The sequence below is a fragment of the Culex quinquefasciatus genome, chromosome 3 (genome assembly GCF_015732765.1).
Source record: "Culex quinquefasciatus strain JHB chromosome 3, VPISU_Cqui_1.0_pri_paternal, whole genome shotgun sequence".
Lineage (NCBI taxonomy): Eukaryota > Metazoa > Arthropoda > Insecta > Diptera > Culicidae > Culex > Culex quinquefasciatus.
The window spans coordinates 85,362,367-85,506,545 of NC_051863.1; the positions used below are offsets into that span (position 1 = coordinate 85,362,367).

Genomic DNA, 144,179 nt, shown 5'->3' on the forward strand with positions numbered 1-144,179 from the left:
CGCGCTAGTTCCGCACGAGTTTCGCCGCCATCTTGGAACCACAGAGTAATCCAGAGGGCGCACTGGCATTTGATTTATGGTTGCGTTACGCGGTACATCGTGGTACATCCCCCCTTCAGCAAAACTTTTGGTTGTCGTAACGCTCGAGGCAAACTGACATTTGAGCGTTACTTTTTTCAAGCGTTCAGATCTAAGAGCTCTTAGGTTCTGATGACTTTTCTGTAAGCTGTCAAATTTTTTCACATTTCCAAAATCAAAAATGTGATTTTTCTGATGGCTCTAAAATAAATCAAAAAGAATGCATGTGGTTAGTTCAGGGCGTTGGTTGTGTGTGCGAATATTTTGAAGAAGACTTCTGGAGCTGTTGCGGTTCACCAGTGCGTTGAAGTCGGAATAGGTATACAGTTTACTGTTGTGACCGTACGCTTTGTCGTGGACAAAAAGAGCAGATTGTCGAATTTACCAATTTAATATTTCTAATTAATTTCTTTGGGGAGTAACGGACCATACCAGAAAAATATGTGTCGATGAAAGATTTTTGCCTTTAGTTTGCTTTTAGTATACTTTAATTTATAATCCTCATACTGGGCTGAATTGAAGCATTGACCCAGTGCCTGCAGTTTCCACCGCTGGCGTTCATGGCCACCGGGTTGAAGTTCGGATAGGCTGTTTGGATGGAAGCAATCCAATCCAATCCAATTTAGCACAATTTCAGTCGACTATTTTGGTTTGGCTGAGCTGGTCTAACGGGGATTTATTGTAAACTCCAGCATTATGAGGAGAATTAATTGACCCCTTGGACGTACGGCTCCAACTGCTTAAAAGGTTCATCACGAAGATCCCAAAAACTTCACTTGAGGTGGTCGTCTTCAAACAGTTGCTAAAAGTTTACAGCTCCCCAAGTTCTTTTAAATGTTCTAAAGAACCATGCCATAGAGGAGAAAAGCAACTCGTGACAAAATTTTGAGGCTAGGAATTTTGACAGGTATGGTTTTCATAAAGTATTCGCCTCCTTTTCTCTCCCACAGCAAACTGGGGACAATGTTCCAATTTTTCCTCTTATAAAAGGAGAAAATTGTGACGTCAGAAATGAACTCAAATCACTCAAAGTTCATTTTGTGAGTGACTTTAACATTTTGGCCTAGTTTGACAGCTACCTCGTTCCCAGGTTTTCTGTGGGAGAGAAAAGGAGGCGAATACTTTATGAAAATCATACCTGTCAAAATTCCTAGCCTCAAAATTTTGTCGCGAGTTGCTTTTCTCCTCTATACATGCTCAGCACTTGTCAAAACAAACAAATCTATAAAAAAAACCCTGAGTTTACTTTGATGAAAATATTCATCAGGAAACATCAGGAAACGCATAACGCAGCTACGATACCAAAGGGTAGGCTCGTAACGCAGCCACAAAATTCGATGACTGTTGTCCGGACTGCTCCCTCTAGATTACTCTGTGGTAAAAAGGTTTAAAAAATCTAGCTTAACATTTGAAAAAGTCGTATGAAAACTTAAAATTGCGTTTTGACCGTGTCTGGACCAAATAGCATATGTCTGAAAATATTTTTATCGGATTCTTCGGAAAATTTCACATATCATATCAAAAAATTGACGATGTCGAACCGTACGTTTCCGAGATCCGATTTTTTTTTCAAAACAAAAACTGAGTTTTTCGACGCGCCGCGCGCAAAAACAAGAGAATGACTTTTTTCACTAAAACTGCGATAACTTTAAAATTTCAGCGATGACCTACAAATGTTTGGGTATCAAACTTATAGTAATTAAAAGATGCAACTTTGGTACTCAAACATGTATAGGTCATCGAATAAATTTTGAAGTTATCGCAGTTTTAGTGAAAAAAGTTGATTTTTTGCCACCTTAGCACGATGTAGAACACCCTAATGGCCAAACAAAAAATACGGCTCTAATTATTTTGGCCAAGGAACCCCAAGAATTTTTTTGAGCCCTATCGGAGATCTTTTTTTTGGTTTAAGCTCTTTTCAAATGGAATTGCTGTATATCTTTATCAACTTTTATGTCAAGTGGACATCAAATCACATAAATCGCACCGCTACAAGTTTCACAGAGATAGGAGTAGGGGTCTAGACTTTATACAATAGACGAATTCAGTTTGAAATGGCCGCTAGGTGACCAATGGTGTTAGAAATGACAGCTTCCATGTATTTGAATATGGGAGCTCAGGAAAACTCAATTTTTAAGCAATAAAATGATTATTTATGATAAGAGTATTGATTGATTAGGTGCACAAAATGTGTCTAGAATATTATTAAAATAAAAACTGTTCAAAAAATTTGCAATCGAGATAAGTACACCATTCGATTCAGCAGGAATTTTGGGCACCAAAATATATAGTTTTCATATGTTAAGTATTTTATTTTTAAAGAAAATTAACAAAAAGTATGAAAATCGAGACATTTAGTATGGGAGCTGTCAAATCTCTCACCATCAAAAAGCAGCGTTGAGCTTTCGCTGGATTTGTCTATACTCGCCAAGCTCAGTTATGTACGTCGCGCTGTCGGGTTAACGTCCTCGGTTTAATATGGTTCTGAGGCACAAAGTTTCCAGTATGACTGTTTGATAGATAGTCCGGAGATCCCATAATAAAAGTCGATTTTGATGTAATGGAATCGTCACGTCGTCGACCAAAATCTGCTCGCGACGATAAAACTTAAAGATTAGCGAAAAAACAAGGCACAATAAATAATCACTTGAACAGTCGGTTGAAAAGTGTGGCAATCGTTTGTGTGGTTCAGTTAATGTGGAGAGAGACACCGCTACGGAAAGTGAAAATAATCATTAATTCATTGTTCGCTGTGATTGGAAACTTTACCAAACATGGGGTGCACGTCATCGAAGCCAAAACCATCAGATGATAGTAATATAATTGGTGAGTTTAACTAAATATTTTATTCGTTACTGTTTCAACTGTGACTAGGCGAAAAGGTTGGTCCTTGAAGTGTTGGAATGCCAGGTGAAGGTCTTCTGTTAGATCTTATATAGTTGTCAAGCTGTTAAAGCAATATATCGACACTACCTTAGTCGTTTGTTTTGTTTCATGAGATGTAGGCTTGAGCTATAGGACTTAGCTGGTTTGCTAGTTGGCTGGTTGCAAAATCCAATGCTAGGCTATGTTGGTATGGTCTAAATACTTAACCTTGAAAATCAAAGCAGTGTGTAATGCTACAGTATGTACTAATACCTGAACAGTTTCATGTGATCCTCAGGTAGCGGCAATATCTGAGCGAATTTGTTTCAACGTGATTTTCATTTTTTCGATTGGAATTTATGTTGTGGATTTTGATATAGGAGCCTTAAGAAATAGGTTTAAATTTGATCAATTATTGATTGTTTGTAATTCACTGACCATTTCACATATTCTTTTTTTAAGTGTGTAAAATGCTTTGAATATTAAAATCAGATATATTGAAAAATCAGTTTACATAGTATTCCCAGTGGAATTTTAGATGAATATCGATTTGATTTGATGTGATAACCAACAGGGCCACAAGGATGACCTATGTAGCGGTTGCCTAGAATTACAGTTGCTCAGACTTAAAAGGAGCATCTTCAAATTACTGCCGTATGAAGGGAGCTGGTTGAACGCGAGCAAGCAAAATCACTCACGGTGTCCTCAGGGGAAGAGAATCTCCTTCCTAAAGTAACCTACAATAACTCCGAAAAAAAGTCTGACAAAGCTGAAAAACAGGGCTCGCACCTCGTTGGGGGCCTAAAAGGGCGCGGCAGGCAGCTGGAAACTGACAGAGGACAATAGATGTAATAATTAGACAATCCTAAAGAATTGTACAATTACTAAACTATTTTCCCCTTGTGACGTAGTTCTGATCTTCCACTATCCACTTCCAGTTTGCGCCATTACAGCATACTGTCCACTGCTCTGATGCTCTCTCCCCAATCCCCGGCTTTGGTTCCAACTACTATTCAAAAGGGAAATCATAGATGAGAAAAGGTCAATGCGGATGGAGAGCAAATCGAGCTCAAAAAATATATATATTTCTGTAAATTTACATTATTTATCATGTACCAAAAGGTATCATGATAAATGATGTATATTAACATTGGGTTCATTGGAAATTTACATTAGATTCATTGGAAATTTACATTAGTTTTGGAATTTACATTAGTTTTGAAATTTACACTAATTCTGATTGGCCAATGGGAATGAGAAGCTCGATTTGGATTGCAGTAGGAAAAAGGTGTGGCCTATGTTCTATTTTAAAATGATTGAAGCGGGCAGCAAAAGGAAATTATGACTTCAAAAAGTTGTTTCACAGGTAGGGGACGCTTTCTCGTCGACGGCCAAGTGGAATAACGCTGGACTGGAATCGAACGACGACGGGTAGGATGTTCGGTGTTACTGCTGCTACCCGCTGCCGACTGAGCCATCTTCGCATTTTATAAACGAGCGGCAAAAGCATCAATTTGTTCAGGTTGAGGCTCAGGCAGTGGGCCAGCGTGTGAGTGAGAGAGTGTGAGAGCGATAGAAAGAGAACCAGATATAACTATTTTTAGTTCGGGTAGTTTTGAAGTCAACGTTTGGCAGAAATACATTGGATATATGATTTACATTAAATAGGAATTTACAGGAAGCCGAACACGGGTAGGAATTCGTCAGATTTGAGTTTCCATGCTCAACGTTTCCATTATATTCATGATTTACATTAGATTTAGATTTACATTGGAGTAATTTCCATGACTTTTTACTCTTTACATCATATTTCAACATTACATTGAGTGAGTTTACATAAGAAACAGTAATTACGAGCTGTGTAAATTTACATATTTTTTTCTGTGTACACTTAAAAATGATCAGAAAAAAAAAATCAGAATCGTTCAAAACTGACATGGGACAATTACCCAAGTAACCACAAGCACTAAATTGAAGTATTAATTCAGTACTAAATCAGCACTGGAATGTTTTGAAGTAGTAAAGAAGCTTTGCGAATGCTTCAAAGTACCAAAACTTTGCAGCATTACAACTGGTATTAAATCACCATTTACGACCTTGAAAATGTGCTTCAAAGCATTTGATGTTTATCAACAAAGTAACCCATCGATACGGGAAACATTTCAACCAGGCACGCTCTAATTGACTTTAATCCTTCTCCCGTCATACCGTTCCAATAAGTGTGCGGGCTAAGGCGCATTTCCCCAAGTGTGCATCAATTTTATTTTTGCATGGACTGGGTTCAATTCCCGCGGATTGAAGTGTTTTTTGTTTGTCTGTTTTTTTTTTTTTTTTTGGGAAACTGCAGCCTGTAATGAAGCCAAATTTTTCAAAACATATTCCCATAGCACAAAGGACATTATCAAAAGTTCTCTGATAAATTGAATGACTTTTCTCACAAGCAAAAAGCTGCTTTCCGGAAGTCTGATACACTTTGTGAAATTTTGCCAACCGTGGACCTAGCACTCCTCGGAAAAGCAGTTCCCGTTAGCCGTTAGCCAGTGCTTGTCCCTTTTAACCCGTAATTAATTGTACTGCACTTGACTGGATGGCCGCAATTTGCTGAGTGATAATCGATAATTTCCGTCCAACGAAATGACAACGGAAACTCGAAACAGCAGAAAGAAAGTCTTAATTAATGTTCGATGCATCAACCACATCGATTAAAACTTTCAAAACAAACACCCATTTCAGAATACATCAGTTGGCTGGCGCGCATCCTGGAGGTCGACGAGAAAAATGCAAGAATAACATCAAAGTATCACACTCGCACATGAAATGGAACAGGAAAAAAAAACAAAGGAGGCCCACCACCAAGTGTGAGTGGAGCAGCTGTTTTTTTCCCCCAGCCTTGACGTCGATAAAGCAGTTTGTTTTTGTTCGAGCTTTCGGCGAAGCATTAAACCGGCATCACTGTGCGCCACTTGAAATATTTCTCAAGGGAAAAGTGCTGATTAAATGTTTTGAAGCATTATTTGCTGGTATTAAATACCAATATAATGCTGATTTAATGCTGCTATTTAGTGCTTCGCGGTTACTTGGGTATGCGTAGGCAGTACAATAAACCCTAGTAAAGTAAACCATACTTTAAAAAGGAAATATGGACTGTAGTTCTTTAAGATCCACACAGATCTACACTATAGAGGATTTGCAGCAAAGCTAAAAGACACATGTCGCCACCTATGAACAAATAGCTTAAACCTATGATTTTTTGAAAAAATGTGTTTTTTCCTCCATAATCAACATTTTTACAAAAATTATGCCGGATTCGGATGAGAAAAATTATTTCCAACAATTTGGTGTACAACTTTCCAAAATTTGTTTGATTTTTTTATGAGAAAACTGTAAATTTATAAAAAGATAGTAATTTGGACTATTTGGCAATAAAGTCTGTCAAAAATCAATAAAAATGATTGAATATACGTTAACACATCTGTTATCAACTATATAACTGTATATTTCATTGATATATACGAGGAAACTAATTTTTTCGTGTTCCAAAACATGTTTTTTAAAGAAAAAGGTCACAAATTTTTGCGCGCCCAAAAATTGATGTTCATTATTTTTAAGCAAAAAATTTTTCTCGTCTTTTGCAACCAGTTTCATTAAGATTGATGCAGGGAATCATGAGAAATAAGCAATTTTGTTCTTCAATACAGCAGAAAGAAATACGATTTTTGGCAAGTAACCTCATTTTGGCGCCACCTACATTTGAGCAGTTCTCTAGGATTTCGGTCATTCAATTTTTTTTGTATTTTTTAATCCGACTGAAACTTTTTTGGTGCCTTCGGTATGCCCAAAGAAGCCATTTTGCATCATTAGTTTGTCCATATAATTTTCCATACAAATTTGGCAGCTGTCCATACAAAAATGATGTATGAAAATTCAAAAATCTGTATCTTTTGAAGGAATTTTTTGATCGATTTGGTGTCTTCGGCAAAGTTGTAGGTATGGATACGGACTACACTGCAAAAAAATAATACACGGTAAAAAAAATTTGGTGATTTTTTTATTTAACTTTATATCACTAAAACTTGATTTACAAAAAAACACTATTTTTTAATTTTTTTTATTTTTTGATATGTTTTAGAGGACATAAAATGCCAACTTTTCAGAAATTTCCAGGTTGTGCAAAAAATCATTGACCGAGTTATGAATTTTTTAATCAATACTGATTTTTCAAAAATCGAAATTTTGCTCGTAAAAATTTTTCAACTTCATTTTTCGATGTAAAATCAAATTTGCAAAAAAAAAAGTACTTTAGTGAAATTTTGATAAAGTGCACCGTTTTCAAGTTAAAGCCATATTTAAGTGACTTTTTGAAAATAGTCGCAGTTTTTCATTTTTTTAAATTAGTGCACATGTTTGCCCAGTTTTGAAAAAAATATTTTTGAAAAGCTGAGAAAATTCTCTATATTTTGCTTATTCGGACTTTGTTGATACGACCTTTAGTTGCTGAGATATTGCAATGCAAAGGTTTAAAAACAGGAAAATTTATGTTTTCTAAGTTTCACCCAAACAACCCACCATTTTCTATCTTCAATATCTTAGCAATTTATGGTCCGATTTTCAATGTTAATATATGAAACATTTGTGAAATTTTCCGATCTTTTCGAAAAAAAATATTTTCGGAATTTTCAAATCAAGACTAACATTTTAAAAAGGCCAAACATTCAATATTACGCCCTTTTAAAATGTTAGTCTTGATTTGAAAATTCCGAAAATATTTTTTTCAAAAAGATCGGAAAATTTCACAATTGTTTCATACATTAACATTGAAAATCGGACCATTAATTGCTGAGATATTGACGATAAAAAATGGTAGGTTGCTTGGGTGAAACTTAGAAAACATCAATTTTCCTGTTTTTAAACCTTTGCATTGCAATATCTCAGCAACTAAAGGTCGTATCAACAAAGTCCGAATAAGCAAAATAAAGAGAATTTTCTCAGCTTTTCAAAAATATTTTTTTCAAAACTGGGCAAACATGTGCACTAATTTAAAAAAATGAAAAACTGCGACTATTTTCTAAAAAGTCACTTAAATATGGCTTTAACTTGAAAACGGTGCACTTTATCAAAATTTCACTAAAGTACTTTTTTTTTTCAAATTTGATTTTACATCGAAAATGAAGTTGAAAAATTTTTACGAGCAAAATTTCGATTTTTTGAAAAAATCAGTATTGATAAAAAAATTCATAACTCGGTCAAGGATTTTTTGCACAACCTGGAAATTTCTGAAAAGTTGGCATTTTATGTCCTCTAAAACATATCAAAAAATAAAAAAAATTAAAAAATAGTGTTTTTTTGTAAATCAAGTTTTAGTGATATAAAGTTAAATAAAAAAATCACCAAATTTTTTTTACCGTGTATTATTTTTTTCCGGTGTAGTCCGTATCCATACCTATAACTTTGCCGAAGACACCAAATCGATCAAAAAATTCCTTCAAAAGATACAGATTTTTGAATTTTCATACATCATTTTTGTATGGACAGCTGCCAAATTTGTATGGAAAATTATATGGACAAACTAATGATGCAAAATGGCTTCTTTGGGCATACCGAAGGCACCAAAAAAGTTTCAGTCGGATTAAAAAATACAAAAATTAAAATTGCAGAAAAAAGACCGATTTCGTAGAGAATTGCTCATTTGAAACACAGTCGTGCTGCAAAACCTCAATATGAGTTTGGCACTGTAAACATTCTTCAGTGCATGTGATATTAGGGTGTAATATGGCTGTATGAAAAAAAAGTTGTCCAAAATTGGTGGGCACAGCAATTTTAAAGTTCCTTATGGGTCCACTGGACTCACAATCCAGGGGTCGCCGGTTCGAATCCCGCGGCGGGCGCTCTAAAACTCTAAATATGGGTATTCGGCGCCGTCGCTCCGTGCCATACTTTCATACACTTACGAGCCCAGGGCGGCGAAGTCCTTGTAGATGAAAGGTGGACACTAGTAGTTGGTACTAGCTGTACTGCCCATGTTTGCATGAATGTCCCATATGCAAAAACAGCAAGCTAAGGAAAACGCAATACAAATTTGTCCCATAACTTTTGATAGGGTTGTCAGATCGACAATCTATTGAACTCGTTGGAAAGGTCTTTTGATTACCTATCCAACGCCAAGTCGCATGATATACCCGGGCAACGAAATATATGAGAACCGGCCTCTAAAAAGTTCATAAATAACTCTTAAGTGCTTATATCTTTTGATAGGGTCGTCAGATCTTCAATAATTTGAACTCGTTGTGTTCGGTGTTTACCGAAGAAACCCCACACTGCTGACAGTTGACAGCAGAACAAGTTCGAACGTCGAAGAGTAAAGACGCAACATCAGCAGCAGAAGAAAAGTGAAGTTAGGGTATTTTAACCATTAGTGGACCCCCTAGTAGAGCCGAAGCAAATTTTTCACAAATTTTCAATATTTTAAGCACTTTTTCATAACTCTTTGTACAAAACATTGAAAACTGAAGTCTTTTGAACAATTTTGACTATTTCTTTCATCAGTTTATTTGTTTTTGAGCAGCACTTAATCCACCGATGGTGGTTGCACTATGGTACATTGGGTGGCCATGTTTCAAAAAAGTGACCTTCTCCAAATATTTTTTGGTATTTTTTTCTCGAAAGTAAACATTCTAACTAAGAAAAATCCAAATTTTCAAAGCTCTAAGTTTGTTCATTACGGAGATACGCAAGCTGAAAGTCAAAAAATGGAGTAAAAAACAAGCGTTTTCGTAAAAAAGGCTGATTGTTTAATTTTAACATAGCTCAGCCATTTTAAATGTTTTATTAGGACAAATATACATCGTTGGAAAGGTAATGAGATAAGCTTTGAAACTATTAATAGATAAAATGTTGTTTCCAAACCAAAAACTGAAGTTTTCATCGAATAATTGGAGCATTTTTTTTGACAAGTCATATTTTTTTGTGTTTGTTAATCGAGTACTTTTTTTGCTAACCGATGCTAAACATGAAACTAAGATCACTTGAAAGATTGGATTATAATCTAACATTGCTGAAATTTCCAGCCTGCGATTTTTTGCGTTTTCGGAGATATGCCATTTTGAACATTTACGTTTTATCAAAATTTGCTGCAATCTACATATGCGCCCGTTTATTTCACTTGCTTTGCTACCTACTTCGTGGGCATCGTCGCTTCAAAAATCAATACCTGGTTTCAAGAAGTTCGAAATGACTTTATTGGAATTTTCTGTTGCCTACATTTAAAATTGAGTACCTTAGTCAAAATAAGGTAATCGTACCGAAGTTTCTCAAGCGAAACTGGAGAATCTCAGTTTGATACCGAAAAAAGTATTCAGCAAAATGTTGACTTAGCATGATGAATTTCTGCGATCAATCCATGAAACTGATCCACATTTAAGTTCTATGTTGGTTAGTACAAAACATCATAAAAGTACCATTAACATATCCTGAAGCTGTCACAAACTCTATAATCAAATGAATTTTAAGAATATGGTTTGTATTTTATCGTTTTACTTCATAATTAATATTGTGGATAAAATTAATTTTTCTGTTATTTGATTTAATAATTAAAATATTCGCAATTTATGCCCATAAGGGTGGGAGGGGGGGGGGGTGGTCTCAAGTTATACGGCATGGACTCACAAAAAGAAACACACAACAGGAAATAATAAATATTTGACTTAAAATGAATTTATTACGCTTAACAAAAATTTGTTGGTGGGGAGGAGGAGAGGGGGTGAAAGAAAGAGGAGGGAGGGTTGTGCCCTTAAAGTGGGGTGGGAGCTTATCCATAATTTAATAATATAAACTTGCAATATAATATATATGCAATTCTGTTTCACTTGCAAATGTATGAAAAGACTATTTATTATAAACAATCAACTATTGAAAAACATGAAAAGTCATAAAAATCGACGTATATCATTTCAATACCATACAATTACCTAAATTTGTATCAAAAAAACATTTAAAAAGCAAAACAATAATTTGGCCGCCTGTTTGTATGGAGATGGCCCATAGTGGGTTGGTGCCTTCCTCACAATTATGTACATATTTGTTTCTGTAGTAAGAATGTCAAACCTACAAATTTTATCTAAATTTTACTTCTTACAACATATCTAGGGGAACAGCATCTAATTCCAGCGTGCCTCTAATGTTGGCAGGTCAGAACTTTGACATGCAATTAAAGCTGAATAAAAGCGTTTTCAACTGAAATCGAGTGATAAATAGCTCAATAAGAAGTGAGCAAGCAAGTTTCTACCAAAAGTTTTGCAAAATTAGTTGTTTAAATAGTGAAAATCAGCATATTGGATGGAGTTAGGAGCGAGAGCTTAACCTGCCAAAGATACGAGAATTTCCCCTACATGGAGTATGGGGTCTAGAATCCCAAAAATCATTGGATGTATTATTAGAACAACACCTGGGTGCTGAATAGTGGTTCGCAAAAAGAGCCTCAATTTTGAACTGTCAACGTGGAACCAATTTACTGTTTGAAAAATGAAAGAAGTGGCAAGTATTGTAATCGATCTATGATTTATTTTGTCAGGAATAAAAAAGTGAGTGCATCGAGCTTTTGAGGTATTCGAAGTCAACACAGTTTATGACCTGGGTGCAGAATAGTGGTCCGCAAAGCGGCCTCAATTTAGAACTGTCAAAGCGGAACCAATTTACTGTTTGAAAAATGATACCAAGAAGTGACAAGTATTGTAATCGATCTATGATTTATTTTGTCAGGAATAAAAAAGTCGAGGGCGTCGAGCTTTTGAGGTACCGTAATCTGGGGTGAATCGGGACTACAGTCTGAATAGGGACAGCAGTTTTTAATGCACTTAAAACTTTTAAATTTGGAAATGGATACACACATTTTGTTGGCCTGAGTCTGTTCTAACCGAAACCAACCAGAAAAATCAAATTATTGTGCTCCAACATGGTTAAAACTGCTGTCCCAATTCGCCCCATGTGTCCCGATTGACCCCAGTTTACGGTATTCGAAGTCAACACAGTTTATGACGAGGGTTGGAATCGAGATTGGCATAATTTGTCACTAACATTTAAATAATCGCTATGTCTCACGCAAAACCTATGTTCATGACGTTTTTTGAAATGTTAGCGATGAGTTATCAATAACTATGAATGGCACCAGCTAAATAATATTGAATAAACTTACTCCGATATTATCACTGCGCTTCAATGCTACAAAATCACGGAACTCCCATTCGGTTGCTCTTCAGATTCATAAAATTCCACCCACTTCTGACGCGATTGTTCGTCTCGTGGAAAACAAAGAAGGACTCTTTTGGCCGCCCATCGCTTAGTATACGAACAAAAAAGCACAAAGCACTTACATTTTTAGCGAAAACTTTAAAATCAACAGATCCAAAATGTTTCAAAACAAGTCACTTCAGCAACAAAAAATATGTCACGCTTGAGCTTGAACATAGCCTCCTACTTTGTTTATGTTTATAGCTGTAGCGCAGTTGTATTAATGAGGAGCAGTGGGGATCATTCGGAAATCACGTTACGTATTCTGTCTTTTCAGCACCCAGGTATAACCCAAGGCTGTATATCAAAGGTACTCGTCATCTTGCTTTGCATTAGTGTGAGTGCATGACTCCGTGCCACTAAAACCAAAACAATAACAAACGAAACAAAGGACCGTGCCAGGAAAACCAAAACATAAACAATGTCAATGTCAGTGGAGTGAGAGAGTCAGAGATAGCGATTTTGACAACCGCACTACTACACACTCAATCGCGAGTACCTTAGGTAGAAAGCCATGGGTATAACCTACTCCCCACTGCTCCTCACTAATACAACTGCGCTACAGCTATAAACATACACGCAGAAAAATGTTTTGTAGAATCAGCCTGTACGAGGTTTGTTTCAACAAAAATTTTGTTGAATATAATCAACGCAGATTTTGCGTTGAAACAAACCTTGATTTTCTCAATTCCACAAAAATCTTTTGTTGTTTTGAAAAAGTTGCTTTGCACAGCAAAAAATCCGATGGTAAAATCGCATGCAAAAGCATGCACATCACCTTCGTCAAAATAAACACTTAATATTACACACTGCATGTACAACTTTTGCAAACACAAAAAATAGTTGCAACCGACGGGATTCAAACCCAGCACCAACAGTAAGGACTGGCGCCTTAGCCCACTCGGCCATCAAACCGATGAAAAGCTGTAAGGATAAACGCATATATGAGCTTGACATTTCGGTCAAGTAGGTTTCCCATACTGATGGGCTACATATTTCAGGGTGTAATATTACACAGAATTTCATAAAATAATGCAAAATTTATTTTACACCGAGGCCTTTTACACGCAGCTGGATTACTACTTTATTTGCTGTGTGACGTTTAGCGTTGATTCAACAAAAATCTTGATTTTCAAATCAACAAAATGTTTTGTTGATTCAAATATTCCTTATTTTTCTGCGTGTAAACAAAGTAGGAGGCTATAGAGTTATCTAAGCCAAATCTCACGCACACTAGCTTACCATTTGTTTTTGCTGGCGACCACAAATTTTAACCTAAAAATCCATCGTGTACGTACACGCAATACATGCGCACGTAGATAGGTCTATGTTCAAGCTCAAGCTCTGGCATGTAAATTTCATGTGGAATGCACTTGATAAATTTCATCGCGCGACCTTGTTAATCCAAGTGAAAAACACGTTAGTTTGACTGTAATCTCACATGAATTTACAATGCTTGGCTCATGAAATTGCAATGATTTTGTAGTACGATTCAAATGGTTTCCAGTGATATTCATGTGCGTTATAAATTTAGTTGTATTTTCTTTATGTTTTGAAAAACTTTTTACACAGTTTCGTTTACAAATAAAATTTATTAAACAAATGCAATACATTTTTAAAACACGTACAAAACACTAGATTATTATCACAACATTCTAAATGGCCACTTATACGATGCGTCGGGAAGTGTGGTTGCTATTCCGTGACTGCGCTGGGACCGTAGCACTTGACGGCGGCCCTTGGGACTGTTACCGAAAAAAGTTCGCAACAGCACAGTCGGATGAAAGAATACCGAATTTTTCAGTGAAATTCCGGATCACCGGATCAGGAATGGAATCCGAAGCCGGCTGCATGGCTGAAGCAGGATTTTCTGGAAAAAAAATCGACGCAACATAATTATTTAGTACCTATACTGATTCTTTTATTATACTCACCAAGAACTATAAGGTAATTTTAATCAAAATCTTTTATCAAATCGACATTTTATAGCAAAAAGAAAATTTTCAACCACCATCGTCTGTGGCCATCTTACAAATGATGTAGAGTTTATCCCCAAACGCATTCAAAAACCAAAACATTTCGATCTCACGTGGTTTTCACTTCGAAATCAAGGGATAAGTCAAATGGGGCAAAACGAAGTGCAATTCATTTGAATCTCACGTGAACACCATACGAAAAAAAAGGATTTTGCTCTAGCGATCAGCTGGTTTCAAATGATTTTAATACCGATTTAACATGCAAAGCATGTTGGGGTCACAGGAAAATCATGTGAATTTATCGTGAATATTTTTGTTGAGGTTCACGTGGAAAAACACATGATTTTGCTATGTTGGTTTCTTTCAGTGAACATGATCCATACTTTTTTCATTGGATTTTCATGTATGATTCACGTGGAATGCACTTCGATTCGCCCCAACGGCCAAATAATATGATATTCAAGTGTAAATCACGTTCGATTTGCATGTTTTGATTTTGATACCGAAGTGAAAACCCTTAGTTTAATCTAGAAAAGAAAGATGGCGAGAATGAAGAAAGCAGTGCAAGTCGCCAAAGATAATTTCCTGAATTTTTGGTAAGTAAAATTATTCAAAAGAGCTTTGATGGATTGTAGTGTTCAAGTTTTTTTAATATTTTTACTTAATCTTTAAAAAATATCTTTTTTTTTCAGAAAATTTACGAAGCGGAAAACATAAGCTCCCGTGCTACATCTCTATATACCCGGATGATAGCGTTGCTTATGGTCAAAGCGGATTGTTTAAGGAGCGGGAGCAGATCCAGATTATTCTTTTTTCGGACGGTGCATTATTCGGTGGCTCACAAAGCCTTTTAGCCTGCTGCAAGAGTCACGAAATTCCGCCATGAAAAACGCCCTCTGATTGCTAGTATTTTTATTTTTTTCGCGTGATGAAGATCGCGTTTATTTTTTTAAGTTGCAGAATAGTGTGTAAATTCCAAATCGGTGATGTGAATTTACTGAAATAAAGAAAACATTACCACGAAAACAAAAACAAGCTGTTTCATACTTTTTTCACGTGATTATCATAGGAAAATTGATCGAGTAATACTACAAACTCATATAACTTTCATAAGCGCAGCATGGCAAAATCAAGTGAATCGTCACGTCAAGTTCACGTGTTTTGCAGTTGGATAAAGCATGCCGCACGATACAAATTTTCAAGTTATTTACACTTGACATTCACATGCTTAGTCGTATGGGGCAGATCTTGGGGCAGATTCATGTGCAAAACATGTGATATTGCTATGTGCTTTTCTTTCAGTGCAGAACATTAATTTTCGAACCAGGCCACGCGTGAAAGGAAAACCAGTTTTGTGGCATCAGCGCGATTTGATTGTTTCCATGGCGACTATTGTCATTACGACGTCGCTCATGCGTCACTCAGTCGCCTTTTATGCCTCGACAAGAAGGCCACGATTATTGCTGCCGCAATCACTCATCCCACCTGTTCCACTGAATTTTGCCCCAAGAATGATGTCATTTTTGTGTAATTTTTATGCAATTTCGGATTTTCCCGTGTTTTTTATTTACTTATTATTTTTCTCACTTTCTTACAGCTAAAGTGACCGGAAGTACGGCGGTGTCGGAAGACGATGACGTGGTGGAGGGTTTTGTGTGCAACGAGGCCGATATAGGCGAAAACGAGATGAAAGCCTTCGAGATGGACGGTGGCAAGGTGCTGCTGGTCAAACAAAAGGGTCAACTTTCGGCAATAGGAAACAGGTGCTCACACTATGGCGCCATGCTAAACAATGGGGCCCTTGGAGACGGGCGGGTGAGATGTCCGTGGCATGGGGCTTGCTTCAACGTTCTGACGGGAGACATTGAGGATTTCCCCGGACAGGACTCGCTGCCGTGCTTCAAGGTCACCGTGGAAAATGGGAAGGTAAGGCTTGATGGATCTATATTGTGCGATTGTATATGACTTGTTAACCGGAAACCCTTTTAAACAGGTTAAAGTCCGTGCTAAGCGGTCAGAGCTGCAGTCCGGGAAGCGAACCAGATCGATGGTGCGAAAGACTAACGACGATGAGCGTACATTTGTGGTGGTTGGAGGCGGTCCTAGCGGAGCCATCTGTGCCGAAACTCTTAGACAGGAAGGTTTCACGGGTCGGGTGGTTATGATTAACAAGGAACCATGCTTACCCTACGATCGGATCTTGGTCAGCAAAACGATGGATTTTGAGCTACAGAAAAAGCTGCTTCGAGATGAGAAATTCTACGAACAAAACGAAATTGAAACAATGACCAGTACGGAGGTCACGGCTGTAAACAGTAAAGATCGAGAGCTTTCTTTGAGTAATGGTTATAAGATTAGGTATGATAAAATTTACATTGCTACCGGATCGAAGCCAAGGAAGCCTGCCATCGATGGAGTTGACCTGCCCAGCGTTTATGTACTGCGTTCGAATGATGATGCCAAGGCCGTCAACGCTGAGCTGGGTCCGGATAAGCACGTGGTCGTCCTGGGTGTTAGCTTCATCGGACTTGAGGCGGCCGCGTATTGTGTCAACAAGGTCGCGAAAGTCACTGTTATCGGTAGGGGATCTGTTCCGTTGAAGGAATCTTTCGGACAAGAAGTTGGTGCTAGAGTTATGGAAATGTTCAAAGAGAAGGGAGTCGAGTTTGTGATGAACTCTGGAATAAAACGGTGCATCGGTGATGACGATAAAAAGCTAACCTCGGTTGAATTGATGGATGAAACAATTGTTAAGGCGGACATATGCATAATGGGCGTTGGATCAACACTGTATACTTCGTTTTTGGAGAATTCTGGGATTGAGCTGAACCAGAATGGTTCCATCGATACTAACCAGTATTTGGAATCTAATGTAGCTGGAATCTACGTTGGAGGTGACATCGCCAACGCTCCCGTCTACTGCAATAACAACGAGCTGGCCACGATTGGCCACTACCCGCTAGCTCAGTATCATGGCAAGATAGCCGCTTTAAACATGGTCGGAAAGCAAACCGAGCTGAAAGCAGTTCCCTACTTTTGGACCATGCTGTTTGGCAAAGGATTCCGCTACACCGGTTACGGAATGCCTCACGAGACCATCATCGAAGGTGACCTCAAGCAGCTATCGTTTGTTGCATTCTACCTGGACGCTGAGCGAAAGGTTATCGGAATGGCATCCTGCGGCCGAGATCCCGTAGTGTCCCAATTTGCCGAGTTCCTTTCCCAAGGCAAAACTCTTCACGCCGATCAACTCAGCCCGGATCCGTTCGCTTGGACAAAAGCAAGCGCTTAAACCTATGTCTAAACCAAGATTCCAGGATGCGTGGCCTCAGTATTACCTTCTTTTGTTCCATTTAGAAAATAATTGTTGATTTCATTGTTAAATACTCTTTTTGACTTGTATTTATTTGCTATGTACAGTATACGAACGCTAAAATGCCTGTTGCTTAATTTACTACTCAAGTGAACATCCCGTTCCGTCCCTCTAGTCCCAGATATTTCGGATGTTCAAGTGACCGAGCCGGTCGGCAATCGACACGTGTGGTTTCATCTTAAGCTGATTCTCGCGCCACTTGTTCAGTGTTTGCTGCTTTTTTGCCCAGCTCCTTGGCATGACCGGAGGATTGTTCCTGTCGCGGGAAAAAACGTTTGAAATTTAATTGTTATGAAATGTTAAGCTTGTTGTAGACATTTGAATGAATTTTGATTAGTAATGGTAAATTATATAGCCATCAAAGAAAAATGTCAGAAGCCAACTTTTGATTTCTTATCAGAGTGTGGAAAATGTTCTCTGTATTGAGGTGAAATTTTCTACGTGTGTTAATTTAAAATCATGGCTTGATTCACCAAATCTAATAGAGTTATCTACGTGCGCATGTATTGCGTGTACGTACACGAAAAAGATTGAGGTTAAATTTTGTAACCCCCCCACTCCCCCCCCCCCCCCCCCCCCCTAAATCTATAGAGTTGACTACGTGCGCATGTATTGCGTGTTTGTACACGAAGGGATTTTAGTTTAAAATTTGTACCCGCCAGCAAAAACAAATGGTAAGCTAGTGTGCGTGAGATCGGGCTTAGATAGCTCTACAGAGTTATCTAAGCCCGCTCTCACGCACACTAGAACGCCATTTGTTTTGCTGGCGGGTACAAAATTTGACCTCAATCTTTTTCGAATACGTACACGCAATAAATGCGCACGTAGATTACTCTATAGAGCTATCTAAGCCCGCTCTCACGCACACTAGCGCACCATTTGTTTTGCTGACCGGTACAAAATTTAACCACACTTTTTTTCGTGTACGTACACGCAATACATACGCAAGTAGATAACTCTATTTTGGTTCAACTTTGTGATACATTTTTTTTCTGATTGAGTATTAAGCCACTTAATCCTGATTACGAGAACTATTGTAGCGTGTTACCCATTTTTACTGTTATTAAGCATTTCCAGATCTATAACACAGTCCCTATTGAGAAGGAAAGTGCTGTTGCATCCAGATGCTGTAAACTCCTTTCCTTGTGCCTTGTGCGCTATGTATCGCTAGAACCGCGGTGACATTTTTTTGTGTCATTTTTCAAGCTCTTCCCAGCAGCTATTATTTGCCGCGCGGGGTCTTGTAAAGACATTTGTCTTTTTTTTTTTTTTCTTCACAACTTATTTTTATTAGGTCCTTTTAGGTGCTAAGACCAGGTTAGGACCGAGGATCAAAAGAACAACAAAAAATAAATAATAATAATAAAAAAAACCGTAACTGAATTAGATGATCATTTCCTCGTGCCATGTGTCAGCAAGTGTGCGATCACATCAATCTGTTCCTCGGGTGTCTTGCACTGGCGCAAGCGAACTCTGTATTCCCGGTAAATGGCCCACAGCTCCGACTCGCTGTACAGCTTCCGTTCACCTTGTTGCTCCTTCGGGGTTGCACCGGCGTCGGCGCCAGTATTTCCTTGACTTCTTCCTGCGGGACGAGGATGTTTATCGACATTTGTCTTTTGTGGTGCTATATTTGCGGTGTTCCCTTTGCTCTGATCTGGACAATGCGACGGGACTGCAGTGCAATACCGATCGGCTGGGCATTATTTACATGCGAAGACACGAGGAAAGTATTTTGGGAAAGAGGCGCAAAGGAATATCCCAAGATCGGACTCAGTCGCCAGCCAGCGACAAGTTAAGACGTGTTTTGCTCGTGTTGTCATCTCGCGTGCTTGGAAGTTTTTGACAGATGGAGGTGGAGGAATCCTCCGAGGAGGAAGATTTTCGTCCCGTCCACGGGAATCGGAAGCGGAAGAAGTCCAGCGAGGTCACTGGAATCGGCATCGAAGGAGAAAAAGTTGAGAAGACCCTGCTCAACAACAACAAGTTCAGCCCGCTAGCGGATAACAAAAACAACAACAATGCCAGCCCAGCAGGAGGAGAGGACGCCCCGGCGGTTCCACCACCCGGCCAGTCGGCAGGTAAACAAAAGCAACCACCTTTGGTGGTGAAGAACACCACGGATTTTTACTAGCTCGTGGCGATAGTGGAAAGTTGTAAATTAGGTTTCAAACCGATTTACAAACTAACCCGATTTGGAACCAAGGTGACCTGCTTCTCTGTCAAAGATTTTGACAAGTTGCAAGAGCTACTCAAGAAGAAGAAAGTGGAATTCTACACCCACGATCGGCGGAGCGAACGAAATCATCGGGTGGTTCTTCGTGGTTTTCCTGATGAACTGAAACCGGACGAGGTCAAGTACCTGCTGAAGAGGGATCTCAAGCTGGACGCGCTGGAGGTGCATATCATCAAGCGGAAGGAAAAGTCCACCGTGGAAGAAACTCCGTACATTGTGGTCTTCCCAAGGGATACACCAATCTGAAGAAGCTCTCTGCAATGAAAGTTGTGGCAAGCACTATCATCCGGTGGAGGCCTACCGGAACAAGCGGCCGAACGTGACCCAGTGCAGGAACTGCTTGCAGCTGGGCCATGGAACCAGGAACTGTCACTTGAAAGGCAGGTGCAACAACTGTGGGGGTCCCCACAAGACGGACGAGTGCAAAGTCCAAGAAGCCGAGCCGAAGCGGTGTGCCAACTGCTCTGGAGCCCACGAAGCCACAGACCGCAGCTGCCCTAAGCGTGCGGACTTCATCCGGAGGCGCCAGCAGGCGTCGAAACCGAAACCGCCGGCAGGGAAGGCGGAGAAGCAGAGTCCAGCAGTTCCGGCGTTTACGCCGGCGGAGTTGCCTCCGCTGCCGGGCGCAGCTCCGGATGGAAAATCCAAGGATCGCCCTCGTCCCGCAGGAAGCAGCCAAGGTGGCCCCCGAGACGGTGGAGCCACGGAGAAGGAAGCCGGGGAGGTACTCTACAGTTCGGCTGAGCTGTGGGGGATTTTCTCCGAGTACATCGGCAGGTTCAAGACCTGCAAGACCCGCTTGGACCAAGTAACCCTCGTCAGTTACATGATCTCCAAGTATGGAATTTAAGGAGTTTTTTTTTGTTATTATATATTGTTTTACTGATCCTCGGTCCCAACCTGGTCACAGCACCTAAAAGGACCTAATAAAAATAAGCTAAGAAAAAAAAAAGTATCCCAAGATCGATCACATGCTTGAAGAGCACGTGAAGCAACCGTTTAATACTCATGCGGTTGCTGCTACCTCTGAACTTAAACCTAAGGCTGCCACCCTGAGAAGAACCCATGACATTCCGCTTATGAGGCGAAACTCGTAACCATTCGGCCACAGAAGGTTGGCTTGGTGATACATACTTCCTTTTTTAGACTATGCTTAAACCGACATTCTCGATTTTCAAAAATGCGCTCAAAACGCACATTCAAGAGTGAACTTTGTTTGACTTGGATCAAATGTAAATTTCCGGATAGTTGCTTTCTTGACCTAATATCTGGAGCAACATTTGAAAGGGCGGTACGACATTACTCTTACGGCATTTCAATACACGCGTTTAAATGGGACGAAAGGCCGTAACAGCAATGTCGTACCGCCCCTTTCAAATGTTGCTCCAGATATATAGCCCACACTGACATGTTGCCGTAGCCAATAAAACAACAAATTATAAATTCAAAAAATACCATTAACAAAATCTAAACTTCACTCACCGGCATAAGATAAGGTTTCAGCAGCAGCGACATGTTTCGCTCGGTTTGCTCGTAATCGCGCCGCAGAGATTCGACGGACCGCGGGGTCACGCGCTTCACCAACCGGTACTTGCCGCGAAAGATGTGGCCGTTGACACTCTTTTTGAAGAATTGTACCAAAGTTAGCTGCATTTTGAATTTCTTTCTTTGAAAAGAAAAAAATAATTTCAGAAACACTCGTGTTTTGCCGTTGAACGAACTCGAGAATAATAATTATTTGACAACTCGCGCACTTGTCAGGGATGCCAGCTAGTGTCAAAAACCTCTTCGTGAAAAAAGTTTGCAAAACTTATGTCCAACTCAAACAACGAGTACCCAGTGACTGGGTACTGGGTCCCAGTCAACTCAATCGGAATCGGTTGTTGCGTTTGAAACAAAATACGTAAACGATTCGAATTGAATTCCGTTTCAGAATTCCGATTGAGTTAACTGGGTAACATCATCATTTTTCCACGCCATTCTTGTCACTCTTTTTAAACGTGTACTCTTGAAACTGACACTGTCTTTTTCGCGTGGCAAGTTTGCTATAAACAAATCAGTCGAAATTTCTTCAATGTTATTTATTTTATTTTATTGCAAAAAAAAAGCTTTCAACATGAGTTTTGCACCGGTATCGTCGAGAGCCTTCTCGGCGATCCAGAAACTGGACCTTGGCGAGCTGGCACAGTGCACGGTGGCGGAGATTCGCCCCCTTTTGCCGTGCCTGGTGCGTATGAGTTTGCTGCCGGCGCTGGACGGAACGAAGAGCTGGATGGAGGCGCGCAAGCAGATTCTCTCCATATTGGCCGGCGTCGAGGTCGTTAACAATATCGTGTCCCTCCTGCAGGTCAGCTTCCACGAGCTTGAGGTGGACGTCAAGAAGGAGCAGCAGCTAAGGTCAGTCGGAATCGAGGCTCTTGGAGGAGGACAGATTGTAATTGTACAGCAATTCCCCACGAAAACAGCATGGAAAAAACAAAAATGCTCGGATCGGGCTCAAAATTTTTGTAGGAGTTCCCTGGCCGAAATAATTAGACCCGTATTTTTTTGTTTGGCATTAGGGGGACCTACGCCGTGTTAGGGTGGTCTGAAAAATTGCCATTTTCGTCGATTTTTGCAAAAACCACTTTTTTTGAAAAATCATAACTCCTCGCCATTTTAACCGATTTCAATTGTCTTATACGCAAATGAAAGGTGATAAGTTGGCCTTTCAAAGAAAAATAGTAAGAAGTTTCAAAAATCTAGCCTAACATATGAAAAGGGCGTATGAAACTTTAAAATGCCGTTTTGACGGTGTCTGGACCAAAGAGCCTATGTCTGGAAATAATTTTATCGGATTCACCGGACATTTTTACATAACATACTAAAAAATGGGAGGAGTTCATTAACAGGATTCCCAGATATGATTTTTTGAAAATAAAATCCATGTTTTCTGACGCGCCGCGCGCAAAAACCGGAGAATGACGAAATTGGCAAAAAAACAACTTTTTTCACAAAAACTGCGATAACTTAAAAATTTCAGCGATGACCTATACATGTCTGGGTACCAAAAGCTGCGTCTTTTAATTACGAAAATTTTGGTACCCAGACATGTACTGCCCATAATTGAAAATTCGGCTATTATGCCAAATCAAGTATTCCGAGAAAAACGCGTTTTAGTGTTTGACACAAAATCTCCGTCAAGGTAATTTCCCATAAGAGTGGCATATTAGCCGTTTGGTTTTTCGCATCGGCAGCCAAGTCTAGACACTATTTCAGTAAAATTCAAGTTCCAGGAGATGCGTTGGAACGTCCTCTACCACCTGGTGCTAATATCTCGTTTTTGCCAAAAGTGGATATTAGCCGTTTTTTCAATGGTGGGCAGTGTATAGGTCATCGCTGAAATTTTAAAGTTATCGCAGTTTTAGTGAAAAAAGTTGATTTTTTGCCAATTTCGTCATTCTCCGGTTTTTGCGCGCGGCGCGTCAAAAAACACGGATTTTATTTTCAAAAAATCATATCTCGGAATCCTGTTAATGAACTCCTCCCATTTTTTAGTATGTTATGTAAAAATGTCCGGAGAATCCGATAAAAATATTTCCAGACATAGGCTCTTTGGTCCAGACACTGTCAAAACGACATTTTAAAGTTTCATACGCCCTTTTCATATGTTAGGCTAGATTTTTGAAACTTCTTATTATTTTTCTTTGAAAGGCCAACTTATCACCTTTCATTTGCGTATAAGACAATTGAAATCGGTTAAAATGGCGAGGAGTTATGATTTTTCGAAAAAAAGTGGTTTTTGCGAAAATCGACGAAAATGGCAATTTTTCAGACCACCCTAACACGGCGTAGGTCACCCTAATGGCCAAACAAAAAAATACGGGTCTAGTTATTGTGGATTTAGCTCGTAGCTGGATTTTCTGGCATCTTCTCACGGTCATTGGAAACTGTCGTGGATAGACCTAGGGGTTCCCAGATGGAGTGAAAAAATTCAATTTATAGAAAAATTATGGATTGAAATTTTGCTTTTTTATCACTTCTCCGACATCAGGAATAATTGTTTGAACATGCTCGCAAATTTTTTATTCGATCGGAATAATATTATTTTTCTTGAAAAAACTTTCATTTTTTATCACATGATCACCCCTAATTCTGGCTCGATGCCGCCATCATGCGACCGCGTGCTCCGTTTGCTTGTCAACAAAGCTGCAGCTGGTTGGTGAGACGAAGTGAGGAGGGAAGAGATTTTGACATTTTTATGCCCGCATCTGGCCCGCCGCCTATTTCGTCGGTCGTTGAGTCGCCGGTCGTTTCCAGCGACCGAGTCCAGCTAGGAACTGATCGTACAATATTTCGGCCAGGGAACTCCCACAAAAATTTTGAGCCCGATCCGAGCACTTTTGTTTTTTTCCATGCTGTTTTCGTGGGGTATTGCTGTGTAATTTTATTTGGCAACGATATCCTCACGCAGAAAAATAGGGCATATTTGAATCAACAAAACGTTTTGTTGATTTGAAAATCAAGATTTTTGTTGAATCAACGCTAAACTTCAAAGCAAATTTTTCAAAACAACAAAAGATTTTTGTAGGATTGAGAAAATCAAGGTTTGTTCCGACGCAAAATCGGCGTTGATTATATTCAACAAAAATTTTGTTGAATCAAACCTCGTACAGGCTGATTCTACAAAATATTTTTCTGCGTGCTGTTAGTCCGACTTTTATCAGGGCAAGGAGGTGTACAAACCGGAAATAAAAAGATAATATCTTTAAATTTAATAATTTAGTTTTCGAAAGCCACTACTCAGGCAGTACAGTGATGAGAAAAAGTACATTTTTTCACTTTTTAAATAGCAACATTAAAAACTCCATTGGCAAGCAGATTTCCATCCTTCCCCAGACAAAAATTCCAACTATCAGGACCAAATAAAATTACTATAACTACCCTCTCTCGCCAATGGTTTTGAATTTATGGAACAATTTTCCTTGGTGCTTTAAATTGCACGCATTCATGTAGCATGTATTTACTAACATCTCTTCAAATTTTATTAAATTTTGGCACTTGGCGAAATGTACACAAAAATTGACCTTTTTTGGGAAATAAATAAGATCTGTTTTCAAATGCCCGTAATTCAATTCAATTTGTGTTTTTTATTATAATTTAGCAGTTCCGTTCCAGGATCCCGCATAAAGATTTCTGATGAACTTACAGTAAATTTTAACGTTACAAAACGATAAAATATATTGTCATTTTGACAGTGTTTTAACAGTAGACAGCATCGTTTTTTAAGATAATTTGCGTCGTATTTTGGAATTTTACCATAAAAAAGGGGGGTTGTTATGCACCGGTACCATAAAAATTTCGAAGTTTTTCCATACATTTTTTTTCCAAATACGACGCATTTTACTGTTAATCTAATGTTGCATTTTTCATCCAAAAAATTTACCAGACCGTAAAAATAATCATGTATTTATAATAAAAACAGCAAGCATTACAGAGGATTCCACAGTTAATTTATAGTTCTTTATGATAAGTTCCCTGATAAAGAGTACTGTTTTGACTATACTTTTACATTGAAATAAATAATAACTACAGAAGGTTTTATGGTTTTTTTCATATTATTTATTTTTGAATCCCCACTAAATTGTACTATAAAACAAATATTTATACATTGAAATTAATGGTAATTCAGTAAGTTTGAGTGTATTTTTATCGTTTTTTTATTTTTGTTTTACTTTATTTAGCACTAACTTTCCGTGTCGTTTTCTTTTGTTATTCCGCTTCAATCCGCACTGTTTGAAATTATTCGGAATGTTCGTAGCCGGTTCCGGATCAACTGCTTCGTAATTGGGATAAACATTCGAGTAATCAAAAAGCACAATCCTTAGTGAAATAAGCCCCTGTAGAAGAAAAACACTAAATTAGGCATAGGAAAATTTACATATATTTGGCATGTTAAGGATTCGGTTAAATTTCTATTAAATTAGCTGTTTTTAAATTCTGAAATTTTGAAATTCTTAAATTCCTAAATTCCTTGATTCCTAAATTCCCAAATTCCTAATTTCCTTAATTCGTAAATTCCTAAATTCGTAAATTCCTAAATTCTTAAATTCCTAATTTCAAAAATTTCCTTAATTCCTAAATCACTAAATTCCAAAATTCCTAATTTCATAAATTCCTAAATTCCTAAACTTGTAAATAAATTTATATATTCCTAAATTCTTAAATTCATGAATTCAAAAATTCCTAAATTCCCGAATTCCTAAATTCCTGAATTCCTAATTACCTATATTTCTATATTCCTAAATTCCCAAATTCCTAAATTCCTAAATTCCTGAATTCCCAAAATCCTAAATTCCTAAATTGCTATATTCCTAAATTTATATATTCCTATATTCCTAAATTCCTATATTCCTAAAGTCCTAAATTCAATAATTTCCTAATTTTATAAATTCCTAGATTCTTAAATTCCCAATTTCCAAATTTCCTTATTTCCTAAATTCTTGAATTCCTAATTTCCTAAATTCCTAATTTCCTAAATTCCTAATTTCCTAAATTCCTAATTCCTAATACATTCCTAAATTCCTAATTTAATACATTCCTAAATTCCTAAATTCCTAAATTCTTAAATTCCTACATTCCTACATTACATGTATATATTCCTACTATTTTCCTAAATTCCTAAATTCCTGAATTCCTAAATTCCTAAATTCCTAAAATTCTAAATTCCTAAATTCCTAAATTCCTTAATTCCTAAATTCCTAAATTCCTAAATTCCCAAATTCCTAAATTACTAAATTCCTAAATTTCTAAATTAATAAATTCTTAAATTTCTATATTCCTATATTCCTAAATTTCAAAATTCCAAAATTCAAAAAATCCTAAATTCCTGAATTCCCAAGTTCCTAGATTCCTAAATTTCTATATTCATATATTCCTAAATTCCTAAATTACTGAATTAAAAATCCTAAATTCCTTAATTCCTAAACCCTGAATTCAAAATTCATAAATTCCCGAATTCCTAAATTCCTGAATTCTCAAATTCCTAAATTCCCAAATTCCTGAATTCCCAAATTCCTAAATTACTAAATTTTTAAATTCCTAAATTCTTAAATTTCTATATTCCTATATTCCAAAATTCAAAAAAATCCTTAATTCCATAATTCTGAAATTCAAAAATTCCGAAATTCCTGAATTCCCAAATTCCTAAATTCCTAAATTACTGAATTCCTAAATACCTAAAATCCAAAATTCTAAAATTCCTGATTTCATAAATTCCTAAATTCTTAAGTTCCTAAATTCCTAAAATTCTAAATTCCTAAATTCCTTAATTCCTAAATTTGTATATTCCTTTATTCCTAAATTCCAGAATTCAAAAATGCCTAAATTCCTAAAATCCTAAATTCCTTATTTCCTAAATTCCTAAATTCCTAAATTTCTCAATTCCTAAATCCCTAAATTCCTAAATTTCAAAATTCCTAATTACATAAATTCCTAAATTCCTTAAATCTTAAATTCCTAAATTTCTATATTCCTAAATTCCTGAATTCCTAAATTCCTGAATTGCTGAATTCCAAAATTTTAAAATAGAAGTTCAAAAAAATCAATCAGAATTTTAGCAAAAAAAATATAAAGATATATTCAAAACATTTTTTTTCGTACTCGATTATCCGATAGCTCGACTATTTCAAGATTTGATTAATATCCAAAAATCATTCATCCGATTTTGAAGTGAAATTTTAGTTCACTTATACAAAATAAGTTGATTCGATCTGTTGGTTACAGTTTTCCATTTTAGGTAACACAAAATCTGATCATTTCGTTTTTTCTTTATTTAAATTTATTTATTGGATGTTTTATTTTAATCAAATAAATGATTTTGTTAAACTAAAAATTTAAGATTTTTTGTAATTTTATAATTTTAGAATTTATTTAAACTTAAATTTTCTGATTTTCGAAATTTAAATTTTTTGAAATAAATTGAAGAATTCTTGAACGTTTGAATCCTAGAAAATCTCTTAGAAAAACTTATGATTTTCTCTATGGTTTCCAATATTCTGAACAATAAGCAAAATCCTGTCTTTGATTTTCGTCCTTTCAAGATTCAGCGTTTTGAGATTCTGTTTGATGAGCAGCTCTGGATTATCAATATTTTTATATTAAATACAACTTTATTTGTAATTTTTAGTTGCATTAAAATGTGCAAATTCAAATTATTTGATTTATTCTTCAAAACAAATTGCACCGCGCGAAACGCTACATTTCGTTTCTGTTACTTTTCAGCTGCGTACCGCACAATAAAAATAAATCGTGACCTTTTCCTTGACGTTTGAAAGTTTTCCGAGATGCGCACTAGCCCCAACACAGAACTCACCTAACGATTTTCGCCTCCAGCCGAGACGAGCTCACCATCAGAAACAAACACGGCCGGAAGTTTCCGCAGCAGGCGTCGGGTCCTCTCCCATTCGAACGCTTTCGTTGGGTTGTGTCCCGTCAGCGAACCTGGTGGGAGAATCCCTGTGAAAAGAGAAACAAACAGTTTGTTTAGATCATGGCCTACTTGCGTGTGGGATTCCGCCCTCACAAAGTTCATCAAAAACACCTAATACTCACTCAAATATCCGAAAATTCTGTCATCCCGCCGTTCCGGTTCGGTCACCCGGCGGATTAGTCCAACAGAACCATGCTGCACGAACGCCGGATGTTGTTTCTCCACGAGCACACGCGAGTCGACTTAACAATTTTCGATTTGAACTACGCCAAACACAAACGAAACGAACAAGATCGAACACGCGCGCGGATGAAAACAAAATTTGAAAACAAAATGACAGCTCGATCAACCATGGTGCTTTCGTTAGGGGAGCGTCGCCCAGTTTAGGTGTCATGGTGCATTCGTTAGGGGAGCGTCGCCCAGTTTAGGTGTCATGGTGTGTTCGTTTTGTGATCCTTAATATTTTTTGTTTAAATGTTTAAATGTTTAAATGTTTAAATGTTTAAATGTGTAAATGTGTAAATGTTTAAATGTTTAAATGTTTAACTGTTTACATGTTTAAATGTTTAAATGTTTAAATGTTTAAATGTTTAAATGTTTAAATGTTTAAATGTTTAAATGTTTAAATGTTTAAATGTTTAAATGTTTAAATGTTTAAATGTTTAAATGTTTAAATGTTTAAATGTTTAAATGATTAAATGTTTAAATGTTTAAATGTTTAAATGTTTAAATGTTTAAATGTTTAAATGTTTAAATGTGTAAATGTGTAAATGTTTAAATGTTTAAATGTTTAAATGTTTACATGTTTAAATGTTTAAATGTTTAAATGTTTAAATGTTTAAATGTTTAAATGTTTAAATGTTTAAATGTTTACATGTTTAAATGTTTAAATGTTTAAATGTTTAAATGTTTAAATGTTTAAATGTTTAAATGTTTAAATGTTTAAATGTTTAAATGTTTAAATGTTTAAATGTTTAAATGTTTAAATGTTTAAATGTTTAAATGTTTAAATGATTAAATGTTTAAATGTTTAAAAGTGTAAATGTTTAAATGTTTAAATGTTTAAATGTTTAAATATTTAAATGTGTAAATGTGTAAATGTTTAAATGTTGAAATGTTGAACTATTAATATTTTAATATTTTAATATTTTAATATTTTAATATTTTAATATTTTAATATTTTAATATTTTAATATTTTAATATTTTAATATTTTAATATTTTAATATTTTAATATTTTAATATTTTAATATTTTAATATTTTAATATTTTAATATTTTAATATTTTAATATTTTAATATTTTAATATTTTAATATTTTAATATTTTAATATTTTAATATTTTAATATTTAATATTTTAATATTTTAATATTTTAATATTTTAATATTTTAATACTTTAATATTTTAATATTTTAATGTTTTATGAATAAATTAATATATTAATATATTATTATATTAATATATGAATAAATTAATATATTAATATTTTAATATATTAATATATTGATATATTAATATATTAATAAATTAATATATTAATATATAAATATATTAATATATTTATGTATTAATATATTAATATATTAATATATCAATATATTAATAAATTAATTTTTTATTTTTTTTTTGTGGGAACAGTTTAATAATTCATGTTTTAATGCTTAAGTTATTAAAATAATTTGATTTGATTTGATTTGAGCTTTTCACAAAATCGTTTGTGAAGTTTTGTATTTAAAATATAACTCGTTTTAAATACTTGTATTACATGATTCAAATTATTTAAAAAAAATCGTTAAAAAAAGTTCACACTACGCAACTATAACATTACAATGAACGTAATGTAACAAAAAATTGGAAAAAATACATTATGAGATTTCCAATACAAAACCAACATATTTTCTGTATTCATGAATTTTACGATAGTTTTATTGTTTCCATTTATAACATTTCCAATAACAAAACCTTCCAATTAGCTGTAACCATGAATTGTATAGTAGCTTCATCGCCATTCCAGTAAAGTTCGAAAAAGTCAACAATAAACTTACCATAAATATTATAATATGTATTGTAATTGGATGGTTTTAACAGTGCAAATCATCATACCCCGCATAAAGATTTACTATAAACCAACAGTAGATTTTATGGTTATCACACGATAAATTCTATGGTTATTTTAACCATGATTCTACTGTAGCCTTTATGTTTTTTCACCATAGAATATATCCTATTTCGGGAATTTACTATAAAAAAGGGGTATTGTTAGGCACAGTCACCATAAAAATTTCAACTTTTCCCCATACAAAAAAAAACCAAAAACTATACATTCTATCGTATTTTCATTGATGCCTTTTCCGTCCAAAAAATTACCCTGACCATAGAAAACATCATACATTTATAATAAAAACAGTAACCATTACAATGGTTTGCACAGTAAATTCACAGTTCTTCATGGATTTTTCCATACTAAATAGTACGGTTTAAACTATATTCGTACATTGAAATAAATAATAACTACAGTATGATTCATTGTATTTGCATTGTATTTATTGTTTTCTCTCCACTAAATTGTACTGTAAAACATATATTTATACATTAAAATTAATGGTCAATATGGTAAGTTTTATTGTATTTTTATAGTTTTTTTCGCAGATTTAAAAAAAATAGTACTTTTTTTCCGCGTCGTTTTCTTTTAATATTCTGCTTCAATCCGAACTTTCTGACGTTGTTCGAAATGTTTGTAGCCGGTGCCAGAACTACTGCTTCGTACTTGGGATGAACTCTCGTATTTATGAAGCACAATCCTCAGTGGAATAGGCCCCTGTAAAAGAGAAACACACTAAATTAGACATAGGGAATATTTTCATATGTTTGTTTCGGTACAAATGCTATTAAATTAGCTGTTTCTAATATTCTAAAATTCTAAAATTCTAAAATTCTAAAATTTAAAATTTAAAATTCTAAAATTCTAAAATTCTAAAATTCTAAAATTCTAAAATTTAAAATTTAAAATTCTAAAATTCTAAAATTCTAAAATTCTAAAATTCTAAAATTCTAAAATTCTAAAATTCTAAAATTCTAAAATTCTAAAATTTAAAATTCTAAAATTCTAAAATTCTAAAATTCTGAAATTCTAAAATTTCAAAATTCTCAAATTCTCAAATTCTCAAATTCTCAAATTCTCAAATTCTCAAATTCTAAATTCTAAAATTCTAAAATTTAAAATTCTAAAATTTAAAATTCTAAAATTCTAAAATTCTAAAATTCTAAAATTCTAAAATTCTAAAATTTAAAATTTAAAATTCTAAAATTCTAAAATTCTAAAATTTAAAATTTAAAATTTAAAATTTAAAATTTAAAATTCTAAAATTTAAAATTTAAAATTCTAAAATTCTAAAATTCTAAAATTTAAAATTTAAAAAAAATTTAAAATTCTAAATTCTAAAATTCTAAAATTCTAAAATTTAAAATTCTAAAATTCTAAAATTCTAAAATTCTAAAATTCTAAAATTTAAAATTCTAAAATTCTAAAATTCTAAAATTCTAAAATTTAAAATTTAAAATTTAAAATTCTAAAATTTAAAATTCTAAAATTTAAAATTTAAAATTTAAAATTCTAAAATTCTAAAATTTAAAATTCTAAAATTTAAAATTCTAAAATTTAAAATTCTAAAATTCTAAAATTCTAAAATTCTAAAATTTAAAATTCTAAAATTTAAAATTCTAAAATTTAAAATTCTAAAATTCTAAAATTCTAAAATTCTAAAATTCTAAAATTCTAAAATTCTAAAATTCTAAAATTTAAAATTTAAAATTCTAAAATTCTAAAATTTAAAATTTAAAATTCTAAAATTCTAAAATTTAAAATTCTAAAATTTAAAATTCAAATTTAAAATTTAAAATTCTAAAATTCTAAAATTCTAAAATTTAAAATTTAAAATTTAAAATTCTAAAATTTAAAATTCTAAAATTCTAAAATTCTAAAATTTAAAATTCTAAAATTCTGAAATTCTAAAATTCTAAAATTCTCAAATTCTAAATTCTCAAATTCTCAAATTCTCAAATTCTCAAATTCTCAATTCTCAAATTCTCAAATTCTCAAATTCTAAAATTCTAAAATTTAAAATTTAAAATTCTAAAATTCTAAAATTTAAAATTAAAATTTAAAATTCTAAAATTAAAATTTAAAATTTAAAATTTAAAATTCTAAAATTCTAAAATTCTAAAATTCTAAAATTCTAAAATTCTAAAATTCTAAAATTCTAAAATTCTAAAATTCTAAAATTTAAAATTTAAAATTCTAAAATTCTAAAATTCTAAAATTTAAATTAAAATTTAAAATTCTAAAATTCTAAAATTCTAAAATTTAAAATTCTAAAATTCTAAAATTCTAAAATTTAAAAAATTCTAAAATTCTAAAATTTAAAATTCTAAAATTTAAAATTTAAAATTCAAATTTAAAATTCTAAAATTCTAAAATTCTAAAATTTAAAATTTAAAATTCTAAAATTCTAAAATTCTAAAATTCTAAAATTCTAAAATTCTAAAATTCTAAAATTCTAAAATTTAAAATTCTAAAATTCTAAAATTTAAAATTCTAAAATTCTAAAATTTAAAATTTTAAATTACAAAATTACAAAATTACAAAATTCTTTATATCTCAATTTTCTTATTTCCGAATTTCCGAACTTCCTAATATCCTAATTGCCTAATTTCCTAATTTCCTAATTTCCTAAATTCCTAGTTTCCTAATTTCCTAATTTCCTTAATTCCTAATTTCCTAATTTCCTAATTTCCTAATTTCCTAATTTCCTAATTTCCTAATTTCCTTAATTCCTAATTTCCTAATTTCCTAATTTCCTAATTTCCTAATTTCCTAATTTCCTAATTTCCTAATTTCCTAATTTCCTAATTTCCTAATTTCCTAATTTCCTAATTTCCTAATTTCCTAATTTCCTAATTGCCTGATTTCCGAATTTCTGAATTTCCTAGTATCCGAATTTACTAATTTGGAATTTCTTAATTGTTATTTTTTTATGTTTTTAATTTTTTAATTTCCTAATTTCCTGATTTCCTAATTTCCAAATTTCCTAATTTCCAAATTTCTTATTTCCCTAATTTTCTAATTTCCAAATTTCCTAATTTCCTAATTTGGTAATTTCCTAATTACCTAATTTTCTAATTGCCTAATTTCCTAATTTCCTAATTTCCTAATTTCCTAATTACCTAATTGCCTAATTTCCTGATTTCCTAATTTCCTAATTTCCTAATTGCCTAATTTCCTAATTTCCTAATTTCCTTATTTCCTAATTTCCTAATTTCCTAATTTCCTAATTTCCTAATTTCCTAATTTCCTAATTTCCTGATTTTCTAATTTCCTTATTTCCTAATTTCCTAATTTCCTAATTTCCTAATTGCCTAATTTCCGAATTTCTGAATTTTCTGGTATCCGAATTTACTAATTTTGTAATTTCTTAATTGTTATTTTTTTTAATTTCTTAATTTCCTAATTTCCTGATTTCCTAATTTCCAAATTTCCAAATTTCTTATTTCCCTAATTTCCTAATTGCCTAATTTCCTAATTTCCTAATTTCCTAATTTCCTAATTGCCTAATTTCCTGATTTCCGAATTTCCTAATTTCCTAATTTCCAAATTTCCTTATTTCCGAATTTCCTAATTTCCGAATTGCCTTATTTCCGAATTGCCTAATTTCCGAATTTCCTAATTGCCTAATTTCCATATTTCCAAATTTCCTTATTTCATAATTTCTTTATTTCCTTATTTCCTAATTTTTAATTTCCAAATTTTCTTATTCCCTAATTTCCTAATTTCCTAATATCCTAATTGCCTAATTTCCTTCCAAGATTCAGCATTTTGAGATTCGGTCTGATGAGCAGCTCTATATGTTTACATTAAAAACAAAATTATATAAACATTTGTAATTATCAGTGGCATTCAAATTTGCAAATTCTATTATTTTATTTATTCATCAAAACAAATTTAACACAGGCACCGTGTCAATAAACGTCAAACGCTACTTTCTGTTTCTGTTATTTTCAGTTGCGTACCACTCAACACAATTCTTTTCGTGACCTTTTCCTTGACCGTTGTTTGAACGTTCACCGTTGAGCATTAACACACAACTTACCTAACGATTTTCGCCTCCAGACGAAACGACCATCCTGAACAAATCCGGCCGGAAGTGTCGCAGCAGGCGCCGGGCCTGGTAGAAGAAGTCCCTGTAAAAGAGGAACACACACAGTTTGTTCAGACCACTGTTCTCGCAAACTTGACCTTGACCATTCTCTTTGAACATAACCAAACTTGTCCGCACCCTCAGCAAACGTCAAATCAAAACAAATTGCTGCCGGATCTTTCTCCGGATCTCTCCCGTAAAAGATCCGGCAACAATTTTGTATGGCTTGAAGTTTGCGGAGGGTACCAAAAAAAGGTAAACAAATCACTTTGTGCATCAGCCAATAGCTTGGGAAATTTGCCTGAAAATGCCTGCTGCTGTTGCGGGTGCGATTCCGCCCTCTCCAAGTTCAACAAAACTCCAAATACTCACCCAAATATGCGAAAATTCCGCCATCCCAGAGCCGTTCCGATTCGGTCACCCGGTGTATTTGTTCCGAACGCCGGATGTTGTTCCTTCACGAGCACACGCGATTCGACTTGAGAATTTTTGATTTCAACTGCGCCACACAAACAGGATCAAACACGCGCGCGGGTGAAAAAAAAATGACAGCCTTGATGACAGCTCGATCAACTATGGTGTGTTCGTTAGGGGAGCGTCGCCCAGATTAGGTGTCATGGTGCGTTCGTTAGGGAGCGTCGTGTTCGTTTTGTGATCCTTAATATTTTTGCCGTTTCTATTATTGAATAAAAATGTTTAAATGTTTAAATGTTTAAATGTTTAAATGTTTAAATGTTTAAATGTTTAAATGTTTAAATGTTTAAATGTTTAAATGTTTAAATGTTTAAATGTTTAAATGTTTAAATGTTTAAATGTTTAAATGTTTAAATGTTTAAATGTTTAAATGTTTAAATGTTTAAATGTTTAAATGTTTAAATGTTTAAATGTTTAAATGTTTAAATGTTTAAATGTTTAAATGTTTAAATGTTTAAATGTTTAAATGTTTAAATGTTTAAATGTTTAAATGTTTAAATGTTTAAATGTTTAAATGTTTAAATGTTTAAATGTTTAAATGTTTAAATGTTTAAATGTTTAAATGTTTAAATGTTTAAATGTTTAAATGTTTAAATGTTTAAATGTTTAAATGTTTAAATGTTTAAATGTTTAAATGTTTAAATGTTTAAATGTTTAAATGTTTAAATGTTTAAATGTTTAAATGTTTAAATGTTTAAATGTTTAAATGTTTAAATGTTTAAATGTTTAAATGTTTAAATGTTTAAATGTTTAAATGTTTAAATGTTTAAATGTTTAAATGTTTAAATGTTTAAATGTTTAAATGTTTAAATGTTTAAATGTTTAAATGTTTAAATGTTTAAATGTTTAAATGTTTAAATGTTTAAATGTTTAAATGTTTAAATGTTTAAATGTTTAAATGTTTAAATGTTTAAATGTTTAAATGTTTAAATGTTTAAATGTTTAAATGTTTAAATGTTTAAATGTTTAAATGTTTAAATGTTTAAATGTTTAAATGTTTAAATGTTTAAATGTTTAAATGTTTAAATGTTTAAATGTTTAAATGTTTAAATGTTTAAATGTTTAAATGTTTAAATGTTTAAATGTTTAAATGTTTAAATGTTTAAATGTTTAAATGTTTAAATGTTTAAATGTTTAAATGTTTAAATGTTTAAATGTTTAAATGTTTAAATGTTTAAATGTTTAAATGTTTAAATGTTTAAATGTTTAAATGTTTAAATGTTTAAATGTTTAAATGTTTAAATGTTTAAATGTTTAAATGTTTAAATGTTTAAATGTTTAAATGTTTAAATGTTTAAATGTTTAAATGTTTAAATGTTTAAATGTTTAAATGTTTAAATGTTTAAATGTTTAAATGTTTAAATGTTTAAATGTTTAAATGTTTAAATGTTCAGTAAAAATAATTGTTTAAATGAAATTGATATGGAATTTTAAATAGTTAAAATTTGGGGATTTGGGATAAAGTTTAAATATTTTAATATTTTAATATTTAATATTTTAATATTTTAATATTTTAATATTTAATATTTTAATATTTTAATATTTTAATATTTTAATATTTTAATATTTTAATATTTTAATATTTTAATATTTTAATATTTTAATATTTTAATATTTTAATATTTTAATATTTTAATATTTTAATATTTTAATATTTTAATATTTTAATATTTTAATATTTTAATATTTTAATATTTTAATATTTTAATATTTTAATATTTTAATATTTTAATATTTTAATATTTTAATATTTTAATATTTTAATATTTTAATATTTTAATATTTTAATATTTTAATATTTTAATATTTTAATATTTTAATATTTTAATATTTTAATATTTTAATATTTTAATATTTTAATATTTTAATATTTTAATATTTTAATATTTTAATATTTTAATATTTTAATATTTTAATATTTTAATATTTTAATATTTTAATATTTTAATATTTTAATATTTTAATATTTTAATATTTTAATATTTTAATATTTTAATATTTTAATATTTTAATATTTTAATATTTTAATATTTTAATATTTTAAAATTTTAATATTTTAATATTTTAATATTTTAATATTTTAATATTTTAATATTTTAATATTTTAATATTTTAATATTTTAATATTTTAATATTTTAATATTTTAATATTTTAATATTTTAATATTTTAATATTTAAATATTTTAATATTTTAATATTTTAATATTTTAATATTTTAATATTTTAATATTTTAATATTTTAATATTTTAATATTTTAATATTTTAATATTTTAATATTTTAATATTTTAATATTTTAATATTTTAATATTTTAATATTTTAATATTTTAATATTTTAATATTTTAATATTTTAATATTTTAATATTTTAATATTTTAATATTTTAATATTTTAATATTTTAATATTTTAATATTTTAATATTTTAATATTTTAATATTTTAATATTTTAATATTTTAATATTTTAATATTTTAATATTTTAATATTTTAATATTTTAATATTTTAATATTTTAATATTTTAATATTTTAATATTTTAATATTTTAATATTTTAATATTTTAATATTTTAATATTTTAATATTTTAATATTTTAATATTTTAATATTTTAATATTTTAATATTTTAATATTTTAATATTTTAATATTTTAATATTTTAATATTTTAATATTTTAATATTTTAATATTTTAATATTTTAATATTTTAATATTTTAATATTTTAATATTTTAATATTTTAATATTTTAATATTTTAATATTTTAATATTTTAATATTTTAATATTTTAATATTTTAATATTTTAATATTTTAATATTTTAATATTTTAATATTTTAATATTTTAATATTTTAATATTTTAATATTTTAATATTTTAATATTTTAATATTTTAATATTTTAATATTTTAATATTTTAATATTTTAATATTTTAATATTTTAATATTTTAATATTTTAATATTTTAATATTTTAATATTTTAATATTTTAATATTTTAATATTTTAATATTTGAATATTTAAATATTTTAATATTTTAATATTTTAATATTTTAATATTTTAATATTTTAGTATTTTAATATTTTTATATTTTCAATACTTTTATTACATGATTCGCATTATTTAAAAAAATCGTTCAAAAAAGTTCACACTATGCAACTATAACATTACAATGAAACTTACTGTAACAAAAATTGGAAAAATGCGTTATGAGATTTCCAATAACAAAACCATAATATTTGCTGTATTCATGAAAGGTACAGTACTTTTATTGTTTCAATTTATAACATTTCCAATAACAAAACCATGAAATTTGCTGTAACCATGAAATCTACGATAACTTTATCGTCATTCCAATGAAGTTAAAAAAAATCAACCATAAACTTACCATAAATATTATAATATTTATTGTAACTTCATGGTTTTGACAATACAAATCATCATATAATTTTATTCGGGACCCCGCATAAAGATTTACTATAAACCAACAGTAGATTTTATGGTTATCACACGATAAATTCTATGGTTATTTTTACCATGATTCTACAGTAGCCTTTATGTTTTTTCACCATAGAATATATCTTATTTTGGGAATTTACTATAAAAAAGGGGTATTGTTAGGCACAGTCACCATAAAAATTTCGACTTTTCCCCCAAAAAAAAACCAAATACTATACATTCTACCGTATTTTCATTGATGCCTTTTCCGTCAAAAATTGACCCAAACCATAGAAAACATCATGCATCTATAATAAATACAGTAACCATTACTATGGTTTGCACAGTAAATTCACAGTTCTTCATGGATTTTCCCATACTAAATGATATTGTAAAAACTATAATCGGACAATGAAATAAATAATAACTACAGTAAGTTTTATTGTATTTTTATGTTATTTATTTTTCTCTCCACTAAATTGTACTGTAAAAAAAGAATATGGACAATGAAATATATAATTAAATACAGTATTTTTATGGTTCTTATTGTATTGGCCCAAAAAGCTGTGTACGTTTGTGTTCGTGTTGGTGCGTGTTACAAACTTTGGCTTTGGTTTCTCTTCCACCCAGTCAGTTCAATTCGAATTCTGAAACGAAATCAAATTAGATTCGAATTAGGTTCCATTTCGAACGCAACAACCGGTTCGAACACGGAACCGGTTGTTGCGTTTGAAACGGTTTCTATTTAGAATCTAATTAGATTCCGTTTCCAAATTCGAATTGAACTGCTGGGCTCTTGCAATTTTTTCAGCGACAACCTTTATGAAAATCCGTCCGCCATCATCGAATCGGCCAGGTTCGCGCGAAGGCTCCGGTTGATTTCGTCCTCTTGTCACCACCAACACCACAGGAACTCCGTCTACGTTGTCGGTCTACCCTTTTCGCATCTGTAGCAACGCCTTCCAGGAAACGGCCAGGGAAAATTTGGCGATCCAAACAAGCAGCCTGCGGAATTTGAACAGTAAATACTCCGCTTTCTGTCTTCCCCCGCTCCTGCTTACCTGGTTGCAGTAGGATTGCCCTCTTGGTGATCAGTTGACCCGTGGATGAGATTGTTGCACTGTTTCCATTGATTTCATCCGGAAAGAAACTCCCGGCAGCATTACTTGGCTCATCCTTAATCCACGATCGAAATAGTCCCTGCAATAACGAAAACAAATAATAAAAATAGTCAGCAAAAAAAGTTTTTTTGTTTGTTTATTCTCAAGCAGGCCAAGGAAAATGTCTGCAAGTGCTGCAAAGTGAGATTCCACGAACACGGAACCGGTTGTAGCGTTTGGAACAGGATTTGTTAACTATTCGAATTGAATTTCGTTTCAGAACTCAAGTTGAACTGACTGGGTTGTTACGTTTGAACCGGAATCCGAATCGAGAACCGTTTCAGAATTGAAAATACTGGGCCGTAGCTCTGTCCTCCTCCAATAGCGTAGAAAAAATGTCCCAAGAAACAACCACACTTCAAACTCACCCTGGTCCGTCACTCGGCAGAACCAACACCCGGAACGTCATGACGGCGGCCGGGAAAGTCCGCAGCTGGAGCCGGGCCTTCTTTTCCAAAACGAGCGCCTCCGTTGTGTTGAATCCCGGTAAAAGAGAAACACAAAAAGCAGGCCATGAAAATGCCTACTGCTGGGATTCCGCCCTTTCAAGTTTCACAAAACAGCAAATACTCACCCAGATTTGCTCATTCCGCCATTTAGGAGCTGTTCCGGTACGGCCACCCGCACGATTAAACGACAGAGGATCCTTTTTCACAATCACACACTACTTGACCCACGTTGAAAATCTCAAATAAATCCGCGGCCACCACCAACGTGATTGAACACGCACGCAAGTGAAAATTTTTGACAGCTCGCTGCGTTGGTCATGGTGCGTTCGTTTGGTGAGCGTTGCCAAGTTCAGTCATGGTGCGTTCGTTTAAGCTAAGTATGCAGATCGGAAGGAACGTGGTCAAGAAATCAGGAATTAAGGAATTAGGAAATTTGTAAATTAGGAATAAGGAAATTTGGGAAACTATTAAATTATGAAATAAGGAATTAGGAAATAAGGAAATAAGAAAATTACGGAATTAAGGAATTAGGAAATTTGGGAATTAGGAAATTTGGGAATCAGGAAATTTGGGAATTAGGAAATTTGGAAATTATGATACTAGCAAATAGGTAAAATAAAGAAAATAAGAAAATTAGGTTATATGTAAATATGTTAGGAAATTAGGAAGTTAGGAATTTCGGAAGTTAGGAAATAAGGAAATTAGGAAGTTAGGAAATTCGGAAATTAGGAAATTAGGAGTTAGGAAATTAGGAAATCAATAAATTAGGAAATTAAATTCTTAAATTCTTAAATTCTTAAATTCTTAAATTCTTAAATTCTTAAATTTTAAATTCTTAAATTCTTAAATTCTTAAATTCTTAAATTCTTAAATTTTAAATTCTTAAATTCTTAAATTCTTAAATTCTTAAATTCTTAAATTCTTAAATTCTTAAATTCTTAAATTCTTAAATTCTTAAATTCTTAAATTCTTAAATTCTTAAATTCTTAAATTCTTAAATTCTTAAATTCTTAAATTTTAAATTCTTAAATTCTTAAATTCTTAAATTCTTAAATTCTTAAATTCTTAAATTCTTAAATTCTTAAATTCTTAAATTCTTAAATTCTTAAAATTCTTAAATTCTTAAATTCTTAAATTCTTAAATTCTTAAATTCTTAAATTCTTAAATTCTTAAATTCTTAAATTCTTAAATTCTTAAATTCTTAAATTCTTAATTCTTAAATTCTTAAATTCTTAAATTCTTAAATTCTTAAATTCTTAAATTTAAATTCTTAAATTCTTAAATTCTTAAATTCTTAAATTCTTAAATTCTTAAATTCTTAAATTCTTAAATTCTTAAATTCTTAATTCTTAAATTCTTAAATTCTTAAATTCTTAAATTCTTAAATTCTTAAATTCTTAAATTCTTAAATTCTTAAATTCTTAAATTCTTAAATTCTTAAATTCTTAAATTCTTAAATTCTTAAATTCTTAAATTCTTAAATTCTTAAATTCTTAAATTCTTAAATTCTTAAATTCTTAAATTCTTAAATTTAAATTCTTAAATTCTTAAATTCTTAAATTCTTAAATTCTTAAATTCTTAAATTCTTAAATTCTTAAATTCTTAAATTCTTAAATTCTTAAATTCTTAAATTCTTAAATTCTTAAATTCTTAAATTCTTAAATTCTTAAATTCTTAAATTCTTAAATTCTTAAATTCTTAAATTCTTAAATTCTTAAATTCTTAAATTCTTAAATTCTTAAATTCTTAAATTCTTAAATGCTTAAATTCCAAATTTTTAAGTTTAAGTTTTAAAATTGTTGAATTTTTAATTTTAAAGTTTTTTTTAATTAAATATTTAAATTTGTAAGTTTTTAAATCTTTTAATTTTTAAATTTTTGATTCTTTAATTCTAATTTTTTTTTAATTTCTAGAATCTTAATTTTTCATTTTAGATTTTATTAATTTTTTTTAATGTTCTATATTTCCGATTTTTCAAACTTTTGGAATTTCGACTTGTACATTCGTTTTGTATGTTAACATTTTTGAGCTATTGAAATTATAAAAACTTTAATATTAAAATTAGTATTCAATTCTGCATATTTCCAAATTTCAGATTTTTGTTGAAATTGTCTTTAATTGAAAAAAATGTTATTTGAAATTTCTGAAATGTTTGTTTTTTTCATATTTTTGAATTTGTTTTTTGGTTGGATTTAATGATTTCAGATTATTATTGAATTTTCAGTAAGAACATATCAAGAGTTTTAATATTTTAATATTTTAATTTTTTAATATTTTAATATTTTAATATTTTAATATTTTAATATTTTAATATTTTAATATTTTAATATTTTAATATTTTAATTTTTTAATATTTTAATATTTTAATATTTTAATATTTTAATATTTTAATATTTTAATATTTTAATATTTTAATATTTTAATATTTTAATATTTTAATATTTTAATATTTTAATATTTTAATATTTTAATATTTTAATATTTTAATATTTTAATATTTTAATATTTTAATATTTTAATATTTTAATATTTTAATATTTTAATATTTTAATATTTTAATATTTTAATATTTTAATATTTTAATATTTTAATATTTTAATATTTTAATATTTTAATATTTTAATATTTTAATATTTTAATATTTTAATATTATAATATTTTAATATTTTAATATTTTAATATTTTAATATTTTAATATTTTAATATTTTAATATTTTAATATTTTAATATTTTAATATTTTAATATTTTAATATTTTAATATTTTAATATTTTAATATTTTTATATTTTTATATTTTAATATTTTAATATTTTAATATTTTAATATTTTTATATTTTTATATTTTAATATTTTAATATTTTAATATTTTAATATTTTAATATTTTAATATTTTAATATTTTAATATTTTAATATTTTAATATTTTAATATTTTAATATTTTAATATTTTAATATTTTAATATTTTAATATTTTAATATTTTAATATTTTAATATTTTAATATTTTAATATTTTAATATTTTAATATTTTAATATTTTAATATTTTAATATTTTAATATTTTAATATTTTAATATTTTAATATTTTAATATTTAAATATTTAAATATTTTAATATTTTAATATTTTAATATTTTAATATTTTAATATTTTAATATTTTAATATTTTAATATTTTAATATTTTAATATTTTAATATTTTAATATTTTAATATTTTAATATTTTAATATTTTAATATTTTAATATTTTAATATTTTAATATTTTAATATTTTAATATTTTAATATTTTAATATTTTAATATTTTAATATTTTAATATTTTAATATTTTAATATTTTAATATTTTAATATTTTAATATTTTAATATTTTAATATTTTAATATTTTAATATTTTAATATTTTAATATTTTAATATTTTAATATTTTAATATTTTAATATTTTAATATTTTAATATTTTAATATTTTAATATTTTAATATTTTAATATTTTAATATTTTAATATTTTAATATTTTAATATTTTAATATTTTAATATTTTAATATTTTAATATTTTAATATTTTAATATTTTAATATTTTAATATTTTAATATTTTAATATTTTAATATTTTAATATTTTAATATTTTAATATTTTAATATTTTAATATTTTAATATTTTAATATTTTAATATTTTAATATTTTAATATTTTAATATTTTAATATTTTAATTTTTTAATATTTTAATATTTTAATATTTTAATATTTTAATATTTTAATATTTTAATATTTTAATATTTTAATATTTTAATTTTTTAATATTTTAATATTTTAATATTTTAATATTTTAATATTTTAATATTGTAATATTTTAATATTGTAATATTTTAATATTTTAATATTTTAATATTTTTATATTTTCAATACTTTTATTACATGATTCGCATTATTTAAAAAAATCGTTCAAAAAAAGTTCACACTATGCAACTATAACATTACAATTAAACTTACTGTAACAAAAAATTGGAAAAAAATGCGTTATGAGATTTCCAATAACAAAACCATAATATTTGCTGTGTTCATGGAATGTACAGTAGTTTTATTGTTTCAATTTATAACATTGCCAATAACAAAACCATGAAATTTGCTGTAACCATAAAATCTACGATAACTTTATCATCATTCCAATGAAGTTAAAAAAAATCAACCATAAACTTACCATAAATATTATAATATCTATTGTAACTTCATGGTTTTGACAATACAAATCATCATATAATTTTATTCGGGACGTCCCGCATAAAAATGTATGATGATTTGCACTGTTAAAACCATCCAATTACAATACATATTATAATATTTATGGTAAGTTTATTGTTGACTTTTTCGAACTTTACTGGAATGGCGATGAAGCTACTATACAATTCATGGTTACAGCTAATTGGAAGGTTTTGTTATTGGAAATGTTATAAATGGAAACAATAAAACTATCGTAAAATTCATGAATACAGAAAATATGTTGGTTTTTGTATTGAAATCTCATAATGTATTTTTCCAATTTTTTGTTACATTGTATTGTAATGTTTGCGTGTGAACTTTTTTAACGATTTTTTTTAAATAATTTGAATCATGTAATACAAGTATTTAAAACGAGTTATATTTTAAATACAAAACTTCACAAACGATTTTGTGAAAAGCTCAAATCAAATCAAATCAAATTATTTTAATAACTTAAGCATTAAAACATGAATTATTAAACTGTTCCCACAAAAAAATAAAAATTAATTTATTAATATATTGATATATTAATATATTAATATATTAATACATAAATATATTAATATATTTATATATTAATATATTAATTTATTAATATATTAATATATCAATATATTAATATATTAAAATATTAATATATTAATTTATTCATATATTAATATAATAATATATTAATATATTAATTTATTCATAAAACATTAAAATATTAAAATATTAAAGTATTAAAATATTAAAATATTAAAATATTAAAATATTAAATATTAAAATATTAAAATATTAAAATATTAAAATATTAAAATATTAAAATATTAAAATATTAAAATATTAAAATATTAAAATATTAAAATATTAAAATATTAAAATATTAAAATATTAAAATATTAAAATATTAAAATATTAAAATATTAAAATATTAAAATATTAAAATATTAAAATATTAAAATATTAAAATATTAAAATATTAATAGTTCAACATTTCAACATTTAAACATTTACACATTTACACATTTAAATATTTAAACATTTAAACATTTAAACATTTAAACATTTACACATTTAAACATTTAAACATTTAATCATTTAAACATTTAAACATTTAAACATTTAAACATTTAAACATTTAAACATTTAAACATTTAAACATTTAAACATTTAAACATTTAAACATTTAAACATTTAAACATTTAAACATTTAAACATTTAAACATTTAAACATTTAAACATTTAAACATTTAAACATTTAAACATTTAAACATGTAAACATTTAAACATTTAAACATTTAAACATTTAAACATTTAAACATTTAAACATTTAAACATGTAAACATTTAAACATTTAAACATTTAAACATTTAAACATTTACACATTTACACATTTAAACATTTAAACATTTAAACATTTAAACATTTAAACATTTAAACATTTAAACATTTAATCATTTAAACATTTAAACATTTAAACATTTAAACATTTAAACATTTAAACATTTAAACATTTAAACATTTAAACATTTAAACATTTAAACATTTAAACATTTAAACATTTAAACATGTAAACAGTTAAACATTTAAACATTTAAACATTTACACATTTACACATTTAAACATTTAAACATTTAAACATTTAAACAAAAAATATTAAGGATCACAAAACGAACACACCATGACACCTAAACTGGGCGACGCTCCCCTAACGAATGCACCATGACACCTAAACTGGGCGACGCTCCCCTAACGAAAGCACCATGGTTGATCGAGCTGTCATTTTGTTTTCAAATTTTGTTTTCATCCGCGCGCGTGTTCGATCTTGTTCGTTTCGTTTGTGTTTGGCGTAGTTCAAATCGAAAATTGTTAAGTCGACTCGCGTGTGCTCGTGGAGAAACAACATCCGGCGTTCGTGCAGCATGGTTCTGTTGGACTAATCCGCCGGGTGACCGAACCGGAACGGCGGGATGACAGAATTTTCGGATATTTGAGTGAGTATTAGGTGTTTTTGATGAACTTTGTGAGGGCGGAATCCCACACGCAAGTAGGCCATGATCTAAACAAACTGTTTGTTTCTCTTTTCACAGGATTCTCCCACCAGGTTCGCTGACGGGACACAACCCAACGAAAGCGTTCGAATGGGAGAGGACCCGACGCCTGCTGCGGAAACTTCCGGCCGTGTTTGTTTCTGATGGTGAGCTCGTCTCGGCTGGAGGCGAAAATCGTTAGGTGAGTTCTGTGTTGGGGCTAGTGCGCATCTCGGAAAACTTTCAAACGTCAAGGAAAAGGTCACGATTTATTTTTATTGTGCGGTACGCAGCTGAAAAGTAACAGAAACGAAATGTAGCGTTTCGCGCGGTGCAATTTGTTTTGAAGAATAAATCAAATAATTTGAATTTGCACATTTTAATGCAACTAAAAATTACAAATAAAGTTGTATTTAATATAAAAATATTGATAATCCAGAGCTGCTCATCAAACAGAATCTCAAAACGCTGAATCTTGAAAGGACGAAAATCAAAAGACAGGATTTTGCTTATTGTTCAGAATATTGAAACCATAGAGAAAAATCATAAGTTTTTCTAAGAGATTTTCTAGGATTCAAATGTTCAAGAATTCTTCAATTTATTTCAAAAAATTTAAATTTCGAAAATCAGAAAATTTAAGTTTAAATAAATTCTAAAATTATAAAATTACAAAAAATCTTAAATTTTTAGTTTAACAAAATCATTTATTTGATTAAAATAAAACATCCAATAAATAAATTTAAATAAAGAAAAAACGAAATGATCAGATTTTGTGTTACCTAAAATGGAAAACTGTAACCAACAGATCGAATCAACTTATTTTGTATAAGTGAACTAAAATTTCACTTCAAAATCGGATGAATGATTTTTGGATATTAATCAAATCTTGAAATAGTCGAGCTATCGGATAATCGAGTACGAAAAAATGTTTTGAATATATCTTTATATTTTTTTGCTAAAATTCTGATTGATTTTTTTGAACTTCTATTTTAAAATTTTGGAATTCAGCAATTCAGGAATTTAGGAATTCAGGAATTTAGGAATATAGAAATTTAGGAATTTAAGATTTAAGGAATTTAGGAATTTATGTAATTAGGAATTTTGAAATTTAGGAATTTAGGGATTTAGGAATTGAGAAATTTAGGAATTTAGGAATTTAGGAAATAAGGAATTTAGGATTTTAGGAATTTAGGCATTTTTGAATTCTGGAATTTAGGAATAAAGGAATATACAAATTTAGGAATTAAGGAATTTAGGAATTTAGAATTTTAGGAATTTAGGAACTTAAGAATTTAGGAATTTATGAAATCAGGAATTTTAGAATTTTGGATTTTAGGTATTTAGGAATTCAGTAATTTAGGAATTTAGGAATTTGGGAATCAGGAATTTCGGAATTTTTGAATTTCAGAATTATGGAATTAAGGATTTTTTTGAATTTTGGAATATAGGAATATAGAAATTTAAGAATTTAGGAATTTAAAAATTTAGTAATTTAGGAATTTGGGAATTCAGGAATTTGGGAATTTAGGAATTTGAGAATTCAGGAATTTAGGAATTCGGGAATTTATGAATTTTGAATTCAGGGGTTTAGGAATTAAGGAATTTAGGATTTTTTAATTCAGTAATTTAGGAATTTAGGAATATATGAATATAGAAATTTAGGAATCTAGGAACTTGGGAATTCAGGAATTTAGGATTTTTTGAATTTTGGAATTTTGAAATTTAGGAATATAGGAATATAGAAATTTAAGAATTTATTAATTTAGAAATTTAGGAATTTAGTAATTTAGGAATTTGGGAATTTAGGAATTTAGGAATTAAGGAATTTAGGAATTTAGGAATTTAGAATTTTAGGAATTTAGGAATTTAGGAATTCAGGAATTTAGGAATTTAGGAAAATAGTAGGAATATATACATTTAGGAATGTAGGAATTTAAGAATTTAGGAATTTAGGAATGTATTAAATTAGGAATTTAGGAATGTATTAGGAATTAGGAATTTAGGAAATTAGGAATTTAGGAAATTAGGAATTTAGGAAATTAGGAATTCAAGAATTTAGGAAATAAGGAAATTTGGAAATTGGGAATTTAAGAATCTAGGAATTTATAAAATTAGGAAATTATTGAATTTAGGACTTTAGGAATATAGGAATTTAGGAATATAGGAATATATAAATTTAGGAATATAGCAATTTAGGAATTTAGGATTTTGGGAATTCAGGAATTTAGGAATTTAGGAATTTGGGAATTTAGGAATATAGAAATATAGGTAATTAGGAATTCAGGAATTTAGGAATTCGGGAATTTAGGAATTTTTGAATTCATGAATTTAAGAATTTAGGAATATATAAATTTATTTACAAGTTTAGGAATTTAGGAATTTATGAAATTAGGAATTTTGGAATTTAGTGATTTAGGAATTAAGGAAATTTTTGAAATTAGGAATTTAAGAATTTAGGAATTTACGAATTTAGGAATTTACGAATTAAGGAAATTAGGAATTTGGGAATTTAGGAATCAAGGAATTTAGGAATTTAAGAATTTCAAAATTTCAGAATTTAAAAACAGCTAATTTAATAGAAATTTAACCGAATCCTTAACATGCCAAATATATGTAAATTTTCCCTATGCCTAATTTAGTGTTTTTCTCTTCTACAGGGGCTTATTTCACTAAGGATTGTGCTTTTTGATTACTCGAATGTTTATCCCAATTACGAAGCAGTTGATCCGGAACCGGCTACGAACATTCCGAATAATTTCAAACAGTGCGGATTGAAGCGGAATAACAAAAGAAAACGACACGGAAAGTTAGTGCTAAATAAAGTAAAACAAAAAAAAAAACGATAAAAATACACTCAAACTTACTGAATTACCATTAATTTCAATGTATAAATATTTGTTTTATAGTACAATTTAGTGGGGATTCAAAAATAAATAATATGAAAAAAACCATAAAACCTTCTGTAGTTATTATTTATTTCAATGTAAAAGTATAGTCAAAACAGTACTCTTTATCAGGGAACTTATCATAAAGAACTATAAATTAACTGTGGAATCCTCTGTAATGCTTGCTGTTTTTATTATAAATACATGATTATTTTTACGGTCTGGTAAATTTTTTGGATGAAAAATGCAACATTAGATTAACAGTAAAATGCGTCGTATTTGGAAAAAAAATGTATGGAAAAACTTCGAAATTTTTATGGTACCGGTGCATAACAACCCCCCTTTTTATGGTAAAATTCCAAAATACGACGCAAATTATCTTAAAAAACGATGCTGTCTACTGTTAAAACACTGTCAAAATGACAATATATTTTATCGTTTTGTAACGTTAAAATTTACTGTAAGTTCATCAGAAATCTTTATGCGGGACATTTTTATGCGGGATGTTACATTTGCAATTCAGAGATTTGGAGAACCTTTCAACTGAGATCAATTCATAAGCCTTTGCAGGGAGGGTACATATGTCTACCAGAGAGCTGAGCTGAGTGATATTTTAGGGGAAATAAGTTTTGAGGAAAAAACTCTAGATCTATGAGAATGCCCGTAAAAACTACCATATTTCAAATTTGTTGAAACCATAAATCATACTTAACTTTACTTTTGTTTATTTTTAGGCAAAAAATCGGATTCACCGCCCAGGACTCGGCCCAATTTCATAGCCTTCCAAATGGAGTCGTAATGGGCTTTGAGCGAGCGGACATCGTGAGCAAAGTGAGAGTAGTCCTGTCAGAGTTGTTTTACATCCAGGCGCAGATCGCGGAACAAACGACGCAAGCGGCCATCCAAAAGTCGTCTACGGAAATCGTGATTAAAAAGTCGGAACTATTTGACAACGACATCTATCTGGAGGAAATTGCTGATATCATTTGTATAGCGTTGGCCGAGCTGCCATCACTTCTGAGTCTGACGGAACTTGTCGAAACATTGCTGTACGTAAACTGTGGAAGCCGCATCATTTGCTGGGTCGTGGCCAACATGCCCGATTGCTTCCGAGAGGTTGTGACGGCGCTTATAGTGAATGGCGATGAGGACACGCCGGATGGGAAGCTTCGGTTGGCTGCCCTCTATGAGCTGTGCGACATGAATCCGGGCCAAGCGTTGACAACGAGAACAATCTGCGTGGAACAGACGAAGATGCCATCGTTGATGCTGAAGCTAAGCCTAAAGGACCCGCAGAACTTGGTTGCCTTTGTGTCGGGCCTGTTGCTCGGAAATGATCAAAATATTCGCACCTACTTGGCGCTGTATGTTCGAACAAGTCAAAAACGCAAAGGAGACGCACTTTACATGATGCGCGACGAGCTGTTGCGACAGCTGCAAAACATTGTAGCTCACTCGCAGAATTCTCACCTGCCGGAAGAGCACGTTGTGCAATCGGCTGCCATGTTGCGTCTGTACTGTGCCCTGCGAGGAATCTCCGGCATCAAGTTCACCGACGAAGAGATCTTGTGTCTCATCCAGTTGATCACATCGAAGCCACCGCCGACACCGGCGGGAATTCGGTTCGTGTCCCTCGGTTTATGCATGCTGATCGCTTGCCCTTCACTGATTGCCCACGTTGGCATTGAAGCGAAAGTAATAGAATGGATCCAGTGGTTGATTAAGGAGGAAGCTTACTTTGAGAGCGTCAACGACACGTCGGCGTCATTCGGAGAAATGTTGCTGCTAATGGCGATTCACTTTCACTCCAATCAGCTAACTCACATTTGCGAGCTGGCTTGTTCGACGCTGGGCATGAAATTTCCCCTGCGACCTAACACCATCAGCCGCATGAAGACCATTTTCACGCAGGAGATCTTCACCGAGCAGGTGGTGGCAGCACACGCCATCAAGGTTCCCGTTACAATGAATCTGAACGCTACGATTCCTGGCTATCTGCCAGTCCATTGCATTCATCAGCTGCTCAAATCGCGAGCTTTTTCCAAGCATAAGGTCCCAATCAAAAGTTGGATTTACAAACAAATTTGCAACTCGGTGACGCCGCTTCACCCCGTGCTGCCGGCTCTGATAGAAGTCTACGTCAACTCTATCATTTTACCCAACCAGAAAGGACCGGTCGAACACACGCACAAGGCACTTTCGGAACAGGAAATTCAGCAGGTGTTTCAAAACTGTTCCCTCTATCAGGGCAGAGCCGATGCGATGGATACTTCCCAGAAAGAAGATGCCACTGCAGATAACAATCCGAATTTGACGCCCCAATTGCTACTGCTCTACTACCTGTTGCTGTACGAGGATGTCCGGTTGAGCAATATGGTCAACATAATCACAAACGGCCGACAGGTGAAAGGTTACTCCAACGAGTTTATGTCAGAGTTGCCGATCAAATTCCTGCTTCATCAAGCGCAAAAACCAACAGGAGTACAGTGTCTTGTTTAGTCCTCTGCTGCGTCTGCTTGCAACCCATTTCCCCATTTGTCGCTCGTAGACGACTGGATCGATGAGGAGGGCATTTCGCTCGAGCACACTTCGGACGCTCCGCTGACCGAGATGAACATCGTCGAAGCATTCGAAGAGATCGAACTTCGTCCAGGCAAGACCATCAAATGTCTGAAAATCATGGCGAAAAAGTCTCCGACAGATCTGTGGCCCTTGGCGGCCACTTTTATTCGATACTTTAAGAAGATTCTCGGTTGTACGGTACCACGCTTGATTCAGGAGGAATACGGTTCCGTGTGGCTCCGATTGAATACCGTTTTTCCCCGGCGACTGTGGGTTATGTCGATCAACGCCCTGATGCCGGAGGATGCAGTGACGAAAAACTTCAATCTAACGCAGGAAACCATCCTGATTGACCCGTTGCAAGTGCTGCGCTGTGACGAACGTGTGTTCCGCTGTGCCGGGGCACTGACGATCGTGCTGCGCATACTGCAAGCCAGTTTGGCCGCGTCCAAAAGTCAACTCACGCGCCACATGCTGGATAAACCGTTGATCGAAGTGGGACATCAGGTGAAATCCGACACCGACCGGGAAGAGCTCAAGCTGGCACTGGTGGCCTCGCAAGAAAGTGTCGCCGTACAGATTCTGCTGGAGGCTTGTCTTGAAACCGAAGACGATCGCCTGAAACCGGGTCGACAGTGGTCATTGCGCGAAATTCGTGGCGTCATCTGTTCGTACATCCATCAGGTTTTTATCGCGGAACCGTCGCTAGCCAAGTTGGTTCACTTCCAGGGCTACCCGCGCGAACTGCTCGCCATGACGGTCCGCGGAATCCCGTCGATGCACATCTGTCTGGACTTTATTCCCGAGCTACTCAGTATGGCCGAAATGGACAAGCAAATTTTTGCCATTGACCTGACATCGCATCTATCCTTACAGTACGCTCTACCTAAATCGCTCAGTATTTCCAAGTTGTGCATAAACACGCTGACCACGCTACTGGGAGGTAAGCCTCAAACAAAATCCCAACCAATCGAAATTAGTTTTACATTGTTTCTTTTATTTTTTGCAGTTCTCTCCAGCGACACCCGCATTGAAATGTTCCGTGCCGTATTGCCTTGTATTGTGCGCTTTTCGGAAGCGTTCCCCCCGCTGTTGGACGAGTGTATTATGTTTTTGATGCAGCTCGGCCGCATCGCCGAATCCCAGGCAACCCTCGGACGGGCCGCTTCCCTGCCAACGCTGTATCTAGGTCCAGAGGCAAAGGTACGATCACAGAGCAAACGATCCCAATACGCTGAAAAGCTGGTCGAGGAAGTAAAGGAAACGTACAGCAGACTGTTGGACGACGCAGTTCTCAATCCGAAAATTTATTAATCGAATAAAAACGTAATTAAAAGTATATTGCAACAAAATTAACGATTTCTACGAAAAGTTTTAATCTTTGCATCGTCCCAATTGTTTTTTCTCCTTGCCGTGCTAAATTCATCAGTCATTGAAAGAGTAAAAACTTCAGATTTGCCAGCTTGTCGGTACTCGTACAGTTTGGATTTCGGTCTATCTGTCCACCCAACTGTGGATTTACTCAAGGTATCTGCATCATAAGCTGCTTGCTCAATCATCTCATTTTTCGAAACAGCAAAATCATCTTCAACTATTCTTCTCTTAATTGGTTTCCCTTGCCCGATAGCTACTGGTACATTTCCACCTTCACACGAAATTTCCAATCTCTCCCCAAAGCCTCGTAACAGTCTGACGCCGCTGGATTCCGAGGTGCGTGGTTCACGTTTAACCGGTTTAATTTCGACAAACGCAATACTGTTCGCAATCAGAGTGGAGAGTTTTTTGCCGATAAATTTCTTCATTGATTCAGTAACGTTTAGGTTGCTCTGGAAAACGCTTTCTTCCTCGTTCAGATACCTGTTAGATGCGGGAAGCTCGACTGGTGTCCGGGTTTCAAAGCGTCCGGGAATTCGAATCATGACGTTATCTGCGACAAAAAAAAACGTTGCAGTTCAAGACGTTCTTACAACTTTAAACCCTAGATTACTTTTTCAAAACAACCAATGCGCCATGGGCTGCCTATGTACATAGGACCTTTTGAAAAAGTAAGTGAGAACTTGGAGAACTTACTTTTATCGGCGCAATCCGGTTTAACAGAATTTTCCACACGTGGCTCGCGAAACATTGCATCGTTAAACAGACTTGTATCAGCCGCTTCCAGAAGTTGCTTTAGATTTTCGTCTTCCGATTCTGAGCTGGACATTTTTATAAACTTTTATAGTTTGTATTTTAAGTCGAAATTATTAACCACGAGATAGTTTTGTTACTCTGTTTGTTAAACAAAACACTGTTAGACGAAGAAACCTAAAAATAACAAAATTACTCCTTTTGATGTGGGATATACTTGGATCTCTGAAAGCATAGTTATGCTGAAAGTGAGTACATTCGATTCTCTTTGGATCTCACAAGAAATTCGTCGGTATTTGCTCAGGGCATCTCCACAGCAAAGATCTAATTAGGTTTTACGCCGACTCGATTTGAAGGTTAGAAAGGAGTGTACATGTAAACAGTAAACAGTTTACATGTCCATGTAAACAGTGCACACGAGCTGTCAAATGACGTCACGGTGTAAAACCTAATTAGGTTTTACAGCGTGACGTCACGAGCGCACACGCACACACATTTTTACTGAGACACATGTGCAAAAAATGTAAACAGTGCAGCCAAGCTGTCAAATTTCTAACCTAAAAACCGAGCGTAAAACCTAATTGCGTGGCAAACCTATCGGTTCGATCCCCAGTTTTAGCTACTGGACCAAGCGCACCGCGGGGATCTAATTTATTCATTTTCAAATTCTAGCCGTTTTGTTGATCAAAATCAATGGAGCACCCGTAGTCGAGCAGTTTTTGACGGTTCACTCCATAAGAAATACATTGTAGAAAAAAGCAAAAACTGCTCGAATGGAAATGCTCCATTAAGACTGGTTGCAACGCGAAGTTTTAAATTGTTTCAAATTGCGAGCAGTTTTAAATTTTTAGAACTGGCGGAAATGAAACTAGAACACGGTGCTCGCAACGTGCTGATCTAAATGTTGTTTCAAAAAAATGCTTTTAATTGTGTGCGTATGATTATCAACACAGCATCATAGTGTGTGTGTAAGAATACGTGGATATCTCTATATATCTGATTTTTTTTGAAACTGAGTTCTATTCCAGTTCCAAATCGTCTCACGTTTGAAACAAACTCGTCGAGCAGTTTTATTCCGGTTTCAAAATACTGCTCGAAAAATAAAACTGCAACTCCGCGTTGCGGGTGGTCTGTTTCAGTTCTATTTGAAAAATGAAACAGCTAGAACAAAGTAGAGCCGCGTTGCAACCAGTCTAAGACTGTCTGCAGCGAGAAGTTTTATAATTGTTTCAAATTGCGAGCAGTTTTAAATTTTTAGAACTGGCGGAAATGAAACTAGAACACGGTGCTCGCAACGCGCTGATCTAAATGTTGTTTAAAAAAAATGCTTTTAATTGTGTGCGTATGATTATCTACACAGCATCATAGCACAGACAAACAGACGTGACTCTCTATACAAATAATTTTTGAAAATCATCGTCCTTCATCAAACCACCAAATCACGGCGACGCCAGCGCTGCCTGGTGAGCTTATGCCGAAGCGCAGCCCAAACATACCTATACAAACCCATTAATGTCATGTGTCATGTCAGTGTATGCGTGAGACAATCAAGCCTTAACGATTGTAAACATCAACAGCTGATTTAAATAATGTTGTTGTTGCTTATCTTCAGTACTCGATGAAATAAAAATAAACATTAACACCGACGGCCGAAGATGACGGCCAAACCATGCGGCAGCATCAGCCACGACGCATTACAACCGCAACGACAGAGACCAAACCACTGGTCCTCCCCGTTGCTCCCAAAAACTGTCCAACATTACTTCTGATTACACATTACACCTGATCAACAAGATTACACCTGATCAACAAGATATAAGTCACGAAAACACCAGTAGTGGCCGCCGAAATAGAAAAAAAATCAATTCAAATCTACCGGAATTTATCCCAACGATGGGCGTTTCGAAACATCCGCGGGAAACGTGTCCATGGAGTAGTTAAGTTGAAACAGAACAACTGTGGATGAAGATTGAGTGGCGCTCACGATCGACGCAACATCGCCAAAATGACGACCAGCAGCAGCAATCTAAGCAGCAATTGCTCCAAGGTTGCTTCGAAAGAGATGACTTCACCACACAATCTGGCTTCCTCCGTAGTAGCGGACGCCTCATCAGCAGCCTCGGATGCGGCAGGCCTATCGGGTTAATAGTGGGGCAAAGGGTATGTCTTCGCTAGTCAGCCGCTCATCTGACTCTGGTCGAAACTGCCTCAATCTTGTCCCGCAAAGCCTGGATTGTGGATCACCGTTAGAATTCCTGAATTCTGTCATATTTTTTGCCTTTCTTACTAAAGAAAGGTATAGGGTTTGCTTTTGGCTCCGACGCCAAATCAAGCTTCGTTCCCAAATCATTTCTCGAGCAATATTCATTCGAAAAATCTGCAAAAAATCATGGACGATCGATTTTCGACGCCCGATCGATTGACAATGACAGAATTGGTCTACCTCCAATATCCGAATTTTGGCGCTTAATTTACTGTAGAGCACGCGTGACGTCCGTGTGTGGTAAAAAAGTGCTCAATTTTGTGGTAGGGGGTTTCTCAGAGCCCACATTATGGATTTAAGCTCTCTTGGGCGCATTTGAAAGGGGATGTGCTGAACCTGAACCAGTTCCATACCAAATTTGAATTTATCCATTTTTTATGGGGACTCGGAGTGTGTTTTCACCAAATCAGGCGGTTTTCAAATGAAAATTCTGTCGAAAATTGAAGTATTGAAATCGTTTATTTATCCAAAAAATTGCATTTTTCCAGCCCTACATCCTCCCAAATTTTCATCCATGTCGGTAATGTGGTTCTTGATTTACAGCTTGTGGACTAATTCACTGTGAGGGGGAAAAACCCCTAAAAAAGGTAAAAGCCAATTTTCACCAAATGCCAAAACTATTCCTTTGGCATTTTATCTAATTTTTTTTCTCCACATCATAATCTAGACCATACTCGCTGTTCTGAAACAAATTTGACCTCATTCGGATTTACCGTTCAGATTTTAGAAAATTTCCATTTTTACCTTTCTTACTTAAGAAAGTTATAGGGTTTGCTTTTGGCTCCGACGCCAAATCAAGCTTCGTTCCCAAATCATTTCTCGAGCAATATTCATTCGAAAAATCTGCAAATAATCATGGACGATCGATCTTCGTCGCTTCGTCGACAAGTTGTCAAGTTGAGCTTCACATGCAGACGCGAGCAATGCTGGCGCGTATAGAGTTTTGATACTAGATTACCCCCTTTTAGTGCAAGTTGCTTTATCGATTGCTCGTTCATCACACATCGCCTATCATTATTTTCTATGCTTAGCTTAAGTGAACGCAAACTAGACGCAAGCAGCTATCTCTTCTGAAGCCTCATGCTCATTCTGTTGCCTTTCTTTTTTTGTTTTGCTCATTCTCTGATCGATATCTGAGCGAACGAACTTCTGGGAAGCGTCCAAGCTTCCCATGTGCCAGTGACAACGCACATCGCGGGTTTGGTTTTCTAGCTTCGGTACTAGCCTTTTTGTGTATTAGTATTTTTGTTTATCGTACCAGCGCACCAAGGTGGTTTATTCGGTACGTTTGCGTTTGTCGTAGTGAAGTCCCACCGAGCGCTCAGTCGTTGTTTGCTTCCCAATCCCAAAACGCCTAAATGCATACTCTGGCTTGCTTATTGAATGCTCACAATTTTGCCTAACGCCTAAATGACAGTTTAGTGAATTACAGTAGGCGTTTGAAACGAGGGGGATGACACTTCGCGATTTGAATAAAATCGCGCCAAATCGCGTCAAATTCCTTCATTCCTGTTCATCGTAGCTTCATCGCGGTCGTTTTTCCCTCATCGCGCCAAATCGCGCCAGATCGCGCTCATCGTGCTCATCGTGTTCAGATCGTGCTCGAATGAAAATTTACATTCATGCAGTTAGAGTTGCCATACAAAATTCGTTCTAGCAGTTTTCCATGAAACTGGCCGCACTGTTGAAATGTTTATTTGTATTGATTCGAGCAGTCCGAAAAAGTAAATAAACCGAAATTCTTCGTTGTTTCGGGGCGGATTGCGGCAGCTGCTCTAGAGCATTCTACGTGCGTATGTGTTGCGTGTACGTACACGAAAAAAAGTGAGGTTAAATTTTGTCCGGCCAGCAAAATCAAATGGTGCGCTAGTGTGCGTACGCGAAACGTCATAAAGCTCTCTTGAAGATTCTTTTTTTTTCTCGCGTTCGGACAAGGTGTTCAGTTTGAGGTTCAGCAGGAACTTTTTCACCTGGTATGAGCTGGAGCCTGCACCCGGGGGGTGGTGACACTTCGGTGTAACTGGTGTTTCCTATGCTGCAAGGTCTCATCTGCTGTGAAACCGGCGAAACCTGCCTGACGGCCTTCCACCTCGAGTGACTCCACCGGAAGGTCGCTACATCTGTGAAAAATTCGAATCCGGCCGAATGATTCTGTACGACGAAATAGTCTGGGCCAAATGTTCCGTGTTCAAGTTCTGACCCGCGCTCACGATTCCCCTTCCAGCGGTCCCGGACGTATTGTTCCGGCGGCAACACAAGCAAACGGACGTTTACGTGCGCTTCTTCGGCACGCACGACCTTGGCTGGATCAACCGGAGGCGAATCTACCACTATCACGAGGTCGACGCGGACAGCGTGGCGGATAGAAAGCGGTCGGACATGATGGAGCGGTACAACGAGGCTGCGCATGGCACGGCAGGGTTTCAACAAGCTGCAGGCAGAAAAATCTTACGTCCAGGAATCTGCCCCGGACGATTTGAGCTCTAAACCGCCGATGTACGTAAACATCAAGTCCAGCGCGGCCAGAGACGAGGAGGTGAGTTTGTCGAGGGGATGGATTTCCGTATCAAATGTTATATCTATTCTATTCCAACAGGAGGACTCGATCTGTAAGGGCAAATTGTTGGACAAGGACCCGTGCGGGTTACACTCGAATTGCATCAACCGGGCGCTGCTCTTGGAGTGCAATTTGAAGACTTGTCCAGCAGGCGAAATTCACCAGAACCAGTGTTTCAAACGGAAGTAGTACAAACGGATACCCAACAGGTTGGAACTGGTCGCTAAGGAAGATGCACCAGGGTCGGTTTGTGATCGAGTCCGAGAGGGGATCAACACCGGGGAGTTAACGCGGCGGATAAAGCAAAAGCAGGAGCAACAGGGCAAAAATTACTATTTCATGACGGTGGAATCGGAGCTGACGATCGACGCGGGGCCCAAGGGCAACTTGGCCCGGTTCATCAACCACTCGTGCGAGCCTTGGTGCGAGCCCTACTGCGAAACGCTGCTTTGGAAGGTCGGCGGAAGCCAATCCGTGGGGCTGTTTGCCCTCAGTCCTTGAGGCGGTAAGTTCTTTAAACTCCCGCTTAAAACATTTCTTATAACTAACTCTTCTTACTCTTTACTCCGCCAAGGCTAAAAGCTCATATTAACTACAACTTTGAGAACTTCGACGACCAGAAGATCTGCCACTGTGGTGCGGACAAGTGTTCCAGGCTGATCGTCAGCCAAGGGACGGAGAACTGAATTGAGGAGGCTACAACGGTCTTGCGCGACTTGCAGGTGCAGATTGCAACGTGGGTTACCTGCTCAAGTGCTCAAACGCCAACAGTGACCCACGCCAGCGGAAAAGTACCTTGCGGATCCATCGTGGAAAGAATTCTACCTTGCCAAGGGTTGACCATTAAACGTTCACGAAGAAACGAACCTATGTTACTAAGTTGTGTAAACCGTAACAAAAGAATATAAAACAATGTAAATGTTATCGAAATAAATTCAAAACGCTGCGGCAGTTGCAGCCGCAATCGGTGGAGCTACTCCGGTAGCCTCCTGAGCTTCGGTGGGAGGATGTCCTCTTCTTATCATCTGGCTGTTTAACTTCTGATCCAAACAATCCTATCGAGGAATCTTCACAGTTCTTACCACCGCGGATATTCTAGCGGAAAGATCTCGTTAGTCTCTGAGCCCCCACTTTTCTCGATAATTTCTCGTAACTTCAAATTTCACTCGCCGCAGCTGCAGTTTTCTGGAAGCTAAGATTAAAAGACACTCGAAATCGTTGGTAGTCATGTTTTACTTCACTCAACAGAACACGCTCGCTGTAAATTAAACCGTTCTCATTAACCAACCCTGATCTGGGACCGGAAGTAGCTGCCTCGCTCATGTTGAAGTTGCGCGAATCCATTCTAGTTATGTTCTTGCCACGTTAGGTGTTCTTGCCACGTAACTTCCGGGAGACCCGAGATTTTACGGTACTGACAATCATATATTCACCCGCTTCGCTGAAATGGAAAACCAAATGTCGTTGAGTCCCCTCTGCCGGTCAGCATAGGCCTTCTTCTCAAAGACCGGCGCAAAGTCGGTGGCCGTTTGACCAATGGCGTTACAGGCGGCGTAACGAACTCTCGGATGGGATCCATCAATTACTTGACCACGCCCCGCATGATGTCCGTCTGCTTGTAGTAACCCTAGCCAGCGGTCGAGACGACTATCAGAGCGGCGTGCCGTTACTTCCAGTTTGAATGGTTCAACATGTTCGGAATGTTTGTGATAATGTGCGGCAGAAAGGGCCGAAGGCGTCGATGGCCGGACAGCGGTCGAAGCGGAATTCGGCGGTTGTCGCATAGCATCTGGCAATGTCTCCGAAGATCGGCGTCGTACCATCCAGCTGCAGCAGCTTGTTCGTCTTGAGCAGGTTCTCGGTGTGGTCAACTTCGCTGTGGGTAACCATCGTGCCAGACGCATCCACTCGTTCTGCAAGTGGAACACCATGTCCTCGTAATTGAGCGGAACGCACATGAAGTAGATGCCCCACAGACCGGTTTCCTTTCGTAGAAGCACAGGTTGTCCTCGGCGTTTTTGGCGCCACCACCCTGCGTGCGATACCACGCGCTAATCAGCGTATTGGCGACCATCAGCGGAACATTGTCTTGATTGGTCCAGCCGCAACTCAAGACGGCAATGATGACGAGGGCCACCGGTAGCGAATCATCCCGGTCGCGCACTTCAGAATCGGTGAATCGGCACGGCGTCAGAGCGGAAGCCTTTCCGTCGAAGGTGCTGCCTACCTTCCCGAGGTAAGACTCGGTCAGCTCAACCAGGTCTCCTTGTTTGATTCCACTGGCTGCGGCCAGGACGATGGGGGCCTTGTAGTGCGAATCGCTGTAAGCCTGTAGATTCTTACAGTCTTGACCTTGGTGTTGACAGTGTTGCAATCGGTGTTGCAATGTCGGTGCAGACGTCGAGTGCGTGGATTACCTCGTCAATGCACTTGCCCCACTCGTAGTTGGAGGCCGTTCCCGCGAGTCGTCCATCGCCACCACCGAACCATCCTTCGGGTTGAACGTCTCAAACGGTTCGTCCAGCGTGGGGTAGATTCCGCCGACGCACTCCGACATGGTTTTGTTCGCCGAGTCATCAATGTTGAATATCTGCAGATGCTCGTCCGAATCGGCTTCAATATCGTGCACTCCACCAGCTCTTGTTTGTTGTTTGGACAAACGACCACGACGGCGATAAACTGCTGCCAGCCATGTGCTGAATGATGTTGGAAACGGGCTGGTGAACCTGGACAAACTCAGGCGTGGACAGTAGGTCCGACCGGAAGTCACAAGTGACCTCTTAAAAGATTCACGACAGATCGGGCAGTTCGGCATCTGAAAAGTGTGCAAACAAGAAGAAGAGCGAGAATGTTAGTTACGTACTTCGAAAGGCGCCGGGTTCGCAGCAACAGAGCATGCGTGATTCCACGCGGTTGGGCAGTCCTTTACCACTGGGCGTAGGCAACGACGATCTGTCTGGATTGATGGCGTATCCGGCGAGAATCCAATATGAACCGTTGCGCAATCCGCTGCAAGAATTTCTGGTGGCAATGCGTGTTCAGGATTAATTGATTGAGTTAGTTCTTGTGCATGTACCTGTTGCTGCTGCTAATTCCTCCAACCGTACTGCCGGACAAACTTCTATTGTTGCTACCAGTCTCCTCCACCGCCACCCGAGATTGAAAAGATACTTCCGGCACAAATTCCCGAGCTACCACCGCTACATCCACTGGAAACCAGGCTACTCGCGACACTGCTCGTGGCCGTACTGGATGCGGACGTGGACCCCGGCGGGGATGCAGAACCACCGATTGCACGGATCGTACCACAACACAACAAACGGAAGACCTCCGCACGGGAATATTCAATCCGCTTCTTGGGTAGGTAGAAAATCCGTCATCGTCCTCCATCATTTTCCCACGTGTTTCATGTTTTTGTTTTGCTTTTTCACTGCTCGAATCAAATGTCAGCGTGAAATGTCATTTTATGGTTGCCGAACTCATTCGAGCAGTTGACAGCTCAAATCGTGAGATTTTTTCAAATCGCGCTCACATCGCGATGAAATCGCGCTCATCGCACCAAATCGCGCTCATCGCGTCTAATCGAGGAAAATCGTGGTCATCGAGGCTAAATCGCGAGCTCATCGCGGGAGTGTCATTCCCCTCGGTTTCAAAGCTTTCAAGAACATTTATGCGGCTTTACCGTTACATCGTTGTTTACAAAACGACAAATTCTCGGGTGTTGAAACACTTTCTGCCAGTCATTTTGTTACCACTTTAACGCTCTGGAGCAAGACGGAATTATTTTGTTTTCTCGTTAATTTTTAATATTTTGAAAAGTGCAAAAATACTCAGAGAATACGAACAATTTAGCGATATGCAGAAAACATTACGAACATCGCAAATTGTGAGCTAATTCTCTGTCTCAAAAACAATGTGTTCTGATTTAAAAAATCGAAAATGCTTGTGTGCGAGCACAGCTTACAACCGGCCATGGCAAATGGGGCAAAAACCAGCGCTTTTCAGTTATATGAAAAAATATGGTTGAGTTTCGAATTGATTAATGAATGGACCATTCTTTATTTTGCTGTTTCTTTAAAAAAAAATCAACTGCCGTTAACTTCCTTTTGTAAGAAAGGCTCTATCTCACCCCAGGTGGGATTAAATCGGGTTTTTTTGTTTTCATTTGCTGCCACGTGCTCACGCTCAACTTTACAACAACAAAAACATATTACACCTCGCATTACACACACTGAGGAAAGACGGGCGAGCTGTCACGACAGCAGCGCCATCAGCGCCGGGTGAGTAGATGCCGAAGCTAAATTGCATTTGAAATAACCGTTATGGCTCGGTTATTGAAGGACGATGGTTCCGAACTCGAGTGTCCCGTCTGTTTGTCTGTGATTAAACACTGAATTTCGAAAAACATCATAATATGCATTGTTTTGAAAACATAAATTTCTCTGATGTAATTTTTGATTAAATTTATTTTTTTAGATTTTGTTGTTTAAATGTATGTTTTAATATTCATTCAAATTGAAAAGTGTACCGTAAACTGGGGTCAATTGGGACACATGGGGCGAATTGGGACAGCAGTTTTAACCATGTTGGAGCACAATATTTTGATTTTTCATGATGGTTTCGGTTAGAACAGACTTAGGCCAACAAAATGTGTACATCAATTTTCAAATTTAAAAGCTTTAAGTGCTCTAAAAACTGCTGTCCCTATTCAGACTGTAGTCCCGATTCACCCCAGATTACGGTAGTAAATAAAATGCTTCTTTACAAAAGGGATTTCTGTACAAACATATTTGTAAAACTGAGAAATAGATAACTTTCCAAAAATCTTATTGCACACTTTGCACCAAATTCTCCACCCTTGCAAATCATAACTGCACACCAAATAGAACAGTTTCAAACTAGGGTGTGTATCTTAGACAGTTTTTTTTCTGCTGTAGCACTTTTGTATAGAGTTTTTCACAAGTTGCACGATTGTTTAAAAATCGCTGCAATCTGCAATAAATTCGGTGAAATAAACCTTAAACTTAATTGAATTAAAGTATCGAATTGAATAACAATTATTTTTTGCACAGGAAATTTTATTAGAAGGAAATTTATGAAAAGGGATTGAGACGGACGTAAATCTTGTTAAATATTAAAATTTAAAACATTTAATTAAATCTAAAAATCATATCAGAGGTTGTGCAAAATGTAAAGTTTTACTAAAGAATAATAAATATAATAAAATCCACTGGAAACCAGGCTACTCGCGACACTGCTCGTGGCCGTACTGGATGCGGACGTGGACCCCGGCGGGGATGCAGAACCACCGATTGCACGGATCGTACCACAACACAACAAACGGAAGACCTCCGCACGGGAATATTCAATCCGCTTCTTGGGTAGGTAGAAAATCCGTCATCGTCCTCCATCATTTTCCCACGTGTTTCATGTTTTTGTTTTGCTTTTTCACTGCTCGAATCAAATGTCAGCGTGAAATGTCATTTTATGGTTGCCGAACTCATTCGAGCAGTTGACAGCTCAAATCGTGAGATTTTTTCAAATCGCGCTCACATCGCGATGAAATCGCGCTCATCGCACCAAATCGCGCTCATCGCGTCTAATCGAGGAAAATCGTGGTCATCGAGGCTAAATCGCGAGCTCATCGCGGGAGTGTCATTCCCCTCGGTTTCAAAGCTTTCAAGAACATTTATGCGGCTTTACCGTTACATCGTTGTTTACAAAACGACAAATTCTCGGGTGTTGAAACACTTTCTGCCAGTCATTTTGTTACCACTTTAACGCTCTGGAGCAAGACGGAATTATTTTGTTTTCTCGTTAATTTTTAATATTTTGAAAAGTGCAAAAAAATACTCAGAGAATACGAACAATTTAGCGATATGCAGAAAACATTACGAACATCGCAAATTGTGAGCTAATTCTCTGTCTCAAAAACAATGTGTTCTGATTTAAAAAATCGAAAATGCTTGTGTGCGAGCACAGCTTACAACCGGCCATGGCAAATGGGGCAAAACCAGCGCTTTTCAGTTATATGAAAAATATGGTTGAGTTTCGAATTGATTAATGAATGGACCATTCTTTATTTTGCTGTTTCTTTAAAAAAAAATCAACTGCCGTTAACTTCCTTTTGTAAGAAAGGCTCTATCTCACCCCAGGTGGGATTAAATCGGGTTTTTTTGTTTTCATTTGCTGCCACGTGCTCACGCTCAACTTTACAACAACAAAAACATATTACACCTCGCATTACACACTGAGGAAAGACGGGCGAGCTGTCACGACAGCAGCGCCATCAGCGCCGGGTGAGTAGATGCCGAAGCTAAATTGCATTTGAAATAACCGTTATGGCTCGGTTATTGAAGGACGATGGTTCCGAACTCGAGTGTCCCGTCTGTTTGTCTGTGATTAAACACTGAATTTCGAAAAACATCATAATATGCATTGTTTTGAAAACATAAATTTCTCTGATGTAATTTTTGATTAAATTTATTTTTTAGATTTTGTTGTTTAAATGTATGTTTTAATATTCATTCAAATTGAAAAGTGTACCGTAAACTGGGGTCAATTGGGACACATGGGGCGAATTGGGACAGCAGTTTTAACCATGTTGGAGCACAATATTTTGATTTTTCATGATGGTTTCGGTTAGAACAGACTTAGGCCAACAAAATGTGTACATCAATTTTCAAATTTAAAAGCTTTAAGTGCTCTAAAACTGCTGTCCCTATTCAGACTGTAGTCCTGATTCACCCCAGATTACGGTAGTAAATAAAATGCTTCTTTACAAAAGGGATTTCTGTACAAACATATTTGTAAAACTGAGAAATAGATAACTTTCCAAAAATCTTATTGCACACTTTGCACCAAATTCTCCACCCTTGCAAATCATAACTGCACACCAAATAGAACAGTTTCAAACTAGGGTGTGTATCTTAGACAGTTTTTTTCTGCTGTAGCACTTTTGTATAGAGTTTTTCACAAGTTGCACGATTGTTTAAAAATCGCTGCAATCTGCAATAAATTCGGTGAAATAAACCTTAAACTTAATTGAATTAAAGTATCGAATTGAATAACAATTATTTTTTGCACAGGAAATTTTATTAGAAGGAAATTTATGAAAAGGGATTGAGACGGACGTAAATCTTGTTAAATATTAAAATTTAAAACATTTAATTAAATCTAAAAATCATATCAGAGGTTGTGCAAAATGTAAAGTTTTACTAAAGAATAATAAATATAATAAAATATTGTTCAAAATGTTAAACACATTTTCAAACGGATCTGCGGTTGAAACTATATCTACTGTTAGGTTATACTTTGACCTTCCTAAAAGAAATACGGAGATTTTTATATAAAATAGTTGAATACATGATAAAAGTACATTTTTTTTTTAAGTTTAAGGGCAATTTTCTCTTGCGTGTTTCGGCTCCGGGTGATGAAAGTTCGCAAGCGAAAAAGTTTTTTTTGGCGACTACTCCATCCCTGATTGTCATTAAAATAATTTGCCGTTTTATGCACCCTTTTATTAGCTTCCAGTTTTGATAGCAAACAGTTGTTTTATTAATTTTTCAATTCAAAGTGCTTTTTTATTATTTTTGCTTTCAATTGATACATTGCCGAAGAAAACAAAAATAAACCCACATTCCGAGAAAATTAAAAAAAATCAAACTCAAGAGTGGTTTGTCACAAGAACATTTTGATGAGAAAACATTTTCCATTTAACTCTTTTTATAAGCTTGTACATTTATAATATAGGGGTGACACCCCTTACATATTGATATCTTTATCAAAATTTCTTTATTTGATGATCGGGTGTCACCCCTGAAAATTAAATTTTTGAAGTCTTCCTTCAGTCTTCATATAAACATGCACTTTTACTAACTGTGAATACTTAAGTATACTATGTAAACATATTCTAAAACATGAGTGTTACTTTTGGGTGTCACCCCCATCTAAAATGAATGTTTCAGAAAATTTAACGTGTATGTTTTGTTTATATTAGTTAGATACTAGATGATTTTTTATGAACATATGTTAAGTCAATTATATTTTTTTCTTCGTCCGAGTCAGGTGTCATCGTGCACAGCTAAAAAAGTAGTAATCCAGCTGTGCGTAAAAGGCCTGGGTGTAATATAATTATTGCATTATTTTATGCAATTTTATGTGATTTTACACTCTGAAATATGTAGCTCATCAGTATGGGAAACCTACTTGACCGAAATGTCAAGCTGATATATGCGTTTATCCTTACAACTTTCCATCGGTCTGATGGCCGAGTGGGCTAAGGCGCCAGGCTTACTGTTGGTGCTGGGTTTGAATCCCGTCGGTTGCAACTTTTTTTTGTGTTTGCGAAAATTGTACATGCAGCGTTTAATATTAATTGTTTATTTTGACGAAGGTGATGTGCATGCTTTTGGATGCGATTTTACCATCGGATTTTTTGCTGTGTGGGTGTCATCCAAAGATGGGTGACACCCGGGGCGGGCCGCCCAAACACTTGCATTTGATAGTGATTTGGATTGATGTTGAAACACAAACCGATTAGATCTATGATGTGGCTTAATTTAATCATTCATGTGTTTGGGCACTTGAATAAAAAGTGTGGCGTATTTTCAGTGAATGGATTTGCCCAAGAGAAGGAAAAATTATTTAAAAAAAACCTTCGAAATTTGCTAAGGAAAAGGATAGAAATACAAAAGCTTAAAACTGGATCACAGTTTGTTTTGTCTTTTGACGTCGAAAAACTTCGCTGCACAAGGCAGCTTATCCGTTGTAGATATACTTTATCATTATCTCACTCAGAGCTTGGAATTGTTCTGCCTTGTTCCGGCAGGCAAGAAAGCACGTGAGCATCTCTCCAGCAAGAGCGAAAAACTCGGGAAGCGTGAACGTCTGCTTGTCCCGGTGAAGTACCGCTCCCAGAAGCGGCTACTCTAGCGTACGGACGTGTAATTTTTATTCTTTAACGTGTCATTTTTATTCTTTAAAATACAATCATCATTTTCTTACTACTGATTTTTAATTTTTATAAAATATATTCTCGTTTACTGTCTATTGTTTTCAATCTTCACCCTTTCTTTCAAACAAGTGAGGTTTGAATCCTTGCTCAATTTATTGAATGGTTAAAGGATTAACACAAATATTACTATTGTACTTTTGGTAAACTTTTATAACATGCTTAGGACCAAAAATAGCAACATAGGTATAAACACGACTCAAAACTAGGCAAGATTTCAGGGGAAAACAATACACAGTAAAATAACAACTAGTTTTTTTTAATTCAAACTAAAAATAAAACGGTTTTTGCTTTAATAAAAGTTGATAGGGGCACACTATAAATGGATAGGCGCTTATACTAACATCAAACCCTATGCAATGTACCACAAACGGCCGAGTTAAAATGCGTAACCGGAAAAGAAGTTGTGCATGCCTGGCATGTACTGAGTCAGAGCAAGGGTGAGATGTAGGTGTAAGGGCAGTGCGTGTTCGTCGAGAACCTGGTGCATAAGATCGGTCAAGGCCCGTTCTTACACTGAAAATTGCGAACAGCAAATTTAACGCGTTTTGGCGATGGATCCCCTTTCTGTGGATTAAATCCCATTTGTTTGATATGTTTGAAATTTTAAAACTGAGCGACACATAACAATTTTTGATGAGCTTACTTCTTTTTTCCTCAACCAAAGGATTGAAATGTTTGTTGTTGCAAAGTTCTGGGCCAAAGTGAACAGTCAAGGTAGAGGCATTTATTCAACTTGGAATATCTCCAATTGATGTCTAAGTCTTCTGCGTATGTGAAGAAAATAATTAACGAAAACTCTACCGACAAAGTCACGTTCAAGGTATTTACCTACCTATGCTCACGTGTGTGGATGTCCGACCGCGATTTTCATGGTGCATTAAAATTCGTCACCACATACGTTGGCATGACTTTGCCATGGTAATTAGGGTGACAAGAAAAAATGTTTTTTTTTTCTTATCTCAAGAAATACTCCTTTGCTCGATTCTAGGCAATCATAAGTAACTGTGTCAACTTTGACCCAAATCGGTTAAGGTTTAAAGGTCGCTTTATATCGTTGAAGTTTATATGGAGAAAATCGCGAAAATATATATGGGGAAAAACATCGCTTCAGGATGTTGGCAGCAGGTGGCGCAGGTCGCGCCCAAATTTCTTCAAGTGTGAGATTCTTGTAGCAAATTTAATTCCCTACAACTTTGTCGAAGGGTGCAAGACGATTCGAGCTGATCCTGATTAGTTATTAGCATTGCGATGAAAAGAAATCGGCTTATATATTCAAAAGTACCCCTTACGTTACGAATGGTGCACGCCCGAAATGTCATAATCGCGCAGTGGCACCAACATTAGAAAAAAAAAGTTTGGCTGTCATGCCATGGCACACTTTTTGTGTAATGTTCGGGCGTTCACTAAAGCTTATCATCAAAAATTAGGATCAGCTATAGATCTTTTTCTTGAATTTCCTACAAGAATCTCACATTTGGACAATATTGGGCGAGACCCAAAACTATGTTTTTCTGCCTACACTTTTGTGATTTTCCACATATAATCTTCATCGATAAAAAGCGACCCTGAAACCTTACCCGATTTGGTACTTATTTTTGCCTAAAAAATCGAGTCACATGGTATCCCTGATTACGATTTTTTTGTCACCCTAATGGCAATACAACTAAATCGGAAGCTTTCTGTCGTGGAGTGGGTGGCCGATACTCCGAACAAATACGATTTGTCTTCAATTGAAGTTCAGTTTTGTTCCGTAGATTATAGCATTCACTTTCGTTTAACAAACTCTTCGATTTGACATGATATTTGTTGATTAGAGGGAAACACAAATCAAAATGATACTTCCAGCTATCATTAAATTAAGTTTGGTTTGTAACAATTGTTAATAATTGTTTAAAAAAGTAAATTAAATTAGTTTATGTAATTCAAAATTGTTGTAGATGTATGCAGTAGCTGCCAAACCATTTCTTGGAAACTTTCTGCTCCAGGTAGCAACGTCTCTATCTTCATCGACCCCCGATGACCCAAATTCACACGTGAGCGACTTCCGTTCTCAACCGCATCATTCTGGAGATGATTCCAGCAGACCACTTATGGATGAAAGTGAAAATAGTACTCTTTCTGAACCTTCCACAGTTATGGCTGAGGAATCAACGGAAGGTACATTAAAGAACAGTGGTCGGTTGCAGATTGTACCATGGCAATATAACGGCAACAATACTATTCGAACGTTTTCGGAAATAGTTGGAAACATAATTGGAACCGCCCGAGGACGCATATCAGCTGCCTTTCAAAGGCTCTTTACCCCGATAAGGCAGCGACGCCAGGGATATTTCCATCAACAACCCACTTTGTTGAAAGTTGAAAAAGAACTAACGATCAACGAAAATGTTGAAATGAGCAAAGTAGATCTCAGTACTGCTTATTTAGAAACAAAAGGCGCTGAGGAGAATATAGAGGCCAACAACACTGCTAAATCAATCGAACCCGAATTGCAACTTGAAGATGAATCTAGCGAGCAGCGAGTGTCTTTTCAGCTTGATAAACAATCTACTGTTGAAACAAGTGCCCTTGTGAAAAACACTCGACCTTTGAAAAGATTTTTCTCAAAGGTTAGAACGTTTTGCCAAACGTCTCAACGAAACCCGCAAACAGTTTCGCGCTCGGACAATACGGATAGTTGGATCACTTATTCCCTTGTTGTTGCTGGATGAAGAGACAAGAAGCCGTGGGATGGTGAATTTGCTAGATATAGACTCCTCAAATGTAACTTGGGGATACTACAATTCTGATGAGAAGAACGTTCAAAACAAATTTCCATTGCCGAAACAACTCTCCAGAGTATCGAATAATTTATTGTCGTTAAATGCCGATAGAAGTGAACGAGCCATCCTCGCTCTTCAGAACGCCTTTTTCAAGTATGCAAAATTGATCATCAATGGAACAAATAATGTATCGTTGGCAGAAAACAGAACATCACTTCCGGATGAGTTCGACCCAAAAGAAGGTTCAAATTTTTCACAAGACGTTACTGATGACGAAGATAAAAGGAAATTGAGGATGAATATGACATCGAGGAAGAAAGTGTTTCTAGTCGTGCAAGTTTCAATTCTGCTGCTAGGCGATTTAACGTGCGCAATATGGAAACAATAGGAATATTGATACTGGAAATGTTTGGTTCAATTGCAGGATTAACCTGGGGTGCGCTACAGCAACTGCAAAAGTATTTCCAGTAGAAAACCTTTTATGTTATCATCATGATAACAGTAAAGCCAGTAATAATTTGTTAATTTATGTGATTGCTGTGTAAATATATGTGTGAATAAATAATGTTCGTTTTAAATAGATTGAAAAACTTCCTCAATTTTTCAAATTTAAGCGGTATACGCACTTGGTAAGGAACCGGTCAAGGAAAAATTCAAATGGGTAGCAGCGGCAGCGAAAGCAAGCCAGAGATGGTGAAGAAGACTTTCTAACCCTGGGATCCAGAACTCACTATGACAGCGTGATTACAATGTCCCCGAGAGCGCTGCCTACACCATCAATATTTGCACTTCAGGAGACGCCGCATGTGGAAGTGCGTGGTCGAATGGTTACGCTGTCCGCTTTGTAGGCGGATGATTCTGGGTTCGATTCCCATCTGCTTCAACCTTCCATCGGATGAGGAAGTAAAATGTCGGTCCCGGCCTTGGTTGTTAGGCCGTTAAGTCATTCCAGGTGTAGGAGTCGTCTCCATGACATAAGTACAAACAACACACCAAACCAAGCCTACTCCGGTGGAATCGCTGGCGGCGGTTGGACTCGCAATCCGAAGGTCGTCAGATCAAACACTGGGGTGGAAGGTTTCCTTGGATTAGAAAGAGGTTTGGGAGCTCGCCTCATTCAAGCCTTTGGACTCCTAGGTCCGAGCAGAAACTTGCAATAGAGACCACAAAAGACCCGAGGGTCGTTAATGTGGATGGTTTGATTTGATTGAGATCCGCATGATCGGCCAACCGACCACGACCATGGACCATATAGACTTAGTGATTTTTCACCCTAAAAAAATGTAATTTTCACGGGGATCACTATTTGAAAACACCAAATTTCACGAAACGTGAAAAATGCTAAAATAACCTATTAAATCTTATGTTAAACAGCCGGAAAGATTTGTATACACTTAATTTTATATTTTATATTTATATTTTCGCTAAAATTTTTGTTTTTGTCAAATGTTACATTTTTTTGAAAACTAATGATTGCAAAACAAATTAACTAGAGTAAAATGCATTTTAAAACACTTTTTGCAGTCAAATGTTGAGACTTTAGCGTGTTATTCTAATTTCAATTCAAAGTTAATATTTATTTTTGACCCTGGTCAGAGCCGAGGGACAAAAACTTTGAAAAATATTTGCATCGGCCTAACTTAATCTTGAATAAACTGAATTCTGAGTTGCTACATTTCTAATTAAATATTGTATCAATTTGATTGTAATGTTTGTGTTCATTTAGAATATTAGAGTTCACCTCAAGAGTTCAAAAAGCGAAAAATTTGGGGTTAAAATATTGTCCAGGGCATTTGTGGAAATAAAATATCCCATCCCAGAGGGTGCGGAGTACCAAAACATCTTAGCATGGTGCTCCCAACGAACAAGCCAAATCTCGGAGCGTATGGAGGTCCGACGCTTCTTCCTCCCTGTCGATTCAGAATTGAAACACTCCGTGCTCTAACTCAACCCAAACCAACGAATTATCTCTCTGTGAAACAACTTTAGGCAGTAGGCCTGGCCGCTTTAAGGTGAAGCCGTTGATCATTTTCGAAGGAAATTAATCATCACTATAAAATATTCTGTATTAAATTCAATTTAACGTATTTCAGCACCAAAAGGAATCAGCATGTGCCGGTTGTTGCCTTCTTGAAGCCACTGAAAGAATTTTTGATCTAATTCAATTGTGCTTCAAAATTTATATAATTTTGTGGGACAGTCATTGACGTCCTAGTTGGCAATCATTGATTAATGACGATTTCCATAACTTTACAAGGAATGGGATAATCGTTACCAAAAGGAATCAGCATGAGTAGGGCACTATTCTAAACAACTTGTTGAAGGAATTTTGTCAAAATATTGAAAGCGACGCAAAATTTTTATCTTTGAACAAAATTCATGACAATGATAGAAGTCTTCACGTTAACGTCTGTGATTTTTCAAAGCATTATTAGAGGAGAAAAGCAACTCGCAACAAAATTTTGAGGCTAGGAATTTTGACAGGTATGATTTTCATAAAGTATTCGCCTCCTTTTCTCTCCCACAGAAAACTGGGGACAATGTAGCTGTCAAACTAGGACAAAATGTTTGTTCGTGCACGGTTTCGGACACTGCACTCAAAAACGCGCGATTAGGTACAGAACGGCACAGTTTATTAAAACTATAACGCGAACAGTTTGGACGGTACCGGCTCCGTGGCTTAATGGCAACGGCTTCTGCCTCATAAGCAGAAGGTTCAGGGATCAAATCCCGGCCGGTACCTTTGAAATTTGGAATCAGAAATTTGAACTTTCAATATGAACAAAAACGAAAATAAATCCAGGTGGGATTCGAACTCACACCTTAGGATTGGAGGTCTGGGACGCTAAGCAGTCGGCCATCAGAAGGTTTACACTTCGGTAGTGAATTGATCCGTAATGTTGAAACATGTTATCTTCTCATATTAAATACGCGCTGATCCCTGATTTGCCTGAGGGGATTGGAAGTCTAAATATAGATCGAGTTTCCTTCAGATGCTTGCTTCTATGCTTAGGCGGGGCCGAACAATGCCCAGCGACCTCGGAATTGGACCGCAAGGAGCTCTGTCATTCTGAAACGGGTCGTTGGAAGCAGCGCGAGGGCTATCACCACCTAATACCCGGGACTGAGATAAGTTGTATCAGCATTCGGCATATACAAAGCCTGATACAAACTATACTTTCCCATAATATCGCTACCGGTTAGCGGGTATTGGATTGGACCACACACACACACACAACGCGAACAGTTTGGACGGTGTAAAAGTTGGTTTTATTACGCGACGGATATGTTATCGACGGTGTCTAATTGCAACTGATACTGGAGAGCTTATTGTGATCGGTTTTGTGCAGGGATTTTGGAGAGGGAATAATAAGGGATTCGGGCTATGGGAGAAGAGAGAATTTTGAGGAACAGGAATAGGACGATCATTCGTGGGAATCAAAGGGAGATCAGTAGATCTCCGACTTGTGGATCACATTTCAAGGGGTTTCCAATCTTCGTGCGCCAACATGCCGGCCGCCTTGAAAACAAAGGTTTTAAACAGACTACGACCCTGACATTGCTCTCTTCTCTGATATCTGTTATCTCTCCACTTATCACTGCTTCTGTTTTGCTACTGATTTTCTCCAGCCTACTTCGATCTTACTGCTACATACTCTAACACTTATTCTTCTTCGTCAACCAAACAAAAATACAAAATAGAAATTACAATCAACCCTCTGGCACCACTGTAAATGGCTAGAACGTTTGACAGTCACCAAAACCTCGAAGAGCCCACGTAGTAGTATTAGTGAAGAGCCCACGTTGTTTATCGTGGGCTCTTCACTAATACTACTATGTGGGCTCTGTGAGTGTAGCAGTATTGGTGTTGTCTGTTTGTTTACACCAAATCTTCAAGAAAATTCACTTTTTGTGTGTGCAAATCTGTTACGAAAAATGGTGAGAACTGTTGCTTCCGATTGACCGGGAAGATTTGCCGGGTAGTACTGAACCGGGGACTGGCCAAGTCCCTCTGTTGATCCTTCCGAACAATTCGCTGCAATCTTCCTTCGATAACCTTCTCCGAGGACTGACCCACTCCCGCTGTCGACTCGCACAGGAAATCGAAGGAATCGCGTACTTGTGTAGAATCCGACCTTTTGTGGACTCACAAGAAGTTCACAGCGAAGTGGTCCGAACAAATAATTTGATTTGATTTAATTTGAACATTGAACTTGCAAAAACCGTCTTCATCGCCACTTCGCGGGGCATTTATCCATAGCCTCTGGCGGATAGTGTCCTTCGGAAACTTGTGTTTGAAAACCCATCCCGTGTCGTTATTTTTTCATGGAAATCATTTCAACATTATGAAATTATGCCTTTTTTACCACGCGGTTTGTTTATTTTCAAATTTTGACAGCAAATGCGTTTTTCATCTTCTTTGTTGTCTTCATGTTCGCGTCGAACATTTAGGTTTCATAAACATGGCCGTCGTGACAGAGGGCTGATTACAATAGAACGACACTGTTTTCTTCTTGCTGATGCTTTCTGGTCTTCTGCTTCGGCTGCTTTGTTGTCTGCACTGCGAAATCAGCTGTGTTGAGTTGAGTCTGTTTCTGCTGCCCGCGCTGGTTCGTTCGTGTTGTTCAGCTGCATTTTGGACTGCATTTCTGTTGCTTGGAGTGCAGTTCTGGCTCTGGGGATCCAGCGATGACCGCAGACGGTTAGTACCTGCCAAAAAGAGTAACTCAGAGTCTAATACAACAACAAATATTGCAGGATTCTTAACGTTGGGCTTCTTAGGGGCGGCAGTCCAACCCGTCCGATTGCCCTTTATTGCACTTTATTTGTAATGTTGGTACCACTGCGTGATTTTGACATTTCGGGCGTTCACCATTCGTAACGCCATCTTCGCTTAAAAATCTGGATAGGTAAGTAAGTCGCTGTTACTAATCAATTCATTGTTTTTATTTCCTAACATAGCATTTTCTTCCTGAACTAACTTACGTTTTTCTTTCTCTTTCCAGGACTCGATCTACAACACTGTCACCTGGGCCAACAAGGTACGCCGTCAACTACACTCTCGCACACGAAACGCTTTCAATAATTAGAACTGAATCTACAAACGCTGGCAATAAATTTCACCTTCTCCAAAGAACCAACTGTTCAATTCTTTTTCTTGTGTTTGTTTACGTTTGTTTATTCCACCCTGTCAGTCAGATAGACACAATGCTTGACTGATCTTTTGGGTTACTTACGGTTCGTACGAGGGGTGTTCGTGCAGAGTATTTCAACCGAGCGCTACGTCTCAACAGTAGTGTTAGTAGTGATGTTCTGGTTCGGCAAAGCGGATGTCAACTCCGGAAGCACGTAGAAATCAATCTCGCGGTTGAACTGCGGCAGAGCGGACGAACGGGGTTGTACGTTCGCTGAAACAAGTTGTCGTGAGACGACAGACGACCCGCCAATTCCGAGTACGGTCAGGTAATCTGGAGTGCATCAAGCTTCTTGCAGCATGCGGAGGACATAAACGAGTATTGCGAACACGAGTCGAGCAGCGCTCTGACTAGACGTGTGTTCCCGCGCAGATCACGGATGCAAATTTGAACGGTTGAGAGTAAAATTTCATATTTATAGTTGTGGGAACTGATTGACAGTGTTGTAGTGTTGTGGCTTGTGCATGGTTCTGTGGTGGACAGTTGCTGAGTGTTCTGTGAGTGTGTGTTCGCTAGGTGTGTTCGACTGAGCAGTGTTTGAAGACTGGTTCTGTATTGGAGGTTGGATTTGTGATTGCTACTGGCCCATTGACTGATACTGCGGCTGCTGTTGTTGATACTGCTGCTGCTCAGGTGTTGGTCTGGTCAGTGCTTGCGAGGTGGAGAGTCTCTCTGGTACAGCGTTGATGTGCAACAGTGAGTGGTGATACTGATGACAGTGATGACATGATCCTCTCGTGCAGGACCGAGTAGAGTGTCCAGCACGGAAGCAGTTCAGGTACAGATTCCGTCTCCTAGCAGCTTCCATTCTTTCATCGACAGTTTTCTTCAGGAACAGCAGACAGTGAAACGGTGAATGGAACAGTTCTTCACAGAATGGACACTTGTTCACCGACTGAGTCACCGCATGACTCACTGACAGACGTCGTTGTTTCTCCTCATCAGCATTGGGCTTGGATGGCGCAACCGACTGCAGTACTAAGCAATGACCGCGCAAGTACTTCATCAGATCTTGGAATTTTGGAACTTCTTTGGATTTATGATGAGTTTCCCAAAGACGCAGCGTATTGCCATCTAAGCGCGAGCACACCATGTGTACCAGCAGAGTACTCCAGATATCCGTGTCCTGCCCAATCTTCTTCAGCATCATCAGGTGCTTGTCGAACGATCCGATAAGCTGATTCAGTGCCGCGTAGCTCTCCTGCTTCATAGATTCCACCGCAATCAACGCATCTAGATGAGCCTTGACGATCAGCTTCTTGTTGTTGTAGCGTTGCTCCAGGGTTGTCCAGGCCACATCGTAGTTAACGGTTGAAACGTCGATGCCAGCGATCTCCAGAAGCGCTTCACCGAGCAGCGACGAGCGTAGATACGTGAACTTGTCAAAATCCGACAGCTGGGAGTTGTTGTGAATCAAGCTACGATAAGTGTCACGGTAGACGATCCACTCACTCAGCTCACCAGTGTAAATCGGTAGGTTGATGTCCGGAAGTTTGACATGAGACAGACCAACAGCAGGCTTCGCATCAACAGCAGATGGTACAGGGACCGGTGCGACGGTCTCCAGCGGACCGCGCTTCTTGTACAGCTTCGCCTTCACAGCACAGTAGAACTCTTCAGCATCCATCAGCACCTTCACGTTCTTCTCCTTCCGCTTCTTCTTCACATCAGCCTCCCTCTCCGCACGTTCTTCTTCTGTTTCACCTTCCACCACTTCCACATCCAAGTCATCTTCTTCGGTCAGCAGCTCATTCTTGATTCGCACAGAACGGAACTGGTTGAACGTCTCGTCCAAGCGTTCTAGACGGACGTCGATCTGGTCAGCATCTCTCGTTCCATCGTACGCATTCACAAACTGCTGAATGGCTTCTAGGGTTCTCCGCAGGTGACTCTGCTGTTTTTCCAACTCGCGTAAACTAGGTGCCATGTCGAACACTCACGGCGACTACAAATCACACCACTGATCACAGCTAACCCGCTTCACAGGTAGATCACTGACTGCACTGCACGGAACTCTTAATCACAGCTCACTCAAAGCCCACGCAAATTGACAGCGACCGACCAGACAGACAGCAGCGAGGGGGACCAACCGAGCAGACAACCAACGGCGGAACACCAGCGGAATCCAAGAACAACCGTCCAACAGAGGGAAGAACCAGGGCTCAGGAAATGTCCACAGAGTGGAAGAAACTCATATGCAGATCTGTTTAATTTCGTTTTATTTCTCCGAACACACTCCGCAACACAGAAATGTCCACATGCAAGCCCACAACTAACCGTATCATGCATTTACTTCCCAACATAAACAGCAAATCTCGAACGGCTTGTCCAGGAACATGAACAGCTTCGAGCGCGCAGCACGACGGTGTTCAGGAACGTCCACTTCGCGATGACCGATCTTCAGCGGCTCCGATTGTACTCGAATCACCTGCAGCAGTCCACCATCGCGCCGAATCAGCAGCGCGCCAAGTCCCGATCCACGATGGCGATGATGTTGTACGGTTCCAACCGCACAAAGGAACAACACAGCGATGGCCCGGGTCACTGAATCGTCCGTTCAGGTCACCGCAGCTCACAGGTCACAGCACAGAGTTTTTGGCACTTTTCAGCACGCACAGTAAAAGTTCTTTCGTACAGCATGCGCGTAAGTGCACTTCACGAAACCGTTTTCTTCTCCACGCAATCTAGATGCCGAAGGACCAAAATGTTCGTGCACGGTTTCGGAAACTGCACTTATTTGTGGTTCCTGAGCTATCGCCATTTAAAAATAGGGGTTTCGTTCAAAAATAGCCAAAATGTCATTTTTTTGGGGAGGTACCAAAATTGAAGGGGTGGTCCGATTTTGACGGAATTCGGGATTCCTGCATGTTTTGATAGTATCAACAGCCCTTCCAAATTTGAGCAGGATCGGAGAGGGTAATTTTCAAATTTGTATTTTTTCTTGCACACTTCAGGTGCAAGACCCATGTAACGCCATGATTCGAAATCCGGACACTTAGTAGCATATCATTTTTGTTCAAAAAAAAAAGTTTTGTTTCAAGAAAATGCATGTGAAATATGTCTTTTCTAACAATTTTTCATCAAAATTTTAAAATTAAATGACTTGTTGTGCTTCGAATCCCGGACACTGATAAAAACTGATTCTAAATCCGGACACTTTTGCTTCGAATTCCGAACACTCAATTTTACTTAGGAATCGCACAAGTTTGGACTGAAATGTTAGTGAATGGCATTCTTTAGGTCTCAAATAAGCTGTTAACATCAAAACAATAGATAGTTTATATGAAAATTTGCTAGAATTTAAGGAAATCGAAACCATAAATTTCTGCTTTACCACCCCGATGCTTCGAACGCCACAATTATTTTACTAGGTTGGTCATAAGGGCATCTCCACCGCAGAGATCTAATTGCGTGGCAAACCTATCGGTTGGATCCCCAGTTTTAGCTTTGCTCCGTAGCAAATACACGTTTTCGCACCGCTGGGAGCTAATTTGGCTACCGAATCAAGCCCACCGCGGGAATCTAATTTATTCATATTCAAATTCTAGCCGTTTTGTTGATCAAAATCAATAAAAATACATTCTAGCACTAGGGGCTGGTCAGATAGGTTAGTGTACTTTAAACAAATTAAAATAGATTATGATACTTGGTCAACGCATCGACGTTTCGTTAATATATTGACGAAATCCCATCATAATCTAGGAACCTTGATATGTTGAAATGTCAGATGAAATCAAACCAAAACAAAAAATCTGAAATTCGCGACGTCGTGCAAGGGTACCAAAACTCCTCGGAATCGGCAACCTTCAAGCCGGGTGTTGGCAGCGATTACGGCTGATAACGGTCCTGCGGTCCGTTTGGAGTTTCACCATCATCCTCGCCATCATCGTTAGTTCCGCTAGCGAGAAAAAGGCGATGAAAAAACGACATCTACGTTATTGTGCTATCCGGAGGTGAGTTGTTTGAAATTAATTTTTGGATGAGTTTTCAAACTTTCTTGTCTTTTTAGGTTGAATTATTCGAGATGGCCTGAATCGCTGAAGAATTCCGAGAGTTAATCTACGGTGTCGGAAGAGAAATCGGTAGATAAGCCGACTAGTGACTCGATAATGTTAATGATGATGGTTGAGTGTTGAAAAATAAATTGAATGCGATATTTACACACACACACACACACACACACACACACACACACACACACACACACACACACACACACACACACACACTCACACACACGGATCTCATTTTAATTGCACTCCGATGCACTTGCTGAGCTCACAACGCATTGCCAGGTTTCAACTGCATCCAGTTGGCTTTGGCAATTGTACATTGCCTGGTCGAAACCACTGCTCTACTCTTCGGGAAGTTCTGAAGACCTCCGTATTCCAAGCCACCGCGGTCATCTAGGGCGGAAGGGGACCACTGTAAGACCAATCGCCACCTTGATAGCCGGCCTCGGTACCTGCACGGAAATAGTTCTGGCGGTTGTAATGACGCGATGGCTCGTCATGACGGCACTCATCAGATCTTCCTCTTCCGTTTGTTAAAGAAAATTCTTATGGCTTAATCAACAATATTCTTCTATTAGTCAATCCCCTCGGAGGAACGATTTTCCCGGAGGAGGCGATTGCAATCTTTAGTCTGCCATCTGGTGACTAATCCAGAATACTTATTGAACCGATCGCCACCCCGCTTATGTTCCGAAAAAATGACTTCTTGCATCAACATCGCAAAGCTTGACCGAGCGATGGCTAGAGGAAGCTCCGTTCATTCTAGAACCGATCTCCACCTTGTTCGCCTACTTTGGCCCCCGTTTCTTTCCACACCCCGTCTCTGATGTCATCTCTCCTGCGGGAAGATACGCAAAGAGAAGAACCATACTTCGGATATGATCGCGGTTCTTTATCTGGTGACCGCTTGCAGTATCTTCGTTAGCATCCGCCGTCAGCTGGTCTGTGGGATTTGAAGAGGGATGCTTCGGAACCGGTTTCTTTCAGAAATCTCTTCCTCTTGTGCTTTCAGACGCCGTTGCCATGTCGGCTCATAGTCCACCATCTCATTGGACTGTCAAGTCCTCCGGAAAGCATTTCTTCCCGGTCGCTCAGTCATCTACCAAGATGGAGAAATCTAAACCTAAACTCGACCTCTCGTTCGGCAGTACTGGACACACCGGTCAAAACAGAGCATTCCTGATTTTCAGCGGAAGAGTTCGCTCATCCGTGATTGAGGGATGGTCGAACTGAAGCCGGAACATGCCGGAACCGTTATAAAATCTATGTTCCGATCGCCTACACCTTGGGGTTTCAATTTACTTTTATCCGCCAAAATCATACTGTTATTGTTTACCATCTGTCAACTCAAGGTTGAAAAGTAAACGGTGGGAATGACTACTCAAATTTTCGTTAAAGTATTGACCAATATATTGATATCGGCGTCAATATGTTAACGAACGGTAAAAACTTTGACTCTGTACACCCCCTAGTTCTAGCATAATAGAACATGCTTCCAATTGCATTATATGTCCATATTGTTTGCCTACATCAATAAAATATCCTTTCAAAATTTTGAAAGAGTTCATCCGATTTGCTCCCGACAAGTTTGCACCTCAACTTTCGCACCGCGGGTAGCAAAGCTAAAGCTAAATTAGCCTTCGAGTTCGTTCAGCGAAGAAAAAGTTCATCGGGGATCCGTCGAGTAGCCAAGACCCAGTCAAATCAATCCGAATTCTGAAACGGAATCTAATTAGAATCGTATACAAATTCCGTTTCAAACGCAACAACCGGTTCGAACACGGAACCGGTTGTTGCGTTTGAAACGGAATTTGTATACGATTCTAATTAGATTCCGTTTCAGAATTCGGATTGAGTTAACTGGGGATAGGTGCTCGAGAAGTCCCCGAGGTGCAGGTGGCTAATTTTTTCAGCGATTTTTAGAATTATTTGTTTTTGTTTTGGTTGAAGTAGCATTTATTGATTATCAAATATGAATGAATATTGAAGAAATCAGTAATTTGGTTCAAAACGACTTTATTAAATTGAAAAATTGTGTTATTTATCATTTTTAGTATTTTTAAATAAAATATAATCAACCGCCTATACTGCCGCTCTAATCTGGTCCGTCCCATATGTAAAAGTGAGTGCTCAGATAACGCTGTGAGAAACCCAAAAAAGTTTCACCATTTTTCCTGTTCTAATCTAAATATTTCTTTATAATTATTTATACTGTTATTTCAATATCAGTCTTAAAAACGCTAGTACCATAAATTTGATTAAAAAAATTCACAATTTGGAGGTAAATTTGAGAAATTTACTGCAAGAGACCAACTTGACTTTATTTGTTCATAAATGAAGGCAAGTCAGTTATGATATCACGGTAGGCTTTAACATTTACAACACAGTTCTAACCTGGTTCAACTGTCATTTCCAGATTTGTTTTGGTCGTGGTTTTGGTAGTTTTCTAAGTAAATAATTATAAAAAAATGTTTATTTCAGATTTATTTGCTTTAAATAATGTATTTAATAAAGTTCCTGGATATGAAAATGTGATCTGCAACGATACCAGGAAATTGGAAATATATTACAGAGGCAAATTCTCATCTGCTAAGCCCTTGAAAATAATTTAAAAAACTACGCTTATCGTTGGTGGATTCTCCCCCAGAACCATGATCAAACTTATTCATTCAAGAAAAAATATAACTAATTTTATGGTTAATAACGGTATGTATTTTATATTTTCTTTCGTAGTTGTACATTTCAAAAGAAAAAAGTCACTAAAGGTTTGGAGTATCTTGTTTTTAAATCTTCAACAATTTCTTCAGAAATGAACAATTAATGATATTTTCAAGTTATACGTACTATTAAAAACATACTCTGTGGATTTCAAATAATTTCGCAGCCATTTAAACGATTTGCGAGACATTTCGATATGAGGAACTGACTTGCCTTTATTTTGCATATGGGACAGCACGAAAGTCATATTTATTTTGGATTTTTTAGAACAAACACTACTTTTTTATTCAATAGGCTAAAAGTACATGTAAAATTAATACTTTTGTCAAGTTTATCTCAATTTTGACAAAAAAACATATGGGACGGACTAGATTAGAGCGGCATTATTGTCGCTCTGGCACTAAATCGAACTGAGCGATTTCCACTCTCACCGCGCTTTTTCTCTCCGCCTTTTTCTGTCTACACGCAAAACGGACATTAGGTATAAATTCCTAATTTTTAGGTATAATCGAACCTGACTGCAATAAGTCATTTTATTACTAATCGGCTTTTAGTAATAAAATTACTAATAGCGTTTTAGTACGAGAATTCCTATATTTTAGGTATAATTGTAGAACCAAAATACCTTAATTTTAGGTATTTTCTGGAAAAGTGAGGGGACCAAAATTACTTATATTTAGGTATAATCCAAGATGGCGGACCATGGTTATTCCTTATTTCTAGGTATAAATACCTAAATTTGAGGTATTTTCTGGAAAAGTGAGGGATCCAAAATTACTGATATTCAGGTATAATCCAAGATGGCGGACCATTATTATTCCTAATTTTTAGGAATAAATACCTAAATTTGAGGTATTTTCTGAAAAAGTGAGGGATCCAAAATTACTAATATTTAGGTATAATCCAAGATGGCGGACCATGATTATTCCTTATTTCTAGGTATATATACCTAAATTTGAGTTATTTTCTGGAAAAGTGAGGGATCCAAAATTACTGATATTTAGGTATAATCCAAGATAGCGGACCATTATTATTCCTAATTTCTAGGTATAAATACCTAAATTTGAGGTATTTTCTGGAAAAGTGAGAGATCCAAAATTACTGACATTCAGGTATAATCCAAGATGGCGGACCATTATTATTCCTAATTTCTAGGTATAAATACCTAAATTTGAGGTATTTTCTGGAAAAGTGAGGGATCCAAAATTACTAATATTTAATTATAATCCAAGATGGCGGACCATGGTTAGTCCTTATTGCTAGGTATAAATACCTACATTTGAGGTATTTTCTGGAAAAGTGAGGGATCCAAAATTACTGACATTCAGGTGTAATCCAAGATGGCGGACCATGATTATTTCTTATTTCTAGGTATAAATACATAAATATCTCAATATTTTCTGGAAAAGTGAGGGATCCAAAATTACTGATATTCAGGTATAATCCAAGATGGCGGACCATTATTATTCCTAATTTTTAGGAATAAATACCTAAATTTGAGGTATTTTCAGAAAAAATTAGGGATCCAAAATTACTGATATTCAGGTATAATCAAAGATGGCGGACCATGATTATTCCAAATTTTTAGGTATAAAAATCTAAATTTGAGGTATTTTCTGGAAAAGTGAGGGATCCAAAATTACTGATAATCAGGTATAATCAAAGATGGCGGACCATTTATTCCTTATTTCTAGGCATAAATACCTAAATTTGAGGTATTTTCTATAAACGTGAGGGATCGAAAATTACTTACACTTAAGAATAATCAAAGATCAAATTAGGTATTATCCAAGAGATATGCAGGCAGAAGAAAACAATGGTTTATATGATATTAATATTTTTATTTATATCAAACACAACTATTTCATAAATGTTCTCACCTAAAAATGAATATTAAAATTTAAATTATATTTTATTTTTTCAATGCATCTATATTTTTAAAATTAAATTTATCTTTTTTATAAATATTTTGGTTTTTTCATGTTTTAATTTTTTAATAGTTAAATATTTCAGTATTTTAATATTTCAATAGTTAAATATTTAAAAATTTTAATATTTTAATATTTTAATATTTTAATATTTTAATATTTTAATATTTTAATATTTTAATATTTTAATATTTTAATATTTTAATATTTTAATATTTTAATATTTTAATATTTTAATATTTTAATATTTTAATATTTTAATATTTTAATATTTTAATATTTTAATATTTTAATATTTTAATATTTTAATATTTTAATATTATAATATTTTAATATTATAATATTTTAATATTTTAATATTTTAATATTTTAATATTTTAATATTTTAATATTTTAATATTTTAATATTTTAATATTTTAATATTTTAATATGTCAATATTTTAATATTTTAATATTTTAATATTTTAATATTTTAATATTTTAATTTTTAATATTTTAATATGTTAATATGTTAATATTTTAATATTTTAATATTTTAATATTTTAATATTTTAATATTTTAATATTTTAATATTTTAATATTTTAATATTTTAATATTTTAATATTTTAATATTTTAATATTTTAATATTTTAATATTTTAATATTTTAATATTTTAATATTTTAATATTTTAATATTTTAATATTTTAATATTTTGATATTTTAATATTTTATTATTTTAATATTTTAATATTTTAATATTTTAGTATTTTAATATTTTAATATTTTAATATTTTTATATTTCAAAATTTTAATTTTTAAATACGGTATATTCCAAGAGTTATGCAGGCAGAAGAAAAACAAAATTTTAAATGATATTAATATTTTTATTTACATAAAACACAACTTTTGCATAAATGTACGTACCTAAAATAAATATTTAATGATTTGAATATTTTAACATTATAATTTTGTATAATATTATATAATATATCTTTAATATTTCAATATTTATTTATTTTAAATATCTTTTATTATTTTAATATTTTAATATTTTTACAACTTCAACATTTTAATCTTTAAATATTTGGAATTGTAGAATATAAGATTTTTTTGAGTTTTAAAATGTTTGGAATTAGAGATTTTTAAAATTTTCTCTCTCTCCCCTCTCTTTCTATTTTCTCGCTCTTCCTGTTCCCTGCTATCTCTCTCTTCCCTTCCTCTCAATTCAACTTTTTCTCTTTCTCTCCTACCATCTCTCCCTTTCTTTCTCTCCCATATTTTCTCACCTCTCTCTTTCCCACCTTCTCTCTACCTCTCCTACTCTCTCTCCTTCTCCTACTATCTCTCTCCCTCTTCTACTATCTCTCCCTCTCCTACTATCTCTCCCTCTCCTACTATCTCTCCATCTCCTACTCTCTCTCCAACTATATCTCTTATCTCTCTCTTTCTTCATCTTTGCCCCTCTCACTCCCACTTTCTCTCTCTCTTACTTTCTATCTCTCTCTTCCTCTACCCTCACCCTATCTCTTTCCCACATTTTCTTTCGCTCTTCCCCTCCAGCCTTCTCTCTCAAACTCCCCCTTTCTCTCCCTTTTCTACTTTCTCTCTCCCTTTCCCATTTTCGCTCTCTTTCATTCCCTCTTCTCTCACACTTTTTCTCTCCCTCTCCTCTTCTCTCTCCCACTTTCTCTTTCTTTCTCTCTTTCTCTCTTTCTCTTCGTCTACCCCCACCCATTCACTTTCAGTCTCTCATACACACACGAGCACACACGAGCACACACGAGCACACACACACACACACACACACACACACACACACACACACACACACACACACACACACACACACACACACACACACACACACACACACACACACACACACACACACACACACACACACACACACACACACACACACACACACACACACACACACACACACGAACACTTCCACAAACGCATACATACACACACCTGCAACGTCCAACCAAATCACAAAAAGATAAAAATTTGTTCGTCAAACTCAAACTCGATACAACTTTTCATTCACACAATCGCCACGATCGCACAATCTCCACGGTTGGGGTCCGTTTATACTTCCCCTTTCCAGCTCTTCCGCAAATATCCGTCCCGAGATCCGTCCTCCAGAGCACGAGAGGGAAGTGGCGGCTTTTTTAATTCCGCCGGGAGTTGAAGGTTCCGTCCTTCTCCTCCTCCTCTTCCACAAGTACGCGAGCCACACTTCCTCTAACAAGGATGCTCCGGGTTCCGTTCTCCGTGCAGAACCGGAGAGCCACTTTTCTTCCTGCACAAAACTTACCTTGCCAAAGTTCCTAAGTTTTCAGCAGCACTGCGGAACACCAACTCACAGCCACGAAATTATTTTGTTTTGACTTGTCAAAACGTGAATCGCAATTTTAGAACTAAAAAAAATACTAAAATTTAGGAATTTTTAAGAAGTACTTCAGTGTTCTAAAAAAATCCTAAATTTTAGGAAGAAAAAAATACTAATTTTTAGGTATAATTTGACAAGCTAGAACATAAGTTCAAAAAATACTAAAAATAAGTAATTTATACCTAACTCCGGTTTTGCGTGTAGCCTAATTCGGTATTACTCGATCAGTGTGTAGGCCAAGTTTGTTGTGATTCCTCCATCTTGTTTTGATTGGCGAAAACTTATGTCGATGGATTTTAGCTGATTTAATTAAAAACGAAAGGAAATATGTACTTTTTTACTTGCATAAATGGCCAACATCATCATCCAAAACCTACGACAACAACACGCAAGCACTGATACTATTTAGTTAGACAAAAAAATGCGGAGAGAAAAAGTGCGGCGAGAGCAAGGGCGAGAGTGGAAATCGCTCGTTTCGGTTTGGTGCCAGAACGACAAAATGTTTTTCAGTGACGTTTAACCTCGCGTTCAACACAACATCTCGTTGCACTCAAAATTAGAGTTGATCAGTTTGCGGAGCGTAGTGTCAGATAAGTCGCCGCGAAAATTCGATTTATTTCCGAAACCACAATATATTTGATATAAGCAAATCATCACAGAAAATTTAAACATGAATGTTCAGAATTTAAAAATAACTTTTTTTTAAATAACACATTTTTGAATTATGTATTAAAATTAAAATATATATATCAAGAATTTTCCTTTTCGTATGCGACTGAAACTCACAAACGTTTAAATAATATTGTATTCGATATAATAATATTGAAAATCCCCGCCGAATCTCATGCAGAATTTTGAAATTAAAAGGACAGATATAGTCTTTTGGTCGAAATGAGTAAAAACAGACGTTGTCTTTATAGCTGTCGACCACTATTTCTAGTACCAACCAGCAACCTCTGGATTCTTACATTCAAAAACACTATTTTTAATAAAAATTTAATTCAAAATCAGGAATTTAAGAATTTAAGAATTTAAGAATTTAAGAATTTAAGAATTTAAGAATTTAAGAATTTAAGAATTTAAGAATTTAAGAATTTAAGAATTTAAGAATTTAAGAATTTAAGAATTTAAGAATTTAAGAATTTAAGAATTTAAGAATTTAAGAATTTAAGAATTTAAGAATTTAAGAATTTAAGAATTTAAAATTTAAGAATTTAAGAATTTAAGAATTTAAGAATTTAAAATTTAAGAATTTAAGAATTTAAGAATTTAAGAATTTAAAATTTAAGAATTTAAGAATTTAAGAATTTAAGAATTTAAGAATTTAAGAATTTAAGAATTTAAGAATTTAAGAATTTAAGAATTTAAGAATTTAAGAATTTAAGAATTTAAGAATTTAAGAATTTAAGAATTTAAGAATTTAAGAATTTAAGAATTTAAGAATTTAGAATTTAAAATTTAAGAATTTAAGAATTTAAGAATTTAAAATTTAAGAATTTAAGAATTTAAGAATTTAAGAATTTAAGAATTTAAGAATTTAAGAATTTAAGAATTTAAGAATTTAAGAATTTAAGAATTTAAGAATTTAAAATTTAAGAATTTAAGAATTTAAGAATTTAAGAATTTAAGAATTTAAGAATTTAAGAATTTAAGAATTTAAGAATTTAAGAATTTAAGAATTTAAGAATTTAAGAATTTAAGAATTTAAGAATTTAAGAATTTAAAATTTAAGAATTTAAGAATTTAAGAATTTAAGAATTTAAGAATTTAAGAATTTAAGAATTTAAAATTTAAGAATTTAAGAATTTAAGAATTTAAAATTTAAGAATTTAAGAATTTAAGAATTTAAGAATTTAAGAATTTAAGAATTTAAGAATTTAAGAATTTAAGAATTTAAGAATTTAAGAATTTAAGAATTTAAGAATTTAAGAATTTAAGAATTTAAGAATTTAAGAATTTAAGAATTTAAGAATTTAAGAATTTAAGAATTTAAGAATTTAAGAATTTAAGAATTTAAGAATTTAAGAATTTAAGAATTTAAGAATTTAAGAATTTAAGAATTTAAGAATTTAAGAATTTAAGAATTTAAGAATTTAAGAATTTAAGAATTTAAGAATTTAAGAATTTAAGAATTTAAGAATTTAAGAATTTAAGAATTTAAGAATTTAAGAATTTAAGAATTTAAGAATTTAAGAATTTAAGAATTTAAGAATTTAAGAATTTAAGAATTTAAGAATTTAAGAATTTAAGAATTTAAGAATTTAAGAATTTAAGAATTTAAGAATTTAAGAATTTAAGAATTTAAGAATTTAAGAATTTAAGAATTTAAGAATTTAAGAATTTAAGAATTTAAGAATTTAAGAATTTAAGAATTTAAGAATTTAAGAATTTAAGAATTTAAGAATTTAAGAATTTAAGAATTTAAGAATTTAAGAATTTAAGAATTTAAGAATTTAAGAATTTAAGAATTTAAGAATTTAAGAATTTAAGAATTTAAGAATTTAAGAATTTAAGAATTTAAGAATTTAAGAATTTAAGAATTTAAGAATTTAAGAATTTAAGAATTTAAGAATTTAAGAATTTAAGAATTTAAGAATTTAAGAATTTAAGAATTTAAGAATTTAAGAATTTAAGAATTTAAGAATTTAAGAATTTAAGAATTTAAATTTAAGAATTTAAGAATTTAAGAATTTAAGAATTTAAGAATTTAAGAATTTAAGAATTTAAGAATTTAAGAATTAAGAATTTAAGAATTTAAGAATTTAAGAATTTAAGAATTTAAGAATTTAAGAATTAAGAATTTAAGAATTTAAGAATTTAAGAATTTAAGAATTTAAGAATTTAAGAATTTAAGAATTTAAGAATTTAAGAATTTAAGAATTTAAGAATTTAAGAATTTAAGAATTTAAGAATTTAAGAATTTAAGAATTTAAGAATTTAAGAATTTAAGAATTTAAGAATTTAAGAATTTAAGAATTTAAGAATTTAAGAATTTAAGAATTTAAGAATTTAAGAATTTAAGAATTTAAGAATTTAAAATTTAAGAATTTAAGAATTTAAGAATTTAAGAATTTAAGAATTTAAGAATTTAAGAATTTAAGAATTTAAGAATTTAAGAATTTAAGAATTTAAGAATTTAAGAATTTAAGAATTTAAGAATTTAAGAATTTAAGAATTTAAGAATTTAAGAATTTAAAATTTAAGAATTTAAGAATTTAAGAATTTAAGAATTTAAGAATTTAAGAATTTAAGAATTTAAGAATTTAAGAATTTAAATTTAAGAATTTAAGAATTTAAGAATTTAAGAATTTAAGAATTTAAGAATTTAAGAATTTAAGAATTTAGAATTTAAGAATTTAAGAATTTAAGAATTTAAGAATTTAAGAATTAAGAATTTAAGAATTTAAGAATTTAAGAATTTAAGAATTTAAGAATTTAAGAATTTAAGAATTTAAGAATTTAAGAATTTAAGAATTTAAGAATTTAAGAATTTAAGAATTTAAGAATTTAAGAATTTAAGAATTTAAGAATTTAAGAATTTAAGAATTTAAGAATTTAAGAATTTAAGAATTTAAGAATTTAAGAATTTAAGAATTTAAGAATTTAAGAATTTAAGAATTTAAGAATTTAAATTTAAGAATTTAAGAATTTAAGAATTTAAGAATTTAAGAATTTAAGAATTTAAGAATTTAAGAATTTAAGAATTTAAGAATTTAAGAATTTAAGAATTTAAGAATTTAAGAATTTAAGAATTTAAGAATTTAAGAATTTAAGAATTTAAGAATTTAAGAATTTAAGAATTTAAGAATTTAAGAATTTAAGAATTTAAGAATTTAAGAATTTAAGAATTTAAGAATTTAAAATTTAAGAATTTAAGAATTTAAGAATTTAAGAATTTAAGAATTTAAGAATTTAAGAATTTAAGAATTTAAGAATTTAAGAATTTAAGAATTTAAGAATTTAAGAATTTAAGAATTAAGAATTTAAGAATTTAAGAATTTAAGAATTTAAGAATTTAAGAATTTAAGAATTTAAAATTTAAGAATTTAAGAATTTAAGAATTTAAGAATTTAAGAATTTAAGAATTTAAGAATTTAAGAATTTAAGAATTTAAGAATTTAAGAATTTAAGAATTTAAGAATTTAAGAATTTAAGAATTTAAGAATTTAAGAATTTAAGAATTTAAGAATTTAAGAATTTAAGAATTTAAGAATTTAAGAATTTAAGAATTTAAGAATTAAGAATTTAAGAATTTAAGAATTTAAGAATTTAAGAATTTAAGAATTTAAGAATTTAAGAATTTAAGAATTTAAGAATTAAAATTTAAGAATTTAAGAATTTAAGAATTTAAGAATTTAAGAATTTAAGAATTTAAGAATTTAAGAATTTAAGAATTTAAGAATTTAAGAATTTAAGAATTTAAGAATTTAAGAATTTAAGAATTTAAGAATTTAAGAATTTAAGAATTTAAGAATTTAAGAATTTAAGAATTTAAGAATTTAAGAATTTAAGAATTTAAGAATTTAAGAATTTAAGAATTTAAGAATTTAAGAATTTAAGAATTTAAGAATTTAAGAATTTAAGAATTTAAGAATTTAAGAATTTAAGAATTTAAGAATTTAAGAATTTAAGAATTTAAGAATTTAAGAATTTAAGAATTTAAGAATTTAAGAATTTAAGAATTTAAGAATTTAAGAATTAAGAATTTAAGAATTTAAGAATTTAAGAATTTAAGAATTTAAGAATTTAAGAATTTAAGAATTTAAGAATTTAAGAATTTAAGAATTTAAGAATTTAAGAATTTAAGAATTTAAAATTTAAGAATTTAAGAATTTAAGAATTTAAGAATTTAAGAATTTAAGAATTTAAGAATTTAAGAATTTAAGAATTTAAGAATTTAAGAATTTAAGAATTTAAGAATTTAAGAATTTAAGAATTTAAGAATTTAAGAATTTAAGAATTTAAGAATTTAAGAATTTAAGAATTTAAGAATTTAAGAATTTAAGAATTTAAGAATTTAAGAATTTAAGAATTTAAGAATTTAAGAATTTAAGAATTTAAGAATTTAAGAATTTAAGAATTTAAGAATTTAAGAATTTAAGAATTTAAGAATTTAAGAATTTAAGAATTTAAGAATTTAAGAATTTAAGAATTTAAGAATTTAAGAATTTAAGAATTTAAGAATTTAAGAATTCAAGGAATTAAGATCAGGATTGCTAGGATTATTTGTTTACAAATCCGTATTGGCATATTAAAAATGTTAAGCTTGAGTTTTGCTTTTTACTCAATACAAATGACTTGTCTCTTGCATGTCCGGCAGTAGATCGACAATGCGGTGACCAAAATTAAACAAGCACAGCCCCAATCTGTCCTAAAAAACTAAACTGCATCACCCCAGATTACCAAAAGTCATTTTTCATGCGTAAATTTGCAGCACGGGAGGGTAAATATCTCCAAACGCGAAGAATTGAAATCGAAAAATCAATCATCACTCCTAATGTAAACATTTACTGACGTGAGCAGGATAAACTCTTTGTTTACAAACTCACATTGGCCCAATTACATTGTTTTGCTTGAAAAAACCATCCGTCAGACGATTTGCTCCGGTAGATCCCGGAGCTAACCTGAGTACAGATTGTCAAGGGAGACAGATTGGTCGATGCAAAATAAATTGGCACTGGCAACGTATGTTTTGCGCTTGCAACACTGCCAGTTTTGCTGGACGTGAATGGCGGTTGGTGTCCAGCGCGTTTGGTGTCCAAAAACATTGGCCAATCTGTTTGCCTTGACAATCTGTAAACCTGAGTTGTGATTAGATTCGGATGAACACGGATGAACTCGAACCTAAATTAGCTCTCGCACAAGTACCGCGGTGGGCTTGACGCGGGTGCCAAATTAGCTTTGCAACGCAATTTGGTCCCTGTCGTGGAGATGCCCTAAGGGTGTGTAAGTATTGTGTTGTTGCCCAGTCACGACGTTCTAGCAGGATTCTAGCAGAGTTCTTAGACTGTCTGCAGCGCGAAGTTTTATAATTTTTTCAAATTGCGAGTCTTTTAAAATTTTTAGACTGGTTGCAACGCGGCTCTACTTTGTTCTAGCTGTTTCATTTTTCAAATAGAACTAAAACAGACCACCCGCAACGCGGAGTTGCAGTTTTATTTTTCGAGCAGTATTTTGAAACCGTAATAAAACTGCTCGACGAGTTTGTTTCAAACGTGAGACGATTTGGAACTGGAATAGAACTCAGTTTCAAAAAAAAAAAAAAAATCAGATATATAGAGATATCCACGTATTCTTACACACACACTATGATGCTGTGTTGATAATCATACGCACACAATTAAAAGCATTTTTTTGAAACAACATTTAGAGCAGCGCGTTGCGAGCACCGTGTTCTAGTTTCATTTCCGCCAGTTCTAAAAATTTAAAACTGCTCGCAATTTGAAACAATTATAAAACTTCGCGCTGCAGACAGTCTTAGAACTGGCGGAAATGAAACTAGAACACGGTGCTCGCAACGCGGTGATCTAAATGTTGTTTCAAAAAAATGCTTTAAATTGTGTGCGTAGATTATCAACACAGCATCATAGTGTGTGTGTGTAAGAATACGTGGATATCTCTATATATCTGATTTTTTTGAAACTGAGTTCTATTCCAGTTCCAAATCGTTTCACGTTTGAAACAAACTCGTCGAGCAGTTTTATTCCGGTTTCAAAATACTGCTCGAAAAATAAAACTGCAACTCCGCGTTGCGGGTGGTCTGTTTCAGTTCTATTTGAAAAATGAAACAGCTAGAACAAAGTAGAGCCGCGTTGCAACCAGTCTTACAGAGCTGGATATTCTTACAGCATTCTAGCATAAATGTTCCACTGTTCTAGCAGGATTCTGACAGAACCAGCTCTGCTAGAATATTTCGTGACTGGGTGGGGGTTCCATCTCCCATTCATGTTCTTATTCCGCAAATCTATTTAAAGTATCAAGCTAATTCTTCAAAATTAAGATATGGAAAACCCTATGGAATATTTCAAGTGAAATGTTTCGCATTGTTGGTAAACTTATAATTTTATTGTATTTAATTGTTTTGGTATTAACTACAGCGTTCAAACAAACTTTAAATAAAGTTGATGTAGGAATTCATCAAATAACACAGATTTGACATTCATAATGCGAACTTATATTCAAATAATTGATAAAACAAGATGAAGTGTCCGGGTTTCGAAGCGTCCGGGAATTCGAATCATAACGTTATATTCTGAATAATGCTAAAGACGTTAAAATTAAAAGAAAGATTAATTGTAGGGGGCCTCGTGGTGCGGTGTTAGCGGCTTCGGCTGTCGATCCCTAAGTTGCTATGGGGCGCGGGTTCGATTATCGCCTTATCCTCCTGGCCTTCTATCGGATGGGGAAGTAAAACGTCGGTCCATTTGCGTAAAAGATGTTTTGGGTGATTCACCACACATAACCTTCGGAAGCCTAGAAATGAGCAGAAACTTGCAACAGAGACCACAAAAGTCCCGAGGGTCGTTAAAGTGGATTGCTTTGCTTTTTGTCTCTTCTAAAAACGACAGACAAGTTTCAAAAACATTATAATATTTTGTTTCTAAGTGATAAAAACAATGATTTAATTTTTTTATGGCTCAAAAACAGATTTTTTTTAAACTCGTTTTAACAAAATAAGATGATTATCAAAATATCTGACTGATTTTTTACGTTTTTATGGGTTTTAATGAGCATTTTCTTAGCTTGTTGTAATTGTTCTACTTTCCCCTACTCTCAATAAAATGTGACAACACCTGAACAGACGTCTTTAATAGAGAGCCTGGAGCTTATTAGAGAACGGACATCTCAAACCAAAAGTACCAATCGAAACACGACAACTGTCAAACGGAGGTACCAATCGAGCATAAGACAAAGGATTTTGCTCGATTGGTACCTCCGTTTGACAGTTCTCGTGCTTCGATTGGTACTTTAGGTTTGAGATGTCCGTTCTCTAATAAGCTCCAGGCTCTTTAGTCTTTAAAAGTAATGATGAAAGGAAGAAAGAAGCGACTAGTTGGTCCCGTTTTTTGACGTAGACTACGTCTTATTCGAAGGTACTGGGGTGCCATTCCAAAAAAACCGGGCCGAAGGCCCTGGAATACTGCGTCATCCGTCAAACGCTTATACCTTCCTTCCCTCTAATCGAATCGACACGATTTATGTTCCATTCGATTCGAAAATTATTCAGCAATTTGCTATTAAATTTACATTGTTGGAAAAATAGTTAAACTATTGAAACAATTGAATGTTTTAAAATGTTTTCCAAAATGCAGAGATTTTGCAAGCAAAATGAGCGCTTCCCACTCACGGACGGGAATGTCAAGTACTTGGTCAAGTACCTATTTTGAGGGGAAAATCACCCGAGCACCGCGAAAAAGGAGGAGAAGTAGCGGGCCGAAAACATATATAAGAAAGTGCGCCAGTTTTCAGAGCATCATTCACGTCTCAGACGTCGGACCAGCAGCAGCAGCAGGAAAGCTCGGCCCAGAGCAGCAGCGCGCGTCACAAATGTCGAATTCAGTAAATAATAATAAAAGGAAGAAAGAAGCGACTACTTGGTCCCGTTTTTTTTGTTTCACATAGAAACACACACACACACACCCCGTTGGTTGGTCAAAGTCAAACTAAAAAAAGACGAACTGTCACTTTTTAAACGGCGCTCACGCACACTATCAAAACAAACGTTCAGTAGTGTGTGTGAGCTCCGTGTAAAAGGGGTGTCAAACTAAAAAGTGACCCCGTTCGTTTGACAACAATAGGTGTCAAACCATCGGGGTTTGAGTGTAGTAAGCTAAGGAATAAAAGGTTAGGCAGTTTTATATTTCGTATCAACGTTCCAGAAGCATGGATTGGACTGAATATTGGAGCATATATTTTGTTTTTCTTTATTATTGTGCAAACTTCAATGGAGGAATTTCAATAAGCGCTTTACTGATAGCACTGTGCTCATTTTCTAGTTCTGTAAAAATACGAAAAGTTTTGAATTAACAGTTACAAATGTCTACGATTTGTTTTAAAATACCTGCGATCATTGCATTTGTTCGTGATACGACATCCGACTTTTCTATATTTTTCTCCTGCAGCATGCGAGTAAGAACATACAGTAGTTGCTGTTGGCCATTTTCGGACTTGCACGATGCGAGTTCAGCCAATATCCCAGAACTGTAGCCCTACAAATAAAAATAAGCAGAGTCAAATGATTAAAGGTTAGTATGGAGATCGGAAGGAAAGGGGTCAAGAAACAGCTTTACGAACAGCAGAACAAAGGAAGGGAGCGTTTTCTTGGGGCTTTTCTTCACCCTCTCTGGCTTGCTTTCGCTGCCGCTGCTGCCCATTTGAAATTTTTCTTGACCGGTTCCTTCCGATGTGCATACACCGCTTAAACAAGGGAAAGCATTATTTAAGTGTGATTTCAGCGCATACCTCATACAAATTGAACATATATTTTTGGCTTCTCTTTTCAAAAGGTCATATAGCATAAGCATGTGGATGTACGGTTTGGTGGGAGGTACTCTCTTTCTGCTTCCGTTCAATCCAGGAATTCGATCGCTGACTTGATGGTTGGGTGTGTTCACACTAGTGGGAGTGCTTGGGAGCAAGCCAAGCTCGCTCACACGGTACTGATCATCATACAATTTTCGGAATTCGTTGACATTGTCCTTATCTAGCAACGCTGATAGTTCGTAACGTTCACTATCAATGTCCTGCAGCAACCGAAGCGGTAGTGGATCAAGTAGTTGAAGACTGTATTCTGAAAAACAGTTTCAATCAAATCTTGTTAGGTCTCTTTGTTTAAGAACATTCTCTTACAAAATAGCTTACCATTTTCCAATTTGATTTGCTTGTATTTACTTTGAAAGAACCATTCAAAGAACTGTTTGTCATTCCAAAGTAAAGCTTCACCGTTTTCCGTGGTGGTCTCCGGCAGAGATTCGAAAGCGCTGCTAGGCGTAATCGCCGGTACCGGTGTTGAGGGTGGTTTTTCCGGTCCGAAATATCCTGGTTTATGAAGAGTGGTCGGCTTCGCAGTAGCTGTTAATATTGATTATTTTATAAGATCTATTTCCAGCATGCCCTGTTTGAATACCTGCGGCTGTTGTGGTCACTGGTTTCGCTGTAGAAGTTGTAGTCGTCGTCGTTGTCGTTTGAGCGACTAATACAGGTTCATACTGAATGGATTCTATGGATAATTCGTGTCTTGTAACAAATAATTTATAAATCAAAACACATAAAAAACAAACCAATGTTCCACTGTAGCACGTGCATTGCGGCAGGAATGAAGTTGTTGAGCAATTTGGGAGGTTTTGTGGTACGGTCCGGTTGAGGAGTGCCAGGTACGGGTGCACTTAGTAAATTGTCTATAGAGCTCACATGCTAGAAGAAATACACATTAAGACATTTTCAGATTGAAACATTATACAGTGTGTAATTCTCGCTGATAGTGGACCACTATATACAGTCATCCCACATATTCGGAACACCCACAAATCCTTTATTTGGACATTATCTTGCTATTTCACTAGTAAAAGTAGTACTTTTTGAACAAAATACCTCATTTCAAGACTATTTTATCCAGAGCAGCAAAACACAACCTCCAAATTACCTGTTCCATGGTTGTGGGATGTTATTGTGCCTCCCACAATTGTGGAACAGGAAAGTTTCTTGCGCGGCAAGTCGGAAATTGGGTTTTCTCTTGGTGATCGGTTTCGTCGGCGAAGGCCCCCTCATCTTGCTAGTTTCCCGTTCCATTCAGCTCGTTCATGTCGTTCTCAGCGTCCAGTTCCATGGGTTCCATGCAAGGGTTCTGATTTTCGGCTCAATTTATAGAAACCACTCACTCATCGCCTATCAATTCGTCACCTATTCCAACCCGCTAGCATTCATGAGCGAATGAGACTCGCATCCATCCAGCGAGTGACCCGAACTTGTCCCTCAGCGAACAAATACATCGTGAAATTTTTGCCTACTCCGTCGCTTGACTACACTCACACACTACCATGCTCAGCGAAGAGCCATTCTCACAAAATGCTAGCGCGGCAGTCTTGTTGTCTTCACGCCCTCAGTTTGCTATCAATTTGATTTTTCTTTGTGGAAGTTTCTTTAAATGGTTTCTATAATGTTATGAAATCAAAATAAATGCACAATTTAATTGATAACATTGATTTTAGCACGAGGTGGTCACTTGAAATATATTTCATTTATGGCATACGTTCATCCGTATGTGCATCCATATTTACGTGCATGTACGATTCATTAAAGAGTTTTGTTTCAGTTTTTTTTCAGTTGTCATAGCAGACTGCCCTTGTTTACAAACAAGTTGAACGAAAACAAAGAGCACGACAGGAATAATTTCCTAGTAGCTGCAGCAGGCTGAGGCGAACTCGGGTGGAAAAATAAATTCAAAGTTATGGTCAGCCTGGAAATCTACGCCAAGCTGTGTTCCGAGAAGACTATTGCGGTATAGAGTTATCTAAGCCCGATCTCACGCACACTAGCACGCCACTTGTTTTGCTGGCCGGTACAAAATTTAACCTCAATCTTTTTCGTGTACGTACAGGCAATACATGCGCACGTAGATAACTCTATCAACGTGCATTTGCTGAAAGGCCCATCACATTTTGCCGGCTTGCTTAACCGGATCAAGGATAGGTTCCGGGAGGTTTAAGGTGGCGGCCGGTGCTAGAACAGGGGCAGTTAGGTGTGATGAGCTGGATGGAGGTAATGGACAAGGATGTAGCAACATCGAAGCAGTAGCAAACGAAGATTAAACTATACAAGAAGTGACTCAAGCCAAAATGGACAAATTCATGCACCCAGTGGCATCGGTACTCTTGGGCATATTCAAGCAAGCTTATGGTCCGAAAAATTGCACGTTGTGATTTATGATTTCGACCAGTCCTTTCCGAACCTGCTGCTACTCCCACCACTACTCCCTTTCTTAAAAATACTCTCGATGACCACTGCGAGGACGAACTCAACGAGTTGTGATGGTCCCGATGGCCGCTGGATGTTTCTGAGTGCCGGTGATGGTCCCCGCGCGAATGTTTGAACTTTTCTGCTTGCGTTCGTTGCAGTTATCGGCCGATGACGCCTGTTCTGCATCGGCAACACAATCGGGTCCTTAGAATTACTCGCATCCGGAGCGGACAACCGTGATACGACCGAGTAGAAAACCCATGCACAGTGGTTCAAAAGGCTGTTTTGACGAACTTAATTGATTAGAGCAAAAAGTAAGCATTTTCGTGCTTTGACATGTTCTACAACTTTGTTCAGCGTTGTCATGGCCTACTTTTGGTGAAATTTGTTTTTCAAAATACTCATCACAGCAGGCTATGGAATTTCTAACTTTTGACAGTTAAGAGATAGAGCTTTGGTGTCTTCGGCAAAGTTGTAGGGCTGAAAATTTCCACAAACTTTGTCGAAGACGCCAAAGCTCTATCTTTGCGTTGAATACCAGTTTTGGAACCTTTTTCATAAATCCCTGCCAAAAAACAGGTTTTTTGACTAAAACTATGTTAAACTTTGATTTTAGACGATTACAATGTTCAGAAGAGTTGTTAGTAATATCAAAACAAACAACTTTGTCGAAGATGCCAAATTGATAGGAGCTATATGTTATGAGTTATAGCAAGATTTCGTGATAATTTAGCTAGTTTTCGAGCTCGGTATACAAAGCCTCGGGCAAATTTGGGCAAAAACCCATACAATAGGCTTCAAGTATAACTATTCCACTACAAAATGTCGCCCACTCGGAAAATAATCTGGTAAATTTGAGTGTCTGGCGCAGGCGGATGTTTGTCGTGCAGTTCAGACACACTTGGCACACTTATTCTAGCCAAGTTTTGCGTAACGCCAGACGAATCTGGCGAAAATCGGGCGAAATTTCAGCCAGCCGTCTGGCAACAAAATCAACCGGTTCAATCGGTTGAAAGTCCGAAAAAGCAAAATATAGAGAATTTTCTCAGCTTTTCAAAAATATTTTTTTCAATAGTGGGCAAGCATGGGCACTATTTTTAAAAAACGAAAAACTGTGACTATTTTCAAAAAAGTTACCCAAAAATGGTTATAACTTGAAAACGGTGCACTTTATCAAAAATTCACTAATGTACTTTTTGATTGCAAATTCGATTTTACATCGAAAAATGAAGTTGACAAATTTTTGCGACCAATATTTCGATTTTTTGAAAAAATCTGTGTCGATTCAAAAAATCATAACTCGCTCAAAGATTTTTTGCCCATTCTGTAAATTTCTGAAAAGTTGGCATTTTATGTCCTCTAAAACATATAAAAAAATAAAAAAAATTAAAAATAGTGTTTTTTTGCAAATCAAGTTTTAGTGACAAAAAGTTAAATTAAAAATCACCAATTTTTTTTACCGTGTATCATTCTTTTTCAGTGTAGTCCATATCCATACCTACAACTTTGTCGAAGACACCAAATCGATCAAAAAATTCCTTCAAAAGATACAGATTTTTGAATTTTCACATATCATTTTTGTATGGACAGCTGTCAAATTTGTATGGAAAATTATATGGACAAACTAATGATGCAAAAGGGCTTTTTTGGGTATACCGAAGGCACCAAAAAAGTTTCAGCCGGATTAAAAAATACAAAAATTAAAATTAAAGAAAAAAGGCCGATTCCGTAGAGAACTGCTCACGTCTAATTTCATTGAAATTTCGAAATTTTTTGAAAAAATATTTTGCTGTCTCCTGATTTTCGAGTCATTATTGGAGGAGGGCGAAATGAACTTTTAAAAATATATTTGCAACGGTCTTATTTTATGTTGGCTTTATGCTATTTTGTTTTTGTTTTTTTTTTTAGGTTGGCTTTATACTTGCTTACCTAGTAGAATCGTGCCCATCAAGTACACGTTGACGGAGGCCAAGAACGACTTCAAGCAGGTCATCAAAGTGGTAAAAGTACTCACGGACCCCACATCGTCAGACAGCTCAAGCTGGGCTTCTTCACCGTGCTCGGCCATCGCATCGAGCTGACTTCACGACCTGCTGATCTCGCTGAAACCCATCACGGAGATGCTCGTTTCGGACAAGCTAACGCTGCTATTCAACTCGTGCCTCGAGTACATCGTTCTGCTCAAAATCTGTGACGCAATCTGCACACGAGGTCGAGCGCATGCAGAGCGTCCAGAGAAGCTCGCCAGAATCCAGCAGATCTTAAGCGCTTAGAACAAGTTGGTGAGTTGAATGGAAGTAGTTAAAATTAAAAATTTATATTTTTAATTTCAATTTGATTGCAGAGCATTCTGCGGGGAATCAATGGTGGTGGAGATGAACCTGATGGTCGTCATGATCGGCCAGTACATGCTCGAATGTCACATAGCTCCGATTCCGCTAAGGACAATGAAGAAGAAGAAAAGTCGAAGCCGTTTTTGTCGCAAATCGCGCCGTTGTCATAATATCAGGCTGCTCATCTGGAAAGCGAGTCGTCGCAGCTTTCAAACGGGCACAAATGGAAAAATGTTTCAAATGCCACGAGCGTGGATCAGGTCCAGTCCAGAGAATCTTCGAAAACGATGACCAGCCACTATATTCTGGACCTGCTGCGAAGCTTCCCGCCAGACATCAACTTCCTCAAGCTCGACGATGGGTTCAGCAATGACTACTAAGGGCTCAGCTTCATGATCGACCAAACATGAACTGAATTGCCTCCGCCAGGAACTCCTCGAGGCGTTCAACGACTTTCCTTCGAGCCTAGTTCAAGCTGTTTGATTACCTGTAGGTACACGATCGCCATCGCGAAGCTGATCATCCGCGCCGCGATCTTCGTAACCTAAATGTGTGCTTACTTGTTAAATATTAATATTAAATAATAAAATAATATGAGCGGGGAAGAAGGGAGTGGGGGGTCTCAAGGTTGTTTTCTTCATTTGTTTTATTAAAGAACAAAATGTGATCCTTCCGGGCACCAGGGGCAGTGTCTCAACCACGCTGCGTCGCTGAATTCCTGTCCTGTTGGTGTCGAAACCCGTTCCGGATCCTCGTGATGCAGATCCGCCAGCGGATCGTGGTCCGAATCTTTGTCGGCCGTTGGTGAACCCATGCTAATGCACGACTCTCCAGGTATCTCTTCACATGACCCAGAAGAACACGTGCCATAATCAGCTGCTGTTCAGAGGACAACACAACTAACGCATCGAGGCGGCAGCAATGCACCTGATCGGGGGCAAACCCAGTCAGTTCGAATCGCGTCCACGCAGTCCTTGGACATCGGATAGATCGTAACGTTGCCATCGGCAATAACCGTAGGAAATACTTTGACCTGCTTCTGTCTGTGGCGGGAACTTAATTGCTGGAGGCGGGAGAGGTGCGCCTGCAGAAGCAGGTATGTCTTGAAGTGAGGGTCGATGTATCTGAATGGGGGGAAATGGTCGAAATTGATGTCCTGCGAATATTTAGTATTCATTACATGTTTTGTAAGCGGTTCCGTTCGATCCGGTCAGCTTGTTCGGCAGCCGCGCGGCCAAGCTCATCAAAATGTTGTCCTTGAGATGATCTCCAGCAGGCCTTGGATTCAACGACTAGTTGAACAGCTCGATCGTGGTGTAGTTTATGTAGTAGTACGCCGCGATCATGCCCGGGTTCAGCGGCAGTCTATTTCATCCTCCACGCTGATGCACTTGGACTGCTCGAGATCGGAGAGTTGGGGTTCTGGGTGAGTCGCCGGTACAGGAGTGGTAATCAACGGCGTCCTGTTTGTTTCGACACATCCGTGACTGGGTAGTCGTTGTAGAAATGCGTGTCCATGTGGACCACCAAGTGGGCGGAAATGGTCAAGGAAAATTGATCAAATAAACAAAAAAATCAATCAAATCCCAGTACAGATCGCGCGTGACGACGGCAATCTGCACCGCTCCGGAATCGAACAGCTGCTCCACGATGTGATGGTCCGACTCCGTCAAGCCTTCATGGATGTACGCAACGCCTTGCGAGAGTGTCTCCTTCAGCGTTTTATTCGCCATGCGATCCAGGAACGGCTTGTGTTCACCTTCTCGGCGTAGACGAACCAGTTCAGTTGGGGTTCGGCCGCGCAGTGCGTTAAAACATCAATCGCCGTGACTCACGGCCCGTGAGGCGATTCAGCTTTCGCGACCTCACAATCACCGGTTTGTGAAGACTGAACTTGGTTACGGCGTTGTACACCGGTTTGGACATGGCCGTAATCCTCGACGCGTTGTACGTAAAGTTGAAACGTCCCGGGCGTCCAACAGCGATGTCAACATGGCGATGATCCGGATCTTCCCGTGCTTCCAACGCCGCGACAAAATGTTCCACTTGTCTACCGTGGTTACGATAATTTGTCCCTTGGCAATCAGCTTCATATCCGTTCCGGTTTCCCCGCTAATTTGACCTCCTTACATCCCGAGTTGTGGCCAATCTTCTGGTGCCAATCCATGGAGATCACCTCGGCCAGAGCGTTTCGCGAGACCAAATGAACAACCCGATCGTACGGATTCTGCTGTAACATGCGCAACACTGCAAATTCCGCAATCGTCTTTTTTGCCTGACTCGGTCGACGCCCCAACAAATAATCCTTACTGTTATGAACTGCGTTGAAGACCTGCGCCGGGAACCGGTCCGAATACAGCTCTTCGAAACGTGGCTAGCGCAGGGCACTAATCGACAGCGGCTGCTTATCGAAAATCTCCATCGGCGGAAGGTTTCTCTCCGGTAGAACCAGGTGGCGAAACGAAACCGTAAGTTGCCTCTCAGCGACAATCCACCGGTAGGAAATGATGCGCAGGAAGTACAGCGGTGCTCTCTATCTGTGATGGGGGACACTGCGGGTGCGGGGTTTCGGGGGCAGCCCACGGGCCGGGTAACCTTATCACCATTCGGGATCGTTTCCGTGCGGGACGACCAATCGAACGATTTCAGCGTGGCAATTTTTGGGGCAATTAAACTGGGCTGGTAGATCTGAAACCAGTTAAGCACTAGGAGGCGAGTTCGAGGAGTGCACTTCCGCAGCGAGCACTAGCGAGGCTGGGTGATAAATCACTGGCGGAGATCACCTTACGGGGAAAGTCCAATCGGGGGAATTAAACACGCGGCAGAACTTGGGAAAACGCGATTGTTCAACTTTCGAAAGCAACTGCGATTAAATTACTAACGCAAATGACTGCCGCAGTCAAACGAAATACTCCATGTCGTCCGAGCAGGGCGTGGTCAGCTCGAACGCCCCCCTCCCCCGCAGGAAGTAACCCTGCTCCTTTTCCCAGGGCATCCCAGCAACAGCATGACGCGATCCAGCAGCCCGTGGATCACCTCGTAGCCAGCCGTTTTTTGCAGTTGACGGCACAAACGCAACGCTCGTTCTTGGTCCGACTTCGGCCTTGGAATCCGGCAGGACCATGTCGGACACTTCAAACAGCTTAAGGGGAAGGGTAATTTTGCGGTTCGCGGCCAGGGAGCAGTCCGGGGATGAGCGTGGTTCGCACGACTTGAAATTGGGTTGGCGATGTGAACGGCCGGAATCTTCTCGATGTTCCGGTTCAGCTTGCCGGCGATGTCGTCCCGCGAGCACAGTGTAATGGTCAGGCCGTCGGTGAATCCGGCTTGGGCGATTTGTTCACGGGGGTATTGCCGGGCGATGTGTATTGTGGCCGGAAGGGTCTTCGGGATGCGGTTGTATGCCAGTCCCTCCAGGCACAGCAGATCGTACCGGTTGGCCGGAATATCGATCCAGTAAATCACATTCTCCGACGCATCCTTGGCCGCATCCACCAACTCAAAGCACGGCTTCTAAAAATTTAATGAAAACAAACAACAACAACAGCAGTATAAATAAGGCTACCAACTCTTGCTGAGCAAAATTCCGTACACTTTACCGATATGACACCATGGTATCACAAAAACTGTCAAGGAATAATTTTTATAAATTTGAAATTGGGTACTAAAGCTGCATGTAAATTTTTATGTACAACAAAAAAACACAATTAAAAACCATTTCTGATCACTTTTTTTCATTTTAATGCAAAAAAAAGTTTTGCAAGACAACATTTTTTCGATGGATCAACTATGGTTCCCTTGGAGCGAGCTGTCAAGTAGAACCTTTTCTGTCAAGAAGGGCCGCGAAGTTAATTTTTAAAAATTGAACTAAAAAACCATTTTAAATCCTTTGAGGTCGTTAAAAGGGTCATTGTACTCAGAAAAATAAGCATTGTGAACAATAATATCACATATTCAGGCTTAATTTTAGGACCCAATTAAAAATATAAAACTGTCTCGATTTTACATTTTACAAATTTCACTTTGCTTATGACTTGCACTTTTAAAAATATTCACAAAATAAACCGCGACTTGCTGAACCAAATCTTCATGTTCTCCCATTTTTTTGTCAAACGTTTAAAAGTTTTCGAAATGTCATGTTTTCTTATAAAAATAATAAATATCGTTCTCATGAAAACATTTCGACAATTTTTTTTTAAGCGGTCCTATAAACATGTGAAACACAAAAGCTTATAGGACCTTTAAAAAAACTCTAGATTTGTAATTAAAATGTGGCTATAGAAAACCTTTGGATCTTTTATCGGATAAATATGTTTTGTAAGGAATTTAAAAAGAACAATATTTGATAATCAACTGTGAACCGAGGAAAACCCGGAAAACAATCCAAATTATCCCTTTAAAACAAATTGACAGATAAATAAAATTAAAAAAAGCTTCGACCAGATCAAAAAGCAAATCAATTTTAAAAATTGTCAAAATTCCGTACAAATCCGTATTATGCGAAAAATTCCGTACACAAATTCCGGCCTGTTCAAAATCCGCGGAGAGAGTCGAAAATCCTTACGGTAAGGAAAAATCCGTACAGTTGGTAGCCTTAAGTATAAACATAAACAAATCCTACCGTACAGTACCACAATACAGTATTGAAATAAAAAATATGTTTTTGTGTTTTAAAGGAAATATCACGATAATATGATAAAAAAAATATTTCACTATAGATATGTCAGTTCTGCAAACTTTTACAAAGCTTAGTTTAAAAGTTGCTTGAAAAATTGAGAATTTGATTAAACTTATTTAAAACCAATATAACTACTCCGTACGGTAACTGTTTACGTCACAGTAGTGCTATCTATTGGTTAAAATTTAGTTCATCAAATGTACCACCAGAGGGATGTAGCATACAAAATATGCGAATCCGGCGGCAGTTTGGTGAAACACCCCGTCAGGTGTTCCATTGCAATTTTTGTCAATCCCTTTTTTTAATGTTTTGAAAAAAGAATCTTTAAACAAAACTTTTTCATCTCTACCGTATCAACATGAGGATTCTATGACAATTTCCGGAATTCCATTTCCCGGAATGGACGTTTTCCGGAATGGACATTATCCGGAATGGACGTTTTCCGGAATGGACGTTATCCGGAATGGACATTATCCGGAATGGACGTTATCCAGAATGAAATTTCCCGGAATGGACGTTTTCCGGAATGGACATTTCCCGGAAAATTAGTTTTTTTTTATATATTACCTGATATGAGATTGAATGAAATGTTGCCTACTCGCTTACTTGTGGTTAAGAATTATTTAGTTTGGTTTGGTTTGTACCCCGTTGGTCACATTGAAGGAACTCGATATTTTGACAACGATATGAATGATAAATACATGAATGAAATAAAGAAAGTGAAATGTTTGTACATAAACAATAGATGCTAGCGTTGACTATTGAAACAATACTTTATCAACCACCACGAGATGTAACAATGTAGATCGATAGATATTAGATGTTTTTAACATTCTTTCAATGTGTTGTTATGTAAGATTTTTCCTTCTTTTGTCTGTCAGTTGACTTTTGTGAATAACTTCTACCAAATTTTAGTAGGTATTCAAAGAAGGGCAAACTTCAAGAAAATAAAAAGCTTTTCAGAAATGTATAATGTGTACTTTTTGAGGATTTCCCTTATTTTAAAATACGCGATCTTGCATCAAAGTAATGGGATTTTATATAAGAATTTTTCCTGCCCTTGTTAATTCAACTAAATTTTACCTAGTTTTTCATTGAAGGCTTCTGCACTATAAAGTAGAGTCCGGGAACCGTGGTGTAGGGGTATTCGAAGTTGCCTCTCACCCAGTCGGCCTGGGTTCGATTCTAGACGGTCCCGGTGTTGGCATTTTCGAGACGAGATTTGTCTGATCATGTCTTCCGTTGGATTGGGAAGTAAATGTTTGTCCAGGTGTAGGAGTCGTCTCTCTGGGTCCTGTCTCGGTTTCAGTCGCTGGTAGGCAGTTGAACTCACAATCCAAAAGTCGTCAGTTCGAATCCTGGGGTGGATGGTGTTGGCAGCGGTTCAGCAGTGGAATAGTCGCGTGATGTTAAAAGATAAATCGGGGAATCACAGTTTTACCTTTATGTATTTAGCGTCTAGGTTTTACAAAGTCTAATGTGCGAATGATCGAGTGTAAAAACGGAAATGTGTAATGTCAATAAACGTCACTCGCAGGTGACAGCAACTGCTGCCAACGCTTGACAGCGCGTCTGCCCAGTGGGCTTCGCACCGTACGGCCAACACTCCTCCTCGATGTCTAGCGGTGGCCAGATCCTCCAGCCTTGAGTCCCAGCATCCCGACGAACTTCGCAACTTGAACAGCTCCAAGCGGTTTGGTCATGATGTCCGCCAGCATGTCGGTGGTGGCGCAGTAGCGCAGGACAATTTGACCAGAAGTAGCAGCGTCTTTGATGTAGTGGAACTTTGTGTCGATATGCTTCGATCTGCGATTCTGCCGCTCCAGCGCGACAAAGTCCAGGCAGCTCTTGTTGTCATCAAAGATTGTTGTTGGTGTTTGCTGCTTCTCGCCGAGCTCTGCCAGCAGACGCCGTAGCCACACGACCTCTTGGACTGCTTCCGCCAGGGCCACGTATTCCGCCTCCATCGTCGACGTTGATACGCAGGTTTGCTTTCGGCTAGCCCAGCTGATCGTCGCTTCTCCGAATCGAAACACAAATCCGCTGTTCGACTTTCGATCGGACGTGTCACTGGCCCAATCTGCGTCGCAAAAACCTTCCAGCGCCGACATCCGGTCTGCTTCTGATGTTCCGAGTTGCAGACGATGGTCTGCTGTTCCGACGAGGTAGCGCACTACCCTTTTCAGCTCAGTCCAATCCGCCTGTGACGGACTCTGGATCTTCCGGCTCAGGATGCTCACGCTCGCTGCGATGTCCGGTCTGGTGTTTGTGGACACGTACAGCAGCGATCCGACCAGGCTGTGGTACTCGGTGTTGTTCGGCAGCACTTCCGACTTCTCGGCAAACTTGTAGTAGCCGGTGTCCATCGGAATTTTCGACTTCTTCGACTCGTCAAGCCCGTACTGTTTGGCAATTTTACGGATGAAAGACGATTGGTTGATCGAGTACACGCCGTCGGCGTCCTGGTTCACAGCGATTCCGAGAAAGAGATGTACCGGCCCCAGGGATGTGATCCGGAACCGTTTCTTGAGCTCCTCCTCGACGCGTAGCATCTGGTTCTTCTCGCTGCACACAATCACCATGTCATCGACATAAATCAAAAGGTACATCCACTCACGATCGCTCAACTTCTTCATGTACAAGCAAGCATCGGACGACGATTGCACAAATTCGATAGCAATCAGAAAGTCCTTGATGGTGCTGTTCCACACTAGCGCGGCCTGTTTCAAGCCGTAAATACTTCGATTGAGCTTGCACACACACTTTTCTTGACCAGGGACAACAAAACCAGGGGGTTGTCGCATAAAGATTTCTTCTTCGAGGGTACCATACAAATACGCCGTTTTCACATCAACATGGTACACTAGTGTGGTTCATGGCCCCTTGGAAATGCAAAAATGTCAGCTAGACCGTTGCATTGTTGATAAAATCATTGTTCTATGTCTACAGAAGCTCTCCTGAAATTTTCAGCCAATTTGGTTCAGGATTCATTGGAGCTCTTTAGCATTTAAGTTTGTATGCGATTTTCATAGAGAATCTTCACCTTTTTACATTTTCTGACCGCAAAAATCATCTACTGAACCAAAATGTCTGAAACCTTAGATATATATCAAAAATAATATGGGGAACAATTTTCTAGAACACCCCAAGTTGATCTAAGCCGAACTGACTTAGTTATAAGTGGATTAAGTGAAGGTGTCGATGTTGTATTTTCCAAAGGGCCTCTTTCTCCAAATTTTCACCTGATGGCTCACTTTGATCGATGGCAAATCGTTTGACAACTTGTTTGTTGTTGATGTCAGAAAAAATTGGAATGAGGTTTTCAACGTCTGTGAAACTATTTATTTAGCTTTCCTCCGTCTTTTTCAGGTTCCAGCTGAATATGAGTTCTTGGCCAGCATTGTGCAACACTTGGACTAGACCGTGAAACACGACAGATTCAAGGGTATTTGTTCAGCAGCTTAATTGGGCCTTCTGTTTAGTAAGGAAGGTGGTGTGTATCGTTACAAGCTGAACTGATGATCGCGCTCCGGCGATGTACGGGCCGCTAGAGGCCGCTTCCACGCTTCCGTTTCCACCCACTGGGTGGTGGGGGAAAAGCGGGGGGGCCTGCGATCTACGCCACCGGAGCAGTATTTTTCTGCATTATTTTATGCCGGATGTTCTTAGGGACGGCCAGCAGGCGTTACTGACTTTGCATATTCCCTCCTTGTCAAATCGACAGACCAATCTTCTGCTGACCCGGGAATGTCGAAATGGGTGCCCCTTTACGATGGTGGTCAGCCGACTGAGAATTTTAATCCTTAACGGCTATGAGCCGGAGAAGCGCCAACGACGGAGAGGTCATTATAAGACGTGGACAAATGGCGGGACGAGACTCATACTGGTTAGGCTGACCAATCCGGGCGCACGTACGCTAACAGAATCGCAGGACTATATCCCTGCTTCGCTCTGGTCAGCTCAGAACAATTAGAACAATACGCGAACTCGAGTACGGATGATCGTAGGAGGTTGCGAAGGGAGACCATCACGACCACTGATAAGGGATAACATCGCGATCATCATCTTGGTCATGAACGGTCTTCGGGCCATCTACGATCGAGGGAGTTGATGTCAAGGTAGGGACAATTGTACGACTCGTCTGCTCATGGTACTTGGGATCTTGATGACCCACACATCTTCACATCACACATCTTAAATCTAGTCAATCTCTGTCATGCAGAGCATCAAAGTTGACCAAGGAGCGCGTACGGAAGGAAATGTTTCTATGTTATGTGAACATAAAACTGCCATCTGACAAGAAGCCTTTTGGCTTCATGTTGAAAGGCGCGGTCCAAGTGGACAGTTCACGCATTTATAGTGCAGGTAGCCAATAGACTTCACATGGAAGTGCGGGACCAGGCGATTCTGTTAGCGTACGTGCGCTCGGATTGGTCAGCCTAACCAGTATGAGTCTCGTCCCGCCATTTGTCCACGTCTTATAATGACCTCTCCGTCGTTGGCGCTTCTCCGGCTCATAGCCGTTAAGGATTAAAATTCTCAGTCGGCTGACCACCATCGTAAAGGGGCACCCATTTCGACATTCCCGGGTCAGCAGAAGATTGGTCTGTCGATTTGACAAGGAGGGAATATGCAAAGTCAGTAACGCCTGCTGGCCGTCCCTAAGAACATCCGGCATAAAATAATGCAGAAAAATACTGCTCCGGTGGCGTAGATCGCAGGCCCCCCGCTTTTCCCCCACCCAGTGGGTGGAAACGGAAGCGTGGAAGCGGCCTCTAGCGGCCCGTACATCGCCGGAGCGCGATCATCGGTTCAGCTTGTAACGATACACACCACCTTCCTCACTAAACAGAAGGCCCAATTAAGCTGCTGAACAAATACCCTTGAATCTGTCGTGTTTCACGGTCTAGTCCAAGTGTTGCACAATGCTGGCCAAGAACTCATATTCAGCTGGAACCTGAAAAAGACGGAGGAAAGCTAATTAAATAGGTCCACAGACGTTGAAAACCTCATTCCAATTTTTCTGACATCAACAACAAACAAGTTGTCAAACGATTTGCCATCGATCAAAGTGAGCCATCAGGTGAAAATTTGGAGAAAGAGGCCCTTTGGAAAATACAACATCGACACCTTCACTTAATCCACTTATAACTAAGTCAGTTCGGCTTAGATCAACTTGGGGTGTTCTAGACAATTGTTCCCCATATTATTTTTGATATATATCTAAGGTTTCAGACATTTTGGTTCAGTAGATGATTTTTGCGGTCAGACAATGTAAAAAGGTGAAGATTCTCTATGAAAATCGCATACAAACTTAAATGCTAAAGAGCTTCAATGAATCCTGAACCAAATTGGCTGAAAATTTCAGGAGAGCTTCTGTAGACATAGAACAATGATTTTATCAACAATGCAACGGTCTAGCTGACATTTTAGCATTTCCAAGGGCCATGAACCACACTAATGGTACACGTTCATCTTCTTCTGGCTGGCGATCGAGAGCAAAACACGAAATGTGGATTGCATCGCCACTGGCGCAAACACTTGATCGAAGTCGCGACCGAACTTTTGGGAAAACCCTTGTGCCACTAATCTTGCTTTGAAGCGCACCACTTTCCCTTCCGCGTCTTCCTTCTTCTTGAACACCCATCGAGAGCCGATCGGTTCGCAACCGGCTGGGGGCGTCACGAGCGACCAGGTGTTGTTCTCTTCGAGCGATCGAAGTTCTTCCTTCATGGCGGCCAACCACTGTTTCTTCTCGGGGCCAGCGATGGCTTCACGGTAGGTTCCGGGTTCATCGCTGCACTGCGCGGCCAGTCCGACCACGAAATCGTTGAGATGCTGCGGCGGGACACCAAAATTGCTTCGTTGCGAATGCCGATTACCATCAGCACCGTTCTGCGCCGACGCCGCCGGCTCTCCAGCAGCACTTGGTCCAGCGGGTTCCGCAGAACCGCCAGATGCCGCCGATTCCTCAGCAGCTTCTTCACTTGCGTCTTCCTCCGGGTCGTAGAAACTATCATCCGAGTCGTCTTGGTCTTCCGGAGCTTGAAGCTCTTCGCGCACTTTTTCAACTTTTTCTCCGATCACAACTTCCACGTCATTTGTTGACGTTTTGTCACTTGCACTTTCTTCTCCGATTTCAGCGCCCAACTCCAGGAACTGCGCGTCCCGGCTGACGATGATCCGACCGGTCTTGCGGTCGAGGAAACGGTAGGCCTTGTTCTGCGTGCAGTAACCGATGAAGATCAGCTTCCGCGCCCTGTTCTCGAACTTTCTCCTCCTTTCGGCCGGAATGTAAACAAACGCTTCCGAGCCGAACACTTTCAGGTCCTTCACCGCGGGCTTCTTGTTGAAGAGCTTTTCGTACGGTGAGCAGCCAATCGATCGAGAAGGGAGTCGGTTCTGCAGGAACGTTGCGGTCATCACGGCCTCGCCCCAGTACAGCTTCGGTAAGCCTGCGTCGTGCAGCATACAAAGCGCCATCTCCTGGAGGTAACGGTTCTTGCGCTCAGCGACACCGTTCTGCTGCGGGGAGTAGGGACAGGTGTACTCGGCTTTGATCCCCTCTGCCGCGTAGAACTCCTCCAGCGCCTTGGTCGCGTATTCGCCGCCGTTGTCCGACCGTATCACCCCTGGCTTCTTCCCCATCTGGTTCTCCACGAGGCGGACGAACTCGATGATTTTGTTGACAACTTCCGATTTGTTCGCTCCCGGCGTGACAGGTCACGTCCCATACCTTGCGAATGAGTTGTGTTGCCGTTCGCCAAGGTGATTCCGATCTGCACGTCCTCCGTCAGCTCAGTGAAGAAGTTTTTGTTGCAGGTCATGTGCTGGGATGCACCACTGTCCACGTACCACAGCGAAGAAGAGTCATTCACCGAGCAGCGTACCGCCTGCTCAGCATCCACCATCCTCGCCGATGCGGTTCCCACCTTCGTCCAAAACAGCAACGGAGATGCTTCCGCCGCCTTCTTCGCCCTTGGTGCGTACTGGTGTCTGGTCTCGCCGGAGTCGCCCTTCAGGCTCGCCTGGTACTTCCGGCAGTTTTTACGGAAGTGGCCAGGTTTCTTACAAAAGAAACATGTCTTCTCTCCGGGCTTGGATGCCACCGTCTTCAGCAGCTTACTGCCGCCGGCAATGTTCCCCCGCTCCAGCCGCTTCTGGTGCTCATCGAGCAGCCGGGATTTGACAAAGTCCAGAGTCAGATCGGCATCTGGGCGGCTCTCCAGGGCCACAACAAGACCGTTGTAAGAGTCCGGCAGTGTTCGCAGCAGCAGCGCGACCTTCAACTCCTTGTCCAGCTTGAGATCGGCACCTTGCAGGCGGTCGAACATAACCTCAATGTCCTGCAGGTGTGCTTCCATGTCGCCATTTTCTTGCAAATTCTTGCTGCACAGCTTCTTCAGCAGCAACACGCGCGACGAAACGGAGTGCTTCTCGTGGTACTCTTGAAGACTTTCCCACATCTCCTTCGCGGTGGCCTTGCCCTTGATGAGCCCAAATTGACTCTCCTTCACGCACAGGCCTAGGGTTGCGCGGGCCTTCCGGTCGTCCTTTGTCCACGCTTCCGTGACGGGATCGTCCCGCGGATCGCAAATGACGTAAAACAGCTCCTCGCGGACGAGCAGCATCTCCATCCGGAACTTCCAGGACGGGTAATTGCCGTTGCCGAGCTTGGCAACGTTGAACTTCACAGCCTCCGCCATCGCAGGAACAGGCAGCGACCACGCGGTCACGGGAGACGAAGATTCCTCGGGAGCGAACTCCGCAGCGCACAAAACTTCCCGACTTAACTTGAACTATCCGGGCCAATAACCTGTTGGCAGCGGTTCAGCAGTGGAATAGTCGCGTGATGTTAAAAGATAAATCGGGGAATCACAGTTTTACCTTTATGTATTTAGCGTCTAGGTTTTACAAAGTCTAATGTGCGAATGATCGAGTGTAAAAACGGAAATGTGTAATGTCAATAAACGTCACTCGCAGGTGACAGCAACTGCTGCCAACGCTTGACAGCGCGTCTGCCCAGTGGGCTTCGCACCGTACGGCCAACAGATGGAAGCTCAGGTGTAAAACGAGGTTTGCAATTGCCTCAACAATCTAGCTTTCGGACATCTAGTTTCGAGTAGAAATCTCGCAATCGAGAACGCCAAGGCAATGCTGTAGAGCGAACAATTTATTTTTTTTATTTACTATAAAGCAGAATATTTATATTCAAAGAAGGAAAAACCTCTAGAAAATGAAAAGCTTTTCAGAAAATCAATGTATAATATGTATTTTCTTGAGGTTTTCCCTTCTTTAAAAATACACGATCTTTTATCAATGTTATGGGATTTCGCGTAAGCGATTTCCCTTCTTTCGTTAATCAGTTAACTATTGTGACTAGATTCTATTAAATTTTACTATAAAGCAGGATGATTATTTTCAAAGAAGGGCAAACCTCAAGAAAATAAATAACTTGAGTGTATTTTAAAAGAATGAAAAACCTCAAGGAAGTACACATTATACATTGATTTTCTGAAAAGCTGTTTATTTTCTAGAGGGTTTCCCTTCTTTGAAAATAATCATTCTGCTTTATAATAAAATTTGGTAGAATTTAGTCACAAAAGTCAACTGATTAACACAAGAAAGGAAATCTCTTACACGAAATTCCATCACATCGATTAAAGATCGTGTATTTTTAAAGAAGGGAAAACCTCAAGAAAATACACATTATACATTGATTTTCTGAAAGCTTTTTTTTCTAGAGGATTTCCCTTCTTTAAAAAAAACATTCTTCTTTATAGTGCAGAGTTCCTTAACGAAAAACTAGTTGAAATTTAGTAGAATTAACAAAAGCAGGGAAAATTCTTACATAAAATCCCATTACTTTGATGAAAGATCGTGTATTTTTAAAGAAGGGAAAATCTCAAGAAAAAAAGCTATCAGAAGATCAAAGTATAATGTGTATTCTCTTGAGGGTTTAAAAATCTCTTAATTCTTTAAAAATACACGATCTTTAATCGATGTGATGGAATTTCGTGTAAGAGTTTTCCCTTCTTGTGTTAATCAGTTGACTTTTGTGACTAAATTCTACCAAATTTTATTTTAAAGCAGAATGATTATTTTCAAAGAATGGAAAACTTCTAGAAAATAAAATCTTTTCAGAAAATCAATGTATAATGTGTACTTTCTTGAGGTTTTTCATTCTTTAAAAATACACTCAAGCTATTTATTTTCTTGACAGAACACATTACACATTGATTTTCTGAAAAGCTTTTTATTTTCTTGAGGTTTTCCCTTCTTTAAAAATAATCATTCTGCTTTATAGTAAAATTTGGTAGAATTCAGTCACATAAGTCAAATTATTAACAAAAGATGGGAAAATTATTACATAACAACACATTGAAAGAATGTTAAAAACATCTAGTGTTTTTCTAATATTTATCGATCTACATTGTTACATCTCGTGGTGGTTGATAAAGTATTGTTTCAATAGTCATCGCTTGCTTCTATTGTTTATGTACGAACATTTCGCTTTCTTTTTAGCATTCATGTATTTATCATTCATATTGTTGTCAAAATATCGAGTTCTTTCAATGTGACTAGGTGAAACCAACGGGGTACAAACTAAATAATTCTTAACCACAAGTAAGCGAGTAGGTAAGATTCCATTCATTCTCATATCAGGTAATATATAAAAAACTAATTTTCCGGGAAATGTCCATTCCGGGAAACGTCCATTCCGGGAAATTTCATTCCGGATAACGTCCATTCCGGATAATGTCCATTCCGGATAACGTCCATTCCGGAAAACGTCCATTCCGGGAAATGGAATTCCGGAAATTGTCATAGAATCCAACATGAGTGATACGAACCTTTGCGAATGTCGGCAGGGTTATCAGGACATCGACCATCTCGTATGGGCGTGTCCAGATCACCATGTTCACAGAATTAAGTTGAAAGATACCCTCAGGGCCCGAGGAAGACCACCAAAAATCCCGATGTGAGACGCGTTATCTCAACTAGACCTTGATGTTCTTTATCCGATCTATCAGTTCCTCTCAGATTCCAAAATATCTATTTAGTTTTCTTCCAGTTAGTTTTCCCTCAGTTAGCTTTTATTCAGTTAGTGTAACTCGCCTTCACACAAAGCCGTCGTTTCTGGTTTGCACCGGAAGCAAAGCAAGATCGCCCCAGCAGCTGGACACCGAGTTGCGGCTGAGGACAAAAGCAAAGGCCAGCAGAGCCAACCAAGACCCCTACACAATCCCCCTTCTCTTCCCACGCATTGTCTTTAACATCAATCCCTTCCCTACTAACCCCGAGTAGGCCGCGGGTAATCGGCTCCCCTCTCAATAACATTTACACACAAGATCCTCTGTAATTATTTAGTCAAATGTAATTACAAAAGCCGACTCGGTCCTAACCAGGTCCCAACACCAAAAAGGACCTAATAAAAATAATTTTATGAAAAAAAAAACAAAACTATTATTCCCAATTTGAGTAAATCCACTCAACTGTGTACAATATTGCAGAAAAGTACTGGAACGCGCTACCCCCCAGTCACGACGTTCTAGCAGGATTCTAGCAGAGTTCTCACAGAGCTGGATATTCTTACAGCATTCTAGCAGAAACGTTCCACCGTTCTAGCAGGATTCTGGCAGAACCAGCTCTGCTAGAATATTTCGTGACTGGGCCAGGCAAAAGTTTTGCGGCTTCTCTCCTTGCCGAACTTCTGCAAAAGAGAGAGATGAATAGAGTTATCTAAGCCCGCTCTAACGCACACTAGCACGCCATTTGTTTTGCTGGCTGGTACAAAATTTAACCTCAATCTTTTTCGTGTACGTACACGCAATACATGCGCACGTAGATAACTCTATAGAGCGAGCTGAAAAATAGCGACTTATGCTGGCTACAGAATTCTGCAGAAGCTGCAAAAATTCTGCAATTCTGCAAGTACGGGAATAGACCTAATTTTTAGAAATGATAAGTCTTAAAAGTTTTAGATTGATCTAAACCCACACAGAATACTTACAATTCTTTTTATCGAAAACAACGTTCCACGCGTTCTGCCCATCAGCCATCTTGCCTGGATTGATTTTGACTTGGAAAACTGAAATTTCTCAATTACCAAAATACATGTGAATTTCAGCTTCAATTCCAAGTGAATTGACTCTTGAATCTGTCGCATATGTAAAAACATTAGCTTTCTTTCAATAGCAAAACACTTGAAATTTAATTGTGTATTTCTAAAGGTGGCAACACATTTTTTTTCACGTGTAACAAACTTCAACGTCATGTGGGAAACCTTTCCATTTTAATGGTACGTTCGTTTGATGACGTCCCGCCCTTGTGGATCAATCGGACCGCGCACTGGACTCACAATCCAGAGGTCACTGGTTCGAATCCCGCGGCGGGCGCTCTAAAATTCTTTGTGTAAATATGGGTATTCGGCGCCGTCGCTCCGTGCCATACTCTCATACACTTAGGAGCCCAGGGCGGCGAAGTCCTTGAAGATAAAAAGAAGACACTAGTGGTTGGTACTAGCAATGGTGGCCGACAGCTATAAAGTCAACTTCGTTTTTTTTTTTTTTCGTTTGATGACTAGTTCGGCATTGAGTGCCGCACTCAGAGCTGTAAGAGTATTTTTTTTTGATGAAACTCGCGCTAGTTCCGCACGAGTTTTGCCGCCATCTTGGAACTAAAACTCTAGTGCCGCACTCGATATTTTTTCAGTTTCACACGAGTTCCACGCACACTAACAAATGACGTTCGTTTGAACCGAAACTGACACCGACGAGTGCGGCACTCAGTGCCGCACCGGCTCTTCAAACGAACGTATCATAAGTGTGACAAGCAAATGAAATGTTATGTGGCAAGACCACTTGAATCGAATGTGTGCGTTTTTGCAGTGCCCTTTTGTAAAAGTCTGCGTTCTAACGTCGGAAATGTACAGCGGCTCCAAAAAATAGCTTAACTTTTTTTCGAAGACCAATGATGGCATTCAATTTAAGTAAAAAAACCATAAAAAAGTCTAGTTAATGTTGATTATCAGAGCAGAATCACAGCCTTTTCTTAAACAATATTGAAGGAACAAAATTCTCCACCGTTGTAACGTCACGCTACATATTCGCTCGTAGAACAGCATCCAAAACTTCAGGCTTTCCCTTAAGTGGAGCCTGAGCAGAAATCTCGAGTTTGTTTTTTTTTGAAAAGGTCTTATAAACATTTTTTTTTGCTTTTTGGGTGTTTATGAAACCGCCTTGAATCAGGGGTATCCAAAAACACCCAAAAAGCAAAAATTGGATTTTTTTTATAGGACCTTTTCAAAAAAACTCGAGAAATTGTGTTGGTCGGTGTTATTCAACGCATTTTTTAAAACAAATGATTTTTTCAGATTGATTTTTTAAACTTCATCTAAGTGTGTGTGTGTGTGTGGTCAAATCCAATACCCGCTGGCCGGCAGCGAAATTATGGGAAAGTATAATTTGTTTTAGATTTGGGTTATGCTGATACAGCTTATCTCAGTCCCGGGTAAAAGGTGGTGACAGCCCTCGCGCTGCTTCCAATCACCCATTTCAGAATGGCAGAGATCCTAGCGGCCCAATTTCGAGGCCCCACCTAAACATAGAACAAAAACCAGACGGATCGTCGAACTATCTTTAAACATCCAATCCCATCAGGCAAAACAGGAATCAGCGCGTATATAATGATAAATAAGTGGCATTTGGGTAAAAACACTTTTTCTTCCTCTTTCCCGCGGGAAACAACGACGCAGGCCAAACACGATCGAAGCAGGCCTTGCCTCGCAAAGAGCAACGGCGAGACTGGCCAGCTTCTTTCAAAATCACTTTTTTCTTCTTTATCTCCCGCGCGAAACAACGATGCAGGTCAAACACGGTCGAAGCAGGCCTTGCCTCGCAAAGGGCAACGGCGAGACTCGATTTTGCCTTCCTCACTGAGAGAGCTAGAGAACGGACATCTCAAACCAAAGTACCATCGACGTCAAACGGAGGTACCAATCGAGCAAAATCCTTTGTCTTATGCTCGATTGGTACCTCCGTTTGACAGTTGTCGTGCTTCGATTGGTACTTTTGGTTTGAGATGTCCGTTCTCTAATAAGCTCCAGGCTCTCTAGGTAAGGCTATAATCCTGCTCTAAAAATGAACTTCGTATAAAAACGTCGTAGACCCACCTTCATGTATACATATCGACTCAGAATCGAAAACTGAACAAATGTCTGTGTGTATGTGTGTGTGTATGTATGTATGTGACCAACAAACTAGCTCATGTTTCTCGGCACTGGCTGAACCGATTTGACCCGAACTTGTTGCATTCGACTTGGTTTAGGGTCCCATAGATCGAGTTTTATACAGATTGAAGTTTCGATAAGTAGTTCAAAAGTTATGTATAAAAATGTGTTTTCACATATATTTGGATCTCACTTAACAGTATGTAAACTATGTCCGGGTCCACTATCCGACCCATCATTGGTTAGGTTATCAAAAAACCTTTCCAACGAGTCCAAAACATTGAAGATCTGGCAACCCTGTCTCGAGATATGGCCACTTAAGTGATATTGATATACTTTTTTGAAGCCGGATCTCACTTAAATGTATGTAAACTATGTCCGGCTCCACTATCCAACCCAACGTCGGTTAGGTTATCAAAATACCTTTCCAATGAGTCCAAAACATTGAAGATCTGGCAACCCAGTCTCGAGATATGGCCTCTTAAGTGATATTGACGTACTTTTTTGAAGCCGGATCTCACTTAAATGTATGTAAACTATGTCCGGATCCACCATCCGACCCGACGTTGGTTAGGTTATCAAAATACCTTTCCAACGAGTCTAAAACATTGAAGATCTGGCAACTCTGTCTCGAGATATGGCCACTTAAGTGATATTGATGTACTTTTTTGAAGCCGGATCTCACTTAAATGTATGTAAACTATGTCCGGCTCCACTATCCAACCCAACGTCGGTTAGGTTATCAAAATACCTTTCCAATGAGTCCAAAACATTGAAGATCTGGCAACCCAGTCTCGAGATATGGCCTCTTAAGTGATATTGACGTACTTTTTTGAAGCCGGATCTCACTTAAATGTATGTAAACTATGTCCGGATCCACTATCCGACCCGAAGTTGGTTAGGTTATCAAAATACCTTTCCAATGAGTCCAAAACATTGAAAATCTGGCAACCCTGTCTCGAGATATGGCCTCTTAAGTGATATTTATGTACTTTTTCGAAGCCGGATCTCACTTAAATGTATGTAAACTATGTCCGGCTCCACTATCCGACCAAACGTTGGTTAGGTTATCAAAATACCTTTCCAATGAGTCCAAAACATTGAAAATCTGGCAACCCTGTCTCGAGATATGGCCTCTTAAGTGATATTTATGTACTTTTTTGAAGCCGGATTTAAAAAATAGATGAAACTTGTGTACAGCCATTGTTGTGAGGAAGGCTCCAACCACATAGGTGGATTAAGTTAGTTTTTGAACTTTATCTAAGTAACATAAAATTCATTTGGCTTCTGTCTGGAACATGTTTAAACAACGAATTTTGGAATCTGTTTCATTTTAAGCTGGAAATGTCAATCCAAGAAATCCTAAGATCAAACATACTACGCAGTAAAATGGAGAAAACAAAGATAGAAAGAGCGTGTCGTTTTGATTAAATTCATAAACAAATATTTTGTCAACGTTTAAAGGTATTGTGCAAGGCAGTAATTTTTCTGGACCGTTTTAAAAATTATAACTTGAAATTTATAAATAATACTTACATTGATCATGAGAAATGTAACGATTAAATTGCTGACAGAGATATATTTTGACATGATATTGCGAGTTCCGATAAATTCCACTTTTCTTTTGAGCTGTTTGTAATTCTCTTCGCAGCAGACTGCAAGTTGCTGCTAGTCATGGATTGTTTGTACGCGCACTTGACTATGGCGATTAAGCCTTTTTATGGTACTTTTAGCATCAGCAGCACACCACAAACCCACATTTGTCTGTTTAGTTAACTTCAGTGACTGGCGACACTACTGATGAATAAAATGGAAAGCTGTTCACCACTTTCGCTCGTATTGAAACACCGATCCCTAATGAGCGCTGTAATGTGGTTGACATAGACATACATGTTTCTTTAGCAGCTTCTGCTTTGAACTTACCATTGGTATTCGTGGTTGTTTCATCAAGACCTGCCTTATTGAACTTGTATCTTATTTTGCGTAATAAATTAGGAATCATCCAGTAATTTGAAAAACTTTTTTTTGCTTCTTTTTTTTAATTTAGTCTTTTTTTAACAAAGTTTTAGTGTTAAAATGAATCAAAGAAACTTGCTAACCTGGCAGATCTACACAAACCATTTTTTAAGCGGAATTCTCAAGAAAAAGAGAAATGATATCGGTCGCTGATCTCCGTTGTTCTTGATCATATATTTGCTTTGCTTTATTCAGCCTGCGATCCATCCTTGCACATCCACACAGCTTTGAAGAACCGGTCAGCAACTGGTTATTGCTAATGTCAACTGACGACATTCATATGTTTAAAAATAATATCGGATGAAGGAAACCGTTTCGAATCTGTTTTGAAGACAAAATGAGGGCGTTCCAGGCCAATTGATTTCTATTCCAGGTTTCTCAGAACGAAAAAAAGATTATTTTCTATCCAATCGTGACAAATTTGATTGAAAATGGTAAAAAAAACTATTTGTTCTGAACAATCAGCAAAGATTCTAGATTTTTTCTTTATCAAGTATAAAAAAACTCTTTTCGACAATGTAACCAAAACAAGGAAAATGTTACGAAACCCCCTAAAATCAAATATACAAAAGCTTGTTTTTTCCAGATTTCAAGCATGCCGCCGACCTCAATGTCAATCGCGCTGGCCTGTTGCAATGCTGAATGGTTATCACAACCGCATAGAAGAATTTTCATTGTTTCTTGCTTTCGTTCGATTTTCTTATGGCTTTACAAGTCATTTTTAAAGTACCTATTTATTTATTGTTATCTAGATCGTTAATTTACAACTAACAACGCTTTCGCTTTGAATATGTGTGTATTTACAATCAGCAAACTGACTCATTTTCATATATCACTATTTTAGTATTATACATTTTATTATACATATTATACTATCTTGTTTGGTTTTCAGTTTCTCTCTTACAACTTGTTATTTTATCATTAGCAAGGACAATTTTTGTTTTTTTTGTTTCATTTTCATTAGTATTTTTTCCAAGTCTATATATTGTAAATAAGGAAACACATGTTATAAATAGAACCTGCATTCATTTTTCAATCACGTAGGAAGGTGAAACATTTTCTAGGTGGATAATAATAGGGACAAATTATGAAGATTTACTTTTTTATGAGTGAGTAATTCAGTAACAACGGGCGGGATTTACAATATTTATCTGATTTCAGAAAGTATTTAAAACTGAAGAAATCTCTTTACAATCGCACAGTGGGGCGAGGTGGCAATCTAGCGGGACAAAATTAATGGCGCTCTGGGGTTACGTCCTAGAGCTTCGGTGTCTTCAGCAAAGTTGCTCAGAAAAATCAGGGCTACATTTTGGTACTAAAATGTAGTTCCAATTTTGGCCGCATAGGTGGCGCTGAAATCTAACTTTTTCCAGTGAACTCCTAGCGAGTTGGTAGGAGTGGTCACTGGTGTAGATCTTGCCAAATTACGTATAGTCACGGAACATGTCAAAATTCTTAAAAATAACTGCGTAAAGTTACAGTTAGTTTAAAAAATAGTTATCAATCTAGCAGGACAAAATTAATGGCGCTCTGGGGTTACGTCCTAGAGCTTCGGTGTCTTCAAAGTTGTAGATCTCGCCAAATTACGTATAGTCGCGGAACATGTCAAAATTCTCAAAAATAACTGTGCAAAGTTACAGTTAGTTTAAAAAGAATCTATGACATTTCCTTGAAACCCATATTACAGAAGGGACGTTTCCCCGAATGCCACTTCCCCGAAAAGACACTTCCCCTAATAGTCATTTCCTTGAATTCCATTTACCCGAATTTCCCATTTCCTCTAATCGTCCACATCCCCGAATGCCATTTTCGCTAATGGGCCACAATCCCGAATGCCACTTACCCGATTAGTCATATCCCTGAATAGTCATTTCCCTGAATGCCATTTCCCCGAACGCGGTCAAGCGGAAATGCCCGGTGCCTCGGAGCGCGCGCCTGATTTTCCAGTACCTTGTCCAAATTTGTCTCGTACGTCCGCGCAACTTTTTCGCATTTCCTCCTCGTCCATCGAGTCCATTACAAGATCGGAACTCAAGTTGATCTCCTCCAAGCTCCTGCTGCTAATGCCATCAGCACTCAGCAGATCTCTAGAGGTCTTCGGGGGTTATACAGTGAGGATGATGTATGCTCAAAAAGCGACCGATTTGGCTCAAAATGGGCACAGTTGCTTATTATTGCCCAAAGAATCGAGCCAGGGGCACCCTACTGTGCAGTCATTTTTTGTAGGTAGCGAAGAAGACGCCATCTTGGAAGTTCAGAAAACAAACACTGACAATCAGTATTATACATATTACTATGGTTACACGAAGTGTGTTATCCTGGTTGAACTCAAAAGTCCCATGCAAATGTGTAAAAGCTAACTGGAAAATGTGTAATGCCGATTCTGAGTGTACGGGCGCACTGTTACACTCAAAATAATCCACACGTTGAAGCTACCTGAAAAATCACGTAACCCCGATTTTCACCTCGCTAGGCTCGTTTTACGTGACACACGTAAAAATATGTAATGTGAAAGTGTACTGGCAAAAAAAAGGTTTCACGTGAAAAACCTTGTAGTATTTTTCCACTAGGGTTTTCCATGTAGTTTTTATGTGTTTTGAAATGTAACTTCAACGGAACTCGAGTGCGCCATTCGGCGAAATTTTTACGTGATTATTGTGAAAGCAGACAAAAATCGAAACACGAGCGCAACCTGTCAAAGCCTGTTGCGCCACAGACTGATGTACACGCTTACGATAAACCGCTCCATTTTTGTATGGCGCAACAGATTGTTTTGCGCAACAGAAGAGATGCGCACTTCGGTTTGGTGGAAGCTGCATAATATTTTAGTATGAAAATTGATGGCGTCCGGCGAAGACCTGCTGCCGAACTTGTTCTCGCAAAATTTCACCAAAAGTAGAACAGACGGTAAGTTTAATAAAGTTTGAATGATTTTATTTGTAAATAATCATATAAATATTTTTTTTGCAGCGGCCGAATTCTGAAAGCAGCATACTTTTACCGGTGGCCACTTGGATTCTGGCCCGTTTTAATATAAGCGGTCACGGACATTGCGGACACTTGCCTGGGTGCGAGGTTGCTTTGCGGCCATCTTTTCGTCGGCCTTGGCCAGTGTGGCGCCCGCGCCAAAGTTGTTCGAAGCAGCAAGCTGTATCCGGCAAGACCAACGAACCCGTGCACGGAATTCGAGAGCTGAACGTGGTCGTCCCAATCATCTTTAACATCTTCCTGGCCACGCCATCCTGGCCAACCATCCGAGCACCCAGCTTGATCGGAAACATTGCCTAGTTGCTCTCAAAGAACCTCCCCCTGGTGATGTGCAGCCACGTTAACGTGGCACAGACAGAAGTACCACGACTAACGACAACGACTTCGAAACGGGTTCCCGTGCGGCCACGAAGTACAGCGGAAACAGAAAGCTACGCACGAAAGTCTTCCTGCTCGGTTTCATGAGAGACTGGACCATTCGTTATAAATGTTAGCAAAGGAAAATTGAATAAAACTATGAATTAAATTAGAATTAGAACTGCATTTCTTGTTTATTTTTCTTTTTGATAAAAAAAAATCTGAAATTAGACCAAATTAGTACTAGAAGGTTCCTATAATGCTTACTAAAACAAACATGTAGAAATCATCAATTGATTCATTTAGCTTTTACGTGTGAAGCACGTAGAAACGATGTGAATTGATCTGGCCAAGCAAATTCCGTTTCTACTAGGGCCGCCTCTTAGAAGTTACGTGAAAACTTTAGTGGAAAAATACCACACAGCTTTTCACGTAACTTCAACGTGAATATTTTTTGAGTGAATTGACCAAAAGAAAAAAAGCAAAAAAAGGTAAACAGAAAAATCACTTTTTTCGATATGAATTTTCAGCCAATATTGGGATGGAATCTAGAAGAATATGATAGAATTTGCCGTCAGCAACACAATTCACGTGTTTTTTCAGGAATTTATCGTTTAAATTGCGGAAAATTTGAAAATCAAAAACCCAAACTATGATTTGTTATGCACGCAAAATCCACATAACACAGATCTGTGTAAAATTTGACACAGATCGCCCAAAACCGGGAATACACAGAATCTGTGTAAAAGGCTTGTACACAGAAGTGCGTACAGCCGTTGTCTGTCAAATCTGTGTAATTTTTCAACCAGTGACCTGTGTAAAATTTTACACAGATCTGGGTAAATTATTTCAGGCACATTTTTTTACTTCTATATTAATAAAAAAACGTTTTAAATACTTTAATTAAATCAAAATAAAACAAGATTGATGTTTATTGATGTTCAACAGTGTCTGTCGCTGAATTATTTTACATCTTTCGGTAGATATCATATTGGACGATGTTGGAGCTAGTTTGGTCCCGGAAAGTGATCTAGTTTTCTTGGAGCGATGATGTATACGTTCCTGGCAGAGCGTTCCACTTCAGGGCCTGCACATCTAGGCTTTCGGACGCAGGAATTTGGCTTCATTGACATCATTCATTCAATCAACGCTATGCAAAAATATAAAGTTAGGTTAGGGTAAGTGAATATAAAGTATAATTTTCTTACCATCATCCGCCGACTCTTGACCAACTAACAATTCCTAGGATACGGCAACGATTCCAGTGCAATAGGTCCGCTATCTGGAAAGTTGACTTGTTTAATAAAAGCAATTCATGTAATATTTTTTCGAAAAATTACCCGCCATCTTTGCTAACTGCTGGTTGCTCTGACTGCTGAAAAAATGCCAACACTTTTTTACCCAGATTTAAAAGGGAAGCTGATCGAAAATCTGTGTAACTTTTTACACAGATCTGTGTTGAAAATTTACACAGTTTTGACAGCTACACTCAGCCAAAACAATCCATACCAGCCATAAGGATACCTTATAGATTTTTTCCATACACAAACCATATAGATTTTATAGGATCAATCAATGGATTTTTTTCCATAAGATAACCTTATAGACGCAATATATGATAAATTGTTGCTTTCATAATCACACCGTATATAATTTATATATGAGAAGCCTATAGTTTTTGGTAGATATATGACAAACTTATGATTTTTCCCGAGATTTTTCCGCCTTTTAAATGCTACAAAATTTAATTAGCCAGAGTTTCAAAATTTATTTCAATCAAATTATAATACATAACAACATTCGCAACATCTCTTCTGGCGAGGTTTCGTCGTCTTAACAGTTTTCTTCGGGGGAGTCCTATTTACGGCCGGTCAGCGTTCCGGAAACGCCCGCCGCGACTGTGAAGATTGAACTTCGTGGCCAAAGTTGCCTTCCTAGCGGGTGATGCGTTCCGCGCCGGAGGGCCGCCTTCGCAGTCCTTCAACCTTCATCGGCTTTGTAGTCGCTCACTTTTTTCACGCGGTTTAGCATCGAGCGGTCAATGTTTTCGGCGTTTCATCGACTGCCTGTCCGCAGCCCCGTGAGACAGGTTTCTGAAGAGGTGATCTCAGCAGGTTTAGGGGCTTGAGATGCTTCCGATGACTGCAAAGAAATGAAAAAAGACGGTAATTCAAAAGTTCTAAGCTAATTTGATCAAACTTACCGATTTGACGATCTACTTTTCAGCACTCTGCTGCTGTTGATCTTTCTTCCCCCAAACTTGAAGCTCATCTCGGGTTACTCTGGTACCGGCGGCCGTGGACATACTGACACTCCACCAGATTTGACTGTCGCATTTGCACACTGTTCCGGTTGGTCATGGGTTGAGCCGTCTGAAGTGTAACGAATACTTCCGGTGAGGCACAACCTTAGGCACGACGATCATCGAACAACCTCCGCGACGGACTGAACTTCCTTGTAAGGCTTGGTCAAGTAGTGCCTTCCACGCCGGTCTAAAACCTTCCCTCGGTGGAAGGCGTTCGATTTCGGACACCACTTGACCGCCGGCCCGGGAACAACTGCGAAAGATTTTTGAATTCACAGAAGACTTTCCCCGACGAACTTTCAACTGGTCCATTTCCAGGCGAGGTGTTTTTTTCTGAAAACTTGAAAACAAACCGAATTGAAAATTAAAAACAAACGAAGAACATAAAACTGTTCAACAAACCTGAGATATGCTGGAGCCTGCTTTGCCAGTTGTTTGATGTGCTCCGTCATAGTACATTTACTGTTTATATGGTTTACCATATGACTTTTTCACATAAACAACATTAATGAATGTCATAAGTGAACCTTATAAATTAAATAAAATCTATCATAAGCCATATGTTAAGCATATGAAATGTAAAAATGAGAATGTTTTCGACGTATATATGGTTTGCCATATGAATTCCAAAAGATATTTTGGCTGAGTGTAGAACATGTTCAACAACCCAGACGGAAAAGGGGAGCGCCTGGCGGGCGTTTTGTCTTGGGCGCTGCACTTAGCTGCGCAAGACGTCTGGCAGATTTTCCCCCCGACTGGCCCAAGAATGTTGCCAGAATTCTGGCGAATATGCAACAAACCGGTCGTGCACGGTTCAACCGATTGAACCGATTGGTTTTGTGCCAGACAGCTGTGAGTTATCCCGCCAGATTTTCGCCAGATTCGTCGGGCGTCACGCAAAACCTGGCTAAAAGAAATGTGCCAAGTGTGTCTGAACTGCACGACAAACGTCCGCCTGCGCCAGACACTCAAATTTACCAGATTTTTTCCGACCGGGAACCTGTGTAATTTTTTACACAGATCTGTGTTATCAGGATTTTGCGTGTATGCTTTGGTCGGAATAGGGTTACCATCCCCCCGGTGTTAACAATGGTAAGGGGGCGTTCTTTTATTACGTAACGCAGTTAGGGGGGAGGGGGTTTCAGCGTCTGTTACGAAAATTGGGAGAGGGGGGTGTGCTGAAAAAATATGTTACGTAACGCAAAATTTTCAAATAAGCAATCATAACAATTTGAAAAAGACCTTGTGTTACGCGTTGCACGGGGTAGGGGGGATCGTTTATCTGTTACGATTTGTTACGAAGGGGGGGGGGAAGGAGGGGGGTTAAAAATCCAAAATTTTGCGTTACGTAATAAAAGAACGCTCTCTTAAATGGCGGTGTTTTCACATGGAAATATTGTTTTTTTTTAGTTTCAAACATCAGATGTCTTTTTAAGATTCTCATTAAGTACTGTTGCAAGCGATTCGTATGATGATTGTTTTACACCGATATAAATCTTTTTTTTTTCATTCGCAGTTAATCAATTCGCTTAATCAATAATATTTATTGAAATAACAATGTCAACATTAATGTGTTTCTTGAATCTTTCATACATTTGGTCAATGCTATCGTCTCGTTGAAAACAGATATTTTAAATGTTTTATAACATACAGTCAAACCTCGCATAGTTTGCAGACGACAATACGACATAATATGTTTGCAATCTTTTAAGGCAATTTGTTGGTCTTGTTCAACCTACAATTAGCTTCAAAAAGTTGGCAAATATGTTGTGTCGTTTAAGAGTATTAGAAGAAATACAAATACAACCTTTTTGCATTGAATTCAAATAAGGAGGTTCTGAAATCTGTGTCTCTCAATACATGTTTTTATCATGGATAATTTTTTACAGCACTAGAACTCAATTGATTGATTTTCTTTAAAAGGAAGACTTTAAATGCTATAAGTAGGCTTAGTGATTTTTCACGCTCGGAAATAGCAAATTTCACGGGGACCTCAATTTTCAAATCACCAAATTTCACGCAAATTTCGCAGAACGTAAAAATGTTAAAATTACTCTCAAAATCTTATATTTAAAATACAGCAACTACTTGTTATGCTTCATTATAAATAATTCTTCAATAAACAAAAAAAAATCTCACTAAATTTGAATGTAACACATAAACAAATCTTCAAATTTTCAAAAAAAATCTACTTGGTTTATGGATGGGCTCTATTTATATTTTGAAACAAAATTTATTGAACTGCTTTTTTAATATTCGACTAATAAAGCTAATTCGTTGATTTGCTTCTGTTTAAGATTACATTTTATTGAATTTCATATCAAAGCCAGATTCAACAATATTGTTCAGCAAAAAGTAGTAAAATAGTTTTAATTTTCTGCAAAAATTAGCTCATTCAAAATATTTTTAAAGGTTTTTATTAAAAATTTAAAACTAAATTTAAAATCAAACAGCAAAATTCGCAATTCGCAATTTTCAGTGTAAGAACGGGCCTTGACCGATCTTATGCACTAGGTTCCCGACGAACACGCACTGCCCTTACACCTACATCTCACCCTTGCTCTGAGTCAGTACGAGCAGCACGCTAGAACACGCTTTGAGTGTTCGTGCCAGGCATGCACACCTTCTTTTCCGGTTACGCATTTTAACTCGGCCGGGGGTGGTACATTACGTAGGGTTTGATGTAAGTATAAGCGCCTAACCATTTAAAGTGTGCCTATCAACTTTAATTTAAGCAAAAACTGTTTTATTTTTAGTTTGAATTCAAAAACTTATTGTTATTTACTGTGTATTATTTTCTCCTGAAATCTTCCCTATTGTTGAGTCTGTTTATCTGTTGCTATTTCTTTTGTCGCGGTGTTTTGTTACAATTTTTGGTCCTAAGCATGTTTCAAAAGTTTACCAAAAATACAATAGTAATATTTGTGTTAATCCTTTAACCATTCCATAAATTGAGTAAGGGCTCAAACCTCACTTGTTTGAAAAAAAGGGTGAAGATTGAAAACAATTGACAGTAAAAGAGAATTTATTTTATAAAAATCAAGTATCAATAGTAAGAGAATGATGAGCGTATTTTGAAGAATTAAAATGAGAAGCTAGATGTATTAGATGTAAAATTAGACAATAGTTAATAAATAGAGATACAAAACAAGCTTAGATTATAGTAATGATAATTTATAGGACAGATAAAGAATTATTCAAATAAATTAATTCGCAATAAAATCAAAAAAGATTAGGCGAATGATAAATAGACTTGATATTACTAGTACATTAAGGAAAAGTATATTTGTAAGGAAAAAAAAAAACAAAACAAAGTCTGTTACAGCAGTATCACTTGATAGAAAAGAGTGGAAATGCTTTGAGATATAAGAGAATCAAAATTAAAATCAAATGTTGGATATTAAATAGAAGAATCAGTGAAGAATTGGGAATCAGCTGAGAATGAAGAAAAGAGAAACCCCGTTGTGCGATGTTTCAGGTACATCCACAGCAGTTGACTCAACATACTGCGAATCAAAACAATACCGTCTACAATCACAAATTACTTCCCTTTCCCACATTGTCGCGCCCCTTTCTTTTAGCCGTCTCGACTCTGACCCGCGGTGGTCAAAGTTTTACGATCCGTTTCCACAGGCCACCAGCTAGGTCATCATGAAAACCAAGCCAACGTGGAGGTAAGAAAATAGGACACTCATAAGGAACCAGAGCTATACTGTTCTGATCAAGATAATTCGGATGATCTAACAGAACTACGGATGTAGTTAGTTACGCTCCTTCCAGGATGTTCCTTACGTGGACGTCAACCGAAGAGCACGCAACAAGGGCAGTGCCATTGCATGCTCTTAGGTATCAATCCTTGGCCTGCAATTTAAAATCAAACAGCAAAAATGATTAAATTGGTTGCGAAATCGAATTTTTTATACAAAAAAAAAAACAGACTTAACTTTTACGGGAATCATCAATCCAGAAAATCAAATAAACAGGACTCAGAAAAATATTAAATATTTTTAAAAGGTGATTTCAAAGATATAAAATACTCTTTATTTTATTTTGAATCAAACAAAGCTAAATTCTTTTAATTTCTTTCAAAACTACACCTTTCAAAAAATTGTAGTATTTTTTTTACTACAGCGAATAAAAATATTACTAAATAAAGTTAGTTTCTAAAAAAACTGCAAAATCCGAACAATTCTTCAAATGGTTCATATCAAGCTTTTTAATTTAAAACTAATCAAATTGACTCAAATAGTCTTTATGATTAAAATATTTATTATAATGTTATATGAAAAAAAAAAAAAACGATTTGACAAAATAATAAATTACAAGAATTTCAAATCGCCAAAATTCACTAACCCTATATATGTATTATTAATTGAACAGAAGTTCCTAAGATCAATACATGTTTTTATCACAGATAATTTTTTACAGCACTAGAACTCAATTGAAAAGCATAAGCATAAGCATAGGTGCCCACCCGCAGTTGCTACTCCGTTATTGACCAGGACCTCCAGAAGTTACATCCACGAGCCGTGGAAGATAAGTGGGTGCTATCTTTCCTCGCTTCGCAACTTCTCAAAGGCCCCTATCATGCTGATCAATACCGGCGCCGGCCACGACCAGTGGTAGGGTCACGGGGAAGTGGATGGGAATGTTAGTCCGATACTTGAGTGATAGAGACCGCCCAATCGACTGCTTCTCCGACAAAGTATCACATGAGTTTTGAGGGGGTTAGTAGATGGGTATGAGGTCAGGATTCACGAGTGGCAGTGATGTGACCATGAGCATTTTGTTTATCGGTTGAAATTTTTAAATCTTAGGCAGCCGGCTGCGGAAAGATAAATAATTGATTATTTAAAAAGTTTGTTTTAATCGAACGCGTGCCAACCGAGCGGTAGTGCTATGGGCTGGACTTATCAGTATATTTTTACTGTTGGTACAATTAAGATAACGCGAGCAAATGTCAAAAATAGTAGATGAGTTAATACTAAAGCTGCCAGTTGGAATAAATTATTACGATCAACGAATATAAACGAAAAGAAAACAGGACACCACGTAACCGATTGTAATGAAATTAAAACAATAACTTAAACGAACTTAACCGGCGGCGTGCCTTCCTATCAACGATGATAAAAGAAGGACTTATAAATTTAAAATATAAAAAGACTCCAAAAACACGTTGCATAGTAACCGCGAAGTCCCGCTACTCACAATCGAATCCGAAAGATAGCTATCTAGAATTTTAAATATAGTATTAATTCGACCGCGATCCTCCAGAAATTCTTCGTCGGCGTGCCTTCCGATCAACGGTGATGTAAGAAGGGCTTTATTCATTAAAATGATTTTATATCATAAGCCTTAAAACATATTCGTCGGCGTGCCTTCCGATCATCGATGATATAGAAAGGACTTAATCCAGCAATACGACTTGCTTGTCTCGAAAAAAGAATTCGGATCGTTTCTATCGAAAACTATGTAAAGAGAACAAAAATAAACTCATTGGCCAACGAACGCGCGAACTAAAAATAAAGAAAAAAGAAGAAGAAGAAGACCAATCACCCCATGAACACAAACAGCGACACAAAAGAGATGAAAACAACACGAATCAGAAGAAATCCAATCACCCCATGCACTCGAACAGCGACACAAAAGAGACGGAAAATAACACGAAAAAACAGGACTGAGCGTCCACACAGGCACCGCACTACTCATGCCATTGTTTAATTATAATGACCAATCACCCCATGCACTCGAACAGCGACACAAAAGAGACGGAAAATAACACGAAAAAACAGGACTGAGCGTCCACACAGGCACCGCACTACTGATGCCATTATTTAATTATAATGACCAATCACCCCATGCACTCGAACAGCGACACAAAAGAGACGGAAAATAACACGAAAAAACAGGACTGAGCGTCCACACAGGCACCGCACTACTGATGCCATTATTTAATTATAATGACCAATCACCCCATGCACTCGAACAGCGACACAAAAGAGACGGAAAATAACACGAAAAAACAGGACTGAGCGTCTACAGCACTAGAACTCAATTGATTGATTTTCTTTAAAAGGAAGACTTTAAATGCTATAAGTAGGCTTAGTGATTTTTCACGCTCGGAAATAGCAAATTTCACGGGGACCTCAATTTTCAAATCACCAAATTTCACGCAAATTTCGCAGAACGTAAAAATGTTAAAATTACTCTCAAAATCTTATATTTAAAATACAGCAACTACTTGTTATGCTTCATTATAAATAATTCTTCAATAAACAAAAAAAAATCTCACTAAATTTGAATGTAACACATAAACAAATCTTCAAATTTTCAAAAAAAATCTACTTGGTTTATGGATGGGCTCTATTTATATTTTGAAACAAAATTTATTGAACTGCTTTTTTAATATTCGACTAATAAAGCTAATTCGTTGATTTGCTTCTGTTTAAGATTACATTTTATTGAATTTCATATCAAAGCCAGATTCAACAATATTGTTCAGCAAAAAGTAGTAAAATAGTTTTAATTTTCTGCAAAAATTAGCTCATTCAAAATATTTTTAAAGGTTTTTATTAAAAATTTAAAACTAAATTTAAAATCAAACAGCAAAAATGATTAAATTGGTTGCGAAATCGAATTTTTTATACAAAAAAAAACAGACTTAACTTTTACGGGAATCATCAATCCAGAAAATCAAATAAACAGGACTCAGAAAAATATTAAATATTTTTAAAAGGTGATTTCAAAGATATAAAATACTCTTTATTTTATTTTGAATCAAACAAAGCTAAATTCTTTTAATTTCTTTCAAAACTACACCTTTCAAAAAATTGTAGTATTTTTTTTTACTACAGCGAATAAAAATATTACTAAATAAAGTTAGTTTCTAAAAAAACTGCAAAATCCGAACAATTCTTCAAATGGTTCATATCAAGCTTTTTAATTTAAAACTAATCAAATTGACTCAAATAGTCTTTATGATTAAAATATTTATTATAATGTTATATGAAAAAAAAAAACGATTTGACAAAATAATAAATTACAAGAATTTCAAATCGCCAAAATTCACTAACCCTATATATGTATTATTAATTGAACAGAAGTTCCTAAGATTATTTTTATTCTTATTTGAGTTTGATAAAATATTTTGAGAAAAATCGTTATAGTTTCTCACAAACATAAAATTTCACGGGATTTCGCGGAAAAAGACAAATTTCGCGGATTTCACGCTGTCCGCGAAATCGTGAAATTTCACTAACCCTAGCTATAAGTAAACAAATTTGCTGAGTTTATATCACATAATAACGGAAACATGCGTTCACTTAGGTTTGTTCAATCATGGTTGTAAAGATTTCGATTGGCAATGACTTGAATTCGAGTCGATTCAATCTTGTGTTGTACATCCAAAGCTCAGCAGATTTGTTCAACTGGATGGTGCTGGACGGGAGATGCTGCTAATATCAGGTCATCAGCTGAGCTTTGGTATAAACAGTATCTTTTATGAATTTGATAACTGTTCAATCCAAGTGCTTGATAAATTCGTGATCTACGTCAAATTGTTATCTGATTCAATTTCCGATTCTTCCCGTAATGTGTAAACTCTTGTGTTCAAATTAGACTGCACATTCAGGTTTATGAAAGGTTCATCGGGTATTTGTGGAATTTTGATAGCATGCTCAAGGACCTCTGGCAGTCTTGGATTGTTCATAGTGATCGGTACCATTTCGTGGTTCACTGGGTGATTGTTACAATCTTTTAATGGATTCAAATCGGGCTCCTGGGCGAATATCAATGTGGTTGATGTTCCTGTTTTGAAATTAAAGAAATATAAGTAATCAATCAATGGTGAGTAAATTGTAGCACTACCTGTAAACAATGTTTCCTCGGTGGGATTCCGCTGATAGAGGTTTGTGTTTTTCTCGTACCGTCAGGAAGCCAAAAAATTATGATGATCATCACTAATGTTTAATGCGTTCTGCATCTCTACGACATGTCTCAATCTGTGCATAATTTCTTCGTGCAAAACATTGAAACACATGGCCGTTAATGCCATTCCCGACATGATGTAAATAGAGCAAAACCACGTGGTCAAAGTTGATTCTTTGCGAAGTCCCGGAACGACATCTCCAAAACCAATCGTAGACAAGCTCATAAAACAGAAATAAATTCCATCAATAACGGGCCAATCTTCAAGTTTGTAAAGTGCAAATGCACCAAATGCAATGTATACCGACATCATTGCCAGGCAAAGTAAAATTGGTGCGAGTATGCTAAGCCCATGCAAATGCATAGAAATTTCGCTATCCGAATCTATGTCGCTTAACATTGGTGTATGCTTTTCCGGCGAATGAAGGTTGTTGATCAAGGTACCCGAACGGACATAATAGGGTTCTTTCAAAGCAATTTCTTGTGCTCGAAGCTCCATCAGCTGGCGTTTGCGCCTCATCCGAAGTTCTTTCTCCGCCATTCGCTTTTCATCGTAACAGCAGTAGCCACAATTTGAGCATAAGCAGCAACACAATGCCCTGGCAAAAGAAGAACTAATTTAACATGATTTCTGTATAATTCTGACATGCATGATATTACCGGGAAAATACACCGCGAGCTACTTTCGCTAATATTCCACCTGTACTCGACAAATATACCAAAGTCAATGGAATTCCTAGGATTGCGTACACGAGCGTCACGACTCTTCCTAGTGTGGTTCGTGGAGCTATATTTCCGTAGCCTAAAATAAAAATTATTAATTTTCAGATTAAACTATAAAACACACTAGAGCAATTGTCCACCTAACCCGGAAATTGTAAATGTAAAACGGAACAAAAAAAGAAAAACAATACAAGACATGTTAAAAAACTTTCTGTGCAAGAATGGGCGTGTGCGGCTGAAGCAAATAAAAGAAAAGGTAAACCCAGGTATAGATGCAAGCAAAAAAGCTCTACAAATATCGAACCCTATTACGCTGTTTGAAACGGACTTCAACTTGTGAGTAAGAAGTGGTGAAGCCTTTTTTTCTTGTCTCATCCCGTTTTAGAGCTGTAATCCGATCCCTTCTCCTTGGCTTAACCGATTAATTTAAATTTGCAGTGAATCTGTTTGCCAAATTCTAGGTCATAATTTATTATGAGAGCTTTCACCCAATCGTATTATCGTAAGATTTTCAAGTCCATAACGGCATTCTTAGAGCGCGCCTCTTTACGATGGAGGGAGTTAACGTTCCAACGATCTTAAAATTCTAAATATTCTACTAGCCTTGTAAAAATCATTATTTTCCAAACATTTAATATTTACATCAGTTCTAATTTCATGTTCACTTTACTGTCGCTCGAAGCTAGTCCGTCCCATATGTTCGTCAATTTTGAGGTAATGATGCAGTTTGGTTCGAAATCATGTAATCTATCAGAAAAACCAATAAAATTTAGTACTTTGTTCTAGAAAACCGTAGAAAATCCACTTTTTCGTGAAATTCTAACACGCAGTCTTATGGGCGGGACAACATTGACATGCGTTTTCTCGGCTTGCTGTTTTTACATATGAGCAGTTCTCTACGGAATCAGTCTTTTTTCTTTAATTTTAATTTTTGTATTTTTTAATCCGGCTTAAACTTTTTTGGTGCCTTCGGTATGCCCAAAGAAGCCATTTTGCATCATTAGATTGTCCATATTATTTTCCATACAAATTTGGCAGCTGTCCATACAAAAATGATATGTGAAAATTCAAAAATCTGTATCTTTTGAAAGAATTTTTTGATCGATTTGGTGTCTTCGGCAAAGTTGTAGGTATGGATATGGACTACACCGAAAAAAAATGATACACGGTTAAAATTCCTTGGCGATTTTTAATTTCACTTTTTGTCACTAAAACTTGATTTGCAAAAAAACACTATATTTATTTATTTTTTTATTTTTTGATATGTTTCAGAGGACATCAAATGCCAACTTTTCAGACATTTCAAGAATGGATACAATTTTTTTCAAAAAATCGAAATATTGGTCGCAAATTTTTTTCAATTTCATTTTTCGGTGTAAAATTGAACTTGCAATCAAAAAGCACTTTGGTAAAATTTTGATAAAGTGCACTCGGATGCAATCGGACCATTAGTTGCTGAGATATCGACATTAGAAAATTGTGGGTTGTTTGGGTGAGACTTAGAAAACATCAATTTTCTTGTTTAAACCTTTGCATGGCAATATCTCAGCAACTGAGGGTCGTATCAACAAAATCCAAAAAAGCAAAATATAGAGAATTTTCTAAGCTTTTCAAAAATATTTTTTTCAAAAGTGGGCAAACATGGGCACTATGTAAAAAAAACAATAATTGCGACTATTTTGAAAAAAGTTACATAAAAATGGCTATAACTTGAAAACGGTGCACTTTATCAAAATTTCACTAAAGTACTTTTTGACATTTGTAGTGCACCATTGCATCGGAATGCATTGAAACATCACAAGCGTTAAAGCGGCCATGCCTACTGCGTAAAGCCGTATCGCAGAGATGACTCGTAATTGGGTTGAGTTTGAGCACTGAGTGTTCGAACAACAATACAATTCTGAATCGACAGGGGAGGAAGAAGCGTGGGGACACACCACCATACGCTCCGAGATTTTTTGGTTGTATTCGTTGGGAGCACCATGCTAAGAAGGTTTGGTACTCCGGGACCCTCTGGGATGGGACATTGTATTTCCACGAATGCCCTGGACACTATTGTACGATCAGTACCTAGCTGGACTCGGTCACTGACAACGACCGGCGGCTCAGTGACCGACGAAATAGTCGGCGGGCCAGATGCGGGCATAAAAATGTCAAAATCTCTTCCCCCCTCACTTCGTCTCACCATCCAGCTGCAGCTTTGTTGACAAACAAACGGAGCACGCGGTCGCATGATGGCGGCATCGAGCCAGAATTAGGAGTGATCATGTGATTAAAAATGAAAGTTTTTTCAAGAAAAATAATATTTTTCCGACCGAATAAAAAAATTGCGAGCATGTTCAAACAATTATTTCTGATATCGGAGAAGTGATAAAAAACAAAATGTTAATCCATAATTTTTCTATAAATTGATTTTTTTTCACTCCAACTGGGAACCCTAGGTCTATCCACGACCGTTTCCAATGACCGTGAGAAGATGCCAGAAAATCCAGCTACGAGCTAAATCCACAATATTTGCCGTGGTTATAGCGCCACAACTCGCTCCAACTTTGCAAATCAAGTTTTAGTAACAAAAAGTGAAATTAAAAATCGCCAAGGAATTTTAACCGTGTATCATTTTTTTTTCAGTGTAGTCCATATCCATACCTACAACTTTGCCGAAGACACCAAATCTCAGAAAATGATCGAGCTACAAGACAACTAGGTGATTTCATCTTGCCCCTACCGAGAACCGAGTTCGGTATGAAAAGGGTCGCTTATGTTGGGTGCAAGCTGCATAACGAGTTGCCGACGGTTTGTAAAAATGCGAGTCAGGGTGCTTTCGAGCTGTCGTTACGGAACCACATCAAGTCAAAAATAATAGACTACCTTGTCTAAACACCCGCCACTAAAGAGTTTTCTTCTCTGCTTTCCGGTCGCCACCGCCCGCCGCCCACCACCGTCGTCCACCGCCCACCACCCGCCGCCCGCCGCCCACCACCCGCCGTCCACCGCCCACCGCCCGCCGCCCGCCGCCAACTGCTACCCGCCACCAACCGCCCACTACCAGCAACTGCGGCTTACAACCCGCACCCAGTGCTTATATGATTTAGATTTTAGCTTTTTTTAATTTATGTAATAGTTTGCACAGCCTTTAAAGAGAAACTGTTCTCACTGGCATACGTGCATAGCAGTCCGAGCCTAACCTTTAAAAAATAAAATAAAAGGTAGGTGAAATATTCGGTATTAAAAAAATTAAAAAAAATTAAAAAAAAATCGATCAAAAAATTCCTTCAAAAGATACAGATTTTTGAATTTTTACACATCATTTTTGTATGGACAGCTGCCAAATTTGCATGGAAAATTATATGGACAATCTAATGATGCAAAATGGCTTCTTTGGGCTTACCAAAGGCACTAAAAAAGTTTCAGCCGGATTAAAAAATACAGAAAAAATCGAACGACCGAAATCTCAGAGAATTGCTCATATGGGACGGACTCGATTGAGCGGCAGTTTATAAGTGTTCCAATTTCCATATAAACTTACCTATAGTGCTCAGAACAGTTAGAGAGTAAAAGAAACTCCTAGAAAATGTCCATTCATGCTCCAGTTGGGTCTGTTGCTGAACGAGTATTGCACTGGTTGGGGATGATGTAATATCCAGAGACACCATTTCTTCTGATAGTCTTTTGATTATTTGGTCCTGAAAACGGGCGATTTCAAGCGATGCCAACCTTTAAATCGATACAAAAAATGTTAAACATCGTTTTGAAGCGATCTTTATGCTGATTTATTCATATGAGAATAGATTTTGCCAATTTTGTTTAAAAATAAACTAATTCTAAAGCTTAAAATTTATAATTTATATTTTTTTTCATAAAATCTTTTTTATTAGGTCCTTTTTGGTATTGGGACCTGGTTAGGACCGAATCGGCTTTTGTAATTACATTTTTCTTAAAGCTAAGAGTAATTACAGTGGATCTTGTGTGTAAATGTTAGTGAGAGGGGAGCCAATTACCCGCGGCATGCTCGGGGTTAGTAGGGAAGGGATTGATGTTAAAAGACGAGGCGTGGGAAGGGAAGGGAGATTGTGTAGGGGTCTTGGTTGGCTCTTCTGACCTTTGTTTTGTCCTCAGCCGCAACTAGGTATCCAGCTGCTGGGGGGCGATCTTGCTCTGTTTCCGGTGCAAACCAGGAACTACGGCTTTGTGTAAAGGCGATTTATAGTAATGAAAAAATAACTGAAGAAAACTAACTGTAGAAAAACTAATGGATATTTTGACCTTACTTATAAATGGTACAAAAGGACAGTAGTGGCAAAACAACAAAACCTATGCTGCATATAAGGGTGGTCCAAATCCGGGCTTTCTCGGGCTACCCCATCACTAGGCTAAATTCTAAATTTGATCTAAATCTGACCACAGGAACCCCTCCCTCTAATCGTTTGAAGTTTGTATGGGAAAAATCGGCAAAATGTATGGAGAAAAGCAATTGTTTCAGTGTTTTACCTTTGGAGGGCGCAATAGTCATCCAATCTTTATCAATTTTCAGATGTAGGACCTTCTGTTAACGCACATCGTAGCGGATGTGGTCCTGTGTGTCGGGGGGTGAAACTTTGTGATCCGGTAAGCAAACGCGATTTACTTAGGGACAACTTTATTGCGGGGAACAATTGAAATTGACGGGTTACAAGATCGGTTTATTTAGACTACTTATCTTGCCCCTGAGGAGGGGTGACTGTCCCGGTCGACCATCTGGTCAGAAGTGTCTTGTGGTTGAGGTCTGGTCTGTTCCTAAGCTAGTCAAGTTCTTTGCGACCGGGAAGTCTACAAACTTTACAAAGACAAACCTATTCGTGTCCTGAAACGACTACAAACATTGAACATAAAGGTACACGAAGGGCTACTGAGATTGTGTGTGTGGTGTAACATACATAATCTACAGTGTTGTCTGAAAGTGTTTCTACTAGATCGTCAATTTTGGTTAATTGGGCGTTAACACCTTCATTAAATTTAGAACAACTTTCCCGAAGACACCATATTTTTAAGAGTTTATGCTGACAAATTATTATTAGTCAAGTGATTAGAGGGAAGGGTTCCCGTGGTCAGAATGAGCACAAATTTGGAATTTAGCCTAGTGATGGGTCAATCTCTGATTCCAGAGGGTAGCCCGAGAAAGCCCGGATTTGGACCACCATACTGCATATGCTGTTTGCTTACCTAGTCCAGTTTTCCTTGTAAAGTATGTTAAGAGATACCGTAATATCCCATATATTTTCGACCGTTCTTTGTCTTGCTTCCAATGCATCGAGCAGTACCTGCTGTGAAAGTGTGTGATTATCGCTGCGTGTTGAAACGGGCTTCAGGTGGCGATTAGTGGATGCTAGCATACGCTGTTGCATCTGATTTGCACCTCCCTCTATGGCAAGGAAGATGAACGATCCTTTGAAAAAAGATTTATGGTATTTAGAATACAGTTTTTTCAATTTTAAATACATTTCTATATCAGCTAAAGGACTGCTGGTAACCTAATGTGAATAATATGATGCTTATTGAAAACAAATATGAACTAATAATGCATAATTGAAAAAATCTTATGACAATTTAAAATAATAATTATATTTTTAAAATAATAGCTTACCTAGCAATGTGTACCCGAACAACAGAGTGCAAATGCCGAGATTGGTAAGGATTGCGGCCCAAAATTTGAAGAATTTTTGCTCTGGCAAGAGCAACATCCATACTTGGTAGTTTTGTTGCTGCTGATGGCTATCGTTGTAGATGTTTGGGTTACATTTTTCAAAACCGTACTCATCTCACTTCTCTGCAGTGGGTTTACTCCATTAGCCGTAAAAGGAGTGTATGAGTCGTACTGATAGCGAATCGTTGCTTTCTCATTCATTTTTTATCAAGTGAAATTTACATGTCTTTTTTGGACCGTTATTAAATTATATTAGTAGGAAATATGTTTTATTATGTCTGTAAGAAAAATTTCAGTTTTATTTCTGGGAAAATGCAATGCGAAAGGCTCACTTGCTCTCAATACACGTGTGGATTAGGGTGACAAGAAAAAATGAAAATTTTGGAAAAAATGCCAAACTTTGAAGGTCTGTACCGAGCTCCAGGGTGCTCTAAATTTCAATGTTATATATGGGTCATTCCATCTCAACTGTGCACGAAAATGTGCAAATTTGAAAATTACCCTCTCCGATCCTGCTCAAATTTGGCAGGGCTGTTGAAATTATCGAAACATGCAAGAATCTCGAATTTCATCCAAATCGGACCACCCCCTCCATTTTTGCACCTCCCCAAAAAATCGACTTTTTGGCGATTTTTGTGTGAAACCCCTATTTTCAAACGGCGATAGCTCAGGAACCACAAATCTTAGAAGGTCGGTCTTGGACTCAATTTTGAAGGAAATTTGACGTAGAATCCATTTCTGAGATCAAAGTTTTGATTAATTTATTTTTTCTACCTGTATTGCGCAATTGAAAACTTTAAACGGCCGTATCTCAAAGCACCCCATCTTATTTTTTTTTTAATTTGACCTCACCATCGTGTTCCCCGGCCAATTTTACATAAGAATCACTTATCGACAGAAAGGAATATGTTTCGTTCCAGAGATATCGAATTTTAAAGTTTTTAGTATTTGAGATTACCTACATTAGCTTCATTCGCCGCATATACTAGAAGCACTCAAGAGCGCTATTCAATAATTACTACCTGATGTTGTGGAAAATGATTAATTATTTTTTTATTTTTATAATTTCACGCAATTTTCAAATAGCTAATACCTTAATCATTTTTTTGTTCAAGGAATATTTATTGGGTTATTTTGAATGTATCGTTTTTTTAAAAACCCCAAAATCTGCTTTATGGTTCAAAAGATGGATCATATTAAATCGATTTTTACATTGTGAGCCAGCTCCATTTACTCAATGGATGATTTTGGTCAAGGTACATTTAGTAGCCGTATTTTGTTCCAAGAATCCGAAAGATAGAATAAAAAAAAACATTATTGTTTGGACGGTGTCTAAATCATCGCTACTAAATTTTGGGTACTAGCTGAACTTTGTGATTTTCTTACATTTTTCAGTTTTATACCTTCCAGAAATCCTTTTCCTTGTGATCGTTCTTCATGAGAATACAACGTATCAACAAATTTTATTCATTTTAATTCATATTTTTTACTCAATAATGTATCGTGCACTTATTGTTCAGAGTTACATACAAGATCAATTGCATTTTTCTGCTCGCTGCATCGGAATCCAATTCTGCCCTGTACTGTGTGTCGTTATTGCTCTATCCTGTGGGTTAGCATAGAAATTCATCTCATTTTTTTTTAAGCGGATAAACATTTGCGATTTAAGGTGAAGCCTTTGATCATTTTCGAAGAAAATTGATCATCACTCTAAAATGTTCTGTACTAAATCCAATTTAACGAATTTCTGCACCAAATGTAATCAACATGTGCCGGTTGTTGCCTTCTCAAAGCCACTGAAAGAATTGTTGGTCTAAATCAAATGTGTTTCAAATTTTTTATAATTTTGTGGTACAATCATTGACATCCTAGTTGGCAATCATTGATCAATGACGATTTCCATAACTTTGCAATTATTGGGATAATCGTTACCAAAAGGAATCAGCTTGTGTAGGGCACTATTCTAAACAACTTGTAAAAGAAATGTTGTCAAAATATTAATAGCGACGCAATATATCCTGAACGAAAAATCATGGCAATGATGGAAGTCTTCACGTTAACGCCTACAGTGTTATACAGTTTATTTTGCCCAATTTGCTAAAGATTATTTAATATGATATCTTATTCCAATAAATGACCAGGTAGCAGTTATTGAACAGCGCTCATGAGTGCTTCTAGCAGATGCGGCGAATGAAGCTAATGTAGGTAATCTCAAATACTAAAAACTTTAAAATTCGATATCTCTGGAACGAAACATATTCCTTTCTGTCGATATGTGATACTTATGTAAAATTTGCCGGGGAACACGATGGTGAGGTCAAATAAAAAAATAAGATGGGGTGTTTTGAGATACGGCCGTTTAAAGTTTTCAATTGCGCAATACAGGTAGTAAAAATAAATTAATTAAAATTTTGATCTCAGAAATGGATTTTACGTCCAATTTCCTTCAAAATTGAGTCTAAGACCGACCTTCTAAGATTTGTGGTTCCTGAGCTATCGCCGTTTGAAAATAGGGGTTTCGCACAAAAATCGCCAAAAAGTCGATTTTTTTGGGAGGTACAAAAATGGAGGCGGTGGTCCGATTTGGATGAAATTCGGGATTCTTGCATGTTTCAATAGTATCAACAGCCCTGCCAAATTTGAGCAGGATCGGAGAGGGTAATTTTCAAATGCTGTTCCGCTTCAGCTGGAATGACCCATATATATACCAAAAGATGGCCTTCCCAAAATGAATCATGAATCATGAAAATATATTTTTTTTACGGGTTAAATCCCATTTAAAATTGAAGGGCGGAGCGCCAGCTCCTGTTACGTCCAATCAAGCTCATATTTTAGATTTGGGCTTAGTATGCCCACCGGAACAAACCCTTGAATGCCCGCAAAAGAGTCATTTTTGTTACATCCTAATACATATGCCAACCAGCTCTCCACATTCTTGACAGTATTATGCGCAGGGTGTTGTAGTTCCCCGTTTCACCGCAAGCATCAGATAGGCAGCACAGTTTTGTTCCCAGGTCGGTAAATGAATGGCAATTCTATCTATCTCTATGGTTAAACCTAGAGAGTCTGGATCTTATTAGAGAACGGACATCTCAAACCAAAAGTACCAATCGAAGCACGAGAACTGTCAAACGGAGGTACCAAACGAGCATAAGACAAAGGATTTTTCTCGATTGGTACCTCCGTTTGGCAGTTCTCGTGCTTCGATTGGTACTTTTGGTTTGAGATGTCCGTTCTCTAATAAGATCCAGGGTCTCTAGTTAAACCCACTTTGTGCCGTTTATGAATGATTGATGTATTCGGTGTAGCAAAGAATATCACTTG

General features: G+C 36.4%; 8 protein-coding genes, 7 long non-coding RNA genes and 1 pseudogene across 21 annotated transcripts; 7 read left to right on the forward strand and 9 right to left on the reverse strand.

Moving 5' to 3' along the window:
* Window positions 1-267: 267 nt before the first annotated feature.
* Window positions 268-17,637, forward strand: LOC6047963 (apoptosis-inducing factor 3). Of its 3 annotated transcripts, none has more exons than XM_038266382.1 (3): window positions 268-397; window positions 15,799-16,127; window positions 16,195-17,637. In XM_038266382.1, exons 2-3 carry the CDS (start codon window positions 15,888-15,890, stop codon window positions 17,491-17,493), a joined length of 1,539 nt encoding a protein of 512 aa, XP_038122310.1. In that variant the 5' UTR covers window positions 268-397; window positions 15,799-15,887; the 3' UTR covers window positions 17,494-17,637. The 3 variants fall into 3 exon arrangements, with proteins under 3 accessions (XP_038122310.1, XP_038122309.1, XP_038122308.1); XM_038266381.1 differs by lacking the exon at window positions 268-397 and adding an exon at window positions 2,523-2,904; XM_038266380.1 differs by lacking the exon at window positions 268-397 and adding an exon at window positions 15,541-15,728.
* Window positions 14,130-15,227, forward strand: LOC119770830. The gene is made up of 2 exons (XR_005279015.1): window positions 14,130-14,797; window positions 14,894-15,227. It is a non-coding gene; the product is annotated as an uncharacterized LOC119770830 (long non-coding RNA).
* On the reverse strand, window positions 17,573-21,563 carry LOC6047962 (ribosomal protein 63, mitochondrial). Its single transcript, XM_001864909.2, is given in 3 exon segments — window positions 17,573-17,799; window positions 17,801-17,830; window positions 21,293-21,563. Coding segments are annotated over 3 exon segments (315 nt in total). The 5' UTR covers window positions 21,464-21,563; the 3' UTR covers window positions 17,573-17,685.
* Window positions 21,564-21,810: 247 nt separating this feature from the next.
* On the forward strand, window positions 21,811-53,058 carry LOC6047961 (integrator complex subunit 2). The gene is given in 5 exon segments (XM_001864908.2): window positions 21,811-22,207; window positions 49,875-51,611; window positions 51,613-51,662; window positions 51,665-52,645; window positions 52,712-53,058. Coding segments are annotated over 5 exon segments (3,396 nt in total). The 5' UTR covers window positions 21,811-21,884; the 3' UTR covers window positions 53,017-53,058.
* Window positions 25,513-28,626, reverse strand: LOC119770826. Its single transcript, XR_005279011.1, has 3 exons — window positions 28,403-28,626; window positions 28,164-28,306; window positions 25,513-25,689 (listed from the first exon to the last, which is right to left on the reverse strand). It is a non-coding gene; the product is annotated as an uncharacterized LOC119770826 (long non-coding RNA).
* On the reverse strand, window positions 30,948-35,075 carry LOC119770825. Its single transcript, XR_005279010.1, has 3 exons — window positions 34,847-35,075; window positions 34,427-34,517; window positions 30,948-31,098 (listed from the first exon to the last, which is right to left on the reverse strand). It is a non-coding gene; the product is annotated as an uncharacterized LOC119770825 (long non-coding RNA).
* On the reverse strand, window positions 39,535-40,398 carry LOC119770829. The gene is made up of 3 exons (XR_005279014.1): window positions 40,117-40,398; window positions 39,911-40,008; window positions 39,535-39,582 (listed from the first exon to the last, which is right to left on the reverse strand). It is a non-coding gene; the product is annotated as an uncharacterized LOC119770829 (long non-coding RNA).
* LOC119770828 lies at window positions 46,320-49,095 on the forward strand. Its single transcript, XR_005279013.1, has 2 exons — window positions 46,320-46,457; window positions 48,913-49,095. It is a non-coding gene; the product is annotated as an uncharacterized LOC119770828 (long non-coding RNA).
* Window positions 52,979-54,006, reverse strand: LOC6047960. Its single transcript, XM_001864907.2, has 2 exons — window positions 53,773-54,006; window positions 52,979-53,629 (listed from the first exon to the last, which is right to left on the reverse strand). The coding sequence occupies exons 1-2, from the start codon at window positions 53,903-53,905 to the stop codon at window positions 53,055-53,057; spliced, it is 708 nt and encodes a 235-aa protein (XP_001864942.2). The 5' UTR covers window positions 53,906-54,006; the 3' UTR covers window positions 52,979-53,054.
* Window positions 54,007-58,016: 4,010 nt separating this feature from the next.
* Window positions 58,017-59,957, forward strand: LOC6038281 (histone-lysine N-methyltransferase NSD2). Of its 2 annotated transcripts, XR_005279009.1 has the most exons (3): window positions 58,017-58,628; window positions 58,689-59,154; window positions 59,224-59,957. XR_005279009.1 is itself a non-coding variant. In XM_038266386.1 (2 exons), the coding sequence occupies exons 1-2, from the start codon at window positions 58,500-58,502 to the stop codon at window positions 58,836-58,838; spliced, it is 279 nt and encodes a 92-aa protein (XP_038122314.1). In that variant the 5' UTR covers window positions 58,017-58,499; the 3' UTR covers window positions 58,839-59,957. The 2 variants fall into 2 exon arrangements, 1 of the variants encoding a protein (XP_038122314.1); XM_038266386.1 differs by having other exon boundaries at window positions 58,689-59,957.
* Window positions 59,958-69,412: 9,455 nt separating this feature from the next.
* On the forward strand, window positions 69,413-71,017 carry LOC6047958 (annotated as a pseudogene).
* A 3,971-nt stretch (window positions 71,018-74,988) lies between these two features.
* LOC119770832 lies at window positions 74,989-75,556 on the forward strand. Its single transcript, XR_005279016.1, has 3 exons — window positions 74,989-75,129; window positions 75,186-75,337; window positions 75,434-75,556. It is a non-coding gene; the product is annotated as an uncharacterized LOC119770832 (long non-coding RNA).
* Window positions 75,557-76,955: 1,399 nt separating this feature from the next.
* On the reverse strand, window positions 76,956-77,549 carry LOC119769026. Its single transcript, XM_038260908.1, has 2 exons — window positions 77,084-77,549; window positions 76,956-77,018 (listed from the first exon to the last, which is right to left on the reverse strand). Exons 1-2 carry the CDS (start codon window positions 77,547-77,549, stop codon window positions 77,005-77,007), a joined length of 480 nt encoding a protein of 159 aa, XP_038116836.1. The 3' UTR covers window positions 76,956-77,004.
* A 17,952-nt stretch (window positions 77,550-95,501) lies between these two features.
* On the reverse strand, window positions 95,502-99,009 carry LOC6047957. Its single transcript, XM_001864905.2, is given in 8 exon segments — window positions 95,502-95,661; window positions 95,725-95,872; window positions 96,126-96,151; window positions 96,154-96,453; window positions 96,525-96,734; window positions 96,790-96,882; window positions 96,944-97,076; window positions 97,306-99,009. Coding segments are annotated over 8 exon segments (990 nt in total). The 5' UTR covers window positions 97,315-99,009; the 3' UTR covers window positions 95,502-95,590.
* A 26,100-nt stretch (window positions 99,010-125,109) lies between these two features.
* On the reverse strand, window positions 125,110-127,359 carry LOC119770827. The gene is made up of 2 exons (XR_005279012.1): window positions 125,430-127,359; window positions 125,110-125,371 (listed from the first exon to the last, which is right to left on the reverse strand). It is a non-coding gene; the product is annotated as an uncharacterized LOC119770827 (long non-coding RNA).
* A 6,139-nt stretch (window positions 127,360-133,498) lies between these two features.
* On the reverse strand, window positions 133,499-141,027 carry LOC6047955. 4 transcript variants are annotated; one of them, XR_005279006.1, is made up of 6 exons: window positions 140,796-141,027; window positions 140,375-140,597; window positions 138,702-138,889; window positions 135,113-135,254; window positions 134,393-135,051; window positions 133,499-134,332 (listed from the first exon to the last, which is right to left on the reverse strand). XR_005279006.1 is itself a non-coding variant. In XM_038266383.1 (4 exons), exons 1-4 carry the CDS (start codon window positions 140,890-140,892, stop codon window positions 138,875-138,877), a joined length of 420 nt encoding a protein of 139 aa, XP_038122311.1. In that variant the 5' UTR covers window positions 140,893-141,027; the 3' UTR covers window positions 138,830-138,874. The 4 variants fall into 4 exon arrangements, 1 of the variants encoding a protein (XP_038122311.1); XR_005279007.1 differs by lacking the exon at window positions 140,796-141,027 and adding an exon at window positions 139,275-139,396 and having other exon boundaries at window positions 140,375-140,509; XR_005279008.1 differs by lacking the exon at window positions 140,796-141,027 and adding an exon at window positions 139,275-139,359 and having other exon boundaries at window positions 140,375-140,488.
* Window positions 141,028-144,179: the final 3,152 nt, after the last annotated feature.

Coding starts and splice junctions, on each gene's coding strand:
- LOC119769026 (XM_038260908.1), bottom strand. CDS start 77,549: ATGGCACCTAGTTTACGCGAGTTGGAAAAACAGCAGAGTCACCTGCGG.
- LOC6038281 (XM_038266386.1), top strand. CDS start 58,500: ATGGCACGGCAGGGTTTCAACAAGCTGCAGGCAGAAAAATCTTACGTC. Junction 58,629..58,688: donor GCGCGGCCAGAGACGAGGAG/GTGAGTTTGTCG, acceptor CTATTCCAACAG/GAGGACTCGATCTGTAAGGG.
- LOC6047960 (XM_001864907.2), bottom strand. CDS start 53,905: ATGTCCAGCTCAGAATCGGAAGACGAAAATCTAAAGCAACTTCTGGAA. Junction 53,630..53,772: donor ACCGGATTGCGCCGATAAAA/GTAAGTTCTCCA, acceptor TTTTTGTCGCAG/ATAACGTCATGATTCGAATT.
- LOC6047963 (XM_038266380.1), top strand. CDS start 15,584: ATGGCGACTATTGTCATTACGACGTCGCTCATGCGTCACTCAGTCGCC. Junction 15,729..15,798: donor AAGAATGATGTCATTTTTGT/GTAATTTTTATG, acceptor ACTTTCTTACAG/CTAAAGTGACCGGAAGTACG. Junction 16,128..16,194: donor TCACCGTGGAAAATGGGAAG/GTAAGGCTTGAT, acceptor CCTTTTAAACAG/GTTAAAGTCCGTGCTAAGCG.
- LOC6047955 (XM_038266383.1), bottom strand. CDS start 140,892: ATGTTGCTCTTGCCAGAGCAAAAATTCTTCAAATTTTGGGCCGCAATC. Junction 140,598..140,795: donor GTTCGGGTACACATTGCTAG/GTAAGCTATTAT, acceptor CTTTTTTCAAAG/GATCGTTCATCTTCCTTGCC. Junction 139,360..140,374: donor TACAAGGAAAACTGGACTAG/GTAAGCAAACAG, acceptor CTTTACACAAAG/CCGTAGTTCCTGGTTTGCAC.